Source organism: Mytilus trossulus, chromosome 1, assembly GCF_036588685.1.
Source record: "Mytilus trossulus isolate FHL-02 chromosome 1, PNRI_Mtr1.1.1.hap1, whole genome shotgun sequence".
Classification (NCBI taxonomy): Eukaryota; Metazoa; Mollusca; class Bivalvia; order Mytilida; family Mytilidae; genus Mytilus; species Mytilus trossulus.
Window position 1 is genome coordinate 48,290,510 of NC_086373.1, and position 121,297 is coordinate 48,411,806.

Consider the following 121,297-nt stretch of genomic DNA (forward strand, 5'->3'; position numbering starts at 1 on the left):
ATAAATATACTTTTGCATCGATTGAAAATAATCCCACCGATGAATTTATAGCACTACCGGAAGAAATGGAGGAAGAATATTTTGAAAGACTAGTAAAAGACTTGAAAGAACGGAATGTCTATAGTACCCTGCATAATAGACAATTAGTTCATAAATCATTCAGACAAAAGCTTATAAAATATATGAACAACAATGCTAAAATTGTCCAAGAGATATTCGACCAAATCGACAAACATGGGATAGAATATAATATAGGTGAAGTTCGTTTCTTTTGGAATAGATTGGAAAATACATGTTTCAACGTTGAACGCGAAGTAAAAATTGTCACATTTCCGCTGATAGCAGCAGCTGTCGAGGGTTATGTGGATATAGTTGAATTACTTATCAAACTGAATTGTAATGTAAATAAAAGAGACAATTATGATAAAACAGCTTTATATACAGCATGTGAAGGTGGATATCATGATGTTGTTGAAATTTTAATCAAACATAACGCTGACGCTTCCTTGTGTGATGCATTTGGATCTTCTCCTTTGCATGTGGCTTGTAGAGCAGGAAGTATCAAAACAATACAATTGCTTCTTACAAAGGATGTTGATGTCCGTAAACTTGATAGACACAACATATCACCGTTGCGCGAAGCATGTCAGCAAGGAAATGTTAATATTGTGAGACTTCTACCACTGCAGAATGAAGCTGACGTCAACGTGTCTGACACTTTGATAGGGTTTTGTCCTCTCCACTCAGCGTGTGAAGCGGGGCACCTCGATGTAGTTAAGTTTTTGTTAGAAAACAAATCAGAGGTTAACTTAATTTCAAACTGCGGTGATTCTCCTTTGGGTCTTGCATGCGAGGGAGGTTTTGTGGATATTGTTAAAGAACTGTTTGACAATAATGCTAAGATTGGCGATGAACCACCAAATAAATCGCCTCTTTTTTTAGCTTGTAGAACTGGAAGAACGGGAATAGTGAAAATTTTATTGGCCCACATAACCGATTTTCATCCAAATATTTTTCCACCGATAAGTCCTTCGGGTGACACATATTCACCTTTTGACGTCGCTTGCAAACAGAACCATGTAAATATTATTCAGTTATTACTACAGAAATTTAACGATAAGTTTTCCTATATTGAAAAGCGTTCTTCTCTTAGTACGGCGTCGTTGTATGGGTGCATAGATATTGTAAAATTAGTTATGGAAAATCCGGATTTCAGGTTGAAGTGTCCTTTATTTGAACCTTTGTATTTGGCATGTGCAGAAGGACACATAGAGATAGTTCAATATTTTCTTACACAACGTATCGATATATTTGAATGCAGTCCAATTGGTCGATCTTTGCTCCATGCAACCTGTGAAACTTTTCTTGAAGATGAAAGTCATAAATCGATTATATACTTGTTGATTCAAAATCAGTTAGAAATATCTAAAGGTGATGAAAATGGATTATCCCCTTTACATTTAGCATGTGATAATGGGTTGCTTTCTATTTGTAAATTACTAATAGAAAACCAAGCAGATATAAATATGCAAGACGATGAAAACAGGTCACCATTACATGTTGCATGTCTGAGAAAAAACTCAGATGTTGTGGAAGTACTACTTGAAAATAAGGCTGACCTTACGTTGTGTGATAACTATGGTAAAACCCCACTTCATGTTATTTGCGAAAGGTGTAAGGACCCGTCGTATTTGCGATCCGGGATCGATGAATACCCTTTTACATTTGTGATTGAAATGTTTGCAAAATGCAAGTCTATTGTCAAATCCTTCATTGATCTCGGTGCAAACGTGAATTCGTGCGACAGCGAAGGTGATACTCCGTTACATAATGCCTGTAGGTATGGAGACTATGAACTGGTTAAAATAATTCTTTCCTCGAAAAAATCAGACGTTAGTATTCATAATGGCTTTGGTCAGACACCCTTGCATTACGCTTGCTTATTAGGCAACGAAAACGTCGTTCAGTTGTTATTGGAAGAAAAAGCAGATATTCATAAAAAAGATAAAGAAGGATTATCTCCGCTTATTATTTCTTGCTTAACTTTACTCGACCTTTCAAGACGTTTGGAAAATCTCAACGTTGCAAAAGATCTACATTCTGAATATAATAGCCTTTGTCGTATTTTCACACTTATGGATAATTACATGAAAATGTCATGAAGACATATATATATATAATTCTTATATCATTTGCATATCTGTAAATACTTGAATTGGATTGGTCAAGTAGATTTTTTTTCTTGGTTTACACTTCGATAAACCATGTTTCCGAAACTACTTTTGTAATCGATTCATGCGCGATACACATTCTTGCAGGGATACTGGGATTTTCAGCAAGTTAAGATTATAAAACAATTGCATAACACTTGTTTCTATTCTAATGCATATATAACAAAAAATAAAGAAATAAAATAAATGCAGCTAAACCTTTGAAAATGTATAAAAAAATAAAATTTAAATAAAATTCCGGGAAATTTCATGAATGATTTGGCGAATTTACGTCATGACAAAACACGACGTCATACGATTGAAAACTTTCAGACGGACGATTATTTCGTTACTTGTACGCTTCAAATTCGGATAGTATCTAATTAAAATGATATTTTTGAGGTAGGTGCTAGTTCATTTTGGATTCTGCTGCATTTATTGAACATTTAATTTCTTAGAAAGTCAAGATGGCGGCGTACTCCTTAGTTACGACATGTCATTCTGCTTCTGATGGTAGCCATCAAAGTAATAATGTAAATTAATAATCGCGTATGTTTGGCTGAAGAATTATAAGGATTAAACACATTTTTTCTAGAGGTTATTGATGTGTAAACCGGGTCTCTAACTCACAAACTTAACATAAAAGTCCTTCGGACTTTTATTCAGTTTGTGAGTTAACCGCCCCGGTTTACACATCAATAACCTCTAGAAAAAATGTGTTTAATCCTATAATATATATATAATAAAAACTATAAAACAAATTCCCATACGTTTCGGCCATTACGGCCTTCTTCATTGGAATAAATTACAACATTGAAACAACAATTCTAATGCAACAACGTTTGTTACGTTCATTTTGATTGGATAACGTCACTTATTTACATGGCATCAATTGACAATTGATGCTATGGGACTTACGCGCAAGCGCAGACGGCATATGACAGATTTTAAATACATGTTTTAACGTTGTTTTCTGGCAGTTTCATTAGAATGGAGATAACAATATTGTATTTTAAGCTCCGACGGCATCAATTGGGGATTTGATGGTCGCAAATACCCGTTTACTGTCTCCGCTAACGCGTCGCCAGTAAACTTAATTTGCGACCATCAAATCCCCAATTGATGCCGTCGGAGCTTAAAATACAATACAGTTATCTCCTAATTACATCACTTGGATACATTACGTTATAATAACTTTTATGACGTTCATTTGCCGCGTTTTTCGCTTTTTCAATATAAATAAATTTATCATCGTTCATACATTGTGTTGAGTCCTTCAGGTTCTAGAGTTTTTAATTTTTTTTATCCAAAAGGCTTCTTTAGTTTTTCTGTAAGTTTCTGTCCCAAATACTCTTTCTATATATGGCGGTAACTTTTAAATTTGTTATTGAATGATTGTTTTGAATGAAATGGTTGGCTACTGGATCTTCTGTTTTCTTTGTTCGTATTTTTGAAAAGTTCAATAGCATTCGTTGATATAGTGTATCACCCGTTTGTCCTACATATATAACTTTTTCACATTTTGTACAATTAATAGCATATATCACGCCTACGGTTTTACAATTTATTTGTCCCTGAATGGTATATTCTTTGCCGGTATATATATTTATACGAGTCTAAATTGAAAACTACGTTCAAACCTATGACTGCATTGGATAAAAACCGCAATTTTTATACGTGTGCATGTCAAACAAATTTCGTTGTAGAAGGGTCTAAAAACAGCACAAACAACATTTCCCAAAAGACCAAAAGAGTGAAAAAGTATATTTAAACAAAACGCATTTGACTAACAGGTCGAACAACTGATGTTCTTTAACCCTGCTGACTGCCATTGACGATTGCCAAATAAAATTGATCACAAGATGTAACAAAATGGATCCTAATATAAATTTAATATATATATATACAACTCGTCTAAACATCAACCCAACAATGTTAGATCTGTAAATTTGCTTTCGCAAATTTTTGGTTCTTCCCTCGCCGGGATTCGAACCCATGCTACTGTGATATCGTGACACCAAATCGCCTGCACTGCAGCCGTCCCACTAGACCACACGACCACCTGGGCTCTCAAAAAAAGAGCTTTCGGTGGCCATATGTTACCTTTCCACGTCAGTTTTAATCTAGCGGCGTACTACAGTACATGATATATAAGGCATGAAGATGTTATTGTTACAGATCAGCTAAATTATCTATAGTAAAGGATCCTACAAATTAATGTAAGATACAGTCACAGAAAATAACTATATTCATAAGTACGTCTGACTCAGACGTACTTTATATATATATATATATTTGATTGGTTTTTTTCTTTATGAAATATACAAAACCTGACTAATCTTACAAGTTATGGCATTAAGTTTTTGAGAGAGAGAGAGACAAAAATATCTAAAGAAACCTAAAAACAATCAAGAAAGTAACGAAGTGTTATTTTCAACCAAAACAATAGAGTAATGTACAATTCAATCAAACGGGTACTTGGGTATCATTCGGTAATAGCGAGTATCGAATACCAAAATGATACTCGAACAATCGGTTTACTGTTAGGACATTGCCTTTCTTCGTTAAATTGATTTAATTGTGATCTCAGAATAATCATAATTCAAATACGCTTCATATATGTTTACTTTGAAATTGTCATTTGAAATACCTCCGAAATCTTATAGATATTGTAAAGAAGTACCGAAATATATATTATGAATTTGTGGGGTATTCGCAACTTCCGTTTGTCTTTACTTTTGGATAAGCTATTTCCGCAAAGCATGTGCCGTTATTCAGAAGTTATGTTTGTCTTTATGACTGTTAGTTAGAATCTCTCCTGGAATATTTGACAGTAGAAAAAAAAAATCAACTCTTACTTTGAAGATCTGTGAGACTGACTTATTTATGACTGTTGTAAGATCTGGTTTGGTACAAATTGTTATGATCATGTATATTCATTAGATTTTTTTAATAAATTATAAATTAGATTATTGTCTAATTCATTCGAACATGCAGATAATGAGCTATTACTTGTGATACATAATTTATAGTACTAGTATCTAGTCCCAGTCGATAATATGTAGAAGATATGATACTGAGCGAGTACTCGAGTATCGCACGGTAAACCATCGAGTACTCGATAACTAATTCTTTAGCGATAGAACATCCATAAAAAGACAATCAAAATCATGGAGAACAACACTTGGTAAATTTCATGGGTTTCGAAGCACTTTTCTGGATTTACCTTCATGATTAATGCTCAAAGCAGAATATTTGAAAGCCAATGATGGTTAAAGACTAAAAATCTTCAAAAGAAAATGTTGATCGACTATAGCAATACCAATCCCGCAAACGTCAACTTATATCTTAACACATATCGGAAAATGAAACTAGTTTTTTACTTTTCTTGAAATTTCATAATTCCTAATTTTTTTCGTGGCAGTGCTTCAAATCCGTTTTGTATTCTACATGAATTTGTAAGAGTAATTTTCTTTAATTTTGCCTTTCTTGAATGTAATTTAGTCAAGTGTTCTATAATTTACGTCGAAGCTATGAGAGGAAAAATATCACATCTGATTCAATTTTTCACCTTTCCGAAATGTATATAGTTATAACATCTAGCACAGTTAAAGCAACGGTTAATAATATACAGACCGATCCTATCATGGAGTGACTGTGATAAACTCCTAGTAGATATAGACACGACTGCTAGTTGGGAGAGAGACTGGCTGATGGCTCTCCATCCAGATAAATATACTGTGCTATTTGTCACCCCACAAAAAAAAAGCCAACTATACAGCAAAACTACATTTTAAATGATCATACACTTGAATCAGTAACATCAGCTATGTACTTTGGTTTCACGATACAGTCAAACCTCAAATGGGACAAACATATAAACAACATTACATCCAAAGGTAAAAATTCACCTGTTTTTTTTTAAACGAAATTTAAACTGAACAACAAACCCACACCTAAACGGATTTGGCTATACTTTTTAAAACTTTTGGATTTTTGGATTTTTGGATGTTGTCCACGAGCATCACTGAAGAGACATGTATTGTCGAAATGCGCATCTGGTGCAGAAAAAGTGGTACCGTTAATGTTGTTACTAAAATCACAAGCATACCAAGCTCTCGTCAGACCCAATCTTGAATATTCTTGTTCTGTTTGGGACAACCGAATCGGTATTCAAAAATGAGATTGTCCAAAGACGAGCTGCTCGGTATGTCTGCAATAAATACCATAATACTAGTAGTGCTACAAACATGCTCACAACAACATTGAATTTACCATCACCAACAGAACGTAGGCTACGCACAAGATTGGTAATGATGTACAAAATATCATACCATATTGTTGCTATTCCATCAATCATACACTCATCAAAGCAGACTCAAGAACTAGAAAAAAACATCCACTCTCATATAGGCATATTCATACAACAAAAGACTCCTACAGATATTCATACTTTCTGTACCGTGACAATACCACATTGGAACCAGCTCCCTGTGGTACTAGTTCAGGTACCATCCATTGATAGCTTTAGGGAACAGATCACTTCGGCGGTTCTCTGGTCTATTAATTAATAGCATATATAAATCTAAAGTGTACATAGTTCTTATGGCAAAATCTAGGGTACTTTGCTAATTTGCATAGCGGCCATTTTGCTTTATCATGACGACAGCCATTACAATAGGATTATATATGCCCCAGGGATAAAAATGCCAATATGCCAATTCCTATATCGAATCAACAATTTGTTCTCATATAGGTGAACTGTACATGCTTAAGGCTTCTGTCCGTGTACAAATGAAACTTGTCTTCTTTGAAATCATTCGGCCTTTTTAGTTTGAAAAACGGGAGCGTAACCAGGTGGTAACCGTAGTATAATTGCTATAGAAAATGACAAAAAATCGTAAAAAAGCAAGATTCAAAACACAAATTAAGATGCAAAGAGATGTTGTTCATGATTTGTCCGCATATAGGGAAACACCTTGTAGGTCGAATTTTAAAGTTAAATATAGATTCCACAACTACAACAAGTGTGTAGCGATATTTCTGCACTCGAGACTGTTAAATTTCAATATTTAAAGCGCGAGGCTTGCCGAACTTTTTAAATAATTAAAATTTAACTGTTGAGAGTGGAGAAATATCGTAATACACGAGTAACAGTGGTGGAATCTGTTTCTCTAACGACTTGTATCCTTCCTTTTCAAAGATTTGAGGAAAGTTGTGTACTTTTGATGTGACGTCATCAGGCATAGTCGCCTTTTTTTCATGACGTCACAATAAGAAAATGCAAAAGAAAATTTAACGTCACAATTAAATTTCAACCAATCATTTGCCGAGAACAGATTTTTCACTAGTGAGGAGAAATATTTCTCTCACACCGGTCAGGAATGTGAAAATAGCCCAAAAAATAGAGAAATAACTTTTAACTTACCTGCTTTCTCAAGTTTTCGGACCAATTCTTTCAAAAGCATGATGATTTCAACCTTTCCATTTCGTAAAAAGTCAAATTTTAAGTATTTCCCTTTAAAATAACACAACATTTTTGTAAATATCCGCCAAAGGAAGTTTTTTTCAAAGACAATTTGGTTTTAGATCCATGACAGAAAAGGACTGAATTATCCGCAAATTTGATATTATCCATATTATCAATCTTCTTCTGCTTCCCGGTTACGAGTCGAACTCTATTAAAATGTAATTGAATCGGGCGCATCTCAAACAGACAGGAAGCCACTCCTCTCTGGCCAAAAGTAAAAGTCCAGTAAAATATGCTAAATTACAAATTTATACACTGGTTCTCCTGCTGTCTATTTAAGATGTGGTTGGGTCCAGGGGATGGTGTTCACTCTGGCCCTGAAGTCCTCTAGTCATCCGGACTCCACTCCTGACTCTGGGAGTTTGTTCCACTCTCTAGTTGTTCTCGGTAAGAATGAGTGATAGAAAAAATCTGTCTTCACTCTTGTCTGTCTTAATTTGTGGTTGCCCTGGTTCTACTGTCACCTGATGCATAGAACTTGGCTGGATCAAAGGCAACCATCTGTTGTTGAGTCTTGTAACACAGCACCAGACTCTGTTTCCATCGTCTGTGCTGCAGTGATTCCTATTGAAGTTGGTCCAGAAGCTTTGTGAAACATCCTGAAGAGTTGTGCTGGAGTACACCTAACCAGATTTCTCCGTAAGAATCCTAGTGTCTTGGAGGATTTCCCTATGGTCTGGTTGATGTGATTTGACCAGGTGAGATCTTTGCTGATGGTGAGCCCAAGATATTTCCCACTGTCTATTGTTTCTAATCTGTGTCTATGGAGGGAGTAGGACGTCTGATGTTGTTGACGTTGTCCAGAGACACGGATAACTGTGCATTTTTCTGGGTGGAAACACAAACACAAACAGCAGTCTGTTATGAGGTACCTTGGCGAAGTCTAACAGGATGATATCTGTCTGATCGCCATCCTCCATGTTCTTGGCTATTTCATGTATGGTTATAAGTAGCTGGGATTCACATGATCGTTTGGTTCTGAACCCGTGTTTATGGAGTTTCGGTCAAAGTGGTCTATGATAGCACCGTGGACTATGTGCTCTAATAGCTGACACGTGATCGATGTCAAGGATACTGGACGGTAGTTTGCTGCTGAGTTTTTTTCGCCTTTCTTAAAGACTGTTTACTATGTTGGCTGTCCTCCAACCTTCTGGTACTGACCCCTGATCCATTGACAGCTGGTATAGTCTAGTCAGGTAAGGTGACAGGTGTTCGGCAGTATTCTTTAGTATGAAGGCTGGGATATCATCTAGGCCAGTTGCTTTAAAAGGTCTTATTCCTCTGAGGAGTTTAGTTACTCCATTCTGGCTTATTTTTATTGGTCTCGTGGTTGGGTATGGGCCCCATTGTCTGGCATGTTGTTAAGGTCTTTCTGTGTGTACTAAACTGAGTGGAATTGGTTGTTCAGGATTGCAGCTTTTGTTGTTGTGTCACTTTGGAGGTATCCATCTTTATTTTTCAGAGTTGTTATGTCTGAAGATTCCTGTTTCCTACTCTTTATGTATGACCAAAATCGTTTGGGGTTCTTGTATAAGTCTTCACTAACAAGGTACGATAAGGCCTGTTTTTGCCCCCCCCCCCCCTTTTTTTCTCATTTTTCAACTTCTTTTTTTGAAAGCTACTTATTATGTTAAAATATAGCATAATGCATGAGTTTGTTAGGATGAACATCAAAACCACTTATTTAATTAGCAACTGGGTGAGGTGAGGGGGTAAACTTTCTGTTATTATTCAAATATTGTCATTATTATTCACTTTTCAGGTGTTTTGTATGTAACATTTTTTTTAGTTTTAAAGTGCCTGCGCCAATGTGACCCATGAATTTCTTTATTCGAAATTCATTAGCACAGCTTTTGCTGTCTAAATCGACGTAATTTTCTCTGGGTCACGTAGGCGTACCCTATAAGCTTTGAAGAAACAATGACCAAAAAATCGTAATTTTTCCTTCTTTTGGTTATTGAAGCCCTTTAACCCCTACCTTAACCTCACCCATTTTCTGAAAATTAATGGTTTTGAAGTTCAGCCTAACAAACTTCAAACCTAAGGGAATATTTCAACATGAAAAGTAGCTTTCCAAAACAGAATTTGAAAAATTAGGAAATAGGGGGGCCAAAAACACTGAGGCCTTATCGTACCTTGTCCTTTGGTGTATGCTCGTCTAGACTCACGTTGAAGTTCGGCTTTGATGTTTTATAGCGTTTCCAGTCCTTTTGTGGGTCGGTGAGTTTTGCTTTGGAGTAATCTCTGTGTTTCTGTTTGCTCATTCGTCTTAGGTGTGTATTCCCCAAGGGTTGCTCTGTCTAGCCAGTGATAATTTGGTTGGTACATACTTTTCCATGGATTCTTTTATGACCTGTTTGATTGATGTCCACATGGTGTCAATATCATCAAACTCGGTCTTGTTGAAAAGATCATATTGACTGTCAAGATGTTTCCATATGCTTTATAAGTCTGCTTTCTTCCAAAGGTTTATTTTTCTCTTTGTTGGATTTGGTTTGGTGACATTTGCTGTTATGTCCACTAACACTATGTCGTGGTCGCTATTTCCTATAGGTGGCAGTGTGTTGCATCTATCTCTGTTTCCTGGATGGCTCGTAAACATTAGGTCTAACATTAGTATGTTGTTTCCTCTTGTGGTGTTTTCATTTATTTGTTGGATTGACAAGTCAGTCGACATCTGTAAAAATGCTCTGTTGAATGTGTGTGGCAGTCTTAAACTAAGGGAAGTAATTAAATCAAAAAGACCAAAGTCACGTGGTGTAAATAATATGAATAAAGTATCTTTGATTTTGCCATATGTTTAATCACAATGATATTTTCAATCATATTTTGTTTAAATTGGGGTAAAAAAGAATATAGTTACTATTCCACGTATGCGAACAGTATGATATCATCGGATGTCGATGGAATATTGTATACCAAAAGAAGATATGAGTAATGAAATTTTGATATCTAAATTATGACACGCATAGCACACCATAGATTACGACTATTGTATAACGACAACTGTTTTACGGCAATTCAACCAATTTACGACAGCGTGTTTGTGAGGAACTTAACCTACTCGTTTGACAATACAAACTCAAGTAGTAAAAATGAACATACGATGTGCACGAGTAAGAACAAGATAATGTTATTAACGGGACAAAACTTTAAGCATCTGAAAGGGAGTGACAATTTATACACATACTCATACTCATAGACATAGTCATAATCAAACGTTATTAATAAATGTATATATTTTTAAATTTTGTCAAATGATGTTAAGCGCAGTTGCCACCTAAAATTATATATTTTAAAGTACAAGTGAGTGGTTTACCAGAGTGATATATATATACACGTGAGATTTCAAAAATTACAAGGGAGACAATCCAGTGTCAACAGCGACACCTACAGAATACAGAATACGTTATTAAAATAATTTCTTCTTCTTCTTTCAGTACAGAGTCGGACTCTTCTTGAGTGTATAAATGACTCTTGCTCGTGAAATCATGAGGCCTTTCCTCCTCACTTAATAAAAACTATTTAAAGGAAAAGTATTTACAAATAAAACTGTACATTTTTACATCTGGGGTCAAGGGAGTTCTAGATGTGTGAAGCTTCGGTTAAGGCCTCTGGCAGGATGGTAAGGCTGGCCTAGAACTCTTCTAGTGTAGCTGCTGTTGTGGCTTTTTCCGGTAGAGTGTTCCATTCCCTGGTTGATCTTGGGAAGAAGGAGTACCTGTATTGGTCTATTAGAGTGCGCTGTTGGTGTATGCGCTGGCCTCCTCTGGTCCTTGAATCTCCGGGTTTGTAGTAATTAGAGGGGTCAATATCCACCAATCTATTGCGGATCTTCAACGCCATGGTGAGTCGGTCTTTGCAGCGGCGATCTTTTAGAGGCTCCCATTTTAGTCTCTCCATTAAGGAGCTGACACAACCTGAGGATACGTCTTGGTATTCATTGTACACGAACCTAGCTGCCCTTCTCTGTACTTGTTCTAGGTCTTTTTCAATGTTGTGTTGGTAAGGGTCCCATACAGTGGAGGCGTATTCCAGGGTTGGTCTGACCATGGTGATGTAGGCGTTAGCTTTGACTTCTGTTTTACACCGTCCTAGGTTCCTTCTCAGAAAGCCTAGTGTCCTTGATGCTTTGCCTACCATCTGGTTGATATGTGTCTTCCACTGTAGGTCATGGTTTATGGTGACTCCCAGGTATTTCCCATGCTCGACTGCATCTAGTGTGTGACCATGTAGTTGGTAGTTCCTTATTAGTGGGTTTCTTTTGTTGGTAATCCGTATCACGATGCACTTCTCAGGATGGAAATTCATCTGCCATTGTGATTCCCACTCTTGGAGTTTGTTAAGGTCGTCTTGGAGTGTTTGCTATCCTTTACATTCTTTATTTTTCTATAAACTAGGCAATCATCTGCAAATAACCTTGCCTCAGAAGATGTTGATTGTGGCAGGTCATTAATGTAAGCCAGAAATAGAAGGGGTCCGATGACTGTTCCCTGAAGCACCCTTGAGTGATGGGTCGAATTACCCTCTTCGAGTGACTGCTATGTCGTAGATGTAGATGTCATATATCGAAAACAAACTGACAATGCCATGGCTAAAAAGGAAAAGACAAATACTGAAATAGACAAATAAAAGTACACATGACACAACAAGTCAACATAGTAAACTAAAGACTAAGCAACACCAACCCCACCAAAAACTGGGGGTGATCTCAGACTCAAGTGCTCAGGAAGGGTAAGCAGATCCTGCTCAACATGAGGCACTCTTTGTGTTGATCCTCATGCACATGCACTAGATGTTCTATCAATAGTAATAAAATATTGGCAATGGGAAAAAAAAAGTGTCCACATATATATATATATAATACACCTTGTGACCTTATTGCTATTTGTCCCTCATTACTGGATATCACACAGGTTCCTGTACAATTTTGAATTCATAAAACAAAAAAAAAAATCTGACGCCACAAAGAAAAAGTGATTGTTGTATTTGCAAAGTACAAGCAGCCGGGATTAGCAATAAGGTGTATACTAAAATAACAAGGTCCAATTTGTCAGTCGTCATTGGGTAAAATTGCTTTATATATCATGTACATTTGTATATACATGTCGCTTATATAGGACAATGGTGCTGATTAAAATTTACACCATTCCAGACTCTTTTGTTTTCCACATAATTAATATTGCCAATAATTAACAAGTTGCAGGTAGAATCTGATACAGATACCAATAGTATATTCACCTTTTATCTATTACCTTATCTGTATGTTCCGCATCTGACAGGCGCACCACCAAACAGTGTATTTATAATATTGCTATATACAGGTCATAAACACAGGGTTGACACTACTAAATTCAAGCATTGTCACATTGTTCCATATTGTAGTATTTTGATCAGTATGACTTGCTAAGATAACAATCATGACAATACAAATACTAGTATAATTTCATGGACAATGAAAGTCTTATTTGTCTGTTATCTTCAGAATACTGCTCATTTACAAGCCTTTAAAAGGCCTTGCACAATCAGAGTTCATTATAAGCTGTGTATTTGCGTGATCACGCAATAAAAATAATTGAAAACCCAATGCAAGTGCCCATTGCTGCGTTCTAAAACCCATTTCATGCAAAAGAAAAACCCAATAATTTGTCAAAACCATGAGTTCTTAATGCTTTTAGTCGCTATCGTACGGTTAACTACCCTTATCTATTACATAGTCATCGTGTAAATCTAATTTTGGTAATATTGAAAACTGGAAATGTCCATTTGTTCTAAAAATTTGAGCGTTGAAAGGGTCCCTGTTGAAACTTTCCGTAGTGGTGAAAATGTTTTGATCTTCTCTGTCTTTATCGAATTAGTGTTAGCCATGTCGCCATAATTCTTTTCGTACTTCTCAGGATTTAACATAACACTTAGCAATGAATTAAAAGGAAAGTAAATTTCCGGTAAAAATATTGAGTAGAAGCATGTTTGAGTTTCCTTTTGAGAGGATTATGATGATAACAAGACTCAGTTAGTGTTGTCAAGAAGCATTGCTTTAAAGCACAGGGTCGTGCAATGGCGAGTCCAGGCGTGTTTGCGTGCCTTAAAGATAACAGGGTTAGATCTTATCTTGTCAGAACTAAATCAGCTGAAACATGAAAGGCCAAATTACTAATATAAAGTCAGTATCTGAAACCAAAAGTTCTAATAAGAGACAAATAAATCCAGATTTATGTAAAATAAAATTTGACAAAAACATTGTTTAGTTTTAGTTCAAGAGTATATATTTCATTTTAGTTGATTAGTGAATTAACACACTCATTCAATATCGTGTTAATAAAAAAAAACATTACATTTAGGAGCTTGGTGGTTAATAACCCAATTTGATATTTGCTTGAGGGGTGAACTGGAATTAATAATGCAATCAAAAACTATTTCACTCAATTTAAAAAAAAAATGGAGGAGTAAAAACCCCAATTTGTGAATTGTTATATGGAGCTCTGCACAATTACTTAAAATCTTTGCATCTTAGACAACCTTCAAGTTCATTGCATTTCCGTAAAAATTTTGGATTTAGTGAACATCATTTGTGTGTTGAGGGGATCTTCACTTCACTTCCTATGATGAGCGAGTGGTAGAAAAAATATAATGCTAAATTGCACGAATCTTTAGACAAATTAATTTATTTATGATTGATATTCAGCATTACTTTCATAAGGGAATTGTGATTGAGTACTTACGGAAAAAATATCCTCTCTAGTTTATCATGCATAATGACGATCTCAAAGACGCTTAATGACCTTTGATATAGCAGGGATACAGGTGATCCCCACCTATCTGGTAAATTATGTCATAAAGGCGCACAAAATTGACGAACTTTTTTTGTGAACATGGTGAAGGACATAACTCAAAAGCGGTCTATTAGTTTCTCTGTTCAATAAAGATGAAATATTGAACTCTATATAAAGGCATTTTTTTTCATCTCAAAACTTGAGAATTTTAGGGATTGTAAAAAGTGTTATTTATACAAAGTAAAGTTTTAAGAAAATTAAGGGGAGTTTATTCAAACATTATGAACAAAACAAAATTTACTTAAAGTGTATAACATGTATAAGTATTTTATCATGGTTGTAATTTACTTCTGCACTTAATGAGGATTATTTGTACAAATAGTACCCCTGACTGACATATGAAATAAAGTTAAAAAACATTGACTATGATTAATTTTTTGATTTTGTTATTAACTGTTTATTATATATGTTTAATAGAATTAATTTATTCCAAGCTAATTAATAATTAATTAAGATACAGTACTGATGATAAATTTTAGATAAAGAAAACAACATCCATCTGACATATTTACATGTACACTGTATATCCTTCATTTGTCCTTAGAAAGTAGTCTGATTTTGTTATAGTTTGATTTTGTGGGGCTGATTTTTTTAATAATCCAAGTTTGTTATGATCAGAAACATCAGGGTACACCTTCGCTGGACCATAGATACATTGTACATGTATATAAACCAAAAGATAATGTATTCAGAATATTCCACACAGTAATTCACAATGAAATATCAAAGGCCCAGCATTGGGCATATTGCCATTGGTGGCCTCTGATCTCTGACATCCTTCAAAAAGACCAATTACTTGCATGTATTACAAAAATATTTGGTGAGTTCAAAGATGCATCAAGATTGCAAAATATTTTTTTTTAAATCAATTGGGTACAAATATCGTCATTTTTATAGCAAAAGTTTAAAAAATAATATAAACTTGTTGCTATTAGTAATTACAATGAATATCCTTTCTCTTTTTTGTCATAGAGACTGAAATTATAAATCTAATATAAATAAACTTCTTGGCCAAAATACAGCGCTGACCTAGACTTGTCTTAAATCTTCCTAAGGGAGAACCCTGGTTACTCTCAGAATTTCTACTATTCATTAAAGGGGCACTAGCTACATTTTTACAAGATACATAAATATTTAAATTATATTTTTTGTTTGTTAATCATTAATGAAAGTGAAATAGTGAAATAATAATACGCTTAAAGAAACTATTTTGGTTCAATTTTGTCAAAACAAGCCAAGAAAAATTGATGATGGATTATTCACTTGCAAGTGAATAATTCAATCTCATAGAACCCATATTCATGTGAACTTCAATTTAATCCCTTAGCTTGCATGATGCGAGTTACGCTTTTTAAAGAAAAGAATGTCAACCTTGAAAGTGAAACAAAGGTAAATCATTTGATTGACTGATTCAATCCACAAAAAAATCTTTCTTATATTTGTACAGGTAAAATCGGAAATTAATTTCTTTTTTAAAGGTTATAATTTAAATCAAACAGACATAGAAAAATCCATTTGCACAAGGTTCATACAGTCAGGGGTACTACTTGTACAAGTTATTTTTAATTACTTGAAGCGGTAATATAAATACACTTATATAAGTAAATTTGGTGAATACTTATACAAGTGAATTTTATTTACTTGAATAGGTAAAAAACAAATATTGCCTGAGTTATGTGTCTTAGTCATTCAGATTTTTTTACTTGTAGAAGTAAAAAAGTCATCCTATCTTCTTTTATTGAATTCTTATGATTTCTTTGCTCTAATAGAATTTTAAATTATCTGCCCCTGCAGATGTCTTTACTAATCATTGCGCAAATACCGGTACTTAAGATCTTTGCGCAATCAGTTAATTTGTTGAATTAATGAGATGAAACATTGAACTCTAATAAAAAAATTGAGCAAACCTGGGAAAAAAATCATTAAAGGCATAAATTTACATCTCAAAACTTGTGGGATTGCAAGAAAAATTTACTTATAAAAGTAAATTTTTGAGAAAATTAAGGGGAGATTATTCAAACATTATTTATTTACTTATATGTGTATATTTTTTTTACTTCTTCAAGTTTGTAAAATAACTTGTACAAGTTGTACCCCTGACTGTCATATATCTATTTATATTTATGTTTATGATTATATTGTGTTATGTAATAACCGTTGGTTGTTTCCAAGGGTCATCTCAGTAGTTTATTAGAGAGCGTCTAGACTACGATACACACAAAACGAAACTACATATTATGGAGCCCATGTCCTGTAAATTGTTTATTTTAGACTTTTTTATAATTTGGATAAATGTTTTACTTTGTTGTAAAGCTAATACATGTAATATGAGAATTTGGGTCAAATCAGTGAACATGAATTTGACAGCTAGTGTCCCTTTAAAGAGTAAATAAATGTTGTACTTTTACATCTTTTAGATCATAAAGAAAGCGGGAATATAAAAAAAAAATAAAATAATTTCATTACATGTAAACTGCATATATGTGGCTTTAGGTACCTTACTGGCATAAAATTTGCCTTCCCCATATATTTTATTCTGGAATTGCCATAAAAAGTTATCAATCATGTCAATAGCCTAATATTAGCCTTGGTTTTTTTTTCAGCCGGAAGATTTGATGAACATGCAGCATTGTAATCTGTTATGTTTACCTGAAAATTATCAGATGAAATATTATTTTTACCATGGATTATCTTGGCCACAGGTAACTGATTTGAATTGAATTAGATATCATGCAAAAATATATTTTGTATTTCAAAGTAAAATTGAAAATCAAATTTCTGTTTAATATGACATAATGTAGATGTAAAAGCTAAAATTTTCATTTAGGTTTAAAACCCTTTTAAATTTGTTTATCAATATTATGGATATATACAATATCCATTAAATTAAAACCCATACAAAATTTTAACATACACATGTACCTGTAGAAAGAATTTTATTTTAACACACTGGTTAATAAAAAAAAAGGAATCCGAAGGAAGTCATATTTAGATATATGTTGATTCAGCTAAAACACAAGCAAACATGTTAACATATGTTTTGAAGCGACGAGCAATTTGAATTCATTTGAAAATTATAATTATTGGTGTCACTGGAGTCGTGGATGTTATGATTATTAACAAGCCAAGGCCTTTGAGTAAATAATTCTTCATCTTTGTAGTTATATCAGCCATAAAAATAAATGTTATTTAAATAGAATTTGCCAAAGCATCTCCATATATTTGATATGCATATAGATAAGCTCTTTAAGTGACCACTTGATTTTATGTAAATTTTCTATTTCAGCTATCCTATGTAGCAGAAGATGAAGATGGTAAAATTGTTGGTTATGTACTAGCTAAAATGTAAGTGTAAAATGATATAATAAAAAGCATTGTAAGCTTTGATTTTTATACGACTGCTTCAAATTTTTTCGTCGTATATTGCTATCACGTTGGCGTCGTCGTCTGCGTCGTCGGCGTCCGAATACTTTTAGATTTCGCACTCTAACTTTAGTAAAAGTGAATAGAAATCTATGAAATTTTAACACAAGGTTTATGACCACTAAAGGAAGGTTGGGATTGATTTTGGGAGTTTTGGTCCCAACATTTTAGGAATTAGGGGCCAAAAAGGGCCCAAATAAGCATTTTCTTGGTTTTCGCACTATAACTTTAGTTTAAGTTAATAGAAATCTATGAAATTTTGACACAAGGTCTATGACCACAAAAGAAAGATTGGGATTGATTTTGGGAGTTTTGGTTCCAACAGTTTAGGAATAAAGGGCCAAAAAAGGGCCCAAATAAGCATTATTCTTGGTTTTCGCACAAAGCTTTAGTTTAAGTAAATAGAAATCAATGAAATTTAAAAAAGATGTTTATGACCACAAAAGGAAGGTTAGTATTGATTTTGGGAGTTTAGGTCCCAACAGTTTAGGAATTAGGGGCCAAAAAGGGACCCAAATAAGCATTTTTCTTGGTTTTCGCACCATAACTTTAGTATAAGTAAATAGAAATCTATGAAATTTAAACACAAGGTTTATGATCATAAAAGGAAGGTTGGTATTGATTTTGGGAGTTTGGGTCCCAACAGTTTAAGAATAAAGGGCCCAAAGGGTCCAAAATTAAACTTTTGTTTGATTTCATCAAAAATTGAATAATTGGGGTTCTTTGATATGCCGAATCTAACTGTGTATGTAGATTCTTAATTTTTGGTCCCGTTTTCAAATTGGTCTACATTAAGGTCCAAAGGGTCCAAAATTAAACTTAGTTTGATTTTAACAAAAATTGAATCCTTGGGGTTCTTTGATAAGCTGAATCTAAAAATGTACTTAGATTTTTTATTATTGGCCAGTTTTCAAGTTGGTGCAAATCGGGGTCCAAAATTAAACTTTGTTTGACTTCATCAAAAATTGAATAATTGGGGTTCTTTGATATGCCAAATCTAACTGTGTATGTAGATTCTTAATTTTTGGTCCCGTTTTAAAATTGGTCTACATTAAAGTCCAAAGGGTCCAAAATTAAACTAAGTTTGATTTTATCAAAAATTGAATTCTTGGGCCTCTTTGATATGCTGAATCTAAACATGTACTTAGATTTTTGATTATGGGCCCAGTTTTCAAGTTGGTCCAAATCAGGATCCAAAATTATTATATTAAGTATTGTGCAATAGCAAGAAATTTTCAATTGCACAGTATTCAGCAATAGCAAGAAATCTTCAATTGCACAGTATTGTGCAATAGCAAGAAATCTTCAATTGCACAGTGTTGTGCAATAGCAAATATTTTCAATTGCACAGTATTGCACAATAGCAAGAAATATCTAATTGCACAATACTGTGCAAAAGCAAGAAATTCCAATTGGATTTCAATTGGAGTTATCTTTCTTTGTCCAGAATAGTAGTTGAATCAACTTAAATCATTGTTTTATAAAATATACAACGTATATTCACTTTTACTACCAACTGATAGATTAAAACAATCTTTACCATTCAGTGATAACAAGCACTTTTTTTTACATTTTAATATTTTATGATGTATTTAAATGAGTAGTTATTGTTGCAAACTTCATTAGAAATTTGAATTGAGATCAGTTTTGAAATAAGGGAAAGGGGGATGTGAAAAAAAAATTCGGGGGTCAATTTTTTTCATTTCAGTTTTCATAAATAAAAAGAAAATTTCTTCAAACATTTTTTTGAGAGGATTAATATTCAACAGCATAGTGAATTGCTCAAAGGCAAAATTTTTTTTTTAAGTTCATTAGACGACATTCATTCTGTGTCAGAAACCTATCAACTGTCAACTATTTAATCACAATCCAAATTTAGAGCTGAATCCAGCTTGAATGTTGTGTCCATACTTGCCCCAACCGTTCAGGGTTCAACCCCTGCGGTCGTATAAAGCTGCGCCCTGCGGAGCATCTGGTTTTCCAATACATTAGAAAAAAATAAGGCACTTCATATAGCATTAGACATGTTTGAGTGGCTGTTCTTGAATAATTTGCAACATTTTTTGGACCTTGTCATCAATTTTTGAATTACAATAATAGCCATGTGTTCATAATATATATTCTAATGCATCGTGCTGAAAGTGACATTTGACAATATAAAAAAATATATGAAAATCAATCAATTGTACTGTAAATTCAGATATTAATGGAAGCCTTTAATTATTATTGTAAATCACTGATTACTGGTAGAAATGGATTGCAAAATGTTGTGAAGGAAATTTCTACAAAAAATTTAAAAACCTGACATTTTTTTGCATTAATCAAAACATTGCAATAATTTCTGGAATCAAATAAGTGTTCTTGTGGTAGCATACTTTCCATTAAGTGCTGATTACATGGATTTTTATTCCCTCTTGGGTCAAACCAACAAGGACTTTATAATCAGGTATTTGCTGCTTCTCTGTCAAATACAAGGCATTTAAGAATTAGTGGCTCTGAGACAAAATAATGTGGTAATTTGTACTACATTTCCTATAGAGTATTACCTTGAATGTTAAAGAACTGACTCAGCGTGTAAGTGTAGTTCAATGCAGGACATGTCAATGTTCTCAACTTGATCCAGCATTTGATTTGTTTCATAAAAAACGAACTGTCCAGTCTATATGCATTTCCATTTTATTTGTATGATTTTTATTTAGGGAAGAAGATCCTGAAGACCAGGTTCCACATGGTCACATCACATCACTGGTAAGTTTGAAATACATTAGTTATACACCAACATTTTTTAACAACATATTTAAAAAGATTCTTTTCATATTTTATGTATTTGGAGGTCTTAAAGTGACATTCCTGTGATTTATTTTTGTAATTTCTAACTTTGATGATATTTTTTCCAAATTGAATTGTTTCATTGTTTGCTTTGAGTAATACATACAACTTTGCTGCATTAATGACTATGATGAAATGCTGGTAATAATTTAAATTTTGCTGTTACTAAAATAGTTGTCACTTACTTATGTTGTGCAAATGGCAAGGGCTGTTTCTGGATAATAAGTTTCCATGTTGGAGGTTCTCATAATTTTGCAGTTTTCAACTATGGTTTCATACCATGAAATACAGGTCAAGATTATATCCCTAGTTGTAGAAAACTAGTTTTCTCTAATTCTTCGTCAATTTATCCCTTTCTTGCACCCATTGTATAAAAAAAAATTAATCAACGTGTGGTTCGTTTGATCTCAGTACTTCATTGGTTAAAATCCGATTATAACGTCGAATTTTCTTGCTTTCCTCTGAATTTCCTATTGTGATGGCATGAAAAAAGGCGACAACGCCTGATGACGTCACATAGGAAGAACACATCTTTTTGCAGATCATTCGAAAAGAAGGAATAAGTTTGCCTGCATAATGTTAGAAAATCATTTGAGAAACAGATTCCACCACCAAATCTCGTGTAATACGATATTTATCCACTCTCAACAGTTAAATTTTAAATATTTAAAACGTTCGGGCATGCCTCGAGTTTTAAATTTGCAAATTTAACTGTCTCGAGTGGATAAATATCGTATTACACTCGATGCAGTGGTAGAATCTATATTTAAATGTTGGGGAGTAGGAATATGACCTTATATCTCTTTATGGTATTTGGTAGGAATCAAGTAATTGTACTGTTACCAATTTGTTTTTCTATTAGTGTGATCTATATGTCTTTAAAGAAATCGAAGTGAACATTTTTATGATTTTTGCAAAATAATTTATGGTTTGAAATAATATTTCATTTTCTTGTGTTTTTAGATTGAAAAATAACCAATTTTTAAAATGTGTTTAAAAATTAATTTTTGGTCAGTAATTATTACAATTTAAAAAATATTTTTTAATTTCAGGCAGTAAAAAGATCACACAGACGATTAGGTTTAGCACAGAAACTAATGGACCAAGCATCTAGAGCAATGGTTGAATGTTTTGATGCGCAATATGTCTCTTTGCATGTTAGGAAGAGTAACAGAGCTGCTTTACATTTATACACCAACACACTCAAATTTTCGTAAGTACAGAATATATAAGCATAATTCATACATTACAATATGGTTCCTTTGTATATGAAAATCACAATTTTAGTTTGGGACTTAGTTTTGTGTATTTTGTAGTCAGAGGTAGTCCACAGAATTAAAACAAACAATCAATTAAGATCAAAGGAATATGACTTTCATATACTTGAAACAATGAACATTTTTTTTTAGACAAAACCTTGAAATTTTTACTCGGCGTTTTACGTTTCCGCAAATTGGCATTACTTTTCCGCGAAAATAAGATGACATTTCCGTAAAAAAAAGTTTACGTTTCCGCAAATAAATATCTTACTTTTCCGCAAAAAAAGTAACTATTCCGGAAAAAATAAATTACTACTTTTCCGCAAATAATTAAGGAATACGTATTGATCGAAAGCAAAGATATAATAAAAAATAAATATGTATTAAGTGAAAGGTCATCATAACATGTAAGTAAAATACATCATTAAAATTTAGGAAAACGTATGTTCAAAAATATCTTGATATGAGTTCATAAGTCAGTTCTGGCAGATTATGTGTAGCCAACACGTCGTACAAAGTCCATAGTAGCAAATTCACCGTTTACAAATTTTGTATTTTGTTCAGAAAGGAAGTCCATCTTCTCCTTTTCATATTTCCGAACGGGTGCTTTAACAGTTAGAGTTCTCATCTTTATGTAAGATGTTGTCTTCAGTTTCAATAACACATCGACAAAGACAAAAAAGGTAGGATGGCTAGCAAAAAACTGCTCGTTCATGTATAGGCAGGAAAAGACTCAACACCATTCGTTGTTCTCTTTACCTCGGGGTCAGCGGGGTGATGCCCAAAGGGTTGGTGGAAATCTCAATTGCCATCAATATAAAATTCCAATATAATTATAATCGGCAGACCTCATGCATTTATCGTCAGATGGAGCATCGGCAATTGATTCAACAAAGCATTCATTAATCATGTCAGTTGGCAAGTAAGCCAAACCAAAGATTTCTCAATGAAGTTTAACTCATCCTTACCCGAGTCAGTAGTTATATCTAGTAGCTATACTGAGATCAGAACATTTTCTTTATTAAAAAGAAAAAATGAATAATTTATCATATATGTACATTCAAATCTTTATAATTTACCAATTAAATTTGCGGAAAAGTAATAAACACAAATTGCAGAAACGTATATTTTAAATTTGCGGAAACGTAGTATCGGGACTTTGAAAAATTAGCGGAAATGCAATACGCCCTTTTTACTCTCAGAAAAATTATTTTCTTTAATAGTTCAAAGACTTTTATCATACTTTTTATTCGATGATTATTGAGGATGACTCTGATTCCAATGTTTATGATTATTTTACAATAAATAGGTGTTTTAAATCAAGCAGTAAAAAAATTGCATGTTTAGGGATAGAATTTCTGTATACCAAATATTGCTATAGATGAACATGAAAACGATGTTGATATATTCATTTTCTTATACAGAGTACAAGAAGACATGTCATTATACCATTTTAAATTTTTCTGACGATTAAATAAGTCATTACTGTTATTCAGGAATGCCACATTTGGTGCAGATGCATGATAAATCAGCATTATAATCTTTCAATTTACATAACCATTGGTTTCACTCGCAACCTCTTGCTTCCACTAAACAAGTATTGAAGTTTTAGAGATAATTTAGAATTGAAAAGTTTTAATGGTAAATGGGAGGTGGAATCACCTAAAATATATCACAAAATAAATGTTAATGTTACTTCAGTTCTAAGAGGTGACATCTTTTTCTAACCATAACCCTATGAATTTCATTTTTCAGAATAAGTGAGATAGAACCTAAATATTATGCTGATGGGGAGGATGCCTATGCCATGAGAAGAGTTTTAAAAGACTTTAAAGATAAGGTAAAACCATATTGTACTTTTCTTAATTTGGTTCATATCTTGAGGAAGAAAATTAATATGTATTTTACAATTTTTGTACTGCTTAGAAATATGTTATCAACAAATTTAAAACCAGTATGAAAAAAAGTAGAGAGGATGTTACTTATACAAATATAATATATAAAAATGAAAGCTACAAAAATTGATTCCTGTGAAATTAAAGTAAGAGACAAAACTACAAAACTCTAGCCCATTACCACAATTCATAATTACATTTTAATTCTTATATTTTTAATTTTTCAGTCAACGAAAGATACATCATCTGTAAAAGCAATAAAAGATACACCTGGTAAAAAAGATAAATCAAAGAAAGATGGAGACACATCAAAAGAGAAGACAGAAACCACAAATAAAGAGACTAGAGAATCATAAATGAGACAGTTTTAGTCATTTTTACAAACATTACTGGAACAGATAATTAATCTGTGGATTTTCATCTTTTTTTGTGTTTTCTTGTTTTAATATTCTTGAAAAGAATTCTTCTCTATGCATTAAACTTTTCAAAGAATGGGATAAAAGTTTAAAAAAAAATGTTGAAGCCTAATATTATTTTTGTTGATTATTTATTAATTCAGTAATTTTATGGGTACATTCTTTTAAAGTTAAAAATTAGTACTTGCTATGTTGTGTAAAAGTGGATTTTATAATTTCTATAAAAATATCATTTCCTCTTGGTTTAAATGCTTGAAAAATCAGTTGGAGTTTTTTTTAACTTGACATATCTAGAAATCAGTGAACAAATGTATATTATTATTTGGGATTGCTTATAATAGAAAATTGATTGGATTTTAAAACTTGAAGAACTTCCAGTTCTAAAAGTTTGCTTTTTATAAAAAGTATGTGCTTTTCTTATAAAGTATGTATGTTTAACATGTATTTCATAAAAAAAAAGTTAAAAGATTTAGTTGTTTTTCACTTTATATATAGACAAATCAATATTTTATTTAAGTCTCACTTCTTACAAAATATTTACACATTATTGCAACTTCACATATAAGTCAAGAGCCACTCTAAAAAGATTTATGAGAGATTATATGTATTTGAATATCACCATTTAAAATAATGAGAGGTGGTACTATTGCCAATTATACAAATATTTTGAATTGGAGTTATCTTCCTTTGTACATTTACTACATTATTGTAAATGAACCAGATGAGTAATCATTGTATACTGTGTATTTATTTTCTTGTGTATCAATTTTGTGGAATGAGGAAAATTGCATTTTCATGGACATTTCAATTTGTGGTTTTGCCAATCTTTGCATCCCAAACCCTATGTAAAGTTTGTTATTAGTTGGAACATCTAAATTCATGATTTACCTGTTTCCCTGAATTCAAAGAAAATTGGTATCCAATGAATAATAATGAATCCAAAAAAGAATATACAAAACAGAAGAAAAATAAGAATTAAATCCTATACTTGACCTGCAAGTTTTTATGATTCAAGGGTTCCTGTGGAATTCTATTTTAGCTTTATAGACTTATTTGTAGTGGTTAATAGCGAAAAAAGTCAAAGGGGTCACTCAGTTCTTCCATCAGTTCGGCAAATGAGTTTGCCAAACTCTTTCTTCTTGCTTGGAGAAATTTATTTGATATTTGGTGTATTGATTAATAATGACAAGCGATCAATCAGTCTTGAATTCTGTTTTGGTCTGATGATTTTGTGCAGAGTTATGGTCCTTGGACTTGGATTAATCACTTAAATAATCAATTTTCCATTCTTTTTTTCGTCTTGCTTGAAGATATTGACTTGATATATAGTTAACACTATGATAAGTTATAGATCAAGTTAGCTTTTAGTTTCAGTACAGTGAATTTCTTACCAGTAGGATACTATGTATTACCATGGAATACTCTCATAATGCTTGTTTTATTAGATGTCATCCTTTGAAGAAGCATTATTCGCATTGTTTAAAATCTCGCAGTTTCTAAAAATTTCCATAATACCAACTTTTGCACCAGAGTTTATTTTTTGACAGGTTCCCTGTTCTGTGATAGGACATCCTAGTATTCAGTCAAGTAAGAACATTGTATAGAAGTAAAATTAAGCTTAATATCTGTGCAAATTTTGGGAAAAATTAACATGTTTTCTATACACTACAAAGCATTGGTAAACAGTTTACTTTCCCCAAAAATTGTCCTGATTATACGTTTGAATTTATTTTACTTTGGTTTTACTTGATGTTTTAACACAGAAAAAGGAATATGTTGAAAAATAATGTAATGCCAGGTCAACAGTCAGCTGTATGAAAAATGTCCATTGACAATATTTGGAAACGGGAAATTGTAAGAAAAGCTCACATACACTACAAATTATCAACACCAAGAGACTGATTAAATATAACCCCTTTCTGTTCAGTTATAATTAGTACTGTATGATAAAAATATTTACTTCCTTTAAAACATTTCAAATTCAAAAGCATCAGCAAACAGGAATTAGGTAACTTACAAATCCTATAATCTTTCACACATTACAGCTAACTAAATATGAAATTAATCTGTTCAGGAGAATTGGAAAAATTTGATAAGAAAATATTTAAGTTCATTCAATATATTGTAAAGATCATAGTATCAGTAATCAGGCATTTAATGTCTGTTGTGTGTTATATGACAAGAAAATCCTTAAAATATGTATTATCTGACTATATACCTTCAACATATATTATTTTCTGCAAAAATTGGCAGGAAATTGTGTTCTTTTTTATCAATCACATTCAAGTGGTAGATTCTGTTCTCTATAATGTGTTTAGGTTTGACCACTTCCTATGGCTTAATCATTAAGTGAAATTTCATTTCATTGAAGCACATTTCATGCGACTGTACATGTTGTACAAGTGTGAGATTTAGCTAGCTATAAAACATGGTTTAGTCCACCAAATTCTACACAAGGAAGTGCCTGTGACAAGTCAGGAATATGACTTGTGTTCCATTCTTTTGATGTGTTTGAGTTTTAAATATTGCCATTTTATAAAGGCAACTTTATTCTGTTTTGAATTTTCCTTGGAGTTTGGTTACTTTTTTTGTTTCTTTTTCATTGTAATATCATATAGTCTGGGTTGATTCTTCAATAGAAAGACCTATCATTCTGAAAGAACACTTACAGCACAAATTTTCTGCACCAGATGCACATTTTTTCAATTAATAGATGTAAGAAGATGTGATATAAGTGCCAAAGAGATAACTCTCTATCCAAGTCACAATTTGTAAAACTAAACCATTATTGGTCAAAGTACTGTCCTAACAGGATGCCTTGCCTCACACCAAACAGCAAGCTATAAAGGCCCCCAAAGTGACCAGTGTAAAACCATTCATACAGGAAAAACAGGGGTCTAATCTATAAAAAAAAAAACACATCAACAAACAACAACCACTAATCATCAGGTTCCTGCACAAATGCAGCATGTTTAAACTTTTTATAGGTACCAACCATCACCCTTACCTGAAACAATAGTGTAACATCACAATGTCTCTTTTTATTGACGCTTGTGGTCAAAATATTTGCACATCAAAAACAGATAGAAAACAACTCCATATATATACCGGTAAGTAGATTTTATTTGAAATGTTACATTTTTAATAAAGGTTATGTATTTTATAAAATAACCTGCATTCGAAAGACATAATTGCACAGAACTTTTGTATAATTACTTCTTAATGTATATTCAATAACAGTCATTCACATTTTGTTAATCAATACCGGTACATACATAATTCCAGCACTGTTTTTTGAAAATGAAAAAAAAATTGAACCAAAAACTTTATCATTAAAAAATTATACCAGTACATGAAATTTTTTGACATCGGAATATTAAAGAACTGATTATGTTATCATGATAGGTGCTTGAAATGAGTAGTTGGGCCTCAGTGGCCAAGGGGTATTAGTAGTTCATCTACATTTATCCCTTGCCTGTAAAAGCTGAGGTTGTGAGTCGGACCACACTCATGGCTCTAGTCTTACTTGTTTTCCTGTTTGTTAATGATGATGAAGTAAAGTTATCTCCCCTTTATTAATAAAATATTCAGTTGACCTGTATTGTAACATAATTCCTGTTGAAGTGGTGGTTCTCTTAGGGTACTCAAGCTTCATTCACTAATAAAAAATGGCCATGGCCAATCAATCAATGAAATTGATATTCTAACACAAGATTTCAATAGCAAAGAGCTAAATTATTTAAATTCCTGCTTGGTTCAAATGGTACCAGATTTCTGTGATGACCGTTTTTTTATAATAATCATGAGATTTTGATCTATTATTAATTTTCTGATATTTCATCATATTGTATAAAGAATGACTGGTTTATTAAATTGCTTTAGCAAATTTCTCAGTATTTGTTCAGTTAAATAGTTTTTTGGAGGTTCTATCATATAAATCAAACAAGTACAATGCACACACCATAATGAAGAAACGATGCTGATATGCATAACACTACTTAAGTAAAGATTTATGGAAGTGGTGGTCTGTGTGCCTATGATAAATTATTACTACAATTGGATATATATGTTAACTTACATGGTTTTACCATATCACCCAAAAATACAAATTAAATAAAATAATTGTGACATATATATATATAATTATATATAAATTATAACAACCATACAGTTGAGACATATATATGTTTATACTGCACTCGTTCTATTTGAGCAGTCAAAATGCGTTGACCGTATATTTCTATGTCATATTCAGTCACTGACCTGATATCACTTTTCCTCATGAATATTTAAATAGAAATTGTCAAAATTATATTTAATTATTCATACGACCTCTTCAACCTGTTCTTGTTTCCAATGTAAACAACGATGTGTTTAACAACTCAAACTTGTTTCTTTTACAATTTTTGGGAAAACATATTTCACTTATTAATATATTTTGTTTACAACCTATAAATCATTATGTTTTATGTTTATTGTCTGTAAACATACGAATTCATTCACCATTGATTGCGGTTTTCAACAGGTAATGATGTACATTTCATCGTGTTGTATATTTCTCCGCCTGTGTGATATGAGGCCTTTTTAAAGGGGGATTTTTCCCAATATTTAAATCAAATAAATAACATTTACACACTAAACAACAATTGAAAATGGTTTTTTTTAGATTGCAGTATAAAGAAAATAATAGTGCATTGACTTGACAAATCAGCAATATAAGGATTCGGCCCGAAACGGGGAAAATGCTCTGCACAGCCTCCGATTTCCCCGTTTTGGGCCGAATCCTTATATCGTTGATATGTCAAGTCAATGCACTATTATTGTCTATATATATATATATATAAATTATAACAACCTTAATACAATAATCTCATAAAAGTATCACAGTTTTTTGTCATAGTTACATAACTTTTAAATGTAAAGAACAAATATGATTATGTGAAGGTATTGACACTGCTCCTGCTACAGATATACCAAAGGAATCTGCAATGGTTGCTGCTCCTAAACTATATTCTCTATATTCTGCTCTAATCTGTAAAGATAAAAGTACATGTGTTTACGCCTTATCAGCAAACTCAATCATATATAGGTCATGAACTATTAATATTATGGTTTATATTGACTACTATGTCATTTGCTCTCTTGTGGAGAGTTAACTTATTGGCAATCATACCAAATCTTATTTCTACTGTATACAAAATACTTATATATCTATATTTTAAAAACTGTGGTATCTTTCAACAACATTGAGTATGGCTTAAGGTGACACTAGGGGTAGTGGTGAACTTCCTGTAAGATAGTCTAAACATGTCTTTGAATTCATTAGTTTCATAAAATCTAATTACTTGTGGATTTCATAGATATAGGTGATCCAATACAAAAGAAATAATGATCAACAAATTTCCTTAAGGCAGGTATGCTGAATTGGTAAAATCAAATTCATAAAAATACAATTTTTCCTTGCTCCACAGGAAAAAAGGATCACATTATATACAACATTTAGAAATACTACCTACCTCTTTTGAAATTTGATAAAATGTATTGACAAAAGCTGCCCCTCCTAACAATCCTTCAAAGAATATGATCACAAATATTATGGCTATATTAGGTATAAATCTGTAGAATACTTGTGTTAACAGTATTCCTAGATTGATAAACTGAAAAAGAAGAAGAAAAAGTATTGAATACATATACACAGTGTTATTTAATCATTGTTTTGTAATTTGGCAGTCGAACATCATGAACATTTAACCCCTTTGTGTAATAGTTTGAGATAAACATGCCTTGTAACTGTTAACAAAGGAGAAAGCATGTCAACATCACCTTTTTCTATTTTCAAAATAGTTTGCTTCAAGATTTCCCCTTTTTTATAACATCTTTAACATCCAAATTCCAGAAAATATTTCAAAGTAACTTATTTTCTGTCAAAAAAAAATAAATGATTAGATAGTCATAACAAAATTTGAAAAAAAATAAGGTTATGATCTTAAAGCAAAAGTGTTCCTGGTCTTTTGTTGATGTGGTTGATAAGTGTTTCTTGTTTTTTATACAGATTAGACTGTTGTTTTTCCTGTTTGGCGGGTTTTACGCTAGTCATTTTTGGGCCCATTTATAGGTTGCTGTTCAATGTGAGCCAAGGCTCCATGTTGAAGGCCATACTTAGAACTATAATGGTTTATCTTTTATAAATTGTGACTTGGATGGAGAATTATCTCATTGACACTCATACCACATCTTCTTATATCTACTATGCTAATTTCAGCATCTATTTTGATATGTATGTATGATTTATTGCTTCTTTACATCAAACTTTTAGATTTCATACATTTGGCTTTGAGCATTACTAATATAACATATTTTCAATTTGTGCACATGGCGTATCAATTAATTTTCTATACATTGCAATATTGTTTTAACAACACAAACATCCAGATCCAGTGATTAATTTTAATTTCCACTACAATTTGGCTATTTCAAAATCTAGAAAGGACCTGATATATTCTAGAAAGAAGATTATTTGTGATAAAATATTCTCTGGAAATATTTGAACCATATCAGGAATATGAAGGCATGTCCAACGTTGTAGTAGACTCTGTGATGTTAAATACTGACTTAATCTAATTTTTGAGGAACTGTTGGAATGTGACTATATTTGTTATCATGCATGTTACTTACCTGAATAATGGGAAGCACCCACAACCTTTTAACTTCAAAGAAATTCACTGATGACCTGGATATAAAAACTCCTAGCTGGTAATCTACTTGGTACCTAGAATACAAACACACTACAATGAACACAGCATAGACAACAAATGAGTTAACTAAATTTCTTGAAAAAGAAAAAATAGATATCATACTTATTTTATATAAAAGAGATGTTGTATGTGTGTCAATGAGACAGCAACCCATATATGTAATAAAACCAAAAAAGACATCCAGATCAACATATTTAAATTGCATACACATTTTTTTGCGGTTGTATAAAAACCATTTTCTTAAATTGTTAGTTATAAAAAAAATGTTCCAGTGGAACTATGTAAATTTATGGTAATGAGACCTGAATCAAAACATGCAATTTAACTAGTGTAATTTCAACTGAAAGCATCTTTGTAATATTCCAGTTGCAAATATTACACCCAATTTAGGACAAAAAGCTAAAATGGTAAAAAGACTATAAAACGATTCAGAGTTACCAAATTTCAAAATTAATTCAAAGATTTTTGTTTGGTTTTTATCAATGACAAATATTTCATTAAAAATTGCATCAAATCATCTTGCTGTTAGTCTTATTTGTTTTTGTTAATTGCTGTTATACAAATAAAGTTTTGTCGTTGTGTTTTCAATTGTTTTACACGTTTTACACCTTATTGTCCTTTACAGTTGACAATAGGGTTTTGATTTTGCTGACAGTTGAAGATCATACAATGACCTGTGATCGTCCTACAATCACATTATTTGGCCTCTGGTAGATAGTTATCTCATTGGAAATCATACCATTTCTCCTTATTTTCATTTTGTTCATTTTACTTACCATCTATACTGTTCTGATATAGACCATGATACATTGTTAAAATACAATATTTCCATCTGAAAAGAACAAGCAACAATAAAACAATGTATTTATATGTAGTATAAAAAATGTTGAGACAGATATATATTAAAGACTCAATTGTGCCCTGAGTTGTTCACCAAAAATATAGTTTTATGCTTGCAACCATTTATGATATGTTATACTGATACATACTGTACATAAAATTGAGAATAGAAATAGGGAATGTGTCAAAGAGACAACAACCCAACCATAGAAAAAACAACAGCAGAAGGTCACCAACAGGTCTTCAATGTAGCGAGAAATTCTGCGCACAGAGAGGCCTCCTTCAGCTGGCCCCTAAACAAATATATACTAGTCCAGTGATAATGAACGCCATACATACTAAACTCCAAATTGTACACAAGAAACTAAAATCAAAATAATACAAGACTAACATAGGCCAGATGCTCCTGACGTGGGACAGTCGCAAAAAATGTGGCGGGGTTAAACATATTAATGAAATCTCAACACTCCCTCTATACCTCTAGCCAGTGTAGAAAAGTAAACTCATAACAAATTAACAATATGCACATTAAAATTCAGTTCAAGAGAATGTATACCAATTTTCCAATTTTTATTATAAAGCTGTGCAAATTCTTAATTATTATGTGACCTATAACTTTTATCTTTGTGATATAAAATTAAAATGAAAAATGTGTCCAAGGACACACAGATGCCCCTACTAGTAAATATACAGCAAATCTTCAATTTTTCAATTAACAAAGGGACATAACTGAGAAATGATTAAAGGGTAAAACTTAAAAGAGAAAATCATTTTCTGTAATGGCAAATGATTGGAAAATTCTTGAATTCATGAAGACTAAAATTGTGTGTAAAATTTTAAATATAATCATTGAATAATCAACTTACCAATCCCTGATTTATAAAATATTCAGCAAAATATACCAGTATAAGTGGAATCATATACTTTAATAATGGCTGAAAATATAAACATACAAATTATAAAATAAATGAGACTCATATCATACAGGAATTATAAATGGGTCAGTTCTACAGATTTCTGCCCCCTCTCCCCCAATGCACCAACCTATTCTGATTCCAATGACACTTATTCCCTGTTCATAACCCTGTAATCTTAATTGCAGAATTTAACTATTTTATCCACCCAACCAAATCACATAGAAATGAGAGGATGAGAACAATACTTCTTGAAATATGCATGTCCCAAGTCAGGAGCCTGCAATTCAGTGGTTGTCATTTGTTTATGTGTTACATATTTGTTTTTCTTTCATTTTTTTGTTCATAAATAGTGGGTCTCATTGAGGTCTAAGGGTGACGCAGGTTTGTCGATTTTTTGTAAGCGTGACACATGAAAGTCGAACTATTGTGCCATGAAAATGGGATATGAAGTCTAGCGGGACACAGGAAATTACAAAAAAATGAGAATTGCTTACTTTAATACATAGTGTAAGCCGTATGGCAAGCCAAAGTGGACAAAAAGAGATATTTTCTAATATTAGAAAATCATTTTCTAATATTAGAAAATCATTTTCTAATATTAGAAATTCATTTTTTAATATTAGAAATTCATTTTTTAATATTAGAAAATCATTTTCTAATATAAGAAAATCATTTTTTTAATATTAGAAATTAATTTTCTAATATTAGAAAATCAAAAGTAATTTCTTATATTAGAAATTCATTTTCTAATATTAATAAATGATTTTCTAATATTAAAAAATGATTTTCTAATATTAAAAAAAGATTTTCTAATGTTAAAAAAGGATTTTCTAATATTAAGAAATGATTTTTTAATATTAAAAAAACATTTTCTAATATTAAAAAGTACCTTATTTTTTAATATTAGAAAATGATTTTCTAATATTAATAAATGATTTTCTAATATTAAAAAATGATTTTCTAATATTAGAAAATGATTTTCTAATATTAGAAAATGATTTTTTAATATTAGGAAATAGCTCTTTTTGTCCACTTTGGCTTGCCATAAAGCCGGATACAGGAATCCGACAAAACAGTAAGGGGGCTCTGGGATTAGAACCCCCCAATGAGACCCCCTAAATAAGGCCGTTAGTTTTCTCGTTTGAATTGATTTAAATTGTCATTTCAGGGCCTTTTAAAGCTGCCTATGCGGTGTGGGCTTTGCTCATTGTTGAAGGCCGTACAGTGACCTATAGTTGTTAATTTCTGTGTTATTTTGGTCTCCTGTGGAGAGGTGTCTCATCGGCAATCATATGATATCTTCTTTTTTCATAATAGTAAGAATTTATGATTTAAACACTATCACAAAAACAAGATCTGTGTTTACTGGCTATCAAAGGAAAATACATGGTACTGTCTGTCCCTAATAGGACTAAATTAAATGACATGTACAAAAATAAATGATGATGATTGCATATTATTTGGTTCAAAATGTAACAGTCCTATATCTGTATGGTATTATTTGTATAAATTCTTTTACTATATGTTTATCAATCCATTCATACTTACACGTAACAGTCTTACTCTGTCTTTTAAAGATAAATCTATTTTTGTAGACACTGTAAAACAAATTTAAACTAATTTTATACAGCCATTATTATGTTATATTAAGTTTACAAATAAAAATGATGAAGATAATAATAATATGTTAAGGTTAACCTTTATATCTAAATTTGGCTTACCATCTTAAGTGTTATTTATAACATGCAGGGACTTTATCAATACCAATTATTTAATCAATAGTACATGTATAAATATTTTACAACCAACAAAGAAGAACACCAAAATATGCAAAGTTCCTTTAATTAAGATTAATCTACCAAACTTTCTGTTTGATTACGTAAACCAACTTACTTTTGCGAGCAATTTATTTTCGCAACTTTCGTGAGTAGAAAATTTATAGGAATATAAATCGTTGCGAATATGTAAAACCTAGATCTTTCCTTATTAAACTATATCCAGAAATTAGAAAATCGCGAAATCAAATAGCCGCGAAACAGTTTACAAAGGGTTAAGTATCCGCGAAAATAAGTTGGTTTACAGTATATTATTGACCAAATAAATCATTGTTTTTTAATTTAGATTTTCTATCATCCTGAAGGAGAGGAGGTAATGTTTTTTTTTTTTTTTATTCCCAAAGGCAAGGGAAATAACTACTAGGTAATTATAAATACAATATGCGACTCATGTATTACTATCACAAGGAGCAAACTATTGTATCTCTCACTCAATAACTGTCCTTTTATGTATAGCGGTGGTAAATAACATAATTAGGACTATAATATAGGAGGGGGGTAGGAGGGGTTCTTATCCTGAAATCCTGAGCTCCCGAAGTTAAAAAATTTAAATCCTGCCATCCAGGAATTTAAAAAAAAATCAAAAAAATCCTGGATCCCGAAACTCTAAAAAAACCAAATTTTTGGATCCCAGATTCTAAAAAAACAAATTCCCGGAACCCGAAATCCCAAGCTGAAAAACACCTGATTCCAGAGTCCTGATAAAGGTTCTTCCCTCTCCTATAGCTCATGTGTAATTCTGAATTCTGAATAACTAAAGTACCAGAGGGAGAGATACTTACCTTCTTTGCTATCATCTAACAAAGCTGTTGTATCATCTGTTGTCTCATCTGTTACTGTTTTTGTGTACATGTTATCAGGTTTTTTTAAAATTCCAAAATAACTAAAAATACACATAAAAAATAAGTGTCAGAATAAGTTTGAAGTCTCACTTTCATATCACAAGTGATCATAAGTGTAAGGATTTTCACCCATGCTAACAAGTACAGAGAGGAAGCTATTCTAAACAAAAAGATAATAAATAAAAAATTAAAAAATATTTGAAAATTTAAATTATATAAGAGTGTAAGACTTCTTAATATCACACCAATATCAATTTGAAGGCATCAATATAATTCTGAGAGCTTGCATAATTATGAAATGCCAGTCACAAAAACATTATTTGAAATTTTCTGATAATGTTTAAATGAATATACTGGTACATAAAGTATCATTATCAAAATTGAAGACAATCATGAGTATCTTTTATTTTTAGGGGTTTCCTTTTCAGTTTATAACTTGGATATTATCATTTTTATAAACACACAAAAAAGTACTGCATGAACTATCTGATTTTTGCAAGTGATATATTTACACCTAAACAGTAGAAAATAAAACATGCATTTAGATGTCTAATTTGAACTTTTACTTCCAGTTATATGAAAAAAAGAAGCAGAAATATTTACCTTATTGCCATGGTAACAGGCATGATTGTCATGACAAACAATGTGTTACGAGGAGAAAGACCTGCTGATGTCAAACCAGCATATGATAAGGCACCGAATACACCAGCTCCCCCTGTTCCTGAGGAATATGTTGATATAACATTTCTGTAAAAAAAAAAAAACAGAAAAGAGTAGTTGTCAGTATCAGATTAGTAATATGTTTGAGATAAATTATGCAATATCTACAATACTTGAAGCACCAAATCTCTATAATAAAACTGACTTTCAATTATTTAGTTATTTCATTTCTGACATTTAAAAAACAAATCTTAGTGTTTCCAATGAAAGTTTAGGGCAGAAAAAGATTTTAAAACAGCAAAGGTAATATTGGTCAATAAAATTTAAAGTTTCTAAAATAACTTTAACTACAAAAATGAAGGATTCTGCTAACGACATGCTGTTATATATCATTTTATTCTGGTATCACCTAAGTTGGACAAAGGTATACAGAAAAACACATTAGTTTACATTACATTACATATAAGTACATTTGTTGAGGAAGCATTAAATAATATTATGAGTTGTTTTTTTACAACGGTATGATCAGTATAGTCGACAGGTTAACATCAGAGAGAATCCAGTTTGTCATATATAATTCTGATAAATTTGCACAATTTTTGGAGTTTAGATTTCTGTTTTTGGTTCATAATAGCATTAAATTTTATAACATTACAGTTCGTTAGGTATTTATTGTCAATTAGTAGTGTTCTATCTGTCAGGAGACTGCTGCATTCCATTACATAGTGGTATTCATCACCTATAGCAGCTCTGCATAACGGACACTTTCTCTGTTCACGGGGAATGTTTTGCCATCTGCCATTTTCAATCGGCAGTTTATGGTTCATGGTCCTAAACTGCGACATTGTTATCACATCTTTATCGTCAAGTACATTAAGGTAGTGTTCGAAATTGTGTAATGTCTTGTATAGGCGATAATTCAGGGCTTTCGGCGAATCGTTTACCTTTCCTGTCCATAACTGTGTAAACTGATCTTCTAGTCTTTGTTTAATTGTCGATTTAATGTTAGGTGGTGTATTTTGGAATGACCATAAGTAAGAAAATCCACAATTGTCTAAAATACTTTTCATCTTGTCTAATGATCGCGATCGAAATGTTGTTTCTTGTGATAACTTCAAAAGGTATCTAAACATGACAGCAGCAAGCTTACTTTCTTTACCGGTAATTAACTTTGTCCAGTAAGATATAATTCTAATGTTTATATCTATTTCTAGGGGATACCGACCCAATTCTCCGTAAATGAATTCGTTTTGAGTAGATGGCTTAAGATGTAAAAGTAGCTTAAAAAATTTAGTTTGAACTCTTTCTAGTATATCTATGTTTTCGTAACCCCATATTTCGCATCCATATAGCAGAATAGGTTTTACCAGTATGTCAAATAAATCTACGTGGCATTTAATAGATAAATTGTGAATTCTTCCCTTCCTTAAAACTTCGTACATTGCACTTATAGCTTTGTCCTTTAAATTTTGTTTGCATTGTTTAAAGCTGCCTGTTTTGCTGAAAATAATTCCTAGGTAGTTAAAGTGTTTTACAGTTTCAATATGATGATTGTTGAATCGGAAAAGTGGAGGGTTTGTCGTTCTTCCTTTTGAAAAAATTAAGATTTTAGTTTTAGCAACATTTACTCGCATCTTCCAGGTTTCGCAATACTTTTTAAATTTGTTAAGTGCATGTTGTAGTTGTTCAGGTGATTCTGCCAGGATTACAGTGTCATCCGCGTAGAGAATTATGAATAATTTCATTAAAGTTCCAAGTTTTTCTTCTATATCTTTACTTATTGTCTTCATGCCTAAAACATTTTCTGAGATGAGATAGTCTTCTAGGTCATTCAAGTATAAAGCAAATAAAAACGGTGACAGATTTTCTCCTTGTCTGACACCGACTTCACAAGCGAACGGCTCACAAATTTGATCATTATAGCTCAAGCTGGATTTAATATTCTGGTACATGCTGAAAATAGTATTAAACATTTTCCCCTTTATATTGCTGTTCAACATTTTAAACCATAGGAAATTACGATTAACCGTATCGAAGGCCTTTTCAAAGTCTACAAATGCGCAAAATAGTTTCTTTTTTGAGTGTTGTAAAACTTCAATTAGAGAGTTCAGAAGAAACGCGCAATCAATTGTTGAGTATTTTTCTTGGAAACCATTTTGATTTTCTTTAAGAAGAGATGTTTGTTCTGAGAATTTTTTAAGGCGTTCATTTAATACCGCTGAAAAGACTTTTCCGAAACAGCTCACAATAGTTATTGGTCTGTAATTTTTGGGGTTGCGTTTGTCACCTTTGTTCTTGTAGACAGGTTTTATCATTCCTTGGACCCATTGTTTTGGGATTTTTCCGGAGTCGAAAACTAGGTTGAAAATTTTCACATATATGTCTATAAGAACATGAGCTGATGTTTTTAAATATTCATTAATCAGTTTGTCTTCGGCGCAAGCTTTGTTATTTTTCAGATTTTTCAGCGCTTTAAGAATTTCATGTTTTGTAATTCTGCTATTTAACTCATCGTTTATTTCTTCATGGGAAATATTACTTTCAATTTGTTGATTTTCTGTATCATCTCTCAGATCACTGTTTAATTCTTTGAAATATGAGACTAATTTGTCGAAATCGATCTTGGGCTGAGCTGTACTTTTGTTTCCATTTAGAAGTTGCCAAAATTCCTTACCATCCTTTTGCTTTAGATCATCCATTTTCTTTCTGAAATCGCTTCTGTATTTCTTATGTGCTTTGTTCATTGTATTTTTATATCTCTTCTCGGCATCTAACACAAGTGCTCTGTGGAACGGTGACTTATTTTTATTTCGTTTCATCTTACGGAATTCTGACCTAGCAGTTTTGCAGTCATGGTCAAACCATGGTTTATTTTTTCTATGTTCTGACTTCTTTTCTGCACTGATTTTAAACCCAAAAGTGTTTCTTGCTGAATTTATTAACACTTTGCCTATTTTACCTATTATCGTATTTACTGTTTCTTGCGTCACTACTGTCGTGCCATCAATTTCAGAATTAATATTTTCTATTTCTGTAAGGTTCAAGCATTCTAAGAATTTGTGTGATTTTTCATTAGTCCAATTATTTATTTTTTGTTCATTTGTTCTAGTATCATCGCTATATTTGGTGCTAACTTCTTGATCTGTTTGTTTCAGCGATATCTCGATTGGGGAATGAATATCTGAATAGAGACTTGAAAAATCAAGTACTTTAAAATCAGTAAAATTTCGAATAAGTTCTGCGCTGCATAGGCAATAATCAACAACGCTTGAATTTCGGCATGTGAACTTTCCATCTATGTCACCTAGAGTTCTACCATTCATGATGAAGAAGTTATTTCCCTTGCAAAATTCTAGTAGTTGATTTCCAAACCTGTTCTTGATTTTATCTCTACTGTTCCTTTTGCGAGAGAAGTCATACTGGTCTAAATTGCAAACAGCATTTATTTGTATATTTTCGATATCTACGACATGAGATTCACTGTCGGGAACAAATATAAAATCATCCTCTGACCCGGTTCTTGCGTTAAAATCACCAACAAGTAAACATTTTGAAAACCTATGTGATAGTTCGAATAATTCCATCTCAATTTCGTTTATTGCATCAATGGATGAATATGAAGTATATTCAGGGGGGATGTAAATAATTCCCAAAAGAATATCATCTGATCTATTTATTACTTTCGATATTTTACACCACAAAACAAATTTACTTTCAGTTTTGATATATTCAATATTATCTTTGAGATGGTTTTTGTACGCTACAGCTAAACCCCCCGACCTTCTTTTGCCAATTTTATTTCTGTTTTTATAAATCAATTCATATCCCTGTAATTGTATATCATCGATATCGTCTAGTTTTGTTTCTACAATGCCAGCAATGTCCGTTTTATACAGCAGTTCCGTAAATTCAGGATATTTGAGTTTTGATTTAATTCCACAACAATTAATACAAGTAAGATTTAGATAATTTAACTGATCATTCTGATTTTTCGAGGACTCTCTCGACCCGTCCTACAGTTGCGTGGTTATGGTTGCCTCATTAATGGCGTCATTGTTTCCAGATTCCTGTCGGGACCTTTTAAAAGGGCGTTCATTTACAGTTTTGTTTCTATGCGAATTTTGTTGGGCTTGACGTAGTAGAACATCCCTATATTCAGTGCCGTTTGGTTTTGTGTCGGTTGATACATGCGGTTTCCCATTGATATATAATTTATCTCTTACCAGTTTTACTTTTTTACCCTCATTCTTGGCCATCTTCATTACAGGGTAGAGTTCTTTCCGTTTTCTTTCAATTTCGATCGGGAATTGTTCGCTTATCCCAAATGTTTTCCCTTTCAGCTTGAATGTATTTTTTTAAGTACATCTTCAAGCTCATCTCTGTGGATAAATTTGGCTACAATAGGACGGGCTCCGTTCAGTCCGGGTTTTCCAAATCGATGAACGCTACCCAGATTTACGTCCAGTTCGTTTAATAAAAAGTTCTGAATTTTCAATTTGCACGATTCTTCCCGCTGAAACGCTAACCCGGAGAATACTAAGTTATCGCTCATGCTTCTGCATTTTAAGTCTAACACTTCCGCTTTTAATTCCTGAATGACTATGTTTGAGACTTTTCCGTTTTCCTCCCCTATCGTCTCCATTCTGTCTTTTATTTGAGATATCTCTTCAGCATTTGCTGAATATTTGTCTACTACAGTATGAACGATCTGACCCATTTTTTCAACACTTTCTTCAACTTTCCTATTTCGGTCTTGGATCTCGACAATTGTTTCCTCATTTGTCTGTACTCTTGTAGACAGATTTGACAGGCCTTCCTTTATACCATCGATTTTCTGTACTTCTATCTCTATTTTCTCGATCCTATCCGTTAGGACTCGTAGCGACTTCAGGATCTCCATAAGGATATTTCTAGCATCTTTGTCATATAAGAGGTTTCCCGATAATTCATCGTCGGTTTGTTGGGTATTTGTAGCCATTTTGACGTTGCTTTGGTTATCCGATTGTTATCAATTGTTCCGACGTATAGTGACGTTATGACTATAGATACAAATTCCTTCTTGTTTTGCATAAGTTTTGAAGAAAACGGTTTTAAGAGAAAAGGACCAAATATCACATAAAGATCGGAGTTAATATCAAGCGAAATCTTCTTACCGTTTTTATATCGTATATTTAAGTTGTTCGGCTGGTTGTAGTCAATCTTTTAGCGATTTTGTTCAAGAGCAAATTTTGCGTGCTGCTTCCTCAACAACGTACCGGAAGTCTAAGTCTGTTCAATCCTTTTATATTCATGTCACATAGATAAGAAGCAGATTAACACTCTGGCAAGAAAATACTAGTTTTGTATACAACATACCTATCAAAAAAGGCTGAAAGACTCATATAAGTTACTTCTCCTAAACCACCACATATACTGGCACAAACAACCCCTGAAAACAAACATAAATAGGTCGTACTTACATCAGCATCTCTTTTTAATATACTGACACACTGAATATCACATTTGCAAAAATTTTGATTGTTTAAACATGTAACTAATAAAAATCTTTAACAAATATCTGTAGTTACTTCTATAACTTTACATATATATGCATGTTGACTAGATAAAAAAGATAACAAATAATTGAAATTAGCTCTTTGATGACATATTATATTAAAAGATAGAAATTAAATTTAAACAACTTGCTCACTTCAAAGACAAAACAAAAACAAAACATTTCACCGTAACAAAACAAGAAACTTAAATTCAAAAGAGAATTCATAATATTTCACAAATGCAATGTTAAAAATCTTAATCTATACAGAAGAAGTGTGATTCAAGACTGTTCTACCCATTTTTGGATGTTGCAAACAACATTTATTTCCTTATGCAAAATTTGTAGCCCAGTTCACTTAGTAAATTGTTAATTACTATGTTGTGTTTTCTCTAGAATATCACTTTAGGAAGAGTGTGTGGAAAAAGGTCTTTGTGAAAGAAAGTTTGAAACTTACCTAATATACTCATCCATATACCAACAGAAAATCCAACCAATAGAAAACTGGACAGGTTAAACAACACAACTATAGCAACTCTTACTCTGTAATGAAATGGGATTTGCTAGATAAGTCTATTTGATTGTCTTACATTTTTTGGGACATTAATTCATTATTGTGAAAAGAAATGAAACTGTTACACATAATCTTTTTTCTCTTGGTCAAGGTATTTAAACTTTTGTCATTGCTTTTGACCCATTGAATAAATACAATAGCTAGATATTGTTATTTGTGTAGTTTGACCTTTTCTCTTCGTCTTCCAAGTAGATGAAAATACATGAAACAACTCACAATACTGCATTTGATGCTTCATTTATTCAAAATTAATAATACATTTACAACCTGTTCAATATAAACACTGATTTAATCATAAAAGTTTTAAAAAGTGTTAGTATTGTTCATAATGAAATTTGCGTTTTTATTGTGTTGTTTTTAGACTACAAACTATTTTCTGTACTAGATTGTCTAGATGGTGTCTTCACTCTGTAAAATATTCATTATGCCTTCAGAATAAACCAGTGTTAAATATGTCAAATAACTGATGGCTACCAGTCTATAGACAAATTCAATGATACTAAACTAAATTTTAAACATGTTTCTTTACAAGAATTACCCTCTACTGAGTCAGACTAGATTCTACTTACTGATTATTTTGAAGATAAATTTTGATCAAAAATTTACAATGCGTATGAATAAGAGGAGATACAGAGCAAATTCCAATGTATTAAATATGTCAACACTGACTCATCAGCAAAAATATCAGTTTTTTAGCTTTCTTGAATTGCATACCTGTAACTTATATGATGTATGTAAAATGGTGCTGTCAGTTTGATGATCAGTGTAGGTAATATATCTGCCAGTAGAATAGCCTGTTAAAAGGATATAAAATCATAAAGTAAGTAAATGAACAGATGAATTTATATCTGGACAAACACAATGAAATGAATCAAATATAATACTTTCTTTATAAGATTCAATATTGTCTTAATTAAAAAAGATAATGTTCTGTTCTTTATGTTATAACACTTCATTGTTTGTTTTGGGTCACTTTTTCTCAAACATATTTTTGCCCATTTTTCTGATTTTCTGTAGCATTGGTCCATTGTTCTCTATTCTGTAAACCCATTCAGGCCCTCATTAAGAAGGTTGAAATAAGTGATTTTCTAATAACAAAATTTACATAGGAATTGGACCTCTACTCGTCAATAAGTATAGGTTTGAATTCATCTACTTACTCCTGTTGATATTTCATTACACTGCATGTAATGCTCATCAACTGGTTCAGTTGTAGTTGTCTCCTAAAATGGAAATTTTATTTGATTACTCAACTACAGTTGTTTATGATAAAGATAGATTTGTGCATGCTTTTTTCCCATATCACCCATTTCTTATCCTGAGACACGCCTATCAGTACAAGGCCCTACCCTCAGTCACAAAACATTTAAAAAAAACTATTTAATTTATAATTTGCTTTTTGTAACCAGAAAAAAAATCACTGGTTCTCTGAAACTTCTTTCTTATTCTTATGAACTAAGAATGAAAGAATTAAAGTCATATGAAACGAGTGAATGGTGAAAAATAATGTTTGTCCAATTCTTGAACCAATGCATGTATACATCATAAACTTAGTCCTCTGTGCACAATTTTATCATTATTTTCGTAAATATATGATATAATGATTAATCGTCAATTTTTTTTCTCTCTGTTTGTTATGATGGCTGCTCATTAAATGCTGTGTTTTGAAGCCACTTTTACCGATTGTCACCTTATAGTAAACAAATCACAAAAAGCATGGGAATTGAGCACGTGTTTAACATGTATAATCAGATATTTGTTTTTTTCAATGACAGATCCATGCGTATTGTGGTGACCGGATTTTTTACGAGGAGGGTTACGCTCGGGTCACTATGCATACGGAAAATATGTTGTCGAATTGCTTCCTGGAAGCAAGCAATTAAAAATAAGTAAACTTCTTCTAAATGTGGACAAATTAAAGAATTTTCCTCAGAAAAAAGTATATGTACATAAGTTGTATAATGAAAACTATCCATTTAGTTATAAAAAACATATGCATATTTTTTTTTAATTTGAGGTTTCTTATGACTTTAAGCAAGATAAGAACAGAAATATTTTTCATGCAAAAAAAAGATAAACCCATTTATGATGTGTACTTTAAAATTTGGTTTAATTTAATTGGTGAAGGCTAAAATTTGCTTCCCCACACTTAAAGTACAACCCCATTAAATATCTATGTTAAGTAAGATTTAGAATTTGTCATAAAACTTGAGATATAGATATATCTCATCCTAGACAGCTTTTAAATGACTAACATGCATGATATGTGTACTTACATTATGATGGACTTCAGGACCTTTTTCTTGTTCTTTCAGGATATCATGAGCTGCACTCAACATTATCACATAAGCAAAATTGTTACATAATCCAAGTATCCTAAAAAAAATGTAGAGCATAATAAGTCATTTTTCATGTTTGTTAGGATAGTGTAGCTTCCTATAAACTGTCACATGTACATAGAAATCAAGGCCTTGTTTTGTTCATTAATGCATGTCACTGGACTTATGAAAATCCTGAGCCCCCACCCGTCTTCTATCAAAATGGATTAAACAGAAAATTTCATTTTGACTTTCCTAACATATGCATAGCAAAAACTCTATGAAGGCAGATAACTACTTAAAAATATAGCTTTGAATTAACATGTGTTACTTGGCATTATATATAATTCTGAATACTTTTGTCGAAAACATTATGTATATATATGTCATGGTGTGTTATTTGGCTTAAATTTGTGTTAGTGTTATTTTGGATGAAAATATGTTTTATTTTATGAAAGGAAATTAAATGTTAGTATTTTGTAAAAGTTTTAATTAATCTGTATTATTAATTTTACCTATGCTGTGGCATTAGTACTCGAAATGTCACAGTTTGCTCAAAGCACTTAATTTTGAAAGACTAATTGTAATTAGCATATGTCACTTGGAAAGTTTACGTTTTTTTATCAAAGCTGTAATCAAAACATTATAGGATTAGGCTTTGTTAATTAATGTCTATTTTTTGTTAACATGTTAATGAGAGTAATATTTACATGTTGAGTCATACATGTCATATTGATTAATATTTGGTTTTAATATAAATAGCGTTGTGAAATTTAGGAAAATCAGTCACCTTTCGGAAACCTAACTTTGCACTGCTAAAGTCTGTTATACTGGGTCTGTAGGACTGTCGATCAGTCTCCCAGTTGACTTTGTAGTGTTTAGACAAAAATGTATTTTTTGACTCACCTTTTATTTTTGGGAATTTTTAAGATAACAGTCAGTGTTTCAGAAGCGTAACCTCACACTACTCATGTCATTATACTGGCCCTATAAGACTGTCTACCAGTCTACCAGTTGACTGTGTAGTGTGAGACTAAATTTATCTCTGACTCATAAATTTAACTTTAGAAAATACTTTTGAGAAACTTTTATTTTGAGACTTTGCATTTTTGAATTTGAGATTAAGTATATTTTATGATTTAGTCATTTTGGCATTTATTTTATACTTTACATTTAAGGAGAAATAGTTTTTACTTTGGAATTGATATTTAGATTTGATACTTTGTACTTGATTTAGATTATTATTATTATTTGGAATTGTTTACTAATTGATTTGTTATCATCATTCGTTTAAATTGTTACAGTAATTAAATTATGAAAACCTTCCTTGCGTTTTAGCTATGCCTATCAGAACATTAAGTCTAGCGATAGACTGACCCCCTGTCCCTTGGTTCAAGCACAAACGAGTTAGCTCCCCCTTATCTAACAGTGCTCTGGAGGAACCTTGGTGACAGATATGGCGGAGTTGACCCGAGGCATGATAAAAATTAGATTCTGAAACTGCATAGCTAGAATGTAGGTTGACAAAATTCATTCAAAATTATTTAAAACTTAAAATTTCAAAATTGAGACAACAGCCAGAGAAACAATGAGAGGAAGAGAGAACCAGTAGCTAGCAGGAGAGACAAGTTGCAGATTAAACAACACACAACTAAAAGATAAGTACATCTTGCCTATTATAATACACTTTAATAACTTTTAAGTGAAAAGTATAGATGTATGTTGATTCTTGGTGTGAATCTGTTAACTTTAGATAAATATTTATTTGTGCAAAACTTTACAGGAGATAAAATTCAGTTCAGGAGAAACTGTACTTGTGCAAATAATTTTATACGATCTGGAAATTTGACTCATAGTAGAGAGAATTTAACATTTAGTTCAGGAAAGATTTTATTTGCATAATTAATGAATATGATGAGTAACTTAAGGTAGAGAGCATATAACATAAACAATATACTGACAAAAATTACTTTTAGTTTCAGTTTGGTAATTGGAATAGAAATATCATCATGGGTAGAGAAAGAGAATCTCAAAAGGATGGTGCTGCCAAAAAGACAGATGTGCCAGGCTATCCAGTGTAATACGTACAGGGAACAGCAGGTTTCCAGTTTACTACAACCGTGGAGAGGAGCTTTGTGTAGATTGGACTGGAGAATCACAGAGTGAGCTGTTTATTTGACAGTAGAGCATCTTGGAGCTGTATCGGTCAACGTCAGTTGCGTCATCTAGGCGCCTCTGCAGCGGTGCACGGATCAACGATCAAGGATGCAATAAGTGTCCGTGGATATGTGTATGCACTAATCGGAAATATAGTGCTTCAACTTTCTTTTGGACATCTTACCAAAAAATTCATGATTTCGAACATTACTTGCTAGAGCTTATTTATAGGATTAAACTTTTTGAGAGACAACAAAGCGAAAACAGACTGCAAGAACAGAACTTTGACATTACCAACTCAGATCATTTAGACATTAGCGATTATCATGAGTGTGCTTCTCATGCCACCATAGCAACCTTCCCAAGACAGTAGGATATAGAAAACATTCAGTGTTTATCTTCTTTTTTTGTAGTGCTAGGAATTAGTAGGAGTGCACGCCTGTTGGTTCTTTTCACTACATCAATTTGAATTTTGGATTACTGAAATGTTATTTTATTATTCATCTGTTAAATTCGTAGAATACAGGTTGCCAGAAACTAGCAAGTTGAAATAAATTGTTGTTGATGTATGTACATATTTTGGCGTCAGGTTATATATAGTTTATTGGAGTGTATAAAAACTATTTTTAAGATGTAAATATGTGAAGGTATATATCATGTTTGGGGACAAACATATTGGAGTAGGGGGGAATATGTCATGGTGTGTTATTTGGCTTAAATTTGTGTTAGTGTTATTTTGGATGAAAATATGTTTTATTTTATGAAAGGAAATTAAATGTTAGTATTTTGTAAAAGTTTTAATTAATCTGTATTATTAATTTTACCTATGCTGTGGCATTAGTACTCGAAATGTCACAGTTTGCTCAAAGCACTTAATTTTGAAAGACTAATTGTAATTAGCATATGTCACTTGGAAAGTTTACGTTTTTTTATCAAAGCTGTAATCAAAACATTATAGGATTAGGCTTTGTTAATTAATGTCTATTTTTTGTTAACATGTTAATGAGAGTAATATTTACATGTTGAGTCATACATGTCATATTGATTAATATTTGGTTTTAATATAAATAGCGTTGTGAAATTTAGGAAAATCAGTCACCTTTCGGAAACCTAACTTTGCACTGCTAAAGTCTGTTATACTGGGTCTGTAGGACTGTCGATCAGTCTCCCAGTTGACTTTGTAGTGTTTAGACAAAAATGTATTTTTTGACTCACCTTTTATTTTTGGGAATTTTTAAGATAACAGTCAGTGTTTCAGAAGCGTAACCTCACACTACTCATGTCATTATACTGGCCCTATAAGACTGTCTACCAGTCTACCAGTTGACTGTGTAGTGTGAGACTAAATTTATCTCTGACTCATAAATTTAACTTTAGAAAATACTTTTGAGAAACTTTTATTTTGAGACTTTGCATTTTTGAATTTGAGATTAAGTATATTTTATGATTTAGTCATTTTGGCATTTATTTTATACTTTACATTTAAGGAGAAATAGTTTTTACTTTGGAATTGATATTTAGATTTGATACTTTGTACTTGATTTAGATTATTATTATTATTTGGAATTGTTTACTAATTGATTTGTTATCATCATTCGTTTAAATTGTTACAGTAATTAAATTATGAAAACCTTCCTTGCGTTTTAGCTATGCCTATCAGAACATTAAGTCTAGCGATAGACTGACCCCCTGTCCCTTGGTTCAAGCACAAACGAGTTAGCTCCCCCTTATCTAACAGTGCTCTGGAGGAACCTTGGTGACAGATAAATTACAATGTATTATCTTATGTGTACTTACCAGAAACCTATCAAGTTTCTTTTCTTATCAAATGAAGACAATACATTGCCTGTGGCATCTGTAAAATAAAAGAATGACTTTTATAAAAAAAAAATATGAAACTTGGACATCTGATATATTTGCTTTCCTTAATTAACTTGAAGGATAGTTGTCCTGACCCCTAAATCCCAGGCTTAAAATCACGAAATCATGAGGTCCTGAATTTTAATAAATTTAAATCTTGACATCCCGAAATTTGAAATATTATAAGAATTCCCAGATCCCGAAAGGGTCAACCCCCAAATCCCAAGCTTAAAAACAACCAATTCTGGCAGTTCAGATATAGGTCCTTAATTCACACTCCACAATGCATATATATGTGTGTCAGATATTTTGTATTATGACATCAAAATTTATCAGGAACCTTTATAATGTCCAGTAATGCCAGACAAATACCAATAAGGAGACTATTTAGAGTGGTAGATCAGTTTTTTAAAGGCCTTTGAATGTTTTTATAAAGTCCGCTTTAAAAGATGAAAACAGGAACCTGTATAAGTTTATAAATTCATGTTCACTGCAAATACCTTTAAAAAGAAATTTCTTTATACATATACACAACAACCCGGGTGGATCTTGCTTTTTTTGACCGGCCCACCGTGGGCAGCCCATCCGTGCCCACCCTAGATATAATCTCTTTTTTTGTAAAAAAAAAAGTGATTACAAATGCTTATCTGCTTTTTTCAATTGAGCTGTACTTGCCAGTCTTTTGATGAATCAAAAGGAATTACTCTTATAGGTGGGCAGAGTGGACAAGCTAGAAATTTTGCCCACCCGGTGCCCACTCTCACTGTGGATGGGAGGATAAAGCAAAATTGGGTAGGTCTCTTCACCACTGAACACCCCAAAAAACATCGACCACTGAGAAAATCAGTGATTTTATACAATAAAGCGATAAAATCAATCAAGTTCATATAATTTAACAATTTTTTTTATTTTCATGTACATGTATGTGCATCGATCATTTTTCTGAAAAAGCCGATAATCAATATAATCAATATACAGAAAACATTCTCCCAATTCATCACTATTTTCCAGATTACATTGTGTGTGAAGAATCATTTGACGTCATCTATTACCTCTGGATTTTATATACTAATATATTAAATGTTTAAATTTTGTTCATGATTTTAACAATTGTCTCTTTTATTATTCTTGTTTTCAAAATTCCAATAGGGAACATAGGCCACTTTCGTTTTTTATTATTATTGGTATAACTTGTTTATAAAAGAAGAAGTAAAATGAAGAAAACAAATATTTGAGGTGTCCAGTGATGGACATTTAAGTTAATATTATAGAGTCTCTTTTCTGTTCAATGTTGATATTTGGTCTCTTGATCTTAAAATTTGTAGAATTGATAACTTAAAGGAGTAGGTCCAGTGAGACACCTTTTTGGCCCCAAAATATAGCAGTTTTACAAAATTGTTAAAATGTAAACTTTTAGTTATGTACTGGACAGTAGAATGCTTCTGCTACATATATATCGGCTGTTTTTGACAATACAATTCACATATATTGAGTACTAGCATCATAAAGTCATGCTAAATTACTGAAATCTTCACAATTCTAGCATTTTAGTTAAATTTTAGACGGTTTTCGTTTGAAACGAAAGTGGCCACATTAGTGTTCATCCTTAATATTGAAATGTAAGTTGTATTTTATTATAATACATAACGTAAAGGCTGAGGATGAACAAGAATGCGGCCAGGTTCATTTTTAACAAAAACCAACCGAAAAGTGACATTTTTCGGCATATTTGATAGATTTTTCATATTTGAGCTTGAATCGGATCATTTTAAATATCCAAAACAGTTAAAATCTTTCACATTAACTGATTGATTAAAATGAAATAGACACTTTTAAAAAAGTGTTTAAAAAGTGGTCAAAATCTTTCGTCAGATGAACCTGATATTTGAGGCAAAATCGGTCCTTACCGGACCTACTCCTTTATGTCATTTATAACAAAAAAAGATGTAAAACTTAATTTTGGAGTTTTTCGGAGTGTTTAGCGGTGTGCAGTGGTGAAGAGACCTACTGAACAAAATCCACCTGATCTGTAGTGTAAGTCTATATCATTACTTGAGTAGAAATTAATTTCCAAGATAAATATTCTATATAACAAATATAATTAAGACAATGATTTATTTTTTATCTGGAAAATATATCATCATGCAAAGAAAAGGTAAACACATTTTGTTTTGCCATAGGCATAGAAAACTTCAAAATATTGGTGTGTGTTATTGAATTAAACAAAATTATAAATATACTTTGCATGTTTTCTCTAAAACTAAGTGCATCTTTTGTACGTGTTTCAGTTTCATTCATTTCACTACTTTTAGTCTGACAGCTGACATCTAGAACTCTTTCGTGAAGAAGATATGAAAAGTAGAAAATGTAAACACCCGAAGAGTTCCGAGAAGAATGGCGGCATCTTTCAAAGGGAACACAAAAAGCCAAAAACTTGCAAAATCTTTTAAAGACAGACTAGATGTACAAATTTACACTGTTTATCATTAGAGCCTCAATTTGTAGAAAACTGTTCTATGTCAAGATAGAGTAGAAAATAATATGTTATTTAAATTTTTGTAAAATGATATTCGTGAAAATTATTCACTTGTCCCAACTTGTTGTTATGCTAGTAATTATCAAAATGTAATCTCAATCACTTGTTTCTGAAATATAATTCCCACATTTCCAGAATAACATTAATTTTACCTGCCCTAATATTTACTGGCAAATAAAAAACACTAATTCGAAGCAGCAAGGTACTTTAATCAAGCTTAAATAAATATTACAAGCTGGGTGCAATACACCTTATCGCTATTTGTCCGCCATTACTGGATATCACACAGGTTCCCGTAAAATTATGACGTCATAAAACAAAATAGCTGACGCCACAATGCAAAAGTGATTGTTGTATGCGTCAAAAGTTCAAGCGGCAGGGTCAGCCGGGAATAGCGATAAGGTGTATATACAAATGTAGTCAAAATAATTATGATCCTGAAAGGCTATTATATTTTTTTTCTTTGACGCCTTCATGTGTTGACGCCTTACCTTGCAGATGCGTCAAAGCAAAAATTTAAAACAGTCCAAGACAGCATAATTATTTGGACTTTGGTGCAATACAACCTGACAACCCCAATCATTCACGATTCATTTACAAACGATACAACTTGGATTGTCTATGAAGTCACTTTATGCTAACTTAGACACAGCATAAAAGGCAGTTTTGACTTTGTAAAGAATTAAATGAGTGTCTATGACGAAAAAAACATTCAGAGGTTGAACTGACTGTTCAGAGAATTAAGTCGTTTATATACATGGTTTAAGTATACTCCAACAATCCAAGTGTCTCTAATGACTACTCAGACATTCATGTAGTGAAAAGGGAGATTTTTATAATCATTTTGACAATGTGTTGTCTACAACAAAAAAGACCATTGAGGACTGGTTAAATAGTCTATATTTATACTATAGACAGTTCAGTTCTCAACAATTTGCAAAATGCACTTAAACATACTGTCCCTAATGTGAGCACACTTCATAGGAGGTTACTGATTGTTATGTCCTCTCTGGCATAGTAATACTGAGAATCTGAACTGACTGTACACATAAAACAGGACTGTAAACAAATTCAATCTCAACTTTTTTGGCTTATAAATTAAGTTTTAAAATATTTTTATTGCCTGCAGAGTTAAACCAATGACTTGAAATACTACATTTTATTGCATCTTCACTAAGCATGTTTCATTAACACCAGCAGGAATAACAATCAGAAAAAAACAAGATGTACTAAAATGCCAAAAGTAAGGTTGACCTGTACCATGTGAACCAATCAAAGATTCCTAACAATGTCTAACCCAAGTTTTTGGCCTTATCCAAATGATATTTTTTTTTGTCTAAAATGTAGATGTGTGAAAAAAGTTATTCCTGACAGAGGGAAACAAATATAATTATGTAACTATAAATATATCAATTTAAGACCTACATGACCTAGAAATGAATTTAAACAACTGAAACTATATTCTCAAACATGAAATAAAATTGGATTAGTACAAGATAACAAAATAATTGATAAGATGGATACTTATTACAAGATATATCATTGTAATAACAAAACATTGTAGCACTGGAAGTGAATTAGCACTTATCTTTTTTAAAACACTCATCATACATTGTTCCTATCATGCTCTGGGTTCTCACTACATTTTTTTACTAAAGGATTTTTTATTTAGGAAATCCAGCTTTGACTCATCATTTTTAACCATTATGAGTCCAACAACATGAACAGTAGGGGATGATATTTTACTGCTATATTATTCAGTAATTTGGTTTCCATGTTAAAATTCAGCATGCAAACATGGTAAATGGTGTCAAAATTTTATTATTTTGAAAACTTTTTTTATAAAATGATGATATGCAAATGCTCAGTTAATTGTGAAAAAATTATACTATTTTTATGTATTTTTGGACTCATCAGTTTTCAAAATCATGCATGAGTCATTGATTTGCCATAGTGAGAACCCTACATGACTATTATTAGGTATGTCAGACATGCATTTCATCTACATGTATGTCAGATTCATTTGTATTGCTCCAGGCAAAGCAGATGGAGGCCCAAATCATATGAAGTCCTAAGAGCATTAAAGAAAATTTAAAACAGTTGTGCCAAAAATTACTTCAGCAAATAATCCTTGGTGGTCATGGTGGTAGATAAACCATAGTGATACAAATAATTCAGCATTTTATCAATAGTAAATTTAAAGTCCCACTTCCTGTCCTTATCAGTTTAATAAGAGAAGTCACTTCCAGCAAGGTTATTCACGGCTCATGCTACTTCAGAATCAATTGGGAGAAGGAACTTCTCTTTTTGAAACTTTCACTATTTTATATTATGATAATAGAATGAAAGTTTACTTTTAAAATTTGATAATACAGTCTCAGTAACAGTATCTTATTATATAAAAAAAGAAATGATGAACATGACATCTACAAATCTCTCTATTACTAAGAAAAAGTCAATAATACATCTAATTTAATATGTTTTCCTTTCAGAAAATCGGCTGCCCTTACACAGAAGGTGTTGATGATTCATGGATAACTGAGCTTATCTTCAAACCAGGAGAACCTAGGATTAGATTATTACAATGGTTATTTTCAAAGTGAGAGTTTTACAGTACTTTGATAAAAAAAAATTAAACAGTTTTCATGGAACTTTAGAATTTAAACAGTGAAGGTTTTGTACACCAATATGGATTTAACTTGAGTTTTGTTTAGTATTTATTGACCTTTTCAAACCACTAATTACATTTTAAAAAGGGCTAATGATGAAAAAAAAAAATGCTAGTTAAACATAACTCTGGAGTGCACTGTATGTTTATCCTGTTCAAATGCCTATCCCAAGTCAGTAACTTTAGTGGTTCATTTCATCATATCGTTGATGGATGATTTTGTTATATCTAGATAGGACAGTTTAGAGTTTCTGGTTAAAGATTGCATAAAGTGTAATCAAAACTGTACAGTAATGACTTGATAAATAAATCTTCAAAGGTTTGTCACTTAACTCAGATACATTGTACACGAAATATAGTGCATTCATCGATCATAACATTCTAAACAACCTACCCATGAATATTTCCAAATATTTATCAATGAAATATATATATTCTGAGATATTCAAGTGATTAAATGATGTTATACTCATCAAGAATATTACATAACAGGTGCAAGGTGCAGGAATCTAAGACGGTTCTGTTCTAAAAATATTATTTATGTCATTGTGAGTAATCTTTAAAATTTGAGTTATCTATCTTTGTCCATAATTGTAGTTGAATCAACCACATCCAATGTCACCAATAAATTTGAGCATTCGTTACCTTTAACTGGCGTGTGAGAGTGCTTACAAGCACTGATTTATATTGTAATGATACTTTTTTATTATCACAGGGCTGTGTTCTGCTCCTTGGTCGCGTTGTTGTTTTTTAGACAGACACAATCCTAATTTTTGTCGAGCCTGCAACTTTTGTTGCAGAAAGCTCGACATAGGGATAGTGATCCGGCGGCGGCGGCGGTGTTAGTTCACTTCTTAAAAGCTTTATATTTTAGAAGGTGGAAGACCTGGATGCTTCATACTTTGTATATAGATGCCTCATGTTACGAAGTTTCTGTCAGTCACATGTCCAATGTCCTTGACCTCATTTTTATGGTTCAGTGACCACTTGAAAAAAAAGTTCAGATTTTTTGTAATGTTGAATTCTTTCTTATTATAAGTATAAGGATTACTAAATTTGGTATGTGCGTACCTTACAAGGCCCTCATGCCCGTCCGACAGGTTTCACTTGACCTCGACCTCATTTCATGGCTCAGTGAACAAGGTTAAGTTTTGGTGGTCAAGTCCATATCTCAGATACTATAAGTAATAGGGCTAGTATATTTGGTGTATGGAAGGACTGTAAGGAGTACATGTCCTACTGGCAGGTGTCATCTGACCTTGACCTCATTTTCATGGTTCAGTGGTTATAGTTAAGTTTTTGTGTTTTGGTCTGTTTTTCTCATATTTTATGCAATAGGTCTACTATATTTGTTGTATGGAATGATTGTAAGGTGAACATGTCTAGCAGACAGATGTCATCTGACCTTGACCTCATTTTCATGGTTCAGTGGTCAAAGTTAAGTTTTTCAGTTTTGGTCTTTTTATCTGATACTATACGCCATATGTCAACTATATTAAGTGTATGGAAATATTTTATGATCTATATATTAGTCGCGCAGGTTTTATTTGACCGTGACCTTATTTTCATGGTTCATTGCTCAGTGTTAAGTTTTTGTGTTTTGGTCTATTTTTCTTAAACTATAAGTATTAGGTCAACTATATTTGTTTTATGGAAGCATTGTTAGCTGTACATGTCAGTCTGGTATGGTTCATCTGACCTTGACCTCATTTTCATGGTTCATTGGTCTTTGTTTAGTTATCTTGGTTAATGTAATTTTTATGGACAGTTGTAATAAAGCTTTATACTGAGGACTATCAAAATAATATCAATGATTAGTAAAGAAGGCGAGACATTTCAGTGTGTGCACTCTTGTAATTCTCAATTGTATTGTGATTGTTGAAGAACAAAATGACTTATTATGTTAAGTATGGTTATAATTCTGACAGGACTTATTTGCTTTTTCCCTTTTGAACACTTTTGAGGTAAAGAATGTTTATAATATATTAACACAAACTTACACAAATTCCAATTTATTATTGAATTTGATGATAATTATAGAATAGAATAATATATTTTTTTCTTCTTATAGATTTGACAGCCAGCTAAATGACCTATTAGATCCTCAGTATGCCTCTGTGGAGTCCAAAATGGATAGCCGATTGCAAAGTAAGTAAAATGTTATAAGAAATGTTGTTTACACAGGGGTTAAAAAATCCACTAGATTGATGCCTGGGACTATCAATTATTTTGTGATCTAGTATGCCAGACAGACTTGTAACAGAATATTATTGACTTTTCTGACATTAATTTATCTTAGCCAATCAGATTCAATTTCATCATTCCAGATTCTGTTTAACTTTCAGTAAATAGGATCAAGGTCACAATGTCATCATGGTCATCTCATCTGGAATTTTTCAACTTTTGGGAATATTTTTTTTTTATATCTAAAGTTATTTTTGTCATATTTTATTCACTTGTTGATATACATGCACTGCATGATTATGTTGCTATAAATATAACTAATGTGGATGTTAACATTTATAATTATTTTTTATAATTTTAGGATTACTGTTTGTGGGGTCTACCCTTGGCCTCTGTAGATATGATGATGTTGATCTTATAAGAGTAAGTGTTTTTTTGTCAATGTAACTTTCAGTAAAACAAGTTAAAAAAACATTTATACAGCCTGCCACAAGAAAATTAATTTGGTTAAAGGAAAAAACAAGGTGAAAGAATTGATTGAATACATACAATATCAATTAATTTTACTGTCAAATGTTAAAAGATAGGTTCTAAGCTTTATAGCAATGCTTAGTTGAACATATTGAATATACATTTGTAAAATCTGCATTAGTTTAACCAGCTTAACCAAGAAATGTTTTATAAAGTACTTTATATTTCTCAAACAATGACATGAAACTTCTATTAAAACGATAAATTTGAATCATTTCAGCTAACATTTTAGAAATCCAATAAGAACTGATATCTAATAAAAATTCATTTGTTGAAGACAATATATTATGATAACATCTCTGAATTTTCAGGGAATCACAACAGGATCCAAACAAGCAGCTTTTATGGATAATTTAATTGACCTTGTATGCATAATGGACACGGCTGAAGACCCACAGAATAAGGCATTAAGGAGTCCAGGTGTTGTCAGGTTAATAAACCAAAAAATAGTTAAATATTATAAATGAAAGCAAGATGTAACAAAAATAAAAACTAGAACATAACATAACATAAATAAAACCCAGGATGTAACGTATATAAAAACGAGGATGTTATATAAATAAATACTAGGATTGATTTTACTCCCACACGCTGCAAGCTGTACTTGAATCAAACAGGATGTTAGACTTTCTGTTGATAATTCTGTAATGCATGCTTCAAACAGAAACAAGAGTAAAAACATGTATATTTCATGCATACATAAATATGATTAGAAAAAATTTACATTCTCAACCAAAAAAATTTTATAACTAATTTTTTGCTTTTAACTAATAACATTTTTTGTTGAAAGCTATATCATTTTGTTTAGTATGAGTCTATGACTAAGAGTTATCATTTATAAAAAAAAACTACTTGTGTTGTTATATTCAAAGGGGTTAACTTATTAATAAGCTCTACTATTCCACTTATTCAAAGTTCAGTTTCTATCAAGTTTATGAGATGTATGATACAAAATGAAAGCAAGATCATTAATTTTGATCTTTCTATGTGCCTAAAATATAGAAAAAACATATGTAAGGGGTGGCAAAAAAAAAAAATTGCCTCAAATTAAATTTTACTAAGCATTGGAAGTGCATAATATATTCTACGTCTCACTGGTAGCACAGCTTATTAAAAACCTATTTAAATTTGAAACTCAAATTTGATATTTTTTTATATCAAACACCAATAAAAACAATTCATATTTGTGTAGATTACAACTAAGTTACCTTAGTCTCAAAGAAGAGAGAGATTGTTAAAAAAGAATTATAAATAGTTTAGGAAAATTGGTCTTATAACAAGCACGATAGAATAAACAAGTTTGCTTGCTCAACATGGTTGAAGATAAAGTTCATATTCTGTTTCTAACATGCCCTCTATATATAATACATCAGAGAACCATATTTTTCATTTTTCACCACTTTTTGGAAAATTGCATAAAGTTGATATTTAATCTTGATAATGTCAAATGTTGACATGCAATTTATATCTGGATTTTTTATTTGAAACAAGAAGGGCAAAATATCTGTAATCAAATATTCTATCTTGGAGGGGGGATGTAATTACCAGTAGCAAAATGTTTATGAATATTTGATGTATACTGTGTCAACTGACTTCCTTTTTATTAATTAACAATTATTGTTTGTTATGTATTGATATTCATATATATTTATACCCCCGCTTTAAAAAGGGGGGTATACTGTTTTACCTCTGTCTGTCTGTCCGTCCGTCCGTTAGTCCATCCGTCTGTCAGTCAGTCCGTCCCATGAATATTTTTCGTCGCCTTTTTCTCAGGAACTACAATACAAGGATTTCTGAAATTTGGTTTCAGGGTTTATCTAAGTCAGCTATACCGTGTGATGAGTTTTCAGATTGATCACTTGACAACTTCCTGTTTACCGAACACTTGTATGATTTTACACATGATAGCCAAGTTGAAAATTTTCGTCACACTTTTCTCAGGAACTACAATACCAGGATTTCTGAAATTTGGTTTCAGGATTTATATAAATCAGCTATACCATGTGATGCGTTTTCAGATTCATCACTTTACAACTTCCTGTTTACCGAACACTTGCATATTTTTACACTATTTATATTATCCAGGTGTGGCGGGGGTATCATCAGTGAGCAGTAGCTCACAGTTTCACTTGTTTATATTGTAGTGTATCTTTAGCTTGATTTATATGCTTGTAATGAGCCCTATGATTAGGAAAATATATTAGCATTAGTACAGAAAAAGACTGCAATAAACCAAAAACAACACAAAGACAGTATTGTAGTCATTTATTTTCAACAAAAGCCACTTATTTAAAGATTATGTAGGATTGGCTATCACAAACGTAGTTTTGGCCAGGATATTCACATCTGACCACCTTTCTTGAGCTTGGATTTTCCTCTGGTCTCTGAATCTCGCTTATAAGTCGGTACCACTCTCTCGATTCTGAATTTTACTGCCAAACTTCAAACTTATAAGCAAGTACCTACAGTAGGCTTTTGTGGTTAAAATACTTTAAAAGTCTAGAAGTTGGCAGAAAATTTCTCTATTTGATCTATCTAATATATTTAAAAAACAAAAATTAAATATCTTACTTACATGTACCCTATTTTTTCTAAGCAACAGGAATCAAATATATATGTTATATAATTTTTGCCTTAAGATAGTATGGACTTTTAAAGTTATACACTATTTTTATGTATAATTTTTCAATTTTATCTGTTTACAGTGATGAAATGAGTTTATATGAACAGTTTACGAGTGACTGTAACTATATGGATACGCTAATGAACCAAGAGAAAATAGGAGCCATTTTCAATTCAAGATTGACTCTGTTACCAGCAGATTTACAGCGACAAGTAGAGGCATCATGGGCTGATCAGGGACATACACGAGAAAAGTAATTATCCTGATTTAGAGTTATTAAGTAAATTAAAATTATCTCCCTTATACCATTGACCAAAATTAAATTTAAGATTTTTTAGGTGTTTTATAGTCCTTATATTTTTCATTTTTCATAGTTTTAGATTAAATATCTATTTGTTTATTTTTTTTTTCGATATTGTCTGAAAATTTGAATTTTAATATAATAAGTTGTGAAATCTTTTAACAAAATTAGGATAAATTTTTTACACAGTGTGCAGTAATCCTATTAAATGGAAATTATGGATCAATAAAATTCATTTCAGGTTTGGCTTCGCCTCTTCCAGTATGAATTTTATTGCCCTATAAAATATTAATATAGGACAATTGCACACCGTGTAACTAAAGCCACGTTTTTATAATTTGTTGGTTTAGGGATTTTCTCCATGAAAAAGTCGGGTCGGTCGGTCGAAAAAAAACCCTGAAAAACAAACCAGAAAAATCTCGGGAGATTATGCAAAAAAATATATATTTCACCTTTCTAATAATATGTTTGTTATGCGATTTTGTCATCATCTCTTACATTTTAGTTGAAATATTATTGCTCAGCTGTCATAAACATCACAAGACATTGTTTAAAAAATTTCTGTAAAAAAGGGGGGTGCACGGACAAAGAGGAAATTAAATCGTCATTTCACTACCAAGCATAACAGATTAGTGTAGCTCTTAATCAATTCCAGAAAACTTGTTAAATAATGATCTTCAAGCTTAAAGGAAAAATGGAGAATATTGGATTAATCTGTTGTCACGAAGTCCCGATTTTTTTTATCCAATTGGACAATATTTTTTTTATTATCTATGAAACAAGAAAATTTCAAATGATTTGTTAATATTCTTGATGTCTTGAACTTCTGCCTGTCCACCTTTGGACAAGTCTATTTCTATGAAATGATGCATCTTACGAACTGATGACAAATAAGAGAAACGAACTTGTTATGTTAATGGTGTTAAACACAGGTTTCGTTCCGCAAAATTATTTGCGCAAACGACATTTCAAGGTCAGTTATAATTGATTTGTCTATTTTAAGAAACATAAACTGGAAAGTTGTATTTTTTCACATCAGAAAGTATTATCAATTCTGTTGGTGATCAATGCATTTCATTTCATAAAAAAAGAATATTTTAATTATTTTTCAGTGATAATGCGTTTGTTGAGGTTGGCGGGAATAAAAAAGCATGAAAAGTTAATTTTATTTTTATTCTGGAAATCGGCAAAATCGGGTCGGCGGATCCGTATACCAAAAAATTAAAAAATCCTGGCCTAATAGTATTGATTTGATTTTTTTTTTTAATAGATTAAAAACTAAGTATAGACATGATAGAATAACTACTGTTTTAATATTATTTAAAAAAAACTAGTTCAAATATTACCGAGTCTTGACAGGAAGTGGATTCATTATTATTCATTGGATACCAATTTTCATGGGTTTTGTTGGTACAGTTAAACCACAAATTCAAATGTTCAACAAAATGAAAATTTTCCATAGGTTTTGCATGCAGAGATTGGCATAACCACAAAATTAAATATCCCTAAAAATGCGACTTTCTCAATTTAGGGAAATTGATACCCACGAAAATAATTGAATCCACAGTATTTCACAAGTTGCAATGAATCTCCACTCTAGCTCATGTGTTTTTTTTCTTTTCACCCATTCTTTCTTACTTTTTCACCCTACTCTTCCTAAGGAGTTGGCATGCAGTTTTATCAAATCAATAACAAGTTTCCATACAATCTATTTATATAATCAAATGAGATATTAATTTCATAGGTTGTTTTATTTGATAGTTATGTATAGATTGTCGTTGATCATCTCAACAAGATTGATTTTCGTGCTTCAGCCGATACGGCAAAATTAAGAAAAGCAATGAAATTAAGATGAACAGTGATAATCTAGTTATCACTATTTAACCTATGTAGATGTTGTTAATTTCAATGACAACTGGCACGTGCGCCCTTAGTGTCTAGAGATAATTTTTCATACCACTCTATCTTCTGTGCTGAAAAAGGAAATCATCAGACAGTAAGATGAAAGGAAAATTTCGTAAATTAGCTATAATAACAGATATATCATTTGCTGGGAATTAATATTTAGCTAACCATGCTGTATGGGTTTTGCTCATTGTTGATGGATAATTTTTTTTAATTTCACAAACAATGTGATTTTGTCATAAATATTTGTACACAACATCAGTTTAAATTCCATGGAATTCATATATTAAATGTATATGCATTCACATGTGTCAGAATTAAACCAGAAACATTGCACTAAAATCATATGCAAATGATAAAGGTTCATGATCACAATACACAAGATTGAACTTTTGATGCATGAAAAGTTCAAAGCTGCGGGTTCAGCAGGTTTAAGAGAGTTACCACAGTTAATTGATATGCATTGTGTTTACAGTTTTGTGCAATAAAAGTTATGAATTTATTTATTTTATTTTAGTCCTCCAAAAGTAAATGTACAAAATCTGATAGATTCAGCAGAAAATTTAGCTAAAGACATACAGAGACAGAAAGAAATTTTAGAGGAACTTCAAAGGAAAGTTAGTCAGTAGTTTTGCTAATCCATATATGTAAAGATGTATATGGTACCTTATAATTTGATATTACTATAAAGTTGTAATTATTTTCATATGGTGACTACACTTCCAAGGAAACAAACAAAGATAATCAATTGATATCTAGTTTCAAATGGAAATAACCGTTGGTGGGATGCAAATTTAAACCATCAGTATCCAATGATTGCCAGGTTTTTGTCTTCCTTGAAATGAAAGATTTTTAAAATAAGACTTTAGTAATTTCCAGTGATGGGGTTAGCTTGAAAAATTGTTAATACTTTGATATCTGACATGAAAAAAAGTGCATGTCAATGAAATAGCATAACAACAATAAAAGTAACCCAAAAAATATCTAGAGGGCAATATGCATTTCAAAATGGAATTGACCCTTGTAATTTTTCCTATCAAGTTTGATAGAATTTGATTTATGAAAAAGTACAATATTTGTATTTATCATTTATACTTTTTTATAAGGATTTCTTGAAAATTCTAACAACATGAGTCTTGCTCCACATGTTTTAGGAAATAAGCTGTAATTGATTGTAAGATTTCAAGTGGCTAACTTCAATTATAAATGTTGGATGAAATTTGAATTTTGAGCAACTCTTAAAAATGAACATTCTGATAACTTTTAAAAATATGGGATAATCTTTAAGCTCAAAAGTGTTTATCAATAAACTCTGTGTTTTATTTTTTTGACAGTATGAATATGAAGAAGAGGAAATTTCTGAAAAGGAGCGTGTGAAGAAGACGCTACAGCTTGTGTTAACTGAACTGACACATCTTGTTACCAATTTCTCATATTTATATGAAAATGAAATGTGTCTCTGGTGTAATAAATCTCCACCTTTTCTATCAGATCTTGGAACAGCTTTTAAAAGAGTACACAATCTACTTCAACAGTTTGTGGCTGTAAGTACTCAAAAGTTATTCATATTTGTATGTGGGCAATTGGTTCATGGAAAAAGTTCCATTTTTTTGGCGATTTCCTGTTATCCTTTTAAAAAAATAGTCTAACATTGTTTTTTTTAAGAAAGTGAACTATAAAGGTAAGCAAATGTGGTATGCTTGCCAAAAAGACAACTCTTTAATAGCATAACTGGAGATCAAATGAAATAAAAGTAAACAACTATAGGTCACCATATGACCTTCACCAATAAGCAAAACCTGGAGGGCTATGTAAGTTACCCGGCCACGTCCACTTTTATTTTTTGTCTATCTGATGATTTAAGACTTTTTCAACTGATTTTTATAGTTCTTCTTATGTTGTACTGTTATACCATTGTCCCAGGTTAGGGGGAGGGTTGGGATCCCGCTAACATGTTTAACCCCGCCACATTATTTATGTATGTGCCTGTCCCAAGTCAGGAGCCTGTAATTCAGCGGTTGTCGTTTGTTTATGTGTTACATATTTTTTGTTTTTCGTTCATTTTTTTCCATAAATAAGGCTGTTAGTTTTCTCGTTTGAATTGTTTTACATCATCTTATCGGGTCTTTTGTGGATAGTTGTCTCATTGGCAATCATACCACATCTTCTTTTAGCTCACCTGTCCCGAAGGGACAAGTGAGCTTATGCCATCACTTGGCGTCCTTCGTCGTCCGTCGTCTGTCGTCGTCTGTCGTCGTCCGTCGTCTGTCGTCGTCGTCTGTCGTCGTAAACTATTTCAAGAATCTTCTCCTCTGAAACGACTGGGCCAAATACTTTCAAACTTTAACTGAATGTTCCTTAGGGTATCTAATTTATAATTTGTATCCGAAGTTTTGATCTATCAACAAACATGGTCGCCATTGCTAAAAATAGAACATAGGGGTCAAATGCAGTTTTTGGCTTATAACTCAAAAACCAAAGCATTTTGAGCAAATCTGACATGGGGGTAATATTGTTTATCAGGTCAAGATCTATCTGCCCTGAAATTTTCAGATGAATCAGACAACCTGTTGTTGAGTTGCTGCCCCTGAATTGGTAATTTTAAGGAAATTTTGCTGTTTTTGTTTATTATCTTGAATATTATTATAGATAGAGATAAACTGTTAACAGGAATAATGTTCAGCAAAGTAAGATTTACAAATAAGTCAACATGACGGAAATGGTCAGTTGACCCCGTTAGGAGTTATTGCCCTTTATAGTCAATTTTTAACCATTTTTCGTAAATCTTAGTAATCTTTTACAAAAATCTTCTCCTCTGAAACTACTGGGCCAAATACTTCCAAACTTTAACTGAATGTTCCTTAGGGTATCTAGTTTGTAAATTGTATCCGAAGTTGTGATCTATCAACAAACATGGTTGCCATTGCTAAAAATAGAACATAGGGGTCAAATGCAGTTTTTGGCTTATAACTCAAAAACCAAAGCATTTAGAGCAAATCTGACATGGGATAATATTGTTAATCAGGTCAAGATCTATCTGCCCTGAAATTTTCAGATGAATCAGACAACCTGTTGTTGGGTTACTGCCCCTGAATTGGTAATTTTAAAGAAATTTTGCTGTTTTTGGTTATAATCTTGAATATTATTATAGATAGAGATAAACTGTAAACAGCAAGAATGTTCAGCAAAGTAAGATTTACAAATAAGTCAACATGACGGAAATGGTCAGTTGACCCCTTTAGGAGTTATTGCCCTTTATAGTCAATTTTTAACCATTTTCGTAAATCTTAGTAATCTTTTACAAAATTTTCTCCTCTGAAACTACTGGGCCAAATACTTCCAAACTATAACTGAATGTTCCTTAGGGTATCTAATTTATAAATTGTATCCGAAGTTTTGATCTATCAACAAACATGGTCGCCATTGCTAAAAATAGAACATAGGGGTCAAATGCAGTTTTTGGCTTATAACTCAAAAACCAAAGCATTTTGAGCAAATCTGACATGGGGGTAATATTGTTTATCAGGTCAAGATCTATCTGCCCTGAAATTTTCAGATGAATCAGACAACCTGTTGTTGAGTTGCTGCCTCTGAATTGGTAATTTTAAGGAAATTTTGCTGTTTTTGTTTTTTTATCTTGAATATTATTATAGATAGAGATAAACTGTTAACAGGAATAATGTTCAGCAAAGTAAGATTTACAAATAAGTCAACATGACGGAAATGGTCAGTTGACCCCGTTAGGAGTTATTGCCCTTTATAGTCAATTTTTAACCATTTTTCGTAAATCTTAGTAATCTTTTACAAAAATCTTCTCCTCTGAAACTACTGGGCCAAATACTTCCAAACTTTAACTGAATGTTCCTTAGGGTATCTAGTTTGTAAATTGTATCCGAAGTTGTGATCTATCAACAAACATGGTTGCCATTGCTAAAAATAGAACATAGGGGTCAAATGCAGTTTTTGGCTTATAACTCAAAAACCAAAGCATTTAGAGCAAATCTGACGTGGGTAATATTGTTTATCAGGTTAAGATCTAACTGCCCTGAAATTTTCAGATGAATCAGACAACCTGTTGTTGGGTTGCTGCCCCTGAATTGATAATTTTAAGGAAATTTTGCTGTTTTTGTTTATTATCTTGAATATAATTATAGATAGAAATAAACTGTAAACAGCAATAATGTTCAGCAAAGTAAGATCTTCAATTAAGTCAATTTGACCAAAATTGTCAATTGACCCCTTAAAGAGTTATTGCCCTTTAAAGACTTTTCACAATTTGTTCATCATGTTGACTTACTTTTAAAAATCTTCTCCTTTGAAACTGCTGTATCAATTTCAGCCAAACTTAGGCTAAATGAGTTTCAGAGTATCTAGTATAAATTTTATATTTTATTTCCTTGTATGTCAAGAAACATAGCTACTATGGCTAAAATAGAACATAGGAGAACATGATTATTTTTTTTGGCTTTTGAAGAAAATAGGACGATCCAAAAAACATTTAAATAAATTGAAAAGCCAAAATAATCATTGATGAGAGATTTAACCAAAAGAATTAAGGTGAGCGATTCAGGCTCTTGAGAGCCTCTTGTTTATAGAAATGACAACTTTAAAAATAAGTCAAATGGAAAAAATAGTGACATGATGAATGATCACAACAATAAATAAAAAAATATGATACACAGCAACAAGACAATGTTTGTCTGTTAGCAGTTAGTGTGGTATGCTGTACAATTCATTTTATTTTTGGCAATTTTCAGTTTTATTTTGTACATTTGGTAGTTTAATATGTTGGAGTGTTTTGATTTGAAATATATAAAAATGTTTTGTTACAACTATTATGTATAGAAATAATACTCATGTATTACCAAATTGAATTGAAAACTGAGAATTTTTGTTTTAAAAAGCTTCAAAGACTTATATATAATTATTTCATTAATCTAAAGATAATAGGTTTTGTTTGAAAGTTTTTGCATGAAGTTGTTATTTGTCTTGCTTTTCCTACATTTTTTTTGTTGCAGTGGCAGTATTTGAAATAATACTAGCCTAATTTATATAAACAATGATTGTGACAACTTTTAAAACATTTGTTCTTTAATTTCTTATTTTCCATACATTTATTTTTAGCTGTTGAAAGGTTTCCAGTCAATCAGAAATTCCTATTCAAATCTTAGCCAGGAAGCATCGACAAAGTTAAAAAGATCTGGAATGAAATCACAGAAGGATACAAGTCTTGGTAAGAATTCTGCTTTGAAAAAAAACCCAATTATCTTGGACACTTGTAAATAATTAAAAAACAAATTAATTGCAAGCGTGTTTACCTTAAATTATATACTGTGCGTTTATTAAAATTTCTGTGGAGTATAAATTTGTGAATTTCATGAGGATAGGTGAACCAAAAATTTCAGTTTTCAATGTAGCACTAATTCCATATCGATTGGTATGCAAATTTTTACAAAACCATGAATTGAAATATCCTTGAAAAAATACCTCCTTTCATTATTAAACATGATTAACCTGATTTATAATGAATTAACAATGGTACACATAAAAATAAAAGCATCCAAAGTGTTAGGTTTTTATGTTTTTAAAATATAAAATAATAAAAAGTTCATTGATTGGCTTATACAGGAGAGTTATATCTCTGTGTTAAAGGGTATATAATAGTTTTGATCTGTATTTACTTTTTGATAAAAAATTACATAAAGACTATTTTTTACTTGTTTAAATCAAATCTGTAACAAAAAATGTACTTTCATGTGTTACTTTTTGAGTAAAATGAGGTTGAAATTTGTATATTTGCTCAAAATTCAGATTAGTGGCAATATTTTCCCTCGAAAGTTTTTTTTGTGAAATAATTTGCTATTTCTGTATTTTACAAGTATCTTAAAAATGTATACATTTTTTATTCTGACAGAAATAACTCATATTTATCAAATGTTGATGAATGTAGAAAAAAACATATTATTTTGCTGTATATTTACTGTGTCTATCCAATAAGCTTTGTGGAAGTGAATTACCTTTTGCCTGACCAGTTTAAAAAATTGTCAATACAATTTGTCCATTTAAATTGTACAATAGGTATATTGTGAGAGCTATTATCAACAGGTGGTCATTTAACTACCTGTAGATTTATTTACCTGGTTTGTTTTTGACAGAGCTAATTTAAATGAATGATACATGTAGCTAGCTTGCTTTCCTCATGTTTAATGTCCTGAATGAACTATTCTATTTAGGTATGGGACATTTTACATTAAATACAATATTTGTTGTAAATTTATTCATTTTGCTTACAATCACAAATAAATCATTGCTGTTATATCCCATTTTCATAATGAAGAATAAAGCATTGAAATTTCTATTCACTAAGCCATTTGTACTTTTTTTGATATATTGAAAATAAATTTTTAACAGTAATTCCAATTGAAGTAGATCCTGAATATTAAATGAAACTCAGCATCACTACTATTCCATTTCAGGAATCTTAATATAACATGAAAATATATCCCATTAGAAAACACTACGCCACACATAAATCATCTTGTAGAATTATTCACAAATAGATGGGCCTATATCCAAAAAATCCATTTCACAAACTCTTTAATTCCATTCAGGAATCAAAAACTTAAAATACATCCCACATTAAAAACACCATGAGGCAAACATATATCTCCTTTTTTATAAACTAAATCCACTGATTGAAATTTCCATCTTGACTATTTAGAAACACAAAAAGAAATGGCTTAAAATGTCCCATATATCTAAATAGAATAGTCTATTCAGGACATTGGTCATGATGCATGAGGAAAGCAAGCTAGCTATCGGTCATATAAATTTGACCTTTTAGAAATAGTGAAGATTTTTTTACTGGGTAGTTAAATGACCACCTGTTGATGAGCTCTCACAATACCTATTGTACAATTTAAATGGACAAATTGTGTTGACAATTTTTTATTCTGGTCAGGCAATAGGTATTTAAATACCTCAAAGGTGATGGGATAATGACAGTAACAAATTTAAAAAAATTGCACTATTTACGTTTTCATGAAGATTGGCACACATTTATAATCTTCTCCTGAAATCAAACCAAATGGCATTTTAAAAAAGAGGGGTCCATGATCTCTTTTTCAAGTTAAATAAGTTTAATGATAAAATTCAGCTGCAAACTAAATCTTTTCCTGCCAAGTCATAGTTTGACGTTGCAAGATAACAATTTACTTTAACAATGTCATTACCTCCCCTGTAACTGTATCGTATGTCCTTAAGGATGTTTGCTCCTCCAGGGATTTAAATTTTGTCATAAGTTCCGAATCCTCTGCTTTTATCCAATCCTTTCTTTTCATAATTTTGAAATCTTACATAAAATCTTTGTTATTTTTCATAGAAAAATTGATGTCTGACATTAAATGTTAAACATTTGAAAATCTAAAGTCTTGTTTTCTACCAAATTTTCAATGTCTGATATCAGACTTGAAACAAACACAAGGATCCTTCATTTTTTCTGCTTTTTTAGTTCTGTTAATTATATTCTTTCAATTTATAACAGTCTGTTTAAAAGCTTGTTACTTTGAAACAGAGGAGTGAACAAACTCAACAGTGTTTTTCAGATATGTCTATAAATTAACTTAGATTAAATAAAGAAAACAAAACAATTCTTGTATTTTTAGTCAAATAAAAATTAAGAAATAATTGATGCAAGCTATACTTTATTGTAGTTTTAACAAGGGTAGGCATTATATTTGTGATTATTTTTGCCAGAGCGATAGTAAGGGCTAAAATAACATGAATATAATGCATACTCATGTTAAAACTACAATAAAGTATATAGATGATTAGTACAATTTCTATGTCTGATGTGTCTAAGTGTAGCATGTTTGTGTAGGCTCTTCCATGAACCTCCCTTTTTTTGTTTGTAAACAAGCAAACGACTGGCAATATGATGTTTCAGAGTTAGGAGTTTTGAACAGCCAGCATAAATTGTTGTCATATCTAGGTCAAATGTGTCAATTGCGAATTGCAACACAATACAGTCATGATAAATGAATAAGTAACAACATGTGCATCTTTTGAGAGTTGGGAAGTGTTTTAAGCTAATGAAATTAATGCATGCCAATTGATAAAATTCATTATTCTGCAGTAGTCAATATATACACATGTGCAAACAAATTTTATTGGATTTAGAGCATGGGTTTTTTTCACAAAGCTAAAGATTAAAGAAGTATGTCATACTAGAATATGCATTTATATTGTGTCTACAACAATAATGCAATTGTCCACTTTGCTGAGGTAGTACATTATTGATGACTATTCAATTAAGATCGCTATTTACTCTTTAGTTCCAAGTCTGTGATTTAAGATCGCTATTTACTCTTTAGTTCCAAGTCTGTGATCTGTATCTCAGGTAGTTGACAGTGGAGTGTTCTAAACAAGGAATCATTTCTCAATGATGGATTTATTATCATGCAGAGAGAAACAATAACCTCAATTTGAATCTCCATTTGAAATCCTACACAATCTACAAAAGACTTTACACATGAGTACATTCAAATTCCACATCAACAGCTGTTCAATATTTTCTACATCTTATATGAACTTTAAATAAAATGTATTAATTGATTATTTGGGATGAACTCAGATAGAATACAAATCAAATGGCTAGCAGCAAGCTGTTACCTCAATAATATCGATTTCACTACCTACGTACTACAAAGTCTACATAGCTCTAAAGGTCAAAATACAAATTAAACTGCCTACACAGAAGTACTAAGATAAATGATTTTATTATCAAGTCATGAGTTTAGTTACATTCTGTTGCTAGGATTCTGGTTGATTGGTGAAGAAGCCATTACATGTACTATAAACTGTACACCTTGAATTGATATTTTAAAATGATACCAAAAATAAAGAAAAATCTACTACATATTAAAGTTTTTGTTTAGGTTATACAGTCAGGACTTTATGTCGACAGTTTCTATTATCTTTTTCAGCATCAGCAGGTCAGGCAGCTTTAGAAAGTTTCCAAGAATGTGTCAGTGTTTTGGACGAATCGATTCAACGTCATGATATGGTAGATGAAAGTACAAACATTTCCTTTCGATCCTCCATTCTCAAAGTGTGACAAAAATGACATGAAAAATACATCTATTATTTAACAAATGTGTACATAAGGACTCATAAATCATTAAAACTTTAATTTAAATAATTACTGTTTATAATTCTAATTCATAAATTTCAGATTATATAAATTCTACCACTGTATCAAGTGCGATACAATATTTATCCACTTGAGACAGTAAAATCTTAAAATTTAACGGTCTAGTGTGGATAAATATTGTATTGCACTAGATTGGATGGAGGAATGTTTCTCTGATTTTTAGACAATATGCAACCATCTAATAAATTTGTTTAACAACCCGCAAAAAAGAAGTGTTCTCACAGTGTGAAATCATCAGACATAGTCACCTTTATCATGACATCAGTCACATCACAATAGGAAATTTGGAGGAAAGAAAATCTGGTGTCATAAATGGATTTTGACCAAAGTAGAAATGAGACCAAACAAACGACTCATTGATTTAAAAATAATAATCAACTAGCAAGGAAAGGGATTAATCAAGTAGGAGTTAGAGAAACTGCATAATCTAATCTATTATTGAGTGGTGAGTGGGAGACTCGCATAGAAATACCAGGAAATAACAAAAATAAAAATAACTTTATGATCCAACCAGATGCCCCCGCAGGGCGTAGCTTTATACGACCGCAGAGGTTGAACCCTGAACGGTTGGGGCAAGTATGGACACAACATTCAAGCTGGATTCAGCTCTAAATTTGGATTGTGATTAAATAGTTGACACAGCATAGGTTTCTGACAGAGAATGAATGTGTTCTAATGAACTTAAAATTTTGTTTTCTCTTAGAGCAATTCACTATGCTGTTGAATATTAATCCTCTCAAAAAAATGTTTGAAGAAATTTTCATTTTATTTATGAAATTTCATTTCAAGTGAGAAAATTGAACCCATTTTTTTTAATCACATCCCCCTTTCCCTTATTCCAAATTAATCTCAATTAAATTTCTAATGGAGTTTGCAACAATAACTACTCATTTAAATACATCATAAAATATTAAGATGTAAAAAAACTGCTTGTTATCACTGAATGGTAAAGATTATTTTAATTTATCAGTTGGTAGTAAAAAGTGAATATACATTGTATATAACAAAGATTTGAGTTCATTCTGGACAAAGAAAGATAACTCCAATTAAAAAAAAATATTGCTATTTCACAATATTGTGCAATTAGATATTTCTTGCTTACTATTCTGGACAAAGAAAGATAACTCTAATTAAAAAAAATATTGCTATTTCACAATATTGTGCAATTAGATATTTCTTGCCATTGTGCAATACTGTGCAATTGAAAAGACTTGCTATTGCACAATACTTAATATAATATTTTAGATCCTGATTTGGACCAACTTGAAAACTGGGCCCATAATCAAAAATCTAAGTACATGTTTGGATTCAGCATATCAAAGAACCCCAAGATTTCAAATTTTGTTAAAATCAAACTAAGTTTAATTTTGGACCCTTCCAACTTTAATGTAGACCAATTTGAAAACAGGACCAACCAGATGCTCCGCAGGGCGTAGCTTTATACGACCGCAGAGGTTGAACCCTGAACGGTTGGGGCAAGTATGGACACAACATTCAAGCTGGATTCCGCTCTAAATTTGGATTGTGATTAAATAGTTGACATAGCATAGGTTTCTGACACAGAATGAATGTATTCAAATGAACTTAAAATTTTTGTTTTCTCTTAGAGAAATTCACTATGCTGTTGAATATTAATCCTCTCAAAAAAAATGTTTGAAGAAATTTTCTTTTTATTTATGAAATTTCAAATGAGAAAAATTGAACCCAATTTTTTAATCACATCCCCCTTTCCCTTATTCAAAAACTAATTTCAATTAAAATATTCTAATGGAGTTTGCAACAATTACTACTCATTTAAATACATCATAAAATATTAAGATGTAAAAAAAACTGCTTGTTATTACTGAATGGTAAAGATTATTTAAATTTATCAGTTGGTAGTAAAAAGTGAATATACATTGTATATTGTATATAACAAAGATTTAAGTTGATTCTGGACAAAGAAAGATAACTCCAATTAAAAAAAATTCTTGCAGATATTTCTTGCTTACTATATTGGACAAAGAAAGATAACTCTTAATTAAAAAAATTTTTGCTATTTCACAATATTGTGAAATTAGATATTTCTTGCCATTGCACAATACTGTGCAATTGAAAAGACTTGCTATTGCACAATACTTAATATAATAATTTTAGATCCTGATTTGGACCAACTTGAAAACTGGGCCCATAATCAAAAATCTAAGTACATGTTTAGATTCAGCATATCAAAGAGGCCCAAGAATTTAATTTTTGTTAAAATCAAACTTAGTTTAATTTTGGACCCTTTGCACTTTAATTTAGACCAATTTGAAACTGGACCAAAAATTAAGAATCTACATACACAGTTAGATTTGGCATATCAAAGAACCCCAGTTATTCAATTTTTGATGAAATCAAACAATGTTTAATTTTGGACCTCGATTTGGGCCAACTTGAAAACTGGGCCAATAATCAAAAATCTAAGTACATTTTTAGATTCAGCATATCAAAGAACCCCAAGGTTTCAATTTTTGTTAAAATCAAACTAAGTTTAATTTTGGACCCTTTGGACCTTAATGTAGACCAATTTGAAAACGGGACCAAAAATTAAGAATCTACATACACAGTTAGATTCGGCATATTAAAGAGCCCCAATTATTCAATTTTGATGAAATCAAACAAAGTTTAATTTTGGACCCTTTGGGCCCCTTTTTCCTTAACTGTTGGGACCAAAACTCCCAAAATCAATACCAACTTTCCTTTTATAGTCATAAACCTTGTGTTTAAATTTCATAGATTTCTATTTACTTATACTAACGCTATGGTGCGAAAACCAAGAAAAATGCTTATTTGGGTCCCTTTTTGGCCCCTAATTCCTAAACTGTTGGGACCGAAACTCCCAAAATCAATACCAACCTTCCTTTTGTGGTCATAAACATTGTGTTTAAATTTCATAGATTTCTATTTTCTTATACTAAAGTTATGGTGCGAAAACCAAGAAAAATGCTTATTTGGGTCCCTTTTGGCCCCTTATTCCTAAACTGTTGAAACCAAAACTCCCAAAATCAATCCCAACCTTTCTTTTGTGGTCATAAACCTTGTGTCAAAATTTCATAGATTTCTATTAACTCAAACTAAAGTTATAGTGCGAAAACCAAGAAAATGCTTATTTGGGCCCTTTTTGGCCCCTAATTCCTAAAATGTTGGGAACAAAACTCCCAAAATCAATACCAGCCTTCCTTTTATGGTCATAAACCTTGTGTTAAAATTTCATAGATTTCTATTCACTTTTACTAAAGTTAGAGTGCGAAAACTAAAAGTATTCGGACGACGACGCCAACGTGATAGCAATATACGACGAAAATTTTTTCAAAATTTGCGGTCGTATAAAAATGAAGAATCTACATACACAGTTAGATTTGGCATATCAAAGAACCCCATTTATTCATTTTTTTATGAAATCAAACAAAGTTTAATTTTGGACCCCGATTTGGACCAACTTGAAAACTGGGCCAATAATCAAGAATCTAAATACATTTTTAGATTCAGCATATCAAAGAACCCAAGCGATTAATTTTTTGTCAAAATCAAACTAAGTTTAATTTTGGACCCTTTGAACCTTAATGTAGACCAATTTGAAAATGGACCAAAAATTAAGAATCTACATACACAGTTAGATTCTGCATATCGAAGAACCCCAATTATTCAATTCTTGATGAAATCAAACAAAGTTTAATTTTGGACCCTTTGGGCCTCTTTTTCCTAAACTGTTAGGACCAAAACTCCCAAAATCAATACCAACCTTCCTTTTATGGTCATAAACCTTGTGTTTAAATTTCATAGATTTCTATTTACTTGTACTAAAGTTATGGTGCGAAAACCAAGAAATAAACTTATTTCGGTTCCTTTTTGGCCCCTAATTCCTTAACTGTTGGGACCTAAACTCCCAAAATCAATACCAACCTTCCTTTTGTGGTCATAAACATTGTGTATAAATTTCATTGATTTCTATTCTCTTAAACTAAAGTTATTGTGCGAAAACCAAGAATAATGCTTATTTGGGCCCTTTTTTGGCCCCTAATTCCTTAACTGTTGAAACCAAAACTCCCAAAATCAATCCCAACCTTTTTTTTGTGGTCATAAACCTTGTGTCAAAATTTCATAGATTTCTATTAGCTTAAACTAAAGTAATAGCGCGAAAACCAATAAAATGCTTATTTGGGCCCTTTTTGGCCCCTAATTCCTAAAATGTTAGGACCAAAACTCCCAAAATCAATACCAACCTTCCTTTTGTGGTCATAAACCTTGTGTTAAAATTTCATAGATTTCTATTCACTTTTACTTAAGTTAGAGTGCGAAAACTAAAAGTATTCGGACGACGACGACGCAGACGACGACGCCAACGTGATAGCAATATACGACGAAATTTTTTTCAAAATTTGCGGTCGTATAAAAAATAAAAAGAAGATTAGATTAAGACTAAACAGGATATTACACTAGCTTGATGTGACCATACAATGTGATAACTCCCAAACTCCCACCTACAGTCTTTTTTTCATGATTTTATCATTTCTGAGAAAGTATAGGAAAAAGTTAAAAGATAGAAAAGTTTATATGATTGTTGCTTGTCAAGTGGCAATCAATAAGAAAGGTATATACTTCAAACCTTAACATATATGGAAATTGAAACCAGAACAATTGCGAAGTGATCAAAAGGATGTAGATACATGTACTTACAAATGAATTTTCAATGAAGACTTTGAAATTCAAATCTAGTCACTGTTAAAAATGTAGGATTGAAACATGTCATATTTTTGAATTGTTAAAATTACTGTCTTACAATATACTTTAAAACCTGGCCAGTATGAGCTATCTTTAATTTTGAAGGCTTTATTGTGACCTATATTTGATAATAATCTTGTCCTATATCTTAAGTGGATAGTTGTCTTGTGGTACTTGTGAGTATATACATAAAAGCTCATCTTTAACCCTGTGACTCATGAATCGAAACATCTAACGCAATAGGTCATTTGTCGTTTCTTATACCTTTTATCTGAATCAGCAACACAAGGTCAGGTATAATATTACCATTGCAGAAGGAGTTGAAAAAAAACCTTAATTTAGGAAAGGTCAAGGACTACTTGTTTTAAGTGAGATGTCTTACTCTTATAAAAGAAGGTCATTGGTCATGTATACCGTCATGAATGTGATTTGGCCAGAAACTATAAATCAACTAATAGTTTTTGCGAGCGATTTAATTTCGTGAGTAGATAAATAACTAATATAAAATGCAAAATAAAAGTATCCGCAAAAATAAGTTGGTTTACAGTATCTTTTTAGATAAAACTTAAATCTTGATCTTTTGTCCAATGGGTTGCTGTCATAGTGCATTTTACCAGTGTTCTATTTAAAGCCATGGTGGCCATCTTGGTTGATGACCAAGGTCATCGAATTATATTTTTTAAACTACATGTAGATACCCTAAGGATGATTCAATCCAAGCTTGGTTTAATTTGGCCAAGTAGTTTCAGAGTAGATTTCCGTAAAAGTTATTGGACGACAACAGACGCCAAGTGGAGAAAAGCTCACTTGGCCCTTCCGACCTCAAATTTGCTTGTTTTCAGTCCTTCAGTTCTTTGCAGTTACAGGACAATAACCCCAAAATCACAGACAACCTTCCTTTAGTTTAATGGTATGAAACATTGTGATACATTTTCATACAGATCCATACACTTGTAGTTGTACTCCAGTTATATTATTTTCTGGAAACTAAATGTATTTTTAGACTACGAAAACGTTGCAACACATTATAGTGATTCATTATACTATAAAAAGTTACAAGATTTCTTTTCTCATATATAATTCAATATATATGTTGGACATCTAGTATGAAGGTTTCAATACATGCACCACATAAATAAAACATTATTCATGATCCATATAAACCATAAAATCCATAATTGAACCTTCTTAAAAAAAATCATAGATCAATTCACATTATAAACTTAAGTTTTTGTCCAGAAACCAATGTGTCTTTGGACAACAACATCATACCATTTTACAATCCCCAAAATATTTTTGCTGTCGTATAAAAACTGCAAACTTTGCAACAACAAAACTAGAGGCTCCAAAGAGCCTGTGTCGCTCACCTTGGTCTATGTGAATATTAAACAAAGGAGACAGATGGATTTATGACAAAATTGTGTTTTGGTGATGGGGATGTGTTTGTAGATCCGACTTTTCTAAACATTCTTGCTGCTTACAATTATCTCTATCTATAATGAACTTGGCCCAATAGCTTCAGTGGAAATGCAAGTGAAAATGAAAATTGTTAAAAATTGACTAAAAAGGGCTATAACTCCTTAGGGGGTCAATTGACCATTTTGGTCATGTTGACTTATTTGTAGATCTTACTTTGCTGAACATTTCTGCTGTTTACAGTTTTCTACAGTTTATCTCTATCTATAGTAATATTCAAGATAACCCAAAACAGCAAAATTTCCTTAAAATTATCAATTCAGGGGCAGCAACCTAACAACAGGTTGTCAGATTCATCTGAAAATTTCAGGGCTGATAGATCTTGACCTGATAAACAATTTAACCCCGTCAGATTTGCTCTAAATGCTTTGGTTTTTGAGTAATAAGCCAAAAAATGCATTTTACCCCTATGTTCTATTTTTAGCCGTGGCAGCCATCTTGGTTGGTATGCCAGGTCACCAGACACAAATTTTAAACTACATACCCCAATGATGACTGTGGCTAAGTTTGGTTAAATTTGGCCAAGTAGTTTAAAAGAAGAACATTTTTCTAAAAGATAACTAAGATTTACGAAAAATTGTTAAAAATTGACTATAAAGGGCAATAACTCCTTAGGGTGTCAATTGACCATTTTGGTCATGTTGGCTTATTTGTAGATCTTACTTTGCTGACATTTTTGCTGTTTACAATTTATCTCTATAATAATATTCAAGATAATAACCCAAAACAGCAAAATTTCCTTATCACTTCAGGGGCATTTTTTTAATTTCAAAATCTGCAGATAGACCTTTGTCTGCTGACAGTTTTTTTTTAAGGAGTTCAAATGCCCTTACGCTTTACTCTTTGCAATAAATTTCAGCAAAACCTGATACAAACACAGATTTTAAACCCTGAAGAGTTGGGGCAAATTTGGACACAATATTCAAGCTACTGACTGAATTTGGATTGTGATAGAATTTTTGACATGGCATAGTTCTCTGCTCAATCCTAAGCTTTCTGCAACTGAGTTGCAGGCTCAACAAAAACTAGAACCCCCGAAACTGAATCCCAGCCTTTCCTTTGTAGTATGGAAACTTGCAGTACAATTTCAGAGAGATCTATACACTAAAACACAAGTAATTGTTTTGAAACTAGAAAAATAAAAATGCTTGTTTTTTGCCCCTTATTCCTGCTTGAATTAGGCAATTTTTTTCCCAAATTCAATCCCAGCCTTCCTTTTGTGATATGAAGCCTTGTGGTACAATCTCAGAGAAATCCTTACACACAAGTGATTGTCCAGAAACTACAAAATTGTTTGGCCCCTTTTTGGTCCTCAATTCCTAAACTGTTGGCACCACAACCCCCAAAATGAATGCAAACCTTCTACATTTACTTGTGGATTCAACATGGTGATATTATTTCAGAGCAATTGAAATACTTATACACAAGTAATTTACCTGTGAGTAGAAAAATTTGTAAGGATTCCGCGGAACCCAGTGTCTCGCATATTTTTGCTGTCAATCGCAGGCTCAACAACAATGAGGAACCAGATGCTCCGCAGGGCGTAGCTTTATACGACCGCAGAGGTTGAACCCTGAACGGTTGGGGCAAGTATGGACACAACATTCAAGCTGGATTCAGCTCTAAATTTGGATTGTGATTAAATAGTTGACACAGCATAGGTTTCTGACACAGAATGAATGTGTTCTAATGAACTTAAAAATCTTAGAGCAATTCACTATGCTGTTGAATATTAATCCTCTCAAAAAAATGTTTGAAGAAATTTTCTTTTTATTTATGAAATTTCAAATGAGAAAAATTGAAACCAATATTTTAATCACATCCCCCTTTCCCTTATTCCAAAACTAATCTCAATTAAAATATTCTAATGGAGTTTGCAACAATAACTACTCATTTAAATACATCATAAAATATTAAGATGTAAAAAAAACTGCTTGTTATCACTGAATGGTAAAGATTATTTAAATTTATCAGTTGGTAGTAAAAAGTGAATATACATTGTATATTGTATATAACAAAGATTTAATTTGATTCTGGACAAAGAAAGATAACTCCAATTAAAAAAAATTCTTGCAATTAGATATTTCTTGCTTACTATTCTGGACAAAGAAAGATAACTCTAATTAAAAAAAAAATTGCTATTTCACAATATTGTGAAATTAGATATTTCTTGCCATTGAACAATACTGTGCAATTGAAAAGACTTGCTATTGCACAATACTTTTATATAATAATTTTAGATCCTGATTTGGACAAACTTGAAAACTGGGCCCATAATCAAAAATCTAAGTACATGTTTAGATTCAGCATATCAAAGAGGCCCAAGAATTTATTTTTTGTTGAAATCAAACTTAGTTTAATGTTGGACCCTTTGGACCTTAATGTAGGCCAATCTGAAAACGGGACCAAAAATGAAGAATCTACATACACAGTTAGATTTGGCATATCAAAGAACCCCATTTATTCAATTTTTTATGAAATCAAACAAAGTTTAATTTTGGACCCAGATTTGGACCAACTTGAAAACTGGGCCAATAATCAAGAATCTAGGTACATTTTTAGATTCAACATATCAAAGAACCCAACCGATTCATTTTTTGTCAAAATCAATCTAAGTTTAATTTTGGACCCTTTGGGCCTTAATGTAGACCAATTTGAAAACATGACCAAAAGTTAAGAATCTACATACACAGTTAGATTCGGCATATCAAAGAACCCCAATTATTCAATTTTGATGAAATCAAACAAAGTTTAATTTTGGACCCTTTGGGCCCCTTTTTCCTAAACTGTTGGGACCAAAACTCCAAAAATCAATACCAACCTTCCTTTAATGGTCATAAACCATGTGTTTAAATTTCATAGATTTCCATTTACTTATACTAACGTTATGGTGCGAAAACCAAGAAAAATGCTTATTTGGGTCCCTTTTTGGCCCCTAATTCCTAAACTGTTCGGACCTAAACTCCCAAAATCAATACCAATCTTCCTTTTGTGGTCATTAACATTGTGTTTAAATTTCATTGATTTCTATTTACTTAAACTAAAGTTATTGTGCAACCAGATGCTCCGCAGGGCGTAGCTTTATACGACCGCAGAGGTTGAACCCTGAACGGTTGGGGCAAGTATGGACACAACATTCAAGCTGGATTCAGCTCTAAATTTGGATTGTGATTAAATAGTTGACACAGCATAGGTTTCTGACACAGAATGAATATATTCAAATGAACTCTCTTAGAGCAATTCACTATGCTGTTGAATATTAATCCTCTCAAAAAAATGTTTGAAGAAATTTTCTTTTTATTTATGAAATTTCAAATGAGAAAAATTGAACCCAATTTTTTAATCACATCCCCCTTTCCCTTATTCCAAAACTAATTTCAATTAAAATATTCTAATGGAGTTTGCATCAATTACTACTCATTTAAATACATCATAAAATATTAAGATGTAAAAAAACTGTTTGTAATCACTGAATGGTAAAGATTATTTAAATTTATCAGTTGGTAGTATAAAGTGAATATACATTGTATATTGTATATAACAAAGATTTAAGTTGATTCTGGACAAAGAAAGATAACTCCAATTAAAAATAAAAATTCTTGCAGATATTTCTTGCTTACTATACTGGACAAAGAAAGATAACTCTTAATTAAATTTTTTTTAGCTATTTCACAATATTGTGAAATTAGATATTTCTTGCCATTGCACAATACTGTGCAATTGAAAAAACTTGCTATTGCACAATACTTAATATAATAATTTTAGATCCTGATTTGGACCAACTTGAAAACTGGGCCCATAATCAAAAATCTAAGTACATGTTTATATTCAGCATATCAAAGAGGCCCAAGAATTTAATTTTTGTTAAAATCAAACTTAGTTTAATTTTGGACCCTTTGCACTTTAATTTAGACCAATTTTAAAACTGGACCAAAAATTAAGAATCTACATACACAGTTAGATTTGGCATATCAAAGAACCCCAATTATTCAATTTTTGATGAAATCAAACAATGTTTAATTTTGGACCTCGATTTGGGCCAACTTGAAAACTGGGCCAATAATCAAAAATCTAAGTACATTTTTAGATTCAGCATTTCAAAGAACCCCAAGGTTTCAATTTTTGTTAAAATCAAACTAAGTTTAATTTTGGACCCTTTGGACCTTAATGTAGACCAATTTGAAAACGGGACCAAAAATTAAGAATCTACATACACAGTTAGATTCGGCATATTAAAGAACCTTAATTATTCAATTTTGATGAAATCAAACAAAGTTTAATTTTGGACCCTTTGGGCCCCTTTTTCCTTAACTGTTGGGACCAAAACTCCCAAAATCAATACCAACCTTCCTTTTGTGGTCATAAACATTGTGTTTAAATTTCATTGATTTCTATTTACTTATACTAACGCTATGGTGCGAAAACCAAGAAAAATGCTTATTTGGGTCCCTTTTTGGCCCCTAATTCCTAAACTGTTGGGACCGAAACTCCCAAAATCAATACCAACCTTCTTTTTGTGGTCATAAACATTGTGTTTAAATTTCATTGATTTCTATTTACTTTAACTAAAGTTATTGTGCAAAAACCAAGAATAATGCTTATTTGGGCCCTTTTTTGGCCCCTAATTCCTAAACTGTTGAAACCAAAACTCCCAAAATCAATCCCAACCTTTCTTTTGTGGTCATAAACCTTGTGTCAAAATTTCATAGATTTCTATTAACTTAAACTAAAGTTATAGTGCGAAAACCAAGAAAATGCTTATTTGGGCCCTTTTTGGCCCCTAATTCCTAAAATGTTGGGACCAAAACTACCAAAATCAATACCAGCCTTCCTTTTATGGTCATAAACCTTGTGTTAAAATTTCATAGATTTCTATTCACTTTTACTTAAGTTAGAGTGCGAAAACTAAAAGTATTCGGACGACGACGACGACGACGACGACGACGACGACGACGACGACGACGACGCCAACGTGATAGCAATATACGACGAAAATTTTTTCAAAATTTGCGGTCGTATAAAAACCAAGAATAATGCTTATTTTGGCCCTTTTTGGCCCCTAATTCCTAAACTGTTGAAACCAAAACTCCCAAATTCAATCCCAACCTTTCTTTTGTGGTCATAAACCTTGTGTCAAAATTTCATAGATTTCTTTTAACTTAAACTAAAGTTATAGTGCGAAAACCAAGAAAATGCTTATTTGGGCCCTTTTTGGCCCCTAATTCCTAAAATGTTGGGACCAAAACTCCCAAAATCAATACCAACCTTCCTTTTATGGTCATAAACCTTGTGGTTAAATTTCATAGATTTCTATTCACTTTTACTAAAGTTAGAGTGCGAAAACTAAAAGTATTCGGACGACGACGACGACGACGCCAACGTGATAGCAATATACGACGAAAATTTTTTCAAAATTTGCGGTCGTATAAAAAAATCAATAAAAATATTCCTCTTCTTACTATTTTATGATTGTAAGAAAATCTAAGTCCATTTAAAAGTAAATTACAGAAAAACGGAGTAATCTTTTTACAAACTTTAAATCTGGATACAATCTCATGATCATAAATAAGCTTCTGTCCAAGTTTGGTACAAACCCAGGATAGTTTAAGAAAGTTATTAAAATTTTAAAAACTTTAACCACAGAGTGAATGTAACGTTTCCCCGCAGAAAAAAACAAGTCCATTTATAAGTCATGTAAGTAAAATACGGAAAAAATGGAATTTTATTTTTACAAAATTTTCTTCTGGATATTATCTTATGATCATAAACAAGCTTCTGTCCAAGTTTGGTAAAAACCCAGGATAGTTTGAGAAGTTTTTAAAATTCTAAAAACTTTAACCACAGAGTGAATGTTTTGTTTCCCCGCAGAAAAAAACCAAGTCCATTTATAGTAAAATACGGAAAAAATGAAATTTTATTTTCACAAAATTTACTTCTGGATACTATCTTATAATCATAAACAAGCTTCTGTCCAAATTTGGTACAAACCCAGGATAGTTTGAGAAAGTTATTAAAATTCTTAAAACTTTAACCACAGAGTGAATGTTTTGTTTCCTGAAGAAAAAACTAAGTCCATTTATAAGTGAAATACAGAAAAAATGGAATTTTATTTTTACAAAATTTACTTCTGGATATTATCTTATGATCATAAACAAGCTTCTATCCAAGTTTGGTACAAACCCAGGATAGTTTGAGAAAGTTATTAAATTTCTAAAAACTTTAACCACAGAGTGAATGTTTTGTTTCCCTGCAGAAGAACTAAGTCCATTTATAGTAAAATACGGAAAAAAATGGAATTTTATTTTTACAAAATTTACTTCTGGATACTTTCTTATGATCATAAACAAGCTTCTGTCTAAGTTTGGTAGAAATCCAGTATAGTTTAAGAAAGTTATTAAAATTTCAAAAACTTTATCCACAGAGTGAATATATGTCACGCTGGAATGTAGGATTGCTTAGTCTCGCTTTTTCGACTCAAGTCGAAGGCTCAACAAAAATGCTTGTTTTGGCCCCTTAATTCCTAAACAGTTGGGACCTTCATCCCCAACCTTCCTTTTGTGGTATTTAACCTTCTTAAATTTCAGAGATCCATGGACTTAAACTTAAGTTATTATCCGGACGCCAAATTAAATGTCTTTGGATGACAGACGGCGACATCATACCATTATAAGATCCAAAAAAAATTTGACCATTCAACCATGAAAATGAGTCGTCAGTAGAACCTGCCAGACAGACACCAAAGTACAAACATTTCATAAACCAAATATAGGTGAACTACTGCTTTTTCAGTATTTGTAATTAAGACTATATGTTTGCACCTGTCCTAAGTCAGGAATCTGATGTACAGTAGTTGTCGTTTGTTTATGTAATATATACATGTTTCTCGTTTTGTTTATATAGATTAGACGGTTGTTTTTCCCGTTTGAATGGTTTTACACTAGTAATTTTAGGGCCCTTTATAGCTTGTTGTTCGGTGTGAGCCATGGCTCCGTGTTGAAGGCCGTACTTTAACCTATAATGGTTTACTTTTTAAATTGTTACTTGGATGGATAGTTGTCTCATTGGCACTCACACCACATCTTCCTATATCTATATATGCAAACTTGTCCTTGATCACTGATGAAATAAGGTATGAAGGCAGTCTTCACGCTGAACTGCTAAATCTACAGGCCCGCAGCTAAATTTTTGAAAATTCTTAGTTCTGTTGGCCTGTAGGTCTGATTTTTACAGGCCCAAGAGCAATTTTACCAGCCTGGGCTGCCACTCGGCGTGAAGACTGAATTAGGTAGAGGTCTGTATAGTGACCTAAAGTAACTAACGCCTGTGTCATTTGGTCTCTGGTGTAGTGTCTCATTGGCAATCATACTACATAAAATTGAGAATGGAAATGGGGAATGTGTCAAAGAGACAACAACCCGACCAAATAAAAAAACAACAGCAGGTCACCAACAGGTCTTCAATGTAGCGAGAAATTCCCACACCCGGAGGTACATGTTCTTATTTGTACAATGTACATGTAAAACACTCAACTTGAAAGGATCCTATTTACCAAATATTACTCATCTTCTCAAGTGAAACAAATATGAAACAACTAATCCATTCCTGAAGAACAATTAAGCATAATTTTTACTATTGGGTCTAATAAATTTGTTGCCTGTAAATTTTGAAGAGTTTTCTAACCTTGTAACTGAAAGATATTAGATTAGAGATGTTTTTAAAACAAGAATACCCTGAAAATAAAATACTGTATATTTAGAAATTACAGCAAGGCTTTTATTAATGCAAATTATCTGATAGTGCATCTGAATGCAGATTCTTCTCAAATTTCAATAATTAATTTCGCATTTTTGTCCATCTTTAAAATAGCTCAATAAAAAATGAACCCAATAATTTCTGAACGCAGTTAAAACAACAACAGTTAACTATATAACTCCAATTCTAGTATTCACGATTATAGTAACTTTTCTTAGTGAGAGCTCTAATCTATTGTGTGGGTTGCACCAAGTATGTACATTGTACATGGCATGTACATGGTAGATTGTACAAAACATTAAACTGTATATTTTACAACAAGTATGTAATAATATTAAATATGATCTTATTTTCAAACATGTATCTCTTTTGACCATTTGATGACTACAACATGTACATGAAAATTTAGAAGCCACTTTACCTCACGGGTACAAAATGTATCCAATCCATAACATGTTTTCATCTGGACTGAAAGATCTGAAATATTGTGTAAACATCATGAGTATAAATTTTTGTAGGTACATGTATGAATAACAAATTTAAGGTTTGACAAATCCAAATATTGAAACCTAACTTGTATGCATGTACAGGTGTAAGCACATGTGACATGAAACATATCTGTGGCTCTATAAAATATACATCTTAAACTTGAAGCGTCATGAATGACAACAAAACTAATTCCGCCTGGTCGATGCTGGAAACAATTGTAATTTAAGTTTTGACCTGTAATGAAACATGTAATTATCAAATGTTTTTTTTAACTTGTGTATTCATGGTATTGTACATTTTAAGTCTCCCAAGTAAAACTGACCATATTGCAACATTTTTACTTCTTATGTATTTAAACAGCTATGAAACAAGAATGTATATGTACACTGTAACATCATACAATATCTACACTCATTACCTTACACTAAACTGATGCACTGGAACCTACTGTTGGCCGATGGCCTAAGGTCCTGGCATCAACACTTGTTTCCTTCATCTGAAAAATAAAACTAAACTCAATTAGATAAAAACAACAAAAAAATCTTAAAATAGCACATTTTAATATTTAACTTTACTAGCTAGGAGACAAACATTTTTACAATTAAAATGTCTTTAAAAAGTTTCTATAGTTAAAAGAATAAATTACTGTACATGAAAAGATGAACATGATGAAGTCGAAAACACAATCCATTTGTATTTACAAGTCACTTTGTTGCGGACATAACACGGCTTTCAATGCTTCATTTTCAATCTGTAACTTTTTGTTTTCATATTGGAGGTTTCGGATATTGCGCTTCATAGATAAATTTGGACTTTTATCTTGTAATTCAACGTTATCTAAATTCTTTGATAATTGTTCTGCTCGATCTTCCATTTTACAAATTGCTACGATAAGGTCATCTTTGGTTAATTTTGAAAGTTCTTCAGTACGTGATGAATTATATGTGAATTCAAAATCATTTTTTATGAAATCTAATGTTTTTACACAATCTAAATTCTCATTTTCAATATCCTCATCACAAAATTCTACATTATCTGAACTACCAAGTCTTGAAAAATAATCAGGAGAAACTGACCAACCCTCATCGACTCTCTGGTCGAAATTTGACTCTGGGGATTTATAATCAAGATAACCGTATGCGTTTTCTAAATGATCGTCCATAATAAAGGATGTGTAATTGCGTGGAGCTTTGGGACTGTATCTTGGCCTCAGAAGTCTTCCGGTTCTTCTTCTTCCAGACTTCCTGATCATTTTTTCATGAATATAATCACATTCTTCCATCAAAGTTGAGCACTGATTACACGAGTCTATCTCATTTTCCTGACAACACCCACCATTTTCTAGTCTCGACACGTTTCTGTTTTTCTTTTTACCGCGCCTGGTTTTCCGACGACAGATGGTCTCACAAACTTGTGTTTCTGAAAATTCCTGTTGTGAAATATTAGATATATCCATTTTAGTTTCTTCAATATTATCATATGATAAACACGGATGCATATTTTTCATTATCAAATCTCAACACACTGGAGTACTGGCAATCAAAATATTTATGACACCAACGTTGCGAAGACGACTATTTAAGGAAAGGTGTCACGTGAACGATCGTTTCGGAAACGAAAAAAACGTCATGAACAATTTGAGTCGGAATAACGTTTTAAATAATGAACAATTAAAGAAGGTTTTTCAAGCACTAATATGACAAACATATAATAATATTTTTGAAAACATTTTATTTGCTTTAAGAACCAAAACTAATTTCTTACTGAATCATTTTTAGTAATAAAATTTAAGAAACTATTTTATTTCCATCGAATAATCCAGAAAAAACGAAATTTTCAATCTATTTTTAGAATGTGACAGTCTCAAACTTCGTGATTACGTTGACCATGCTGTCTGAGGATAACGTCTTATCTCTTCGAATTACTCTGTTTTATCAAGGAATTTATCTTCAAGATCTTAGTATACGAAAGAGAACAGTTTTAGGGACTAGAAAACATTTTAATTTTATAAGAGACTTAAAATAATAATGCCTAAAGGAGGAAAGAAAAAAGGTAATTTCACCGGTGGACATTTCTGTTGTCTATATTTACGGTGAAGAATGTGGATATATATTTTACCAAACACAGTGAAACGTTCTATGTGTAATGAACAGAAGGAACTATACTTAGAAAATACTCTTAAATGAAGCTAGAAATTCAAACTTGGAAGAAAAATATTTCATTCTATTGCGCAAGTTTTACCGCCATATGTTTTGCGTTCTGACAAATAAACAACCTTGACCATGTTTACATGGTATCAAAAACCTATGCAGTTGATAGACACTTAAAATGGGTTTCTTAACATTTTACACAGTGTAAACTTATTTAATGACACCTATTATATTCTTATTTTATATAGTTTTATAGCCCCAGCCCAGGACAAAAAGAGGGGGTGGTCCAACTGGAATCCAAGTCCGTTCGGCCTGATTCGTGTTCGCCATACTACCTGTTAGCCCTGATACCTATTCGCCCAGATTTTTATTTTTTTTTCTATTTGTTGTCCAGTCGCATAATTTAAAGTATTTGAACAAAATATGTTACAATTTGTGACAATATTTGCATTGCCGCAATCATTTTGTCATTTTCCCTTTGATTTACAGAGTAGAATACATGTATACAATCTATTTATCTTTATTGATATTTGTTAACAAAATAATTGTATTCAGTCAATCATGAATGTATGCAGTATAACGTAGACTAGTCTCCGAGTATAATAATAAATGAACTTGTAAATCCGTTTCATGATTGACAGTTCGTACATCATTGTGTTTCAAGCTGAATATTTTATCAAAACAAAATGTTTGATTTTTATAAATAATCCATCAAAAGACAAGTTTCACAATAATCAGTGATCCGAATTATTTTGTCATTGAAAATTAACGATACTAAACAAGCCAAAAACTTTTAAATATTTCCCTGTTTCCATAAATTTCAAGAATATATACCATAGATATATCTGTATAAGTTTATTCAAATTCAATGCCCTGAATATCAATATTTTTAGCTCACCTGAAGTGAGCTTTTCCCATCACTTGGCGTCCGTCGTTGTTGTCCGTCGTCGTTAGCTTTTAGAAAAATCTTCTCCTCTGAAACTACTGGGCCAAATTAAACCAAACTTGGCCACAATCATCATTGGGGTATCTAGTTCAAAAAATGTGTGGCGTGACCCGGTCAACCAACCAAGATGGCCCCCACGGCTAAAAATAGAACATAGGGGTAAAATGCAGTTTTTGGCTTATAACTCAAAAACCAAAGCATTTAGAGCAAATCTGACAGGGGGCAAAATTGTTCAAAAGGTGAAGATCTATCTGTCCTGCAATTTTCAGACGAATCGAACAACCCGTTGTTGGGTTGCTGCCCCTGAATTTGTAATTTTAAGGAAATTTTGATGTTTTTGGTCATTATCTTGAATATTATTATAGATAGAGATAAACTGTAAACAGCAATAATGTTCAGCAAAGTAATATTTACAAATAAGTCAACATGTCCAAAATGATCAGTTGACCCCCTTCAGGAGTTATTGCCCTTTATAGTCAATTTTTAACCATTTTTCGTAAATCTTAGTTATCTTTTACAAAAATCTTCTCCTCTGAAACTACTTGGCCAAATTAATTTAAACTTGGCAACAATCATCTTTGGGGTATCTAGTTTAAAAAATGTGTGGCGTGACCTGGTCAACCAACCTAGATGGCCGCCATGGCTAAAAATAGAACATAGGGGTAAAATGCAGTTTTTGGCTTATAACTCAAAAACCAAAGCATTTATAGCAAATCTGATTTGGGATTAAATTGTTTATCAGATCAAGATCTATCTGCCCTGTAATTTTCAGACAAATCGGACAACCTGTTGTTGGGTTGCTGCCCCTGAATTGGTAATTTTAAGGAAATTTTGCTGTTTTTGGTTATTTTGAATATTATTATAGATAAAGATAAACTGTAAACAGCAATAATGTTCAGCAAAGTAAGATTTACAATAAGTCAACATGACCGAAATGGTCAATTGACCCCCTAAGGAGTTATTGTCCTTTATAGTCAATTTTGAACAATTTTCATAAAATTTGTAAATTTTTATTAACATATTCCACTGAAACTACTGGGCCAAGTTCATTATAGATAGAGATAATTGTAAGCAGCAAGACTGTTAAGTAAAGTAAGATGTACAAACACATCACCATCACCAAAACACAATTTTGTCATGAATCCATCTGCTTCCTTTGTTTAATATTCACATAGACCAAGGTGAGCGACTCTTTAGAACCTTCCCGATACCGTCCAACTGTATGTCCCCATATCAATTGATCGTCACAAAAAAAAGGGGTTCCAACTCCCAGGAACCCTCCCCCTTGGATCCACCACTGCAGCTTGCTTCTATCAATCTTGTGTAAGTTACAAAATGTATATAAAGTTGAATTTCACATACAGTATGTAGATTTCTGATGTCAATGTCAAAATGATTATTCCAATATAAATCGCACTAGTCAATTACAGAGGCAGTGGTCCGGCCCCTGTTTTTTTGTGGGGCAATTTTATTATTTAGGAAATCAATCTAGAACCTCTATAGCAGTCGGTGTGGCCCCTTTCAAAAATTTCTCAATTAGCCACTGAAATCTTCTGATTTATTGAATCAACAGGTGTAAATCTTTGTCAAAAAAAGGGAAATCTAAATAGGGCTCATAAAATATATAGTATAAACTACTAATTTGCATGATTTGAGGTTGAAGCCAAATTAACTTGTGTTTTTAACTTTACTGTGTTTTAAGATTTAAAATACTGAAGTAACGTGAAGTTGTAAATACATTTACCTCAAATTAATTGATTTATATGTGTAGACAAGAAATACTGAGCTGCTAAATGTCAAACAGACATGTACAAGGATAAAAATATAAATGATAATTTTAGCAAAGTTTATGTTAGAAATCTATTGTATAAATTGATATGAATTGCAGCTTTTTCATATAATGTAAGCATGCTTATGTAAGATGCTGATTGAAAATAATCTAAACTGTGTATCAATCTGAAGTTTGATTATTATTGTATTATTTTGCAGGAGGGAAGAAGGTTGTGGCATCACTACCTCCCAGTGATGAAGAGTATGATACAGGAGATAACTGGAGTACTGCTAGTGTCCTGTCGGAAGATATCAGCAGTATATCTGAAGATGGTATGTTTAAGACAGGTCAAAGACAAAATTTCCGTTCAGAGTTTAATTATCACTTGAAGTTCATGCAGCTACAAAAAACATGTAGGATAGGGCAGTACTTTGCCAATGTCACAAAATTTTATTGGACATTCCAGTAAATTGTAAATGATTAGAAACGACAACTTCTATATTGTCTGATTGATTAGAAATGGGGAAAATTAGTCTTCCTTAGTGTATTGTTTCAATCTTTGGTAGATTTAATTTCTTACTAGTACTGATTAAAATGAGATCATTTGTACATGCTCTACTTTAAGATAGATGAAGCAAAAGGTTCAATTATTTGAAAGGAAAGAAAGATAAAAAAAATTAGTAAATCTGGGTTTGAATAAAAGTTTATTCAAGAAATACATAAATTTCCTTTACTTGAAGTTGAACACAAATGAATGTTATTTTCTATACACGATTAATTAGGATGTGTTAAAATTGACTATAATGTTTTGTAGATTTTTTTGTACAAGTTTTGTAGTAAAGTATTTTGTTTATTATAGGAGAGAATGGAGCTGATGATACTACTGTAGTAGAAAATTTTGAAGATAAATTGAAAGACTGCATTGAAGGAATATCACAAAAAAGGTAACCATGGCAACCTGGTAACATAAGCATGTTGACTTGTGACTTACTCCACACAAAATAAAATGGGAGTCTATATATTTAAACAGTGTGTTTTTTGCCTAAATCTAAATGAAGGTATAAAGGACCTGCCTTTGACAAAAACTCTTTTTAACCTTTGTAAACTATTTCACACTAATCATGCTAATTCAAGTTTACAACTTTCATGTCAATATATTATCTTCGGCTTCATGTTCAACAGTCTTCATGCTGAACCACAGGCCTAGCAGCCCAGGCTTATAAAATTGCTCTTGAGCCTGTTAAATTCATATCCATAGGCCAACAGAATCTAATTAAATTTTTCCAAAAATTGACTTCCGGCCTGTAGATCTAAAAGTTCACCGTGAAGACTGGTTCAACATCGAACAAAACCCACAAAGTGAAAATTCAAGAACACCAATTGACAATTTGGGAATTATCTACTTATAATTTCTCAAATTCTTATTATGTATGTTTTCTATTTTCAGTGGTAAAGGCAGAATATCATGCATTGAAACCATGGCAAAATTGCTCTCAAAGAAATATGTTTATGATTTTCTTAGTGACAGGTAGGTTTAATTGAAATAAAAGTTAAAACAGAATTTATGAATGAAAAGAAAATGTCTTAAAGATTTAGTGAATTATGCATGTTCTAGATGTGTTTTCCTTTATATCTACATCATTACATGTACACTGAAAGCGAATTTTGATACAATATTTGAATTCTCTTTTAACTTCAAAATTGGTAGATAATAAGCATGATAAGTTTGATATGAACAAAATAATCATGAAGAATTCCAAACAGCAGTATCAAATTATAGTACAACTTTATAAAGACTATGTCTGGAGGGTAGAAAGACATTTCCAAAAATTGTTTACCACACACTAACAATCTTTCTGGAATAAATTTGCATACATCAAACATAACAAATGAATATTAAGAATATTTAAATAAGAAGTATAAAACGTGAATGATCCTCCACCCATGTTCAAAATTAAAATTACCTTCCTACCCTCTCAGATTTTGTGGTCTTTTGGTGGTGTGGTCCACTTCAAGTGTTAGATCATGGATTTCAATCTTGTGCTGTGTCAAATTAGTCTTGTGGGTACGATCCTTGGCTGTGTCCAATTGTCTTGAAATTTGATTTTGCAGCTTATTTGCTAAGCAAGTGGCATTTTTGAGTAAGAGTAAAGACTTGTCAGCTTTTAGCTTCGTAAGCTAGCAAGTTTAAAATCCAGCTTTGCTTCAGCTTGTTGGTCTAGTACAAAATAAGGTTCATCATATTAACATGTTCTTATCCTAAATATGCATTCAATTTGCTACTGGACATTACACACCTACCCATCCATCCCACACCATTTTAAATGGGACAGTTATAATATGAACACATAACTATCATTCACAGAATATTAAGTAGTTGTGTGACAAATTTTAAAAAGATTTAAAATTTTTCATTGGTCCAGTTGTTATCATGTGATGAAATTATATTGCAGGAAAGTGACTGTTTCTGACGGTCTGTTGAGATGTTTAAAGAAAGGAAACGGCGATGAGCAAGCAGCCTCAGCTAAATGTTTAAGTCTACTATGTGTTCAGTTAGGGAATGAAATAGAAGATGACTTTAAAGAAGTACATAGTTTGCTTTTGACAATTCTGGCAGATAATACTGCTCCTGTTAAAGCCAGGTCCGAAGTAAGTAAATAAACGTTTAAGAGTTTAACAAAAAAAATGGAAATTTTTACTGTACAGCAACCTAAAGTATTATTACATTTCATTTCTAGAGGCGGCAACCTTGTCCAAGTAGTATATCCATACCATTTAGAAAAAAATACATTAACAAATAATTGTGTTGACTTGATTTAGAAAAAAAAACTTTTTGCAGCTTTGCATGTAGTGCCTAGTGGGACTTATAAAGAGTTTGTGCAATGGGAGGGAAGAAAGGATATCTTTTTACTTAGTTTCTGTAGTATTGTAACCTCCTGATTTCATCCCAAAGCAATAGAAATTACAATGAGGAATACATTTAAATACAATGAATATGTGTAGCTCACTTTGTGTACACATTTAGGAGAGTTTGGGATTTTACAGTTTTCAATAGGATTAAAATAAGGATTCTGTGTCTAAGCTCAACTCTCAAGGATCTGACACACACTTTTAACTTTCTGTTCAATGAAATTCTTCTTTCAAAATTATGAAAGTGTTTATTTATCCAACAAAACCAAATGATCCCCAAATGACTGTAAAACAAATACTTATATTCAGATCCTTATAACATGTGTAAGTAAGGCTTGGAAACAGAAGTGACATTTATAAATTTAAAACTTATTATTCTTATTTATTTTCAGTGTGCTGCAACCTTGGCTATGAGCAATTTTCTGGCTTGTACAGATATATCTGTAAGTATCTGATTTTTACTGATTTTCTTTAATCACAAAGCTTTGATAGAATAGAAAATGGAAAAAGAGAATGTGTCGAAGAGATAGCAACCCAGCCATAGAGCAGAGTTTATGATGAACAACACTTCATATACATATAGAATTGTTGTGCTTGCATAGAAAAAATAGAATTTTGCTGTCTTTCATCTAAATCTCTGTAATTATTCATAAGAATTCAAGGATAATAAGAATTTTATTAGTTTAAAATCCAAACAATGGGATTGTTACTAAATAAACAAACCAATACAAAACAAACAGACAGGCAGACAGACAGGCATATTACTGTTTAAAACTTTCACATTGTGAACATTTTCCTGGAGTTATAATATTTCATTTTTAGCTCACCTGGCCCGAAGGGCCAAGTGAGCTTTTCCCATCACTTTGCGTCCGGCGTCCGTCGTCCGTCGTCGTTAACTTTTACAAAAATCTTCTCCTCTGAAACTACTGGGCCAAATTGAACCAAACTTGGCCACAATCATCATTGGGGTATCTAGTTTAAAAAATGTGTGGCGTGACCCGGTCAACCAACCAAGATGGCCGCCACGGCTAAAAATAGAACATAGGGGTAAAATGCAGTTTTTGGCTTATAACTCAAAAACCAAAGCATTTAGAGGAAATCTGACATGGGGTAAAAATGTTTATCAGGTCAAGATCTATCTGCCCTGAAATTTTCAGATGAATCGGTCAACCCGTTGTTGGGTTGCTGCCCCTGAATTGGTAATTTTGTGGAAATTTTGCAGTTTTTGGTTATTATCTTGAATATTATTATAGATAGAGATAAACTGTAAACAGCAATAATGTTTAGTAAAGTAGGATTTACAAATAAGTCAACATGACCGAAATGGTCAGTTGACCCGTTTAGGAGTTATTGCCCTTTATAGTCAATTTTTAACCATTTTTAGCTCACCTGGCCCGAAGGGCCAAGTGAGCTTTTCTCATCACTTGGCGTCCGGCGTCCGTCGTCGTCCGTCGTCCGTCGTCGTCCGTCGTCGTTAACTTTTACAAAAATCTTCTCCTCTGAAACTACTGGGCCAAATCAAACCAAACTTGGCCACAATCATCATTGGGGTATCTAGTTTAAAAAATGTGTGGCGTGACCCGGTCAACCAACCAAGATGGCCGCCACGGCTAAAAATAGAACATAGGGGTAAAATTCAGTTTTTGGCTTATAACTCAAAAACCAAAGCATTTAGAGCAAATCTGACATGGGGTAAAAATGTTTATCAGGTCAAGATCTATCTGCCCTGAAATTTTCAGATGAATCGGTCAATCGGTTGTTGGGTTGCTGCCCCTGAATTGGTAATTTTGAAGAAATTTTGCTGTTTTTGGTTATTATCTTGAATATTATTATAGTTAGAGATAAACTGTAAACAGCAATAATGTTCAGCAAAGTAAGATCTACAAATAAGTCAACATGACCAAAATGGTCACTTGACCCCTTTAGGAGTTATTGCCCTTTATAGTCAATTTTTAACCATTTTTCGTTAATTAAAGTAATCTTTTACAAAAATCTTCTCCTCTGAAACTACTTGGCCAAATTAATCCAAACTTGGCCACAATCATCTTTGGGGTATCTAGTTTAAAAAATGTGTGGCGTGACCCGGTCAACCAACCAAGATGGCCGCCACGGCTAAAAATAGAACAAAGGGGTAAAATGCAGTTTTTGGCTTATAACTCAAAAACCAAAGCATTTTGAGGAAATCTGACAAGGATAAAAAAGTTTATCAGGTCAAGATCTATCTGCCCTAAAATTTTCAGATGAATCGGTCAATTGGTTGTTGGGTTGCTGCCCCTGAATTGGTAATTTTCAGGAAATTTTGCTGTTTTTGGTTATTATCTTGAATATTATTATAGATAGAGATAAACTGTAAACAGCAATAATGTTCAGCAAAGTAAGATCTACAAATAAGTCAACATGACCAAAATGGTCAGTTGACCCGTTTAGGAGTAATTGCCCTTTATAGTCAATTTTTAACCATTTTTCGTAAATTAAAGTAATCTTTTACAAAAATCTTCTCCTCTGAAACTACTTGGCCAAATTAATCCAAATTTGGCCACAATCATCTTTGGGGTATCTAGTTTAAAAAATGTGTGGCGTGACCTGGTCAACCAACCAAGATTGCCGCCACCGCTAAAAATAGAACATAGGGGTAAAATGCAGTTTTTGGCTTATAACTCAAAAACCAAAGCATTTTGAGGAAATCTGACATGGGATAAAAATGTTTATCAGGTCAAGATCTATCTGCCCTGAAATTTTCAGATGAATCGGTCAACCCGTTGTTGGGTTGCTGCCCCTGAATTGGTAATTTTGTGGAAATTTTGCAGTTTTTGGTTATTATCTTGAATATTATTATAGATAGAGATAAACTGTAAACAGCAATAATGTTTAGTAAAGTAGGATTTACAAATAAGTCAACATGACCGAAATGGTCAGTTGACCCGTTTAGGAGTTATTGCCCTTTATAGTCAATTTTTAACCATTTTTAGCTCACCTGGCCCGAAGGGCCAAGTGAGCTTTTCTCATCACTTGGCGTCCGGCGTCCGTCGTCGTCCGTCGTCCGTCGTCGTCCGTCGTCGTTAACTTTTACAAAAATCTTCTCCTCTGAAACTACTGGGCCAAATCAAACCAAACTTGGCCACAATCATCATTGGGGTATCTAGTTTAAAAAATGTGTGGCGTGACCCGGTCAACCAACCAAGATGGCCGCCACGGCTAAAAATAGAACATAGGGGTAAAATTCAGTTTTTGGCTTATAACTCAAAAACCAAAGCATTTAGAGCAAATCTGACATGGGGTAAAAATGTTTATCAGGTCAAGATCTATCTGCCCTGAAATTTTCAGATGAATCGGTCAATCGGTTGTTGGGTTGCTGCCCCTGAATTGGTAATTTTGAAGAAATTTTGCTGTTTTTGGTTATTATCTTGAATATTATTATAGTTAGAGATAAACTGTAAACAGCAATAATGTTCAGCAAAGTAAGATCTACAAATAAGTCAACATGACCAAAATGGTCACTTGACCCCTTTAGGAGTTATTGCCCTTTATAGTCAATTTTTAACCATTTTTCGTTAATTAAAGTAATCTTTTACAAAAATCTTCTCCTCTGAAACTACTTGGCCAAATTAATCCAAACTTGGCCACAATCATCTTTGGGGTATCTAGTTTAAAAAATGTGTGGCGTGACCCGGTCAACCAACCAAGATGGCCGCCACGGCTAAAAATAGAACAAAGGGGTAAAATGCAGTTTTTGGCTTATAACTCAAAAACCAAAGCATTTTGAGGAAATCTGACAAGGATAAAAAAGTTTATCAGGTCAAGATCTATCTGCCCTAAAATTTTCAGATGAATCGGTCAATTGGTTGTTGGGTTGCTGCCCCTGAATTGGTAATTTTCAGGAAATTTTGCTGTTTTTGGTTATTATCTTGAATATTATTATAGATAGAGATAAACTGTAAACAGCAATAATGTTTAGTAAAGTAGGATTTACAAATAAGTCAACATGACCGAAATGGTCAGTTGACCCGTTTAGGAGTTATTGCCCTTTATAGTCAATTTTTAACCATTTTTAGCTCACCTGGCCCGAAGGGCCAAGTGAGCTTTTCTCATCACTTGGCGTCCGGCGTCCGTCGTCGTCCGTCGTCCGTCGTCGTCCGTCGTCGTTAACTTTTACAAAAATCTTCTCCTCTGAAACTACTGGGCCAAATCAAACCAAACTTGGCCACAATCATCATTGGGGTATCTAGTTTAAAAAATGTGTGGCGTGACCCGGTCAACCAACCAAGATGGCCGCCACGGCTAAAAATAGAACATAGGGGTAAAATTCAGTTTTTGGCTTATAACTCAAAAACCAAAGCATTTAGAGCAAATCTGACATGGGGTAAAAATGTTTATCAGGTCAAGATCTATCTGCCCTGAAATTTTCAGATGAATCGGTCAATCGGTTGTTGGGTTGCTGCCCCTGAATTGGTAATTTTGAAGAAATTTTGCTGTTTTTGGTTATTATCTTGAATATTATTATAGTTAGAGATAAACTGTAAACAGCAATAATGTTCAGCAAAGTAAGATCTACAAATAAGTCAACATGACCAAAATGGTCACTTGACCCCTTTAGGAGTTATTGCCCTTTATAGTCAATTTTTAACCATTTTTCGTTAATTAAAGTAATCTTTTACAAAAATCTTCTCCTCTGAAACTACTTGGCCAAATTAATCCAAACTTGGCCACAATCATCTTTGGGGTATCTAGTTTAAAAAATGTGTGGCGTGACCCGGTCAACCAACCAAGATGGCCGCCACGGCTAAAAATAGAACAAAGGGGTAAAATGCAGTTTTTGGCTTATAACTCAAAAACCAAAGCATTTTGAGGAAATCTGACAAGGATAAAAAAGTTTATCAGGTCAAGATCTATCTGCCCTAAAATTTTCAGATGAATCGGTCAATTGGTTGTTGGGTTGCTGCCCCTGAATTGGTAATTTTCAGGAAATTTTGCTGTTTTTGGTTATTATCTTGAATATTATTATAGATAGAGATAAACTGTAAACAGCAATAATGTTCAGCAAAGTAAGATCTACAAATAAGTCAACATGACCAAAATGGTCAGTTGACCCGTTTAGGAGTAATTGCCCTTTATAGTCAATTTTTAACCATTTTTCGTAAATTAAAGTAATCTTTTACAAAAATCTTCTCCTCTGAAACTACTTGGCCAAATTAATCCAAATTTGGCCACAATCATCTTTGGGGTATCTAGTTTAAAAAATGTGGCGTGACCTGGTCAACCAACCAAGATGGCCGCCACCGCTAAAAATAGAACATAGGGGTAAAATGCAGTTTTTGGCTTATAACTCAAAAACCAAAGCATTTTGAGGAAATCTGACATGGGATAAAAATGTTTATCAGGTCAAGAACTATCTGCCCTGAAATTTTCAGATGAATCGGTCAATCGGTTGTTGGGTTGCTGCCCCTGAATTGGTAATTTTGAGGAAATTTTGCTGTTTTTGGTTATTATCTTGAATATTATTATAGATAGAGATAAATTGTAAACAGCAATAATGTTCAGCAAAGTAAGATCTACAAATAAGTCAACATGACCAAAATGGTCAGTTGACCCCTTTAGGAGTTATTGCCCTTTATAGTCAATCTTTAACCATTTTTCATAAATCTAAGTAATCTTTTACAAAATCTCCACTGAAACTACTAGGCCACAATCATCTTTGGGGTATCTAGTTTGAAAAATGTGTCCGATGACCTGGCCATTCAACCAAGATGGCCGCCATGGCTAAAAATAGAACATAGGGGTAAAATGCAGTTTTTTGCTTATAACTATGAAACCAAAGCATCTAGAGCAAATCTGACAAGAAGTTAAATTGTTAATCAAGTCAATATCTATCTGCCCTGAAATTTTCAGATGAATTGGACAACTGGTTGTTGGGTTGCTGCCCTCCAATTGGTAATTTTTAAAGAAATTTTGCCGTTTTTGGTTATCTTGAATACTATTATAGATAGCGATAAACTGTAAACAGCAATAATGTTCAGCAAAGTAAGATCTACAAATAAGTCAACATGACCTAAATGGTCAATTGACCCCTTAAGGAGTTATTGCCCTTTATAGTCAATTTTTAACAATTTTCATTAATTTGGTAAATTTATGTAAATTTTTACCAAATATAATTCTCTGTTACTAATGGGCAAAGTTCATGATAGATATAATTGTAAGAAGCAAAATCGTTCAGTAAAGTAAGAACTTCAAACACATCACCATCACCAAAATACAATTTTGTCATGAATCCATTTGTGTCCTTTGTTTAATATGCACATAGACCAAGGTGAGCGACACAGGCTCTTTAGAGCCTCTAGTTCGTAAATCTTAGTTATCTTTTACAAAAATCTTCTCCTCTGAAACTATTGGGCCAAATTGAACCAAACTTGGCCACAACCATCATTGGGGTATCTAGTTTAAAAAATGTGTGGCATGACCCGGTCAACCAACCAAGATGGCCGCCACGGCTAAAAATAGAACATAGGGGTAAACTGCAGTTTTTGGCTTATAACTCAAAAACCAAAGCATTTAGAGGAAATCTGACATGGGGTAAAAATGTTTATCAGGTCAAGATCTATCTGCCCTGAAATTTTCAGATGAATCGTTCAACCCGTTGTTGGGTTGCTGCCCCTGAATTGGTAATTTTGTGGAAATTTTGCAGTTTTTGGTTATTATCTTGAATATTATTATAGATAGAGATAAACTGTAAACAGCAATAATGTTTAGTAAAGTAGGATTTACAAATAAGTCAACATGACCGAAATGGTCAGTTGACCTGTTTAGGAGTTATTGCCCTTTATAGTCAATTTTTAACCATTTTTCGTAAATCTTAGTTATCTTTTACAAAAATCTTCTCCTCTGAAACTACTGGGCCAAATTGAACCAAACTTGGCCACAATCATCATTGGGGTATCTAGTTTAAAAAATGTGTGGCGTGACCCGGTCATCCAACAAAGATGGCCGCCACGGCAATAAATAGAACATAGGGGTAAAATGCAGTTTTTGGCTTATAACTCAAAAACCAAAGCATTTAGAGGAAATCTGACATGTGGTAAAAATGATTATCAGGTCAAGATCTATCTGCCCTGAAATTTTCAGATGAATCGGTCAACCTGTTGTTGGGTTGCTGCCCCTGAATTGGTAATTTTGTGGAAATTTTGCAGTTTTTGGTTATTATCTTGAATATTATTATAGATAGAGATAAACTGTAAACAGCAATAATGTTTAGTAAAGTAGGATTTACAAATAAGTCAACATGACCGAAATGGTCAGTTGACCCGTTTAGGAGTTATTGCCCTTTATAGTCAATTTTTAACCATTTTTCGTAAATCTTAGTTATCTTTTACAAAAATCTTCTCCTCTGAAACTACTGGGCCAAATTAATCCAGACTTGGCAATCATCATCTTTGGGGTATCTTGTTTTAAAAATGTGTCCGGTGACCCGACTATCAAATCAAGATGGCCGCCACAGCTAAAAATAGAACATAGGGGTAAAATGCAGTTTTTGGCTTATAACTCAAAAACCAAAGCATTTAGAGCAAATCCAACACGGGGTAAAATTATTAATCAGATCAAGATCTATCTGCCCTATAATTTTCAGATGAATCTGACAACCCATTGTTGAGTTGCTGCCCCTGAATCGGTAATTTTAAGGAAATTTTGCTGTTTTTGGTTATTATCTTAAATTTTATTATAGATAGAGATAAACTGTAAACAGCAATTATGTTCAGCAAAGTAAGATTTACAAATAAGTCAACATGACTGAAATTGTCAATTGACCCCCTAAGGAGTTATTGTCCTTTATAGTCAATTTTTAACAATTTTCATAAAATTTGTAAATTTTTATTAACATTTTCCACTGAAACTACTGGGCCAAGTTCATTATAGATAGAGATAAATGTAAGCAGCAAGACTAGTAAAGTAAGATTTACAAACACATCACCATCACCAAAACACAATTTTGTCATGAATCCATCTGCTTCCTTTGTTTAATATTCACATAGACCAAGGTGAGCGACACAGGCTCTTTGGAGCCTCTAGTTGAATGACAGTTTTATTTCCATTCCTTTCCAAGATGAGGTGTTTCAGATTGTGATTATTAGGGTTCTTTTCTTTGCTATCTGTATTTATAGTTTCTCTAATAACTACATATTTTTTTTCTAGGTTGTTGATAATACAATGTTGGCATTAGAGAACATATTTAAAGGATCTTACAGAAAGGGAGACAAATCAGTTCCCAGTCACCCACAACAAATTAGTAGATTACATGCCGATGCCTTGTCAGCCTGGAGTTTGTTGATATCCATAGCACCTACGTTCTCTGTCCAGAAGAAAATTGAAATGTATGTATATTTGTTTGTATCCTGATTTAGAGTAATGTCTAGCAATTCAATTGGATTGGCTGTCAGATATTTTCCATTATAAATTTCAGTGCAATTTTTTAAAATTTCTAATTTTTTTTAAAGTCAGTTTGAATTATCTCCCTTATACCATTGAGGTAATGAAAAAAAGACTCACTATGAAACAAAACAAAGTGAGACATGTTTGATATATTTGAAAAGAAATGGTGACCTTGTGGAATTGTCCTTTAACAGAATTTATCATGAAAAAATGAACAATAAATAAGTGATGTGATAACAAATCTGGATAAATAAGTTATACAGGGGTCAGTGTGCAATTGTCCTTATAATGAATTAATTTGGTCAATAAATTCAAAACTAGTTCAGCTTTGCCTCATCCAATTTAATTTTATTGACTGTATTTCCCATATTAGGACTGTGTAACTAATAATATTATTTACAAATAAACAGATTGGATTTATTGTTTGTACTTTGTAGCTTTACATACATTTTCCATGGTGAAAAGTGTAGAAAATTTTATAATAAATTGGGATTTCTGGAAAACTTTTTTGGATAATTTTATTAAGAGATGTATGCACAGTAATATTATATACAATGTATGAACAGCAAAATCCATATATTGAAGAAGAGAATTAAAATAAATCCTTTGATTTTCAGGTTGTTTTTTTCGCTCACTCTAGATGGTTAAAAAAGAATTAAAAATATGTGTATATCATGTATATAGGAATGACCCTTTGATCATTTACAACTAAAATAGAAACAGCCTTTTGGTCTATTAGAAAGTCAGATTTTACTATAAAGATGCCTCTTCATAACAAAAAAATGCATGTAAGAACGCATAATTCCTTTTGATGTTCATTATATTGTTTGCAAGAGTTTTAATATGATAATGATGCAATATTTTTTTCATTTCCTATTTTTCAATTCCTATCGTTAATTATCCATTTTTAGATGGTGACGTTCCCTTGTCACCATCTTACGGTGTTTATATATCTCAACTTGTACGCTTCGCTCGTGTATGTAACAATGTTTTAGATTTTAACGAGAGAAAATTATGTATTACTGAAAAATTATTACACCAGGGTTTTCGATATCACAAACATTTACTAAATTTATCATCGGTATAAGGACATCATTCTTAAATATAGCTCAACATGCAGACTTCTTATACGTTTAGGTATTTCACATCCAATTTTTTATGGAAATATTCTTTATTAACCACAAAGGTGTCAGTATTCACCTCATAAACTAACAAAACCTTTGAATAGACTTATTAAGAAGGGATATAGTTATGATACTGTTGTCAGGTCATTAAAGATTGCATATTTTGGCGTTAATATTGATTCACTTATAGGGTCTTTGTGTCAGAACTAAACACATTTATTAAAAAAAAAGTTGTTGGCATGACACGGGTTATGTTCTTTTCATATATGTTATGATGGTATGATACTAAACCCCTAACGGGAAGGATTGTGTTTGATGTTCATATGATGAAATCATAATCTTTCAGTCAGTTTAATTGAAGTCTGGAGCTGGCATGTCAATTAGTACTGCTAGTAGTCTGTTGTTATTTATGTATTATTGTCATTTTGTTTATTTTCATTGGTTACATCTTCTGACATCAGACTTGAACTTCTCTTGAACTGAATCGTAATGTGGGTATTGTTATGCGTTTACTTTTCTACATTGGCTAGAGGTATAGGGGAGGGTTGAGATCTCACAAACATGTTTAACCCCGCCGCATTTTTGCGCCTGTCCCAAGTCAAATTTTAGTTTCTTATGTACATTTTGGAAATTAGTATGGCGTTCATTATCACTAAACTAGTATATATTTGTTCAGGGGCCAGCTGAAGGACACCTCTGGTTGCAGGAATTTCTCGCTTCATTTAAGACCTGTTGGTGACCTGCTGTTGTTTTTTACACCGTCAGGTTGTTGTCTCTTAGACCATGGAAGTAATATTTAGAAGAATAACAAAGACTAATTAGCATGTATTTATAGCATGCTGAGATCTGTACTAAAGTCATACGATTTCATCCAATTATAGTCTCAGCGGTAAGACCCCTTTGGTTACTATCTGCGGTACCGCGGTTGTAAAAGGCATCTGGAATTTCTTATCAGTCACATCATTTTATCGAGTCCGGTAATTTTAAAGTACCTGTGTGAAATCTGAGGTTGATTAATAAGAAGGTGGCTCTGTATCACATAAAACCTCTGCCTTCAGATGAAGTCGTATGATGTAAAAATCTTGAAAAACGGACGAGAATTGTTCAACCTTCAGCAGTTTAACATGGAAAATTGTATTTAAATTAGCATATTTTTGCTTTTTACCGTTTGTTTTAAACTGTTCTAAAAGTATTTTCCGGTTAAAAGCGGATCCCGAGTTAAACAGTTAAATACCGATGAATCGATCAGGTTTCACATGATGTTTAACAAAATAATGTAGGCATAGATTTTTTTACTGATGAAATGTGCAAAGTTTATCGAGATTGAATAAAATAATATTTACTTTCAAGTATTCTAAATTTATGTATATGTCATAAATGTCATTGATTGCATTATTGAAACTGGACAACTAAAACGGGGATAATATTTTCGTAAATATATATTTAAAAAGTGTTTATTGTGGAATGCTTGTATTAATATAATAAGCTATACAGCAAAAAATATAACAAACCGACGAAATGGGCTTGAATCTATCTGTCTTACGGTAAATTAATCATGTTATATTTGTTATTCTCGTGGTGTTTTGTCTGATGCTTGGTCCGTTTCTGTGTTGTGTCCTTGTTCTCCTCTTATATTTAATGCGTTTCCCTCGGTTTTGGTTTTTTACCCCAATTTTGTTTTTATACGACCGCAAATTTTGAAAAAATTTCGTCGTATATTGCTATCACGTTGGCGTCGTTGTCTGCGTCGTCGTCGTCGTCCGAATACTTTTAGTTTTCGCACTCTAACTTTGTAAAAGTGAATATAAATCTATAAAATTTTATCACAAGGTTTATGACCCACAAAAGGAAGGTTGGTATTGATTTTGGGAGCTTTGGTCCCAACATTTTAGGAATTAGGGGCCAAAAAGGGCCCAAATAAGCATTTTCTTGGTTTTCGCACTATAACTTTAGTTTAAGTTAATAGAAATCTATGAAATTTTGACACAAGGTTTATGACCACAAAAGAAAGGTTGGGATTGATTTTGGGAGTTTTGGTTTCAACAGTGTAGGAATTAGGGGCCGAAAAAGGGCCCAAATAAGCATTATTCTTGGTTTTCGCACAATAACTAGTTTAAGTAAATAGAAAATAATGAAATTTGAACACAATGTTTATGACCACAAAAGGAAGGTTGGTATTGATTTTGGGAGTTTAGGTCCCAACAGTTTAGGAATTAGGGGCCAAAAAGGGACCCAAATAAGCATTTTTCTTTGTTTTCGCACCAAAACTTTAGTATAAGTAAATAGAAATCTATGAAATTTAAACACAAGGTTTATGACCATAAAAGGAAGGTTGGTAATGATTTTGGGAGTTTTGGTCCCAACAGTTTAGGAATAAGGGGCCCAAAGGGTCCAAAATTAAACTTTGTTTGATTTCATCAAAATTGAATAATTGGGGTTCTTTGATATGTCGAATCTAACTGTGTATGTAGATTTTTAACTTTTGGTCCCGTTTTCAAATTGGTCTACATTAAGGTCCAAAGGGTCCAAAATTAAACTTCGTTTGATTTTGACAAAAAATTAATCGGTTGGGTTCTTTTGATATGCTGAATCTAAAAATGTACTTAGATTCTTGATTATCGGCCCAGTTTTCAAGTTGGTCCAAATCGGGGTCCAAAATTAAACTTTGTTTGATTTCATCAAAAATTGAATAAATGGGGTTCTTTGATATGCCAAATCTAACTGTGTATGAAGATTCCTCATTTTTGGTCTTGTTTTCAAATTGGTCTACATTAAAGTCTAAAGGGTCCAAAATTAAACTTAGTTTGATTTTAACAAAAATTGAAATCTTGGGGTTCTTTGATATGCTGAATCCAAACATGTACTTAGATTTTTGATTATGGGCCCAGTTTTCAAGTTGGTCCAAATCAGGATTTGAAATTATTATATTAAAGTTTTGTGCAATAGCAAGTCTATTCAATTGCACAGTATTGCGCAATGGCAAGAAATATCTTATTGCAAAATATTGTGAAATAGCAATTTTGTTTTTAATTAGAGTTATCTTTCTTTTTCCAGAATAGTAAGCAAGAAATATCTAATTGTAAGATTTTTTTTTATTTGGAGTTATCTTTCTTTGTCCAGAATCAACTTAAATCTTTGTTATATATACAATATACAATGTATATTCACTTTTTACTACCAACTGATAAATTAAAATAATCTTTACCATTCAGTGATAACAAGCAGTTTTTTTTACATCTTAATATTTTATGATGTATTTAAATGAGTAGTAATTGTTGCAAACTCCATTAGAAATTTTAATTGAGATTAGTTTTGGAATAAGGGAAAGGGGGATGTGATTAAAAAAATTGGGTTCAATTTTCTCATTTGAAATTTCATAAATAAAAAGAAAATTTCTTCAAACATTTTTTTGAGAGGAATAATATTCAACAGCATAGTGAATTGCTCTAAGAGAAAACAAAAATTTCAATTTCATTAGAACACATTCATTCTGTGTCAGAAACCTATGCTGTGTCAACTATTTAATCACAATCCAAATTTAGAGCTGAATCCAGCTTGAATGTTGTGTCCATACTTGCCCCAACCGTTCAGGGTTCAACCTCTGCGGTCGTATAAAGCTACGCCCTGCGGAGCATCTGGTTTATCCATGGATTTATGAGTTTTGAACAGCGGTATACTACTGTTGCCTTTATTTACACAAATTAGTTTATGTATCAAGAACTTAAATTGAAGGATAGAACCGTTAAGAATTGTGAATATTTTAATTGACTATAAATACACGAAAGATTTAGATTTTTCGTATTTAATAAAGGGGGTCCAAACGTATTTTTGTACAATCATCTTCTTAACTTTATACGGAAATGGTTTTTTAATTGTCTGTAAATATTAAAATTGAAATGACACAACTTTAATTGTTCTCCATTTTATATGTGATAGCTGTCGGTTTTAACTATTAAGATCAAACTAACCAAAAATATGGAAAAATTGGACTAAAATAAAAAATGAACGAATGACTCTTTTCGGCAGCGTACATCAACGGAATGTAACGAATGGACTATTCGGGTTACTTCGCACGTATATTCGACAAAAACTTGTCTGTTCGTAGTTCTCCGTGAACACGAAAATGACCGATAAGTGTCTGTGATTTGATCGATCACGTGCGGAGAATAAACTTCCATGCTAGATATTGAACCAATTAACGAGTTATTGAAAGATGGGCGGTAACGCAGATGAAACCTTTGAAGCGACGACTATGTTATTCCTTCCAATATTACTTCCATGCTTAGACGCATTCCCCATTTCCATTCTCAATTTTAATGATGATTATTTTTTTATTTCAGGCATTTAAGTCGGTTGTCTGACTTATTAGAAAGTGCTGATGTGGAGTTGAGGATAGTAGCAGGAGAGACTATTGCCTTGTTGTATGAGCTTGCTAGAGAGGAAGATGAGGTACTTGTTAAATTCTGATTGATTTTAAAAATAATGTTTGTCTTCAAAATATAACTTGGCCTATTTCTCTAAAATACAAATTCACAGTAGTGTTATACATGTTTAATTCAGTAATGATAACCATGATTCAATATTATTTCTTAAATCAGTTTGCAGCAGAATTTTTTATCCATTCTTCTTGATAATAAACAGGTTGTAAAAAGAAAACTGTTATAAAGACATTACTGTTCAGGGCTCGACATTACTGTTTGTCCGATTGTCCGGGACAAGTGGAAATAGGTGTCGGGCAAGTAGATTCATCTTACTACTTATCCGATGGGACAAGTGAAAAAGTCGATGTCAGATGTTAATAGATCAAATTCAAGACTTATACATTCCTGAAAATATAAATGATTGTTTTATTGATTATATAAAATGAAATAAATATTGATTGATTGAACCAGAGACATGTAAACTTGTATAATATGTCTCTGATTGAACGTATTTGAACATGCTGGCAGCCATTGACCAGGGGAAGTAACCCAATGCTAATGTTTCTTCTTAGTATAAGCCTCCTTGAATTAGGAGCACCTCCATATGCATGATATGGAGTTTTACCATTGTTTACCTTAACTTTAAAATTTTAAATTAAAGTTTGTGTCATTTGATTTTGCTTTTAGGCATAACATTAAATTAAGAAAGGTTTTATTTAATAAGATCTATATGTTAAAATAATAAGTTAAGATGTAAAATTTAAATAAAATCTAAAAAGGCAGATTTTTTACTAAAATGTTTAATGTACTTCCTGATCATATATCATGTATATCAATGTATGTAAAAATCAAAATAAATTGTAAAATCTTGTTTGGCACCATCAATAAATTAAAAACGTTTATTTATTAAAAGGTGCCAGGTGAATTTGGTTTAAACCATATCTCTACTTCAGAATGAATATAGGTCCATGAATAGGAGAACCTAGTGGTATGGAAAGAGATATGACTTAATGATCGACACATGATAGTGACAATGTGTCAGAGAGCTTTCAAATAAGTCTTCAGTCTGAAATAATAAAATGAATTTTGATGTGGTTTTCATATAACATAATAAAATGCTCCCTTAATTGATCTTTATTAGGTACAAACAAAGGGCAAGTGTTATTATTGCCTATAGCATGTATAATCAATATGGAGGAATTTCAATTAAAAATTCGGACAAGTGAGTTAAGAGTTCGGACAAGTTGATTTTCTTGCAACTTGTCCGAAGGGACAAGTTAGAAAAAATGATAATGTAGAGGCCTGCTGTTATTGTTTTAGTGAAAATCTAGTTTTCTTTCTCCACATTAAAAAGTTATTTAACTGTTGTTAAACCTTGACTTTTATTCATATATACTTAAGATTTATATATGAATCACTAATAAGACTTGAATCATATTTTTAATGAATTTTGGACATATGTGGAGTTTTTTCCACAAAATATACTTTTAACATAGAAAGAATTCAACATTGATACTTTATTTCAGGAATATGAAGGAGAAGATATTTGTACTCTCTGTGCAACCCTGAAGAATTTAGCTACAGATTCTCACAAATACAGAGCAAAGAAAGACAGGAAAATGCAGCGTTCAAGTTTTAGAGATGTTCTACGAGCTGTTGAGGTATGCAGTTGTTTATAACATTGTCATTGATTAAGAACTAAAAACTATCAAAAGACATAGTGTCCAAATGTGCTCGGAGCAAAAAAATCATGCTCAAAGCATGAAATCTAGCATTTTGATTGGTTAATTTTGGAGTATGAGTACAAAAAACGAACTCAAAAGTTTTATGACTTATTAGGGCAGGGCTTGAAATTAATGCCTGTTATTACTAAAAGAAGGTTTCTTGTTAAAAAAAAAAAAATGATCTAAAACACATCTCAACAAATGAATTATGTCAAAACCCAACACAAAATAGCTAGTACTGACTGGTATGCAATTAAACATATTCTTTCTGTATTTTTTTTGAATAATCACACAACTATCATTGAAACTTGTTTTGCAGGAAGGTGATGAACCAGATCTAGCTGTAAAATTTGGTAAAGAATGTGTAATGATAGATTCATGGTCGAAGAGGGAGCAATATGATAGTTTATGTCAGGCACTCACTTCAGGTGTAAATCATCATTTACAGGTAAATAGAAATCCATAACAGGAAATACAAAACATTTTAGGCAAAACTTCAAACCACACCCCTCCCAGAAAAAAAATATGGATTTATGTAAAGATTCAAACTGTATGTGTGGGTGATAAATCAATTGAACTTGTGCATATACCACCACCTTTACCTATCAAGACCATCTGCCTGAAGGTAAACACGCTCAATTGTAAAACTGCAGTCTGGTGAAATATACAGGGAAACGGGTACCAATAGAAATTCAAGAGGTTGAAAAAACATTTTTAAAAATGAACAAGTTTTCTCATCTATTGCACCTCTTGAAACTGTAGGAGAAATGCTAGAATTGAAAGTTAAACTCTGCTCCCTTGTGCAGAAATCAATAAAAATATGTTCTTTTTTATGCCCCACCTACGATAGTAGATGGGCATTATGTTTTCTGGTCCATCCGTCTGTCTGTCTGTCTGTTCATTCGTCCGTCTGTCCCGCTTCAGGTTAAAGTTTTTGGTCAAGGTAGTTTTGATGAAGTTGAAGTCCAATCAACTTGAAACTTAGTACACATGTTCTTTTGGTATGATCTTTCTAATTTTTAAACCAAATTAAACTTTTGACCCCAATTTCACGGTCCACTGAACATCGAAAATGAAAGTGCATGTTTCAGGTTAAAGTTTTTGGTCAAGGTAGATTTTGATGAAGTTGAAGTCCAATCAACTTGAAACTTAGTACCCATGTTCCTTATGATATTATCTTTCTAATTTTAATGCCTAATTATATTTTTTATCCAATTTCATGGTCCATTGAACATGGAAAATTATAGTGGGAGTGGGGCATTCGTGTACTTTGGACACATTCTTGTTAGATGATGTATTTTATAAGCAATGCACTGTACCACTATTGTTCTTTTACAGGAGAACCCTGTGATACGAGAGATATTTGGCCTTGGACCTCCTATTCCTGTTGGAAATGTACCTCCTCAGAAAGTATCAAAATGGGAAAGGGTAGGTATATTGTTATATATGTAAAATTTGTCACTTTAAAACACCTTGGTGGAACATATAAGTACAGGGTGTCCCTGCTGCTGTCTATCTGGTCTTGTTAACTCTTTCGAATTCAAATGTATAATTCTTGCCAGATTATTATTAAACTTGTATCCTAGATTCATGAATGCAATGTCTCTCACAAGTTCTAATTATCTGTACCAAACAACCAGGGTTTCCTCTTGGTCAAATATTTGTTGCCACCTCTTATGACAAAACAGAATTTTTTTCGCCAAGTAACATAAGGATATTTTTTCGTTTCAAATTTTAAATCCTCTACTGAGTTCAAAAATCAGTGAGGATCACCTACATTTGAACAAAGTTTTGCCGCTTGGAAATATTTATAATATGGTGAAACAATATTTTTTAATTTTTAATTACAGACACATTATAATGCTGCATTGTTTAAAGCCAGGACAAAAGCAAGATCAAAACACAGAGATAAAAGATCTGTTGTGATGAACGGTGGTGATTGACGAAGGCAGAACGCTAGTACTCTTAATGACTGGGAATTGTGATGCTGCTTCATCTATGTGTGAATAGTTTCATTGTTAATTTATAGGCCATAATATAATGGCGTACTTCATGACAAAGACGTGTGATGCCTATTCATTGTGTGACTGATTTCATCATCCATATTTATAAAGGCATTTGTTGTACAATTTATTTTGTATGCAGTGTACTTGTATACATGTATAGTGCTGTTATTTTTCTATCTAAGAGAAAGGTCAAATTTTAAACTGTTAAAGTGCTGAATAATATTTTTAATTTGAGTCTGTATTGTAATATAATGGATTTGTTGCAGACTCTGATTTAAATATTTTTTTCTAGTTGAGAACAAATGTTTTTTTCTAATATATCACAAGCAAATACTTTGTTTTTTGGAGGAATAGAAATTACAAATGTACTATTTGAAGTTTTGCATCACCAATTCCACGTTTTAAAATTAAATCCAAATTTAATAAAAAAAAAATAATGATTCTTTTGAGAATTGCTGGATAGAACACTTTTACCAATATAGTGATTTTAATATTTTTTCTTCAAAAATTTAAAGGAAACTTGGAACACTCTTATTGTGTAGCTTTTTTATGGTATTTTTGTTGCTGAATAGCAGTTATGAGTTATATATTCCTTGAAAAGCTTATTTGTCAGAACATTGTTATTAGCAAGGGTCAATTCAACTTGTCAACAATGGTCATCAAATGTTTTACTACAAATGCATTTTCACCAGATGGCCAGTCTATTGTACATCATTTACTACTACCAACCTGACATAGTTTGAATCACCCTGTATGTGCTGTAGTGTTGATCATAATCTCAGCTCAGTGTGTACTCAACACTTTAGGCTAAAGTAGATTTACCTTGTTAAATTATAATAAATTTGGATGTTTTGACAAATATTTGAAAAGAATTTTGAATGGAAATGGAGACCCTATTAGACCTGGATAAAGAGCAGAAAACACCCAAGGCTACCAAATGGTCATTATTAAAAACAATTTACAGGAATTATTTCTTTGGATATACATGTATATAACAGTTTGACAAACACTAATTTTGATCATTGTGAAGCATTATAGTATATATACCGGTAATTAAAATGGTCAGTTGATTTTTCAAGGGTTAACTTCCTTAGGTGTTCTGAACCCCCCTTAAGTTAACAAGAATACCTCTATCAGAGTTTTGTTAAATGTTTAAACCATGACCTGTGATATGTTTTAGAGGTGTGTACATTTCGATTGTTGTTTTAGTTGTAAGAACATTTATTCTTGCATAATGAAAGGTTAAACATATATTATTTACAAATGTCAAATCAAACCTATTTATGTATGAGAATTATTGAATTATATGTGTATATATGTTGCTTTATTTGTATAATCATTGATTTTCTTGAAGAAAGTGTATTTCTTGTAGGAGTTTTAAAAAAGAGAAAAACATTTTCAATTTGTAATTCATATTTAATGCCCAGTTGATTCTTTACTTTCAGTTTAAAACACATTTTGTTATGAAAGTCTCATTGCTTTGTTTCAATTTTTATGCCTTGCATTCAATATTAGATGGGCATAACTATTTCGGGTAATTCATACCTCAATTCATTTGGTGTTTTTTTCCCCCATCATAAAGCGTTTTCTTTCTGGTAGGTTTCATTTTTGTTTCAAGAAAGTTTGTGGTCATATAAAATTTAAACTACTTTCTGCACATTTTGAAATGATTTTAAATATGTATGACAGATTGGCTTTTCCCGTTTGATTTCACATAGTTTACTGAACATGGAAATTATCAAACAATTAAGTATTATTATTTAAGGAATTAGAAAGTGAACTTGCATTTTAAAAAGAAATTTGAATTTTATTTAACAAAAAAAAATGAAATTTTGTTCTGTCTTCTTACTCAGATTGATGTAAATTAATTTATCAGTTGGAAGTAAGCACATACTTCTTGAGTTGATGGTTGATTTTGCAGTCAGATGCAAACATGTTAAATATTTTTAAAGAATTTGAATTTTCCAATATTTCTTGTGTTCTGTTTATTTCATGAATATATATAGCATAATTTACATACTAAATTGCATGAAAGATTCAATGACTAGTTAATTATCAATTTGAGATCTCAAATGAATTTAACTATTTCAATAATTTAGATTTATGGATAGATAGAATTTTCAGGGCATTTATTATTTATTTGACAAGCATTTTTCTGTTTTGTCTAATGATTTAGAGATTTGAAACAATTTCAATTTTCTTATCAGTCATACATTTGACTTTAATAATTAATTTCAATAATTCTCTCAACTATGTTGTTGATATTGTTATGTAGAATTACATGAGCCATGCAGTAACTTACTTTAAAAAAAACATGTTTAAGAATATTCAAAAACACCATTAATTCAAAACTTTAAATTAAAACCATTTGTAGATTTTGTTATGATTTATTTCAACATTTTTGCCAGATTTGAAAAATGTGCAATGATGCAACTATGACAACCATTGTTTTAGATATAATTTTCACAATTGTATGTTTGAAAAAGAACCTTATTTTGAAAAACATGCTTTTCGACAAAATAAACATTTCAGCAGATAATGCTTTGATTTATCTGACACCCCAAAGTTGTAATAGTTTTCTGCAGATTTTCAATGTTGCAACACAGAAAATGAGCATATAGTGACATTTGAACCCTTCTTATGTTAATTTTAACAAGGTTCCTGAAGAAAAAAACATTTATTGATTTGAGGATGGGTGCCGCCAAACAGTTGTCATACTCATGAAACCTTTAACCAAATCTGTTTAAATTTTAATGTTGTTACTAGTGACATAATCGAGGTCAAGTTTGAAATTTACAATTTTCACTTTCACTGTTCAGGAGTTGTGGTTCTTGAAAGATTGAAAAATAAGTTGCTTTTCAATTCAATATGTTATTAATGTTGACAAAATGGAGATCAAGATCAATATTGAAGATAGTCACTTTTAAAAATGCCAGGACACAAGTAAATGTTCAAAAAGCCGCTTTACTGTCACTCTGACACCCTCTTGTTGCAGTTGCAATTAACTTGACTATCATTTGTGGGCATGCACTGCATTCATTCAATAACCATTGTGACAAACATGATCTTAGTTATACTTAGTTTTTAAGCCACTGCCATATAGGGCATGAAGTTTTACCTTTGTACGTCCCAAAGTTGGTTTCCATTCTCAACTTTAGTTTGCCTCAACCAATTATTATGAACCTTAATCAAAATGCTTATTACCACAAAACATTAAATTTTGATGGCGTCCCTTTTACTGTTCTAGAGTTATGGTGATTTTTTTTACCCCAACTACGATAGTAGAGGGGCATTATGTTTTCTGGTCTGTGCCTCCGATGTCCGTCTGTCTGTGTGTCCGTTCGCTTCAGGTTTTTGAAGAAGTTGAAGTCTAATCAACTTGAAACTTAGTACACTTGTTCCCTATGATATGATCTTTCTAATTTTAATTCCAAATTAAAGTTTTGACCCCAATTTCACGGTCCACTGAACATAGAAAATGATAATGCGAGTGGGGCATCCGTGTACTTGGGACACATTCTTGTTAGTTTTCTGTCCCTTACTTAAGTTTGCCTGAACCAAATGTTGTAATAATTATTCTTTAAGCTTGTTACCACAAAATACAAAGCATGTTTGAATGTTGGAAGGTTTCACTTTTACTGTTTAGATTTAATGGAAAAAATGCTGAATTTTTCGTTTCCATTCTGTTACTTAAGTTTGCCTCAACTATATGTTATGAAACTTATACACAAAACTCATACAAGTAAAAGTGTTGGTGGTATCACTTTTACTGCTATAGACTTATGCCTCTGAATTTATATTTTTTGAATTGCTGAATTTTTTGTTTCCTTTCTCAAACTTACAACAAAAGTCTGATCAAGTACAAATTTGGGTAGTGTCACGTTTACAAATCTTCAGTTATGTCCCTTTATAATGTTATATGGAAACAGGGTCATCGTTTGTGTCCCATGGACACTTTCCCCATTTATTTCAAATATCTTCAAAAATTTTAATAAGATTTTTCAGTGTTGTCAAATATTTAATCAATACTGGAAAATTGAACTCTGTGACCACTGTAAATAAAAGTTGAACTTTTTGAATACTATAACCAGAATAAAAATTAAACATAGGTCATCATAAATAGTGTGAAATATATAATTTCTTATTGTCAGGTAGGGGTATCATTTGTGTCTCACAGACAGTTCATCAATTTCAAGGTGTACTTCAACATCACTGTGTATAACAGACGACGAGATATAGAACTCTTAGGACTGTCTGAAATATGAAAAATAGTACAACACAGCAACAAATACATATAAAATGTATACAAGCAATACACTGTTGAAACAAATCAGCCTTTTCATATAAAACAATCAAAGCAAAAAAAATCCCAGACGTGGACAGAATCTGCGGTTCAACACGAAAATTGAATACTGTAAATTCTGAAATTATTGCAGGCATTTATTATTGCGAATTTCTCATTTTAGACTAAAATGCGATTTTAATTTTTGCAACACTGACAAGAATCTCTTTTAATTCATACAAAAAGCTTCAAAAAGCAAGTTGGAATTATTGCGATTATAACCCTGTCCGATTTTCTCAATAATTTCTGAATTTACAGTAATATAGGGTTATTGCATGAATATTGGGGAATATTGTCCTGAGTAGAATTTTATATTACACAAGCTTGCGAGTGCAATATATGTTCTATGAAGAACAAGATTCCCCAATATTCATGCAATAACCCTTTTATTGTATAGCAATATACTATTTGAAAGTAAAAATTGGTTTAAACTAAGATTTTGTCGTTGATGACTTCATGCATTTTGAAGATTTATTGCACTACCACTGTGTATCATCGCCACCGGAAATTGGGTACTAACGAAGCGGAGAGAAATAGAAAAAAAAGTAAACAAGTTAAGAATTTATTCAATTTAAAGCATTTCCACTATTTTGATGAGGGTGCCGCTTAAGAAATGATTTTCTCATATATAATCCTTTAAATTATTAGGCCGATAAGTACAAAATTATTCCAAGATATTGTGTATTACTCCAAAACTTGTCACTTAGTACCGGAAAATTTCGAGGTCGATCGTCCTCTGTCGCCCCATTCTCAAGATATTGAACTGTTTTTCATTTTTTTTCCAGACACGTTTTTAGATTATTATAGTGTGACATCATATTAACTGAAATTTGTTGCCAAAAAGATGTCTTTAAAAGAATATGGACAAAAACATTGTTTGTTTATTGTACGGCGAATTGCAGGACGTTGTACGGCGAATTGCAAAATAACAACTTTTGTCTGTATGGCGTCTTGCAATATATTATAATTTCAAGAGGAAATTAATCACTGTTTCGATAATATCAAGTGACGATATTTTGTCGATATCAAAGCTTTACAGGCTTACAAATATACAAAATGACTTACTTATCAAATATTATTAAATATATGTCGTTTATTCCGTACAGAAATCGTCGTTGCGTACCACTATTCGACCTTGTACAAAAAGGTCTTTTTCAACCATATTATCCTATAATACATTCATATATCGTTATACTACTAACGACTGTTGGCTTATTCGTTGTTCGGTGAAATTTTGCCGTAAGTTCAATAAAATAAACCGCACATTTATATTTTGTTGGTGCTAGGTTTTGTTCAGATACAAACAGTGGAGATATGATAGCAAATATGATAACTACCCACCAGGATCAAATAAAGTGTATGTAAGCAATTATATGCTATCGTACGGCCTTCAACAACGAAAACTCGTACCTTATAGTCGGCTATAAAAAGCACCGACCGAAAAATGTGGATGAATTCAACAAGGCAACTAACGAACTCATAACAAAACAATTAATAAAAAACAACAAATATGATAGAGATGAACCAACGACAACCACCGAACCACAGGATCGAGAATTCGGACAGACACATAAAGTATGTGCTGGGTAAATACATTGTTTAATTATTTAATTTCTGAAATGATTCATTTGTAAAAAGAAAAGTTAAGAAACTACTGTATTAAATTTTCATCGTTTAATTAAAGCGAATGGTATTTCTATCTAATGCATAATAAGATGGGGAAAAGGGGGGGGGGGGGGCAATAGTGTGTTCGTTAACATGTTAGATTTTGGTAAAATCAGTTAACAACAAATTTTAAATGATGATAACATTTAACAGCAACTTTAATTTACACTTTTTTCCAAACGAACCCAACAGCAATGAAAAGGGGAAGTACATATCTTTAATGTATTTAAAAGTTTGAAAACCACTGTACAAAGTCGCAGAAATGTCGAGCTCTATAAGCAATCTTTTATAAAGCTGACTAATTTTCAGAATACACAAAGTACCATATTCTTTATAGACACATGGACAGACAATTGAACGGATGGAAAAGCAGACGGAATGATTGACTCCAAGAAAAATGACTATTATGTTATGAAATTCGAAAATGCTTCAAACTACAAAAGGAAGGCTTCTTCTGGTTATGTGTATTGTTGAGTAAATGTTTTATTTCAATCAGTCGTAGCAAACTTCAGTTATCGTCATCGTCATGACGTAGGAAAGTGTAACAAACAAAAAGAATGAGTGAATACTATATGGCGCGAACATTATTTTTTATGGCGGGGGCTCTCATAAGTTATGGCTACATCTCAGGGTATTCATACGACTCATTGCTTACATGATTTTATTAAAAGGAATAACGAAAGTTTACTGATTTTTATTTACAAAAATCAAAACCAGTGTATAGATCAGAAAGTAACATGTAAGGTGCCACAAGTTGAAGCACTCATTCATCTCCAAGTCCCAATTAAGATCTCTGAGCTGATACAAAAAAAAAAGCCTTGGTCCATCTTTTCATTTCTAAAGTCTTAGACTAGCAAATTTGGCATCAATTTGAGAACCAAGTCCTCATTTTTCGGCCTCTTTTACCAGTCCACACTGTTCAGTTATTTTACGAATTGCAAATTGAAAAGGTACTTTATTTTTCACAATTCCATTCAGGTATACTCCGGGTTAAACCGTTAATCTAACTTATCAAACATTCCATATGCATCTGAATTATTTTCATCATAGGACTAACCAGGGTTTTAGCTGGGTAAGAAGTAGCTCTTCCTTTTAAAGTTTTGGATACATTACAAATAGAGTCCAGAAATAATACATTGGTTAGACGTATAAAGGGGGGCTTGAGATATCCCTAAACATGTTTAACACTGCCGCATTTGTTGCACCTGATCCAACTTGAGTCCATAACCCGGGCTATATAGTCTTGTATTTATTTTATTTTAATTTTGTTTCATTTATATGTTTCAGGAAACAAACATTGAACATCTACCCTCTTTTTGTAGTTAAAAGGTAAAAACACAAAAATACCGAACTCCGAGGAAAATTCAAAAAGGAAAATCAAAAATCAAAAGGCAAAATCAAAAGTCCAAACACATCAAACGAATGGGTAACAACTGTCATATTCCTGACTTGGTACAGGCATTTTCTAATGTAGAAAATGGTGGATTGAACCTGGTTTTATAGCTAGCTAAACCTCTCACTTATATGACAGTCGCATCAAATTCCATTAAATTGTCAACGATGCATGAACAAAACAAACATACTCAAAGAGTAAAAATGTCAAAAATAGGGGTACAACAGTCAATATTGTGTTATCATCTTAATATCTCTACATAAACAACAAATGTAACAAAGAAGCACAAAAAGGCATACATTAATTTAACATTCTCATTTTGCTTTTCTTATACGGCTGAATTTATCTATGTAAAGTCTACCCATAATGATAGAAGGTTTCATTACTGGTTTAAAAAATGCGCGTTTGAAATTCGCACAGGTAGACATAAAAATAATTTTGTCGTATGACGGCATACATAAATGAAGACTTACGTAAAGTTGATATAACAAAAACAGACTTAACAGTAAAAGTAATAATAATAAATAAAATAATGGTGTGGTTCTAAGTATGACGGGATACATAAGAACAGTTTCACGTCAAATACGGCTGAATTTATCTATGTAAAGTCTACCCATAAATGATAGAAGGTTTTCATTACTGGTGTAAAATAGCGCGTTTGAAATTCGCACAGGTAGACATAAAAATAATTTTGTCGTATGTCGGCATACATAAATACAGACTCACGTAAAGTAGATATACCAAAAAGCAGACTTAACAGTAAAAGTAATAATAATAAATAAAATAATGGTGTGGTTCAAAGTATGACGGGATACATAAGTACAGTTTCACGTCAAATTTATATCATGAATAACAGACTAAACAGAAAAAGTAGTGTTATTGAATAAAATAGTTTTGTCATTCATAGTATTCAAGATCCTAAAGTTAAAGTAATATCAATCAATGAAATAATTTTGCCGTTCAAAGTATGTGGTTTTACATAACCACTGAGTCACTTCAAATGATTATCTAAAAAAGACTTATAAAATAATTCTATAATACGTAATTAAGATGATAACAAACGTCAGTACGCAAAATCTATCCTTCAAGACCATCTTGTATTATTTGTGAAGTTGATACGGAATATTTATCAACAAGTTCTTGGTATCTTCCGATGAACTTTTTTAGAAAAAGGACGAGACGTTCTTTGACATACCCCTGGTTCATCAACTTTCTGCTCAGACACTGGTGACGTTTTACAAAGTCTGAATAGGAGCTGCAAGCTCTTGAATACCTAATAAGTTGGGAAATGTATATTCCATATGCAGGTGAAGTTGGTATATTACTACTAAGGTGGGGGAAATTGATAATTTCAAAATTAAAATCGTCTCGTTTGTCATAGATTCTGGTACTGAGATGACTGTGTATGTCAAATTCGAGGTATAAGTCTAAAAATGAGGCGGAGGAAGCCGTGTCTGTGGTCTCTTTAATTTCTAGTTTTGGTGGGTATATTAATGGAATCCAATCAGAAAAGTTCGGATTGTTAATGGAAAGAACATCATCAATATATCTGAAAGTGAAATTAAATAACCTGGCTTCTTTGATCTTCTTGTTTTTTACAAGTGTCTGAAGGAACTCCGATTCATATGAAAATAAGAAGAGGTCAGCAAGGAGAGGCGCACAGTTCGTTCCCATAGGAATGCCGACAATTTGTTGAAAAAGTCTACCTCCAAATTCAACAAATATGTTGTCAATAAGAAACTCCAGCATACTGATCACTTGTTCCTCTGTGTAGTATGTTTTACCCTTTTGTTCCTTATTAACAAAATATGCCTTATGGTATCCCAAAGTGATAAGTTTATAGCGTATGCTACCATTTTTATGATGAAAAGCATTGTGGATTATTTCTTTTAGACGGTTAAATGATTGCTCACTTAGGAGACAGCTTCCGGTATACCAATACACAGTCACAAGTTTAGTTTCGCATTATGGCCATGGTCAATTTTCTAAAAAAAAACAAATTGTTTTTAGATAGTTGAAGAATGATATAGCCGTCATTGTGGTTTTATTTAAACATTTAGATTGTTTTTAGCATGTTTTATAAGCCATTTTTCAGTTTTTACCTATCTATATTGCAATAGATTTAGAAATTTTGTATTGTTTTTCAACAAAGATTTGACGCTCGATCTTTTCAATTCAATTTTATGGAAAAAACAGCAGAAATGCATACGTTTATATTACCTCTTGATAGATATATGTCTATGGTCTCAGGAAAGGTATCATTCTAATTGATTGAAATTTTCCTTTGGTCCAAATTTTTTAGACTTTGTGACATGTTCAATCCCCTATTTAGCAATATTTGGTATCAAATAAATGCTGATTGCCATGGTTGCACAAACAAGAGAGATTATGTTTCACCATTATAACTATTGGAAATCAAATCTATGGACGATTCTCTTTCCATAAATATACATATGCATAACTCAAATATTAAGCCTTATTTGTTCGGAAGGAAGGAAAAGAGGGACGCAACGTTAGATATTGCTACTACCACGAAAAAAAAGCGTTAAGTAAATATTTGAAGGGAAAATTTTTATAGAAATGTTGAAATAAATATTTCAAGTTATACACGAAAATAAAGATTGATTCTTAAATTTCCACATTATGATAGAGAAAGAATAAAAATATAATATTCATAGGCTTAGGAAGACACAGATTATCCGAAAAATATACCAATAAAAAGTACTTTTAAAGTAGAAGTTGGTACATCAAATAGCATTAAGATTACAGGGTTATCTATAAAAAAATACCGATTAATGGAAATGTCTTGCAAGTTTGTCCGTTATCATAATTTGACGTCGCCACAAGCGTAATTTGATAGGGACGGCATGAACTGCATTCGCGTGTTCCATCCTCCACTAAATATAAATGGCTTGCTTTCAACAAAACGAAATGATGCACACATTAAAAAAATACAAATCTATTAGACGATCAAAAAGTAAGAAAACTTCAGTACCATAAGTATAAGCTATTGTATGACACTACTTGAATAAAATCATACTATTGAATATATAATGCAGTAATATTCCTTCAAAAAACTAGCAGTAAAATTGAATATTCTATGTTGATTATAAAATCATATCAAATTGGATTATCACGACATTTAAACTTGTGTGTTATACTTTTTTTCATTTACCCAAAATAAAGGAGGAACAATTAGATAAAGCGCATTTCCAATTTAACGTCATTTTTCTGTTACACTAAATGGTAGCAATATCTAACGTTGCGTCAGGGTGTTTAAAAATATGAGTGTCAATTTAAAGTTTTTTTCTATCTGTGTATT

General features: G+C 32.0%; 5 protein-coding genes across 6 annotated transcripts; 3 read left to right on the plus strand and 2 right to left on the minus strand.

Moving 5' to 3' along the window:
• The first annotated feature begins 10,767 nt into the window (after positions 1-10,767).
• Positions 10,768-24,447, plus strand: LOC134708334 (N-alpha-acetyltransferase 11-like). Its single transcript, XM_063568786.1, has 7 exons — positions 10,768-10,856; positions 17,177-17,275; positions 17,860-17,918; positions 20,696-20,744; positions 21,878-22,038; positions 23,840-23,924; positions 24,207-24,447. The coding sequence occupies exons 1-7, from the start codon at positions 10,836-10,838 to the stop codon at positions 24,333-24,335; spliced, it is 603 nt and encodes a 200-aa protein (XP_063424856.1). The 5' UTR covers positions 10,768-10,835; the 3' UTR covers positions 24,336-24,447.
• A 4,819-nt stretch (positions 24,448-29,266) lies between these two features.
• On the minus strand, positions 29,267-51,040 carry LOC134726176 (battenin-like). Its single transcript, XM_063590580.1, has 15 exons — positions 50,927-51,040; positions 48,624-48,681; positions 44,628-44,727; positions 43,512-43,574; positions 43,066-43,145; positions 42,235-42,320; positions 41,600-41,672; positions 36,188-36,331; positions 35,525-35,625; positions 34,456-34,505; positions 32,857-32,925; positions 31,927-31,982; positions 31,071-31,164; positions 29,912-30,052; positions 29,267-29,427 (listed from the first exon to the last, which is right to left on the minus strand). Exons 1-15 carry the CDS (start codon positions 50,982-50,984, stop codon positions 29,296-29,298), a joined length of 1,305 nt encoding a protein of 434 aa, XP_063446650.1. The 5' UTR covers positions 50,985-51,040; the 3' UTR covers positions 29,267-29,295.
• On the plus strand, positions 51,025-70,633 carry LOC134726187 (HAUS augmin-like complex subunit 7). Its single transcript, XM_063590590.1, has 10 exons — positions 51,025-51,149; positions 53,715-53,821; positions 55,962-56,038; positions 56,436-56,497; positions 56,917-57,035; positions 59,311-59,481; positions 61,952-62,051; positions 62,769-62,978; positions 66,559-66,667; positions 70,419-70,633. The coding sequence occupies exons 1-10, from the start codon at positions 51,081-51,083 to the stop codon at positions 70,547-70,549; spliced, it is 1,155 nt and encodes a 384-aa protein (XP_063446660.1). The 5' UTR covers positions 51,025-51,080; the 3' UTR covers positions 70,550-70,633.
• A 15,015-nt stretch (positions 70,634-85,648) lies between these two features.
• LOC134726198 (protein HEXIM1-like) lies at positions 85,649-86,708 on the minus strand. Its single transcript, XM_063590601.1, has one exon. It carries the CDS (start codon positions 86,610-86,612, stop codon positions 85,803-85,805), a length of 810 nt encoding a protein of 269 aa, XP_063446671.1. The 5' UTR covers positions 86,613-86,708; the 3' UTR covers positions 85,649-85,802.
• A 235-nt stretch (positions 86,709-86,943) lies between these two features.
• Positions 86,944-113,114, plus strand: LOC134726209 (interferon-related developmental regulator 1-like). Of its 2 annotated transcripts, XM_063590612.1 has the most exons (12): positions 86,944-87,157; positions 90,191-90,304; positions 90,832-90,916; positions 91,420-91,500; positions 92,426-92,621; positions 93,275-93,325; positions 101,064-101,242; positions 106,765-106,873; positions 108,372-108,506; positions 108,889-109,017; positions 109,908-109,997; positions 110,420-113,114. In XM_063590612.1, exons 1-12 carry the CDS (start codon positions 87,133-87,135, stop codon positions 110,510-110,512), a joined length of 1,287 nt encoding a protein of 428 aa, XP_063446682.1. In that variant the 5' UTR covers positions 86,944-87,132; the 3' UTR covers positions 110,513-113,114. The 2 variants fall into 2 exon arrangements, with proteins under 2 accessions (XP_063446682.1, XP_063446689.1); XM_063590619.1 differs by lacking the exons at positions 86,944-87,157; positions 90,191-90,304 and having other exon boundaries at positions 90,829-90,915; positions 91,418-91,500.
• The last annotated feature ends 8,183 nt before the right edge of the window (positions 113,115-121,297 follow it).

Coding starts and splice junctions, on each gene's coding strand:
- LOC134726176 (XM_063590580.1), bottom strand. CDS start 50,984: ATGAATGAAACTGAAACACGTACAAAAGATGCACTTAGTTTTAGAGAA. Junction 43,575..44,627: donor GTCCTGAAGTCCATCATAAT/GTAAGTACACAT, acceptor TTTCCATTTTAG/GAGACAACTACAACTGAACC. Junction 42,321..43,065: donor ATACATCATATAAGTTACAG/GTATGCAATTCA, acceptor ATTTCATTACAG/AGTAAGAGTTGCTATAGTTG.
- LOC134726187 (XM_063590590.1), top strand. CDS start 51,081: ATGGCGGCATCTTTCAAAGGGAACACAAAAAGCCAAAAACTTGCAAAA. Junction 62,979..66,558: donor TACTTCAACAGTTTGTGGCT/GTAAGTACTCAA, acceptor ATTTATTTTTAG/CTGTTGAAAGGTTTCCAGTC. Junction 66,668..70,418: donor ACAGAAGGATACAAGTCTTG/GTAAGAATTCTG, acceptor TATCTTTTTCAG/CATCAGCAGGTCAGGCAGCT.
- LOC134708334 (XM_063568786.1), top strand. CDS start 10,836: ATGAACATACGATGTGCACGA. Junction 17,919..20,695: donor GGTTATGTACTAGCTAAAAT/GTAAGTGTAAAA, acceptor ATTTTTATTTAG/GGAAGAAGATCCTGAAGACC. Junction 23,925..24,206: donor TAAAAGACTTTAAAGATAAG/GTAAAACCATAT, acceptor TTAATTTTTCAG/TCAACGAAAGATACATCATC.
- LOC134726209 (XM_063590612.1), top strand. CDS start 87,133: ATGCCTAAAGGAGGAAAGAAAAAAG. Junction 91,501..92,425: donor TATGATTTTCTTAGTGACAG/GTAGGTTTAATT, acceptor ATTATATTGCAG/GAAAGTGACTGTTTCTGACG. Junction 106,874..108,371: donor TTGCTAGAGAGGAAGATGAG/GTACTTGTTAAA, acceptor ACTTTATTTCAG/GAATATGAAGGAGAAGATAT.
- LOC134726198 (XM_063590601.1), bottom strand. CDS start 86,612: ATGAAAAATATGCATCCGTGTTTATCATATGATAATATTGAAGAAACT.